This window comes from Lampetra planeri, chromosome 17 (genome assembly GCF_965212315.1).
Source record: "Lampetra planeri chromosome 17, kcLamPlan1.2.h2, whole genome shotgun sequence".
In the NCBI taxonomy this organism is placed as follows: domain Eukaryota; kingdom Metazoa; phylum Chordata; class Hyperoartia; order Petromyzontiformes; family Petromyzontidae; genus Lampetra; species Lampetra planeri.
In genome coordinates this window covers 6727402-6871580 of record NC_136123.1, presented here as the reverse complement: position 1 = coordinate 6871580, position 144179 = coordinate 6727402, and the positions used below count along the sequence as shown (strand labels likewise).

At 45.7% G+C, this 144179-nt stretch overlaps 2 protein-coding genes across 2 annotated transcripts; one reads left to right on the top strand and one right to left on the bottom strand.

Moving 5' to 3' along the window:
- Window positions 1-41666: 41666 nt before the first annotated feature.
- Window positions 41667-127557, bottom strand: LOC144723325 (coiled-coil domain-containing protein 102A-like). The gene is made up of 11 exons (XM_078602026.1): window positions 126978-127557; window positions 117843-118257; window positions 113640-114233; window positions 111570-111590; window positions 111355-111521; window positions 109233-109341; window positions 102219-102335; window positions 101423-101632; window positions 62854-63024; window positions 56300-56403; window positions 41667-41898 (listed from the first exon to the last, which is right to left on the bottom strand). Exons 2-11 carry the CDS (start codon window positions 118014-118016, stop codon window positions 41784-41786), a joined length of 1782 nt encoding a protein of 593 aa, XP_078458152.1. The 5' UTR covers window positions 118017-118257; window positions 126978-127557; the 3' UTR covers window positions 41667-41783.
- Window positions 78564-85129, top strand: LOC144723323 (uncharacterized). Its single transcript, XM_078602025.1, has 2 exons — window positions 78564-80019; window positions 84797-85129. Exons 1-2 carry the CDS (start codon window positions 78748-78750, stop codon window positions 84806-84808), a joined length of 1284 nt encoding a protein of 427 aa, XP_078458151.1. The 5' UTR covers window positions 78564-78747; the 3' UTR covers window positions 84809-85129.
- Window positions 127558-144179: the final 16622 nt, after the last annotated feature.

Sequence of the window (144179 nt, the reverse complement as noted above, 5' to 3'; positions counted from 1 at the left end):
TGTCGACATTCTTGGTCTCATCACCAGAGTCAGGTTTGTTGAACAATTGCCAGATGTTATTGGCAGATAGCTCTGAATTTAGGTTGAGATAGTCCAGAAATTTCGATTTAAAGCTTTCGTGACTGCATGGATTCATCTTCTTGGTTCTTTCGGTAAAGTCACGTAGAAGGGAAATAATAAAATAATAAAAATAAACATAATAAAATAATTCTCACGACGTTTCGGCCACAACGCAAGCAGCCGTCCTCAGGTGAAGAACAGGTCTGTCGGGAAGACAGCGTCTGAATGAAGAACAGGTCTGTCGGGAAGACAGCGTCTGAATGACGCTGTCTTCCCGACAGACCTGTTCTTCACCTGATGACGGCTGCTTGCGTTGTGGCCGAAACGACGTGAGAATTTTTTTATTACGTTTTATTTTTATTATTTTATTATTTCCCTTCTACGTGACTATACCGAAACAACCAAGAAGATAGTCCAGAAAGCGAGGCAAGCATAACCTGGTGCAGTCCCTTACCAGGATTTAACCGTAGCCCCATGGGTCTGGGATGAGGGGTTGATGTTGGTGCCACCAGTAGGGCTTGCAATTGTCACGTTCTTTTGATGTTCAACCACTATCCCAGGCATTAACATTCAGAGCATTTTCTGAGTTGGGGAAACGCATTATCACTGTGACATTTTCATGCTCGATCCCTGCATCTCTGTTGCCGTGCTGTGTCGCGTTGCCTAACCGAGGGGCTGAAATGCATCATGGAAATCTCATGCCGATCCAAGATAGGAGTGCTTATGATGGCCTCTCTCTCTCTATCCCATCTTCTTTCTCTCTCTCTCTCCTGGAAAATAATTCTTATCGTGAGCAAGCAGAGCTCGGGATTTTGCAAAGCCTTTCTTTTTTTTGCAAAAATACGCGGCACATTAACACCGCCGACAAATGTGCCCACTGAAGTCACATGGGTGCTGAAACGGTGTGGCACCTTTTTTTCTACACACGATTGCCTTAACCTCGCTTCCTGTGTTTGTTGATAATATCAAGGGGGCCTTATGGAAACAGCATGGGGCTAATCGATTGTCTCAGCCGTGGCATCTAGTGCGGCAAACAGAGCGAACCTCTCAAATACAAAGAGCAAAAACATCTCACTTTAAATGGCTCCCTTTACAAACTCTCATGCTCTTCTCCGTAAGCTTTGCAGATGCCACTTTGTTTTTTTCCCCCACGAGCACTCTCAACATTTGTGAGGTAGTTTTTACATTTATATAAAACCTGCAATTGTGATATAAAGTGGCATGCCTATTAATGTTGTATATGACTGTAGGCATGGGACTGTATTATTCAAGTAAGTTACATATACAACTAAGTCACAAAACCTTAATCTGGATGGATTAAATTTTAGAAATACTTATCAGTATTCCCATGATTCTGGAATTGTGAGTTAGATTCATGGCGGTAACATCAGTAGCGATTCATATCTCGTTCTGGACCACCTCTCCTCCCTTCACAAACGCACGCTGCCCAGAGTGGTGAGGTATAGTCAAAACACCGAAGTGGCGTGCGGGAATTCTTCATCCAGCAGAGGATCAACAAAGCACCGTCCGGTTATATTGGCTTAATTTTAATAAATTCGTGAAATGTTGGACTGAAGAGGCAGACGCGTCTTACTGGTTTGGTGAGCAAAGCTGTTCAGTTGGTAACACATAAAATGAGAAAAATAACAGAAGGAACATTTTGTTGGCATTTCGGGGCAGTAGCCAATGTTCACTGTTTTGTTTTAAAGGGCCCACTGAGGGTGGCCAGGGACACGGATGGCAAGCTGTTATCCCTTGTGCGGCCACCGGTGATCCCTTTTAAGCCAACTGCAATGATGCGGTTTGTGCCTCGCCACACACCTTTTTGGCAGCTCAACCGCTGGGTGCTGACTAAAATTGTGCCCAGGTGAAATTTCACGAGCCAGATGAGTGGCTTTAATAGAATGTAATTTCCAAAAGCTTTTTTTTAATGCGACAGTGATGTCCGTGTGATGTTTTTATGGCTCTATCCCAAATCAACAGTTACCTCGTTAATGCTACCACTTTGCCTGTGAATTTGTAACCCTTTTTGCAGCCCCTCTGTTATTGCATTCCATTGCTGAAATTAGTTCTGATCTGGTTCCACTTGTGCTTGTCAATGGCTGAAAGCCAACATTTAGGGGTCACCTTAGCTTTTTTAACGACTGTTTTTAAAATGCAAGCAAGTGGACGCGCACGACTTTTTGCACCGGAGGCAGTGTGTCTATTGTTGGACTCTGCCAAATGTGAATTAAGAGCATTTATGTGTTTGTTTGACGCAACCATAGAAGCAAATCTTTACTTAGAAACATATATTGGCTCAATCACTCGAGGGCATCAGATGGAGACGGTACTCCTGATGGCTTGGCCCTCCACTGGCCATCCACACAGAGCGTCATCATCAAGGAGATCCAGGCAGGACCTTAGGCCCCACCGACAACTCTTGCGAGGCCCCCCAAAATGACGGAACTTGAGGACCTCTCCGCACAATGAGCTGTAGCGTTAGTCGCTACATAAGACTTTATTTCAGCATTGGACCATGTGTCTGGAACTTCACGATATATAGCAGACGCAGCCGCAATGAACTTAAAAAAGATAGGATTTGAGTGCAGATACCCTCGAAAGGACATATCTCCCGAGTTTTATCAACACGCGCGTGAGGAATTAGACCACGCTACTCATAAGTGAGCGACAAGTGTACGGTCTCTCACCTATGAATCAGGTTGCCATTAATTACTCAAGGATGATAAGCTGGATTTCGGCACCGTGCCTCCTGCTGATATGCACACGGTGCGCAAGGTCCTCATTTCAAAGACTTCCCACTCCCCCTGAATTGACAGCTTGAGCTCCCCTGACTGCCTGGACAAATCCTTGAAAGGACAATCCCCAGTGGCATCGCAACCGTTCACTCTGCCTCGCTGGAAGCCGCTGAATGGATTGCTAACTGCAACATCAAACTATAAATGCATCCCCGGCCATATGAAGAAGAAGGAGCATAGACCATCATGCAAACTCCGGTCATCCTCGTAGCGGCTTTTGGCTCGTCATCAAACAAAGAAGGTCACTGCATCGCGCGCTTTCAGATGCGCTTCTACGGCCATCTGGAACGCTCTTCCTTCCGATATTAGGAAGCCACTGGAGCTATTCTGTTTTAAATCTAGATGGAAAAAACGATTTATTTAGTGCTTTTTGTCTTTAGTTTGTTGTCGTTCCCCCACACCTCCGATAAGCATGGTTGGCTACTTACGGTGCGAAAGAAGTTCAACATACATACAAGAAAGAAAAATTGAGAAAATCCACACTCTTTCTGCTGGGAGAGATCAGAGCTGCAATCTGTTGACCTACTTGGACAAGTTGTTTCAGGCTCCACTTCAAGAGTTCTCCATCCTAAATATTGCAACTGAATAACTTGACCCATGCTGCTGTGGATCTCCCAGTGCCTCCAGTTGTGTTGACATTGGCTTTGGCGTAGGGCTATATGCATGGTTGTTTGTGTATGAGTTCCATGACAATGGGGCATGAGTTCCATGAAAATGAGGCATGAGTCCCATGACAATGGGGCATGAGTCCCATGACAATGGGGCATTAATTTGATGACAATGGGGCATGAGTTCCATGACAATGGGGCATGCGTTCCATGACAATGGGGCATGAATTACATGACAATGGGGCATTAATTTGATGACAATGGGCATGATTCCCATGACAATGGGGCATGCGTTCCATGACAATGGGGCATGAATTACATGACAATGGGGCATTAATTTGATGACAATGGGGCATGAGTTACATGACAATGGGGCATGCGTTCCATGACAATGGGGCATGAATTACATGACAATGGGGCATTAATTTGATGACAATGGGCATGATTCCCATGACAATGGGGCATGCGTTCCATGACAATGGGATATAGATTCCATGACACTGGGACATGAATTCCATGACAATGGGGCATGAATTTCCCGGCTAACACCAAAAGCACATACATCGCTGTGCCATGCGAGTCAATGTTTTCTCTTAAGTTTCCGTATGTTTGTATGTATGTTCACTTTCTTTCGCACTGTACGTAGCCTACCACGCTAATTGGAGGTTCTCTTTAGTCCCGAGGTGGTAACACAGGCCGAGATAATCAACACTAAATTGTTCACGGAATGGAATAGACTGAGCCAGAGGCATTCCTCTTGTAACAGAGGGAAATGCAGGTCCTATCAGGTCCTCCTCTCGACACAATATGGGAAAACGCAGAACACATGAAGACTCCTTCAGACAGCAAGAGCTGTCCTCACGAACACGACTGTCAGACACTGTCTTTCTGACAGACCTGTTCTTCACCTGAGGACGGCTGCTTGCGTTGTGGCCGAAACGTCGTGAGAATTATTTTATTATGTTTTAGTTTTATTATTTTCTTACTTCCCTTCTACGTGACTTTACCGACAGACCTGTTCTTCACCTGAGGACGGCTGCTTGCGTTGTGGCCGAAACGTCGTGAGAATTATTTTATTATGTTTTATTTTTATTATTTTCTTACTTCCCTTCTACGTGACTTTACCGAAAGAACCAAGAAGACGAATGTCCCTGTCTCTTTCCCAGCAATCGCTTCACAATGGCGTGGGTGGCTACTGTCCTGCTACAATCACCTTCTTCTTCAGGAGATAATGAATGTTTCTACCATGAATATTATTTTACGAACACAATGCAACCACCGAACACTCCATCCAATACGCTGTGGACATCAGAGGATTTTCGTTTTTAATTTTTGGGTTAGAAGTTTTTCCTGTTAATAATTTTTCCATGTGGCTTCCTGCTGCTCATTTGATGTGGCTGATCTGGCATTTGATCGTTTTTTTTTGTCGCAGGTCTGTTATTGGTTAGCTCTGTGATTTTTTAGACAGACGTGTGCACAATTCGTCAATAGTCACACATTGGAAGGGTCATATTGGAGAGGGTACTTAAGTTCCGGTATGCTGCTATTAATGTACTCTACCTTGTTAGCATGGGAGAGGGTGCATGGACACGCAATCTCCCATGCTCTATTTGGTAATTTGAAAAAAGTAATAACGTTTAGAAAAAATATGGGTTTTAGTCCATATTTTTTGTTGTTGCATTAGAGCAGAGTTCAGCTATTGTTCGTAGTGGCATTTGTGTCTTAGTATGATAATATTCAGGGCATAAATGCCAAACCAATATTATTATGTTCTAGAAATAAGGCTGTTTCTGAGCATTTAAGCAGGCGGCGGTATTGTTCGTTTTTGCTTGTTTGTGTTGAAAAATGTGTTTTGCCGTGATGTTATGAATTTTATTTTAGATTTATTCAAAGAAGCAAAAGAACACTGAACACATTCTGAATTTAAAAAAATAAGATTTCCAAAATGTTAATTACTCAAAATAAAACTCCACAAAAAGTCCCCATGTGAAATTCTGGAGATATGTTTTACACTAAAGGCTTTGGTTTTACACAAGGGTAATACATATATAAACAAAAGCACAGAGTGTCGAGTTAGCTAATTTTGACTTAATCAAAAACATTTAGAATTGAGCACAATGTTTATTTTCACCCACTAATTTGAGCCTCTTTTAATCACATAATTGGTTTTGGCATGACATTTTCATACATGGTCTGCTATGTTTAATACAATTTTCTAAAATGTGTCTCTGAAATGAATTAAACGATCCCTCCCCCCCCCCCTTTAAAAAGACCTATTTTTAGTTGTACATGCTGCAGAAATCTAAAGACTTACAAATGGCCCAACCTGAGCAATTAGGTTCAATGCAATGTTTGAAGTTGTGAACATCAATAAACCTGCAACACAAAACATCAAACACCCTGCTTGCATGCAGTTCACAAAGGCCTGAATTTGATTCATATAGCTTTAAAGCAAGGCCTTTTGAAACAATCCTGCACGATAGCAGAGCATATGCGGGTGTGGGCTTGTGAACAATTTCATTTGTAAATTGAAAATGTCCCCCAACGTCTATTTTTCATTGTTTTTTCCTGTGTTTTCCTCATTAGCAGAATGTTGTTGTACTTGGAATTTGTTTGTTACAAATAATGATAAAATTTCCTTGAAGGAGTTTTCTCGCACAAGCGTTGAACAAACAGCAAAAAAACAGTGACACATCTCATCCTCTGCTTTCATGTGGCGTGCCGCAGAGATAAGCAACTGAGTTTTGGAGGGAAAAAAATCTGATTAACCCACAGCATGGCAATCACGTGACAACGACACAATTCTCACTGTTAATTTAATTTAGATTTTGAGTAGTTTAAGTTGAATCTTGACTTAAAGCTTTCGTGACTGCAGGAATCCATATTCTTTGGGTCTTCCGGTAAAGTCACGTAGATATAATTTATTATTTTTCTATCTACGTGACTTTACCGAAAGACCCAAAGAGTAGTTTAAGTTGATTTACATGTGCAACGACTTTACAAGGGAGAGCTGTGGTGGGTGAGCAATGCAACAAACCGAAGACAAAACAACATCGAGGGCAGTAGAATCCTTAAGGAATGTTGCACAACGAGCAGCATACGACGTATTTAACGGTCACCAATAAATCGTGCGCGAATGAAAAAAAACACCCAGTGGAAGTATAATGTGAGAGCGAGAGGCGCCAAGGCTGGGTACGGATTAAGCGACGGCATGGGCGTTATGCACACGTTGTAGAGATCGTAACGCTGGTAGAAGACTCAAGGGACACGAGATGGGTGAACGGCAAAGTTTAAGTAACCTTTATTTGTATTGGAAGTACGGCAAATAATACGCACAATAAAAACATCTGAAAGGCAACACAAGGTTATGGGAAACCAATATGTCGACGATAGTCATATCGTGAAATGTAACATCGTATCTTGTCGTGAAAAATATGTCGCGGCAAACCCTACTTGTAACATGGCAAAACCAAACGCAGGTAACGCGTTTAATATACAATTGGCATGTGCCACAGGCAGATGTCTTACACGAGAATACAGTGAGATGAGTGGTGGAATAAATGCCGCTCTACACTATGCAGCCATATGAACAATATACACTCAACTATAAACTATTTTCTATCTTACCAGGCAAGGCCCACTGAGCTATTTCGCTCCTTTTCAGAAGCGAACTGGCCACAAAATGTTAGCTCAACGACGTCGCTCATCATCATGCGGAAATGTAGAGCAGCCAAATACTCTCAACACGACCCGGAGAAAAATCCACAGGACCACGGGGAGAACATCCATTTATACAGACACAATTTCAACCGAGAGGAAGGTTATAGACTCAGCAATTATTGGAAAGATGTCATCAACCACTTTGGGTCGTGACTTGACTTGTGTTTTCTTGTCAATCAACTTCCACCGTCAGCAGTGTGGTGTGTGGAGCGGGGTGCAGGGATTTCCTGGTGGCCCTTTGCTGCATTGGCATTGCTGCTGCATTGCCATTGCTGCTGCTTTGGCATTGCTGCTGCTTTGGCATTGCCGCTGCATTGGCATTGCCGCTGCATTGGCATTGCTGCTGCATTGCCATTGCTGCTGCTTTGGCATTGCTGCTGCATTGGCATTGCTGCTGCATTGGCATTGCCGCTGCATTGGCATTGCTGCTGCATTGGCATTGCCGCTGCATTGCCATTGCAGCTGCATTGGCATTGCTACTGCATTGGCATTGCCGCTGCATTGGCATTGCCGCTGCATTGCCATTGCAGCTGCATTGGCATTGCTACTGCATTGGCATTGCTGCTGCATTGGCATTGCTGCTGCATTGCCATTGCTGCTGCTTTGGCATTGCTGCTGCTTTGGCATTGCCGCTGCATTGGCATTGCCGCTGCATTGGCATTGCTGCTGCATTGGCATTGCTGCTGCATTGCCATTGCTGCTGCTTTGGCATTGCTGCTGCATTGGCATTGCTGCTGCATTGGCATTGCCGCTGCATTGGCATTGCCGCTGCATTGGCATTGCCGCTGCATTGGCATTGCCGCTGCATTGGCATTGCCGCTGCATTGGCATTGCTGCTGCATTGGCATTGTTGCTGCATTGGCATTGCTGCTGCATTGGCATTGCTGCTGCATTGGCATTGCTGCTGCATTGGCATTGCTGCTGCATTGGCATTGCTGCTGCATTGGCATTGCTACTGCATTGGCATTGCAGCTGCATTGCCATTGCTGCTGCATTGGCATTGCAGCTGCATTGCCATTGCTGCTGCATTGGCATTGCTGCTGCATTGGCATTGCTGCTGCATTGGCATTGCTGCTGCATTGGCATTGCTGCTGCATTGGCATTGCTGCTGCATTGGCATTGCCGCTGCATTGGCATTGCCGCTGCATTGGCATTGCCGCTGCATTGGCATTGCTGCTGCATTGGCATTGCTACTGCATTGGCATTGCAGCTGCATTGCCATTGCTGCTGCATTGGCATTGCAGCTGCATTGCCATTGCTGCTGCATTGGCATTGCTGCTGCATTGGCATTGCTGCTGCATTGCCATTGCTGCTGCATTGGCATTGTTGCTGCATTGGCATTGCTGCTGCATTGGCATTGCTGCTGCATTGGCATTGCTGCTGCATTGGCATTGCCGCTGCATTGGCATTGCTGCTGCATTGGCATTGCTGCTGCATTGGCATTGCCGCTGCATTGGCATTGCTGCTGCATTGCTGCCCATGCTGCTAGTGCTGCTGATACACTTGGGCTACGTCCATCTCCAAACCTTTATAAACAGTTTGCCTTTAGAGGATAACCCCCTTTTCCTGATGACGACCGCTTGTGTTGCGATCGAAACGTCGTGATAATTTTATTTAAAAAATTTCTATCTACGTGACTTTAGCGAAATAACCAATGAATATGATTTTTTGCAGTCACGAACGTTTTAAGTCAAAATCAAAATTTACAGGTGTCAGGGTCGGGATCGAACCTACGAGCTGCTGTATACCATGCTCTTTGGTTCTTTCGGTAAAGTCACGTAGGTAGGAAGTTAACATTGCGCTACAGTGGAGCCCCTATTTTATTAAATGAACATAATATAATTATTTTAAATTAACATGCCATGACACTGCCAATCGATGTGCAAAAAAAATAAGTTATTTTAATTAAAATGAATTCAGATCGCACATGGCTAAGAATAACGTGTCACAACTCAGCGTGCATATCAAAGCAAATTGTATGTGAATGAAACCAATTGGCTTCACTAATGTGTATAATCAGGGCAGGTGACAGGACCAATGCAGTGATTACATCGAGGGACCGCTTATGCGTCGGCCAAGACGACTGGCAACTGAAACCGTAGGGAAAGTCTGTGATTGGACGACAAATCTGGTCTCATTATTGGGTAAAAAAAATACATCTGTGGAGTGCCAGCAAGTCTGTTTCTTTCCTCACTTCTGAGGGGGCCGTAGTCACACTTCCTTATGCATCAGGAGATTAAGCAAGTGTGAATAAAACTACAATTCATTTAAAATATACCATTTTACCCTGGAATAAAGAACATATCCTAATCGAGCTCATGCACAACCTTCAAACAAAACACTATAAACCCAATCCCACCCTGTACTTCATCTATAAAAGATCCATTGACTCCAGAATAAACTACTCCTAAACTGAATTTCGAAAACAATCAATAAAATAAAAAAATAAACTATAACCATGCTAATCCATTGCCCTCGAAGCGAGAAAGTGCTAAGGTCAAAAGCCATCATATGCCCCGGGGGCCCTGGGTTCCCCTTCCACCTGGGGGAAATTCTGGGTCGACCGACAGAGATGCAGACCACACTGCGGAAACTAGCTTTGTCCTACTCGTAATGGTTCCCTGTGGTGATTGGTTAGATTACAGACATACATTAACACGTAATTTCCTAAAGCTATGATTAATTATGCTTTCCATACTATATGTATTTACTAACTTATGTTTAGTTATATTTAACTGATGTACTGTAATTATATTAAATGTGGTGGCTACTGACTGATTCGGTCAGGAGCCTACTATTTGTGCGCTACTGTGTTAAATAATAATCGCGTGTATACAATAAACGTATGCAGGTATTTCCTACGCAACCAATGAGCCACACGGCGTTCTGAGAGTGCGAATTCTCAGCAGCAATGATTTAAGACTCTGAACCGGTTTCATCAGCGGAGTCTGCCCTGTAAAGATCGGCAGTTTACCAGAATTGATTCAAGCAAATGTGGTCGAACAATCCCCATGACGGGAAATACAAACGCCTGTACATTATTACACTGTATATTGCATTTTTTTTGCCGAAGCGTGTTTGTTTTTAAGTGCTTCTCGTCATTTTGGAACTCTCATAAAAAAAAAAACGGCAATTAAATAACGGCGAGTTTCTCGGTCGACTCGTACAACGTTGACCAGATGTGCTGGAAGAGGTGAGCGCCCCAGGTTTGGGTTTGGTACTCGTTCGCAAATCGGGAAAGTGGCATATTAATCAACCGCGGGGTAAGCATAATGGCAGTTTGAAAATAAACCCGGTTACAACTTATGACCCCCAAGGGGCAACGGAAGGCATGTTGGGCTAGAATTGGCTATGTTGGTCCCTCAAGGGGTTTAAATTCGGCATGTAAGAAGGGGGCCCTGAATAAATTTCCATGAAGTTATCTCATCCTATAAATAAGACTTCAGATACTCAATGGCTGCAGCGTGCGCGGAGACTCAGAGAGACACACACACACACACACGTGAATTTTTCCAATATAACGTGGGTGTTATTCATGTCCCTTGACGCCCACATTATATTGGACTTTTACTGTCGGTTTTTTTTCATCCTTCCAATCTCTAAACAATTGTAAGCCTCGTGGCGATGTAACAGATTTGGAGAAGGGGCTCGCTCGCGTTTGGTAAGAATGGTGAGAGGTGCAAGACCTGAAAAATGTTGTTTCAAGTGTTGGTGTAATCGACGTGGCACGCATCAGTTGAAAGTAGCGGAGCACGGAATTCCACGTGCACGGCTTGCCCCATAAGTGTGCGGGGTACACTCAGGGTATCTTGGGTCAGCGAGCAATCTCCGAAAGGGGGGCAACTTTTGTTGGGAGCGGATTTGTATGGTGTGCTCAATGGTGGGACTTATATTTGTGGGAAACTCTGTGGCACCGAGATAATTCTCGAGAAAGAGGCTTTTAAAACCTGGAGTCAATTCTGCTCCAGAATTCATGCACGATTTTTTTTCCGAGGAAAAACGAGTTCATCAATTATATTATTTTGTTTGAGTCGAGTCAATTTAACCATTTATCCAGGCTCTGGGATAGCCACGTCATTGTTTATTTTCCGCACCTCCGATTTAGCACGGTTGGCTACGTACGGTGCGAAAGAAGTTCAACATACACACATTATGGAATACATTGGGTAAAGCCCACTGAGCCATATAGCTCTTTTTCAGAAGTGACCTGGCCACAAATGATAGCTCAACGAAGTGGTTCATCAAGTGGAAATGTATAGCAGCCAAACACTCTAAAACGCGTTTCTAAATGAGGATAGCAACACCAGAGGCCCGGTGAAAAATTCCACGCCACCACGAGGAGAGAGAGACACGCAAACTCCAAATACACAGCAGGCGTCAGGGTCGTGAATCGAACCCACGACCTCCTGTATACCAGGCGAGGTAGTTAACATCTCGCCACTGCAGATATTGAGGCCTACTTTCCAAGCTGGTGACTTCTACAATTCATGACTGTTTCTGGAGGACTCGACAGCTATTAATTCGCACCTCCGATTAACAAAGTTGGCTACGTACAGTGCGAAAGAAGTTCAACGTACATACATAATCTCTGCGTCGGTGAAGCGTCTTTTATGCATCCCACATGGCATTGTGGGAGATTGGTGGGGGTCCGAGTTATGTTTACCTTGCGTGAAGTGCTTAATCTCCAGGGTAATCTGTGACAGAGCTAACGAATCCCTAGGGATGCTCCAGTCTAGGCGCCAAGGATTATCGACCGGTCAACCTCCATTATCAAGGAAGCAAAAAGCAATGGGGGGGGGGCGGGGGGTGGGCTAGCGGGGGATGGGGGGCACGATCGTAAAGGTGAACGTCAAGTCTACATACTTTCACAGATTTTTTTTCCAGGAGACGGTATTCAGAAATTAGTTTCTTCTGAATGCAATTTCATGAGCCATAGACACGCGCGTGTGTGTGTGTGTGAAGCCACTGTCTCTGATGATTTCACTGGTGTGAAGGATTTTCCCAGGGCTAATTAAATGAAACTGTGTAAGAGAATGCTTTGAGCTGTTCACTTGCAGTCCACTGAGTATGTTTTTTTTACGACCTGGGGTATTTGTCCAGCCAGGGGACCGTGATAATATTCTAATCCCCCCGTATTATATTATGGTTCTCCAGGGGTTGGTTAAGGAGGGTTTGAGTAATCTCCACAAGCACGCAGATGCCAAAAGGTGGGGGCGTTCTAAATGTTAATGAGGGTTTATTTGCTCCCCGTTAAGTAAACTCCGTAGAATGACACATCGCTCCTGTGGGTGCGTTGTAAGAACTGGCTCCGAAGTCAAAGTGCTCGCGCAGTATGGAGCACGGCACGTGGGTGCTCTCCGATGTGCGGTTGGGGTTGAGCCGCGCGTTGTTCGGCTCCACGTGTGACGGGTCCACCCCACGGCGCGTGGAGCCGCTCGGCACGTGGAGTGACACGCCGAATATCGCACTCGACAATCCCAAGATACATCGCAGGGCTACGCGGCGCAAGTTGCGGAAAACTTGCACGGTCGTGTTAGCCAACGTCCGAGCGAAATACTTGGCCAAACCGCGCAATCGCTTGCGTGGGGACTAAGTTTTTTTCGAGTCATCAATTAGCGATTGTTGCTTTCGATTACTGGAATCATCGGATGACGCACAAAATGGTTGTAAAAAATAAAAGTATCACTTCTGTTCACACATGTGCCACTGGACGGGAGGTTATGGGCTAGGCTTAGTGATGTCATCGGCATCATCAGCCACACCACGCTTGGGCGTAGTTCGTCGGGACAGCCACCAGTTTTAAACGGACCTAAAAAAATTGACCACAAAAGAGTGGTCTCGAATAATTTATTTGTCAATTCATTGACTTTAAGAACCAATCAGTTCCTGCTCTGGCTCGATTAACATAGCAATATTCACACACAAATGGGAGATATCACAGTGATATTGTTAATTAGCACAGATTATACATTTCCTGATGAGCACGTACTTTATGAGTGTACCCCGAGGGTCAGAGGTCGTTGATGAATGTAAGACAACACTGTCCAGGACGAGGAGGTTATTTCCACTCACGGTCGTCATTAACTCGAAAAAGCCAAGGGTCACAGGACCTGGGAAGAAACAATCCCACCTTAGTCTTCCCCAAACCCCCGCACATTCAATTGACCAATTAAACGATACAACACCCGCGTGGCGTTCACCGAGAGTTGCTGTCAATATCGAGGAGTGGGTTCCGGCTACTGTACATGGCGGACACGTAGGTGACTCGCGCATCTTCAGCACTCAAAGGTGTGCGTGTTGTCACATTCCTGTGGAGGTCAATGCGGGAGTGAGCAATCAGCGGGTCAAGCGGCGAGGCCTTGAGAGTAGACGCGAATATCGGGGGTCAGGGGTACGTGGGTTGATTTCATCAGGGACGGGATGAAAACGCACGACTGTGCTCCAGAAAGGTTACCTCGAACAACCGAGAGGAAAATATCAATGATCGCCGTTGTCGAAGGCAAACACAGCCTAGGCAGAAGCCATCGCACTCTTGAAAAAATATCAATGCAACTCGTTTGGAAAAAGCAATATTGAGCAAGGCACAATACCCGGTTCACGTGCGCGAGGAAAAGCAAGGATGACGTGGATGGATAACATTAAAGCGTGGACGAGGCTCACGCTGGAACAGACAATGAGGATAGCAGAAGACGGAAGCTAGTGGCGAACTATTGCCCGTGGTGCGGCCAACCCTCGGATGGAGGATGGCTGAAGACAAGACAAGATCCCCTGGTAGGGCTGACTCTCGTGGGAAGCCGTTCAGATAACTCTCTACAAAGGCATATTCTTAGGTTTTTTTCGGTAAAGTCACGTAGGTTAAAATTTAAAATTAATATTTTTTTATTTTACTTTTATTAATTTAAATTTTTTACCTACGTGACTTTACCGAAAAAAACCTAAGAATATGAATCATTGCAGTCACGAAAGCTTCAAATCTAGAATCTCTACAAGGCAGCACACAAAGAGCAGAGGTGGAGGCCAGAGTCCACTCGAAGTCCTTCAAGAGTGATCCCACAAATTGCACGAATTACAGGTTGAACTCCTTAGACTTGTAATAACATCACGCTTTAAATACGTAAATACATCAGCAGACTGCGGTAAGTCAGTGAAGACAAAAATGTTCACAGACTGCTACAAATTACGCAGCAATTCCTGGATCTGCGGAGCGCAAATTGCATCTGCCAGCTCAGTGATGTCTTGCCGATGCCGATTGATATGTGCCGCAGCTTAGCTGGATGCAGAAGCAACCACCCAGCTTCAGAAGGGGGTTGTTTGTTTGTTTGTTAAAAATGGGTTTTGTTGGTGAATCCATGGAAGTAACGAGGAGCAGAGGCGAGGTTAATGACGAGCGCCTTCATTGCCTTGATGCTGTTGTAATCACCAACTTCTGAGCAACCTTTTTATAAATGTGACCACTTTCATTGAGGGTAAGTCCCGAATACAGCTCAACTCTGTACTGCTTCATGTACAGTATATTGAATAATCCTTAGAAGAGTTATAACCCCCCCCCCGTGCCCCCCCCCCACTCCCGTGCCCACACCCTACCCCTAATGCATTGCTACTTTCAACCTTGGTTATATGTGACCAGTTGGAAACACCTAAACTGCTTAGACAGAGGACACTTGAGGTCAAGGGCCAGTCTCCCAGGACCCGAGACTGCTTTCTTGCTATGGAGAGGGTATCTGCAGCGGCAGGGCCTCTCTCCTTGATGATGATGGTGATTATGAGACGGTGGCGTTGAGTGGCACTTGCTCCCCATTTCGCTCGGCGCCTCGAAGCAAACCCACTCTAGGTGCCTGAGCGGTGGCTGACTCAACTGATCTCGTGAGTGAAATGGCGCGTGAAATGTCTGCAAGATGAGAGACGCGCCCTCCGCGCATCTGTTGATGCCACGCTCCGCCTTCTAAACGATTCGTGGCTTCCTCAGCCACAGCGAGTCGCCACCGTTCCACTTTGGATCTCTGTGACGTACGGTCTTATTACGGAGCTCCATTATCTCTGCTCCGTGCACCCCGGTAGCCTGGGAGAGGTTTTTTTTCTTGGAAGCCTTTTTAAGGTCGCAAACTCAATTAAATTGTCCCGGTGAAACTGTTCCGACTTCTGAATTTTGTTTTTGTCAAACTTGCAGCTATTAAAATTTCATCTTGTATGGAAGGGTTTTTTTGTGGGTTTAAACAGAACTCTTTTAATGCCGTGCAGGAGGCTTTGAAAATGTCGTGGATTTGATGTGGTGACATTATACTGGTAGGAACGAAGTGGACCAGACCACCAATAGATTATATCGTCCGTCCGTCCGTCCGTCCGTCCGTCCGTGTATCAACATCGACCCCTACTGCAAACACTTGGCAGGACCCTACAAAAACCTTTTGACTCAGTGGGGCTTTCCTGGCTTAACAAGTGTAATAATACATTATGTTTATATTATTTGGTTATTCGTTCCTACCAGCCCACCCCGCAGGGTCCTGTTTGTCAGAGAGCATGCGATGGCTCTTAAACTAGCACAGTTTAAAAGGGTCGAATCGGTTTACAAATCATAGCCGAGGGAGTGCAAGTCTCTACTAGAAACCTGTGGTCACACGGACACGAGTGGGTATGTATGAGGATGATTAAAATCAGCTCCGTAAAGAGCCCGGGCGAGAAGGGCTCACGATATGGTGATGTCATTGGAAGTCACATAATTACGATCTTATCAAACCAAACACGCTCAATACATTTGTAGTGTCAGCGAGTCGGAGACGAGGTTTGTAGAGGCACCTTCTTTATTGAACACCCACGCTCTCGCCTGCACACTCTCCAGTCGCCAGTCTATACACAACACTAGCTGTCTAACACCGACGGCGCTGACGGAGACAGCCAACAACGATCTAGCAGGGTAATGTCGAGCGAAGACGGCAGCGATGATAGCGACGATGGCGGCAGCAATGACGAGACGATCCAATCTCAGAACCGGCAGCCTCGAGCTCCCCACTCTCGGCCCCTTTTGTGCTACTTCTCGAACCCACTAGCGGGTTCCAGGGGCTTTCAGATAGGGCCATCCGTTACCCTTGCCCCAGTTCCTCCGCCCTGCCGACACACCCGCTCACATGCTCACCGGCGTGTGTACTGTTTGTCCACCACAGTTGCCGCTGCTGACCACCAGCCGGCGTTATTACACTACACGTTCATGCATTGTTTGAGCTGTCGACTGCACACATAGGTTAGGTGACCGAAAAGGTTAGCAAATGTCCTCGCTAGTGCGTGGCTTTTTTTTAAGTTGTAATGTACACTGCTCTTCTTGGGTTGGACCATGTGTTGCTTTGGCGTGTTGTCCAACGTTTCGCTCCACGTCCTGGGATCTTCTCCGGGAACTGAACTACTCGTCTCGGCACGTGGTGGGAAACGTCGCGCATGGTGCTGAAACAATATTTGGACGCGAGAATGACGCTTGCTCGCTGCTTCGAGGGGATCCACTTTGGAAATGCCATCGTGTGAACGTGCATCGCTTTGTGCTCTGCGTTCGCTTGCACATTCATGCGTTTGAATACGCACACGTGGCTTAGTGAAGGTACCATAACTCTTCCTCGCCAGAATAAGGCAGTACAGAAAGTGAACTAATCGCTCCTTTTTTCCACTGTTATGGGGATAGAGTAATTGCCTCCTCCCGCGTGGGTTTGCTCTGGATGCCCCGGGCCTCCCCCCCACCCACCACGTGTAATAAACAAACTCATTAACCGGCTATAAAAACATCTTAAAATAAAAAAAACCCAAAGGAGTATTCCTCCCGAAGTCATTCGACTCAAGTGTGGCTTTTCTAGATAAATAAGTAAAATAAGTAAATTATTATAATTATAGTTTGTAAACAACGACTGTGTCATCTTCTTGGTTCTTTCGGTAAAGTCACGTAGAATAGAAATAATAAAAATAAAACATAATAAAATAATTCTCACGACGTTTCGGCCACAACGCAAGCAGCCGTCCTCAGGTGGAGAGCAGGTGAGACTCTGTCTCCTCGACAGACCTGCTCTCCACCTGAGGACGGCTGCTTGCGTTGTAGCCGAAACGTCGTGAGAATTATTTTATTATGTTTTATTTTTATTATTTTATTACTTCCCTTCTACGTGACTTTACCGAAAGAACCAAGAAGATGAATCCCTGCAGTCACGAAAGCTTTAAATCGAAATTTAACGACTGTGTCGTTGTTTAAAAACTATAGTTATTACAATAATAATGATTTGTTAACGACGAGCTGTCGGCGTCGTCCGTTGCGTGACGCTGGCCCAGCTTGGCTGGGCGTGCTCGCTGGCAACGGGGCGCACGGGGGAAGCGCCACGCTTCACGTGGTGGCCAGGGACGGTCATTCATCTGGAAATGAGCATGCTCGTCTGGCAGCATTGCTTTGCGAGTATTGATCTGCATGCAAGGCACTCTCGTGCCAGGGGAATAGAGAAAAGTGTTGGGATGGACTCATGGATGAGTAAATAGATGGGGTGTTTTTACACCTTCGCTAAAGACCTTTTTTTTCGTATTCTTCTTATTCAGACCTGGGATGACTAATTCTGAAAATAACGGTCACTGTCAGGCTTTGATGCTTTGGCCAATTGCCAAAATCTATTTGTGTTTTTCTTATTTGTGAGGTTGGGATCCATCCATCTGTGATGAGACTTGAAGCGTGCTGTTGTAATGTTTACGATGCGGTGTGTATTGTATGGTGTGTCTCTGTGGTTCGCGATGCAAATACTGTAGCAGGGAAGGGCAATTACTAGTAAATGCCCAATTTTGTATCTTTTTATTTTACTGTTTTAAAAATGTATTGTAAAAAAAATATCTGGCATGTGTTTCCTGAAAACACCACACAATAGGCACATTTAATATCTCTTTGAAAAACGTTTCTGTTGAAGATTTTTCCAGTATCTTAAATCAATGATGGTATTCTCAGAATAATACAAAATCCAATATTTATGTCTGAATGTATAATGCATAGGAAATGTTGAATAAATCCTCAACAAATGAAAGGGGCCTTTTAGATTGGAACAATGCTATCAATAGTAATAGCGAAGAATGGATTTTAACAGCATGAGATGCATTTTGTATATGATAATTGCTTAAAGTGGTAATTGCTATAAATGCTAAGTGCATTGCAGCTTTCATGTAGCCTCAATGCAGGGGACATCCCTCAGAGGATGACCACCAATGAAATGGGGCGATGAGATCCACATGTGTGCAGGAGTTAGTATGTATGTTGAACTTCTTTCATACCGTACGTAGCAAACCGTGCTAATTGGAGGTGCAACACAGCACTATTTGAGGTGTGGTGATGAGGTATAATGGGGACGTTTTCACTACGCAGTGGACAGATTATGGCTGATATTCATGATGAAATCCAATACATAAGGCCTGTGTTTAAATTCAACAGGACATTTTCTCTACTCTGTAAATGTTTATTCAAACCACAATTTACCTTTTCTCATGGCAATATTTATCTGTGCTTGTTTGGATGTATAGCTCAGTGTCTGCACCGGCATGTCATCTTTTGTTGCTAGAAGATTTATACTGGGATGCCTGAAAGAGGTTTCAGATTCTTTTGTAAATCCTGGTAAAAACAAAATCTTTGAAACGCATTACGTAAATAATGGCATTGAATACCTGCTAAATTTCCAGTTTTTGACAAGAGAGTTGCAATGTAAAATGCATTTTCTCATGTGAAATTGTATTTAAAATAGGATATTTGCATAATTTGCAGACCCTTTCAAAATGAAATGATTTGCTTGGCTGATGAAATATAAATATATAACAGACTTTGGTTGAAAATGGGATCTGAAATGGGATACGATTTTGTAGATTACTGGGTTTAAGTTCCTAGAATGAGGCAATTGTGTTTGTATATGCCATTATAAAGCACAGTCAACTCAGCGTACTGCTGTCCCAGTTTCAAGAGTATCATTTCAAACCGACATCAACCCTCTCTGAAGCTGTCTTAGCCTGAAATAACAACAGTACCCAATAAAATTTGAAATTTAACCAAGGTGTATTATTTTCTCAAGTAATGTTTGAAAAATGTAGGGCTGAGGTGTGGTGATCAAACAATAATTCATGGAAATGTCACGGAATTCGGTGGTGCAGAGCTCCACCAAATTATTTGCTGAAATGTCTTATTAATTAAAAACATATATTGTTTACGTTCATTTTAAATAACCAGATGGGGACTCAAGCAACCAGGATAAGTCGATTGAAAGAGTGGCCTGGGTCTGCAAAATGACCAAAGCAAAACTAATAAAGTACAGCAATGAAGAAAGAAAAATATGTATCTCAAATAAAATTAAAACCTCTTAAAATAACCATTTAAACGTAAAAAACCCCAACTAAAACAAGGGAGAGCACTATGCCTTTTCACACGGAAAATACAGCACATTATGTGCGTAGTTTTTGAAATCTAATCATAAAGGAACCGCCAAATCTCATGCGTTTCTACTTTATTCGCATTCACTATGTATATAAAGCCCCCCATACCTCTGTGCCAGCATCGTAGCCTTGCTCATCAGCATTAGAGAGACAAAGATGACGCTTGTAGTCCCATTAGCCACATTAGAGTGTTGTTATGGCCTGAAAAGGCACCGAGGCTAACCAACATCAAATGGGATTTGTTGTTTTTGTGTGCAAGCGTGTCCCTTATATAACAATTATACAGATCTTGGAAGGATGAAAAAAACATTCTTTATAAACTGCGTGATGTGTCAGATTGCGTTTTTGTCTTCTTGAATATCCACACGGATGGCAATTTATTTCTGAATGGCAAATTATCCTCCGCAATAATGTGGTGTCGCATTTTGCATTTGAGTGCTGCTAAGCATGGAGCATCCATTATTCCAGATGTTTGAAAAGTCTGCTTTAATCAGTGATGTCGAATATTACAATAATCGCTGGCATTTAAAAAGAACATTGTGAGATCACTTTTAAAATAGACATATATATGTATTCTCTACGTATATTTTCATTGGAAAGTAATGTTTTGAGAAACTTATTACGAGTGTTGTAAAAAAAAGATGTACGCCAGCATGTTTCATAATACTACTTAATGAGTACCAGATATTCTTTAAATGGAGGTATGTGCTTTGCAAACTATTTGTTTTAATTGCGGAAGCAAGAAAGAATGTAGTCTCTGTTTGCTGAGATTCGTGCGCCTGATAGATTAACGCTAATCCAGTCTTTAAAGGAGCCTGCATGTGCTGTCCATCAATGCTCAGCATATTTTTTTCTTTCTGTTCTTGTGTTTATCCCCGGAGTTTCTCCAGCTGGCTTTTTTTTGGTTGGGAGTGAATTATAGCCACGCCTCGTGTGCCCAGTGCACGCACGCAGCAGAGACGCTCGCCGATTTTTGCCGAGCAGGGCGAACAGCCTGGGTGGGTCACGATGCCCAAACGAGTCGCCGCTGACGCCTGCAGGGTTGACATCCTCCGATTGCACGCACGAGTGCCCTCCGAGAGCAGGCGGCGCGCGTCCCTCTCGACACATTTCCTCCTTCACCCTTCGCGGCCAGCGCAGCGTGACACGGTGCCCGCGTTATGGTTAAACCTTTCCTTCGACGTGGAAGGGCGATTATGATTTTTTTTAAAGTAAAACGAAGCATCGTCGGCACACCGGCGGTACACCATGCGAGCAGCAGCAGCAGCAGCATCCAAGCGGTGACTGTGGAATCTCGCGCTAGCCGACGACCAGACACGCGTGACGACCAGACACAACGAGTGCCGTCACGACGCGTGCGAACGATAGCGATGGACGGACCAGAAATGTACACGTCGGCACAGCTCTTTTGGAAAAAAAAAATCATTGAGCGGTGGAACTTACGAGCAAGTCGATTTACAAACTAGAGGACTGTAAAATACGGATTGTGAGAACAGCAAATTAGGCTACGCAATCTATATCTACTGTACAGGGCAGAGGTGTGGACTCGAGTCATGTGACTTGGACTCGAGTCAGATTCGAGTCATGAATTTGATGACTTGCGACTCGACTTGGACTTGCATAACAATGACTTTGTCCCACCTCTGGTACAGGGTGTTTTAAAAAGATGGGCCCAATTTTAAAGCAGTATATTTCACGATGGCAACATGTTACAGTTACACAGAAAGTTACAAACGGTTTAATGAGTTATCACGTTTTACTAACCATTTTATAAATGCTCTATGTGCCCTCCACCTGCTGCACGGACAATATCGAGACGATAGTTTAATTCGTGCCAAACGCCTCTCAAAATGTCTTTTTCCACTGAAGTCACCTCTACGGTGATTCTGTTTTTGAGGTCATCCAGATTAGTCGCTAACGGTGGCACAAAAACACCACGGGTCTTTGACGTATCCCCACAAGAAAAAGTCGCAGGGTGTGGTGATGTCTGGGGATCTTGGGGGCCAAGAGTGTAGCGCCAAGTCTTGGGGTCCCGTGCGATCTATCCAACGTTGAGGCGGTTTGTCTTGTGAATTTATCTAGGCTAGGGGCTGTTTGTGGGCTGGGAGAGGCATCTAGCGGTAATCATTTGAAACTCTATGCCCCGCCCTCTCTATATGCCCCGCCCTCTCTATATGCCCCGCCCTCTCTATATGCCCCGCCCTCTCTATATGCCCCGCCCTCTCTATATGCCCCGCCCTCTCTATATGCCCCGCCCTCTCTATGCCCCGTCCTCCCTCTCTATGCCCCGCCCTTTCAAGTGGTAAGAGTTTCATTCATGGGCGGTTCGTGGTTGCAGAGATAAAGCGATTTCAAATTGGTCCATCTTTTTAAAACACCCTGTATATATGTATATAAAAAATAGTAAGTGAGAATTTGTGATGCATTGTGTAATGAAATGACGCGGCCTTTGTTTTCGGTAATTAATCTCGCTTGGCTTATGAGAACGGCAGGCCGTTTATTCATGTTGTAGGAAAGATTCTCCGCGCTAGACGGCGGAGTTGGGGATGGAACAAAAAATGGACGCATCAACAAGAAAGCAGCAGATGCAATTGCCCTCAAATCATAAAAAGATAAAAGGTTGGGAACGTTGCTCAGAGGTGGGTGTGTGAAACTAGAAGGGAAAGGGACATTGACAAATTTTCTGCGGAATGTGGGAGAAAGGTTGACTCATGGCAACAGCAGCAGCAGCAGCATGATCATAGCCATCATAAGTCGCAGAGCCACAGATAAAAGAAAACAGAGGAAATCTGTGAGTGTCATGATGGGGGCACAAAGCAGACGAGCCACGTGAATGGCTCAAATTCTCAATTCTTATGAGGTGGTGAACAAAAATCCATACAGGTGGAGATGATGGATGTGGGTGTAGAGAGAAAGTATTGTTGGTCACTGCACTTCTATTGTACATACCTTAATGCGTATATCCCTCTCACGTTCTCATATTGCACCTCTCAGACTGAAAATGACCATCAATTATCCTGCTGCGGCCAAAATGTCTCTCGAATAAATGATGGCATGGCGTTCGTTACCCCGAAATATTACATCGCCGGTTCGTAATAAAAGAGGGCATGGGGAGACCTTCATGCAGCAGTAGATTAACCATAGCTGATGATGAATAGATGGGTATTTCATACTGATATCGAATACAGGTATGTCGACGCACTTTAATGGATATACGGTGCTTTTTCTGGAAGACTTTGCTGTTTTTTCTTGAATTTTTCTGTTGCGCGTAGCCACTTTAAATGTTCCTTGTTCATGTTTTTGTTTGTTGCGCTTGCACCCGAGCCAAGAGCCGCATGGCTCACAGGGCAATACCTAATAAATGAATGAAAACCGGGCAGTTAGTACAGTTCTGCCTCATTCCTAGCCAACGATACATTTCCAGTGCAGCAGTAGCCCCTCCGTATTCCTTTCCGCCGGCCACACGTTCAGCCGTGTGGCTGGCGGGGGACCCACCCAGTCGCTTTCGCTTGGCCACCGCTCCCCCACGAGGAACGTGCCTCAATTACGGAGCTTGTGCTGCCAAAAGCTGTGCGCCCTCCTTCTCCTGCAGCGAGCAGACACGTGTGATGTCGCTTCTCTTGACAGCTTATGCAGCCGAAGCCGTATACGAGATGACAGGCAACTGCCAGGGGGCTGCTTTGCTGGTTTTGTTGATATTTGCTTATAGATAGGGGGGGGGGGGTTGTCTTTATATGATATTTTTTTAATTTCATACTTTTTTTAAACGAAAAGTTCGTTTTGCACAGCATGCGAAAACAATGGTAAGATCTCCTGTCATCATGCAAGTCTTGCCCCTGAGCGCTGCAGGGCAAGGCATCAGCAGCATAGAGCGTCGGGCTATAACCTTGCATTAATCAGCACAAAAAATTGCTAGCTGCTGCTAAAGCATGAATAATTACGGTGGTGTGTAAACTAGAAACACACGTCATCCTAAGCTGGAAGGAAAAGTTGTTTATGAGTAAATTTAAACGCATGCTCACAGAGCGCCTTTAAACAAACGCTTTGTTTACTTGCAAAAAATTTGGCCGGGGCTGATTAAAATGTTATTTTTCTGATACATTAATTGTTTTTAATTATAACTGCGTGCTGTTCTTTACGCTGCATATATTGCATGCTAGAAAAACATTGTCATTAATACATATATCAATTATGCATGCATGCTTTTCCTGGTGTTGAAATGTTCCCTGCAATTAACACTGGTGGCAGGAGGGGGGGGGAGTTATTCCACTAATGTTTGTGCTTGGCACGTCAGGATTAGAGTCGCTGGGTTTCAATAACCATTCTCAACGTCTCTGATTTCCACCAGCCTTCATTGATGACCCCGTGTCATATAACACGTCCCTGGTTTGTCAAACACAAGCGACCTTTGCTGATCTAATACTCTGTCCGGCTATTGTGAACGTATTTCGAGTAGGGGGTGCTGCTGTGCTTCAGTGGGCCATTATATCTTGTGAAGGCGTCACTTGAGAGGGCTCTTGAAAATACCCGCTTAATAAAAAAAATGCCACTGTCATTGTTTAAATGCAACGATGTTGGGTGAAATTGTGAAGGAAGCAAAGGTGAAAAGGTGGTGGGGGAGGAGATGGAATTTTGCAAAGTAACTTTTTGATGTTTTCATTATTATTATTGCATTTACGAGAACATGCATTCGGAAGTTACAACATTGACCACGGTTTTGTAACGGTATTAAATTATTCGGTGTTTCGCCAAAGCGTATATCTTATGATATCAATCAGCATATTGATCAGATGGCGTCCATTGAGGTGGTCGTTCGTTTGTGAATCAAGGGCTGTGATTGTAACTTAGCCGTTCGAAATAATCCATAAACCAAACGCACTTGATTGAGAGGATCCTTAAATTCCAAAAGAAGAAGAAAAAACACTCCTACAATCCGTACAGAGGTTGCTCATCGCTCAGAACATTCAATCGTAGCTCTGGCAGTTGTTGCTGGGTCAATCTGTGTGAAATTGATCCTGCGTTAAACTTGGCCCAAACAACGTTTGACTGCTACGGGGGACTTCGAGGCGATGCACAGCATGTGACAGTCGCAGACAGGTCTGGATTAAAGCCGTGCCAAAACCTCGAGCGGAACAATATTTTTTGGCATCCACAACCCCGGATCGTTGACGATCGTTTATGTTGATTGATGATCCACCACTTTCACTGGTGCACTCCAAATGACTCGCTCAACAGCGATCCGTTACCTTGCTCGTGTGAACTTCACTCCACGATGCCCCCTCCTCCTCCCGTGTTGGGGACTTACACACCGTAGACGTTAGTTTCATCCATACTCTGTTGAGCCACCTGCCATCCCGGAGGACAGAAGCGCACCGAAACTCACTTGTTTATTTTAATTGCTTTAATGTCACCGTGCGAGTCAGTTCCGTTTCGCTAAGCAAAACTCAATTGCTAGCAGGATTTGTCCGGGATGTGAACGAATTAGGACTTTTTGGACATATTTGTAGCAAGGCCAACCGAGTTGCAGACGTTGTTCCTTTGAGGCAACACATTAATACAGGTAGGAACAACAGGTTCCCACCAGGGATTATTTGTCTGTCTGTCTGTTGTACATGGCCCCGCCACACCAGAGCCCTCCCATTGGCTCGGGGGCGTCGACCAATGGGAGCGGTGGGTTGGGGTTGGTCGAGGGGGGGGGTTAGTGGTGGGAGGGGCATCGCCGCGACTCGGGCCAATGAGGAGGCAGGCGATGTTTCATTCACAAAATGGAACTGGGGGAGGGTGGCTTCATTCATAAAATGGAAGCCTTAAAAAGAAAAAAGCGAATCTTTTTGCCTCGTGTTTCTTTCAACATTCTCAGCCTTCAGTTGGGAGTGGGAGGGGTGGGGCTGGATGGGGAGGGAAGAGCTGGGTGGGGAGGAGAGGGTGGGGAGGGGCTGGGTGGGGAGGGGAGGGGCTGGGTGGGGAGGAGAGGGTGGGGTGGGGCTGGTCACCCCGTGGTGCTATTATAAAACTCAACGTTCAACCTACACACTACACTATACACGACACACTACACTTATACAGGTAGGAACAACAGCTCCCACACTGCCCACCAGGGATTATTTGTCTGTCGTGCACGAAAACACTGTCCAACCAAGTTCCTACCTGCCCACTCCGAAGGAACGTGTTTTGTAACACCATAACACAAAAGGGTAACTGCCCCTTTACCAGATACTACCTAGGGTGGTGACCACCCAGCTAACTACGCTATACAGAGGAGTTACTGCTACGAGGGGTCAGACCCTCACTTGGGTCTGCGACCACGTGGTTGCCTCGTAAGACAAATAGCTTTCAGCTTGAGACGTAGAGCGTCCCCCGCTTGTAGGCGTTGAGCTTCCAGCTTGTAGAATGTAGCGATCCCAGTCCCTCTGAGGGACCCGCCTTATATCCCCCTACGGTCGGGGCCGCTCCATCCTCGGCCCCACCCACCTTCTCGAGCTTTCTCGTTCCCTCTCGATCCATCTCAAGAGCTCTCCCCAGACACGTGATCACCAACTAGCCCCCCCACCTGTGGCCCCCTGTGTGGACACTCCAGATCACGTGTCTACAGGGTCAACCAGAGTGCCATAACCCAGGGCAACACTGCCCCTGGGCTGACGCTCACCTACTCGCACCTCGTGGGAGCCCCCACCACACGCGGTGCGTGGTGCCCACACTATCCTAGTGCTCACCAAGCCCCGTTAGGGCTGGTATTACACACAGCCACCCACACGGTGCTGTCCACGATGTAGGAACATTGAACAGCACGACCCTTCTGGGCCGGAACCATACAGCGACATCCCTGATGTCACTACATATTTATTGTGAAAAATTGGCTTCCACAACGCGTTTGTAAAGCATGCAGATGTCTCTTAAATCATCAGCACATTAGCAAATGGGACAGCAGACTTAACAGCTCCTCTGATAATGGTTAATTACAATTCATAATGCATATTTACAAGCCACCCGAGACAAAGGCTTGAGCTGGGAAATATTTGCATTGGTTGTGCATTCGTGTCATTTTGCATTTAGGGTCTTAATATTTAATGTCTTCATTGCTGTGGTTCTGAGAACATCGACTTCCAGTTGAGTTGAAATTGCAGGTGAGGAATGATTCAGCCCATCATCCGTCCTGGATCAATAAAATGTCTATCATCTTGTGGGATCTGAACAGTGCTTGTAGTATGGGGCATGTAGTTTCCACTGCAGAATGTGACATTTCTACAAAGCCTTGCTTCTAGATTTTAAGTTGTCGTGACTGCAAGGGTCCATACCCTTTGATTATTTCGGTAAAGTCACTAATTTTGCGGTAACGGTGTCACCTGAAAACAGAAGCTTGTGTTGCCTCCGAAACGTCATGATTTAATTCATTTGCATTTTATTTTTTACCTACGTGACTTTAACGAAAAAAACCAAACAGTATAAAGCCTTGCTCAGCACTTCCAGTGGAGATGGGCACTGCCAAACCCTTAACTACCTGACCTAGCATACAGGAGGCCATGGGTTCAATCCCAACCCCGAGGCCTGTATATTTAGAGCTTACACGTTCAGTGGTCACGTGGATTTCTTTTACTATAAATTTCCACCTGAGAAGCCACTTCGTTGAACTAGCTATTATTTGTGTCCAGGTCTTTCTGAAAAAGAGCGACATAATTCAATGGGCCTTACCTGGTAAAATAAAACATAGGTGAATTCTAGTTTGTGTGATAGACAAACATGCGCTTTGAATGTTCTATTATATACCAGACAGGAGCCAATACACAAAAGACAAAGATACCCCCAATAGCTTTAACATGTTGGGCAAGTTATGTAAGCGAATATCAATTCAGGCTGGCCGAGCACACGAGAGGCTGGTGTGGTCATTACACTGCTCCGTCTCCCCAATACCAATGTATACAGACTGCAACAGGTAAAACATTTAAATTAATAAAAGTAAAATAAAACAAATTAAAAAATTCACGACGTTTCGGAAGCAACACAAGCCTCCGTCTTCAGGTGGAACCGTCACAGCCACGACAGCTGTGTTGCTTCCGAAACGTCGTGAATTTTTTAATTTGTTTTATTTAACTTTTATTAATTACATTTTTTTTACCTACGTGACTTTACCGAAAAAAACCTAAGAATATGAATCCTTGCAGTCACGAAAGCTTCAAATCTAGAATTAGACTGCAACAGTGCGTCCTTTTGGGACATGCTTTAGAGGGTTTCAGTCTATACCCGTAACCCTAGCTAGCACCACTGTGGCTTATATTATGATGGGGCCCCCGTTTCACGCGATGCCCAAATGACCGTGTGCGCAATATAAAACAAAGACCATTGCTGGTATACACCAGATTTATAGTGTTTACTTAGAATTTAAAATTTTTATACAAGTTTTAAATTGTCAAATGGTAACATGCTTGCTACTTCTGAGAAATACACACATCATGAGCAATTATATCAACCCAAATGGCCCTCACAACAGCACAACAAACGGTCGCACAACCCGACGACCCACGGCTTCACAGATTTCCTCCACCACAAACGCCGGTGGGAGAAAGTTGCCGAGCAACCCCCCCGAAGGCATTGCACGAAATAGATCACCCGGCTCTGCAACGGACCAAACAAAAAAAACGTTCCCAGCACCACCTCGAGGATCACCTCGCTACCTCCCCACACATGTTCCCAGCTGTCGACGCCCATGCACAGTCCTCACGAGGCATTCCCTTCACGGCAGCAGCGGGTGTTGTTCCCCGTGATGTCCCACTCTCGGCTCCAAAAACGATGGTTGCGGAGACGGATCCACTGGCGAATGGACCAGCTTTCCACTGCAGAACCCCAGTCGATCGCGCCCACCGACCAGCAAGTGGTTATCACCCCCAGGCTGGACTCCAAAACGGCTGCCTCCTGGGCCGTGGACGAGTAGGGGTTTCCCCCGTGGTCGGCACTCACATCTCCAGCACAGCAGCCGCATCGATTTAAATTTTCATTCGTGCCTCAATCATGGGCAGGTCCGCTGCTTTGAACAGCCAAACAGAACAGGAAACACCGGAGAAACACGTGACCCGAACAGGGGATCCTTTTGTAACAACCAGTACCCTTACCACTCTCCCTTACAGCAAATGCACGGAGCATGCAGCAAAAAGAACTTCCCATCATACACACCCTTCAAGCATCGAGCAGGGCGCAGAGCGGAATGGAATCCCCACCCCCTCCCGCGGCTGCCCGCGGCGGGGCCTTTTATTGAGTCACACCCTTGGTTTTTTTCCCCAAAATAATTAGCACGGCGTGCTCATGAGTCGAATCCCTCGTGGTCCCTCGCTGATCTAATCCCACACACACCTGCAGCCGCTTTCGCACAAAGCCATCGCCACGCGTCCCTCGCTCCTCCTCAAATCAAGAGACACCATGCCCCCAAAGCAATCACTCTGACTGCCCCACTGATAGCTTCAACAGAATGTTGGTCAAGTTATATAAGCGAATATCAATTCAGGCTGGCACAGCGCACGAGAGGTTGGTACAGTGTGTGCTGCGATAGGCACGCATCTCGTTTTACATTTCGATTGCAGCCCCAACCGTGCAGCGAGCGCAGAGGCATGCAGAGCTTATGCAGTCACACAAGAGCATTGAGTCGGAGCTCATGGGAACAGGTCCCCCGAGAACAACACCACTCACCCCCCCCCCTTGGCTAAATGCTGCAGCAGCAACAACAACAAAATGACGTTGAAAATATTCACAAATACAATTTGCCATCATTTTAATATCATCTGGACTCGGGGATAATGTGACGTGTGTGTGCGGGTCCGCTGCAAGGCAAGGCCAGCCGCTTGAATTTCGTTTATTTTTGGTGTCTCGTAGAAGACCAGGGAGGGTATGAAGCCGGTCATTTCATGTTCGCCGAAAAGTCCGCGCAATTTATTCATGTGCCCCGTAAACGCATAACGCCGAGTACATTAGCGGTAATGAATCTCTGCTGCACGTTATCAGCGCGCTCTGCCCGTTGGCAAAGGTAACGCCAATTACCTTTAGCGTAAACGCTTCATTTGCGCGCACAAACCCCCCAAAAAAGGAGCATAAACCTACGAGAACGCCGTTTCGCGCCACCTTTGACTGCGGGCAGGAACGCTTCGGACTGCCATTGCGAGAAACGTGAAACAGCAACGCGCCGTCGGGAAATTGGCGCCACGGACAGAGTGGCGAGCGGCAGAGGTCGCAAACGGGTTTTGATTCCTTAACCGTACCTGGCCGCACCAGGGTCGCAAACGGGTACCCGTACCCGGCCGTACCCGTACCCTACCCGTACCCGGCCGGCCGGGTAAGGGTACGGGTATCGGGTACCTGGTTGCGACCTCTGGGATGAAGCCATGTTGCAGGCGCGGGTGGGTTGATTCTTGGAACTTGAATTGTAAATAGAGACAAGACGTTGGAAAATGAGTGACAAACAGTTACTCACCAGTGACTCACGGCCTACCCGTACCCGGCCGCACCAGGGTCGCAAACGGGTACGGGTAGCCGGCTATCGGGTAGGGTACGGGTATCGGGTACCCGGTTGCGACCTCTGGCGAGCGGTCCCTCTCGTTCCATTCCCGGTGGCCCCCCTCGCCTTCAGCGCGCGCGCACGCACGCGCCCGTTCATAATTCATGAGTAAGCCGGGGTCGAAGCACTCCACAATTATCGTGCACTGACGTGGCCCATTAGTAGGTGCTCGGCATCGGTGGAACCGGGCGGCCTTTCATGAACAAGGATGTCCCCCCCCCGCCCGTTGCTGTGCCCGCCACTCTCACCGTTCTTCACCGCAAACAAAAACGTTGCTTTCCTCCTCCACCTCCTCCCCCTCACATGGTAGGCAACCCCATGCGACTGTGTTAGTCGCGTTTCATGAAACGTTTAGTCGTGTTTCTTGAAAACCCCGTGATTGTGTGACCAGGCTCTCCTTAGCACGACATCATCCGTAGCTCGGCGCTTTCTTCCCGACTCAAGCGACGCAGGGCGACCAAAATCCGGGTGCAGTTTGGCGAAATGTTCACATGATGAGGTTCATGTTTATGATTCATCGGATAACACACACCGAACTAAAGGTGCCTATTGAAATATATATACACACAACAATTGCGCAATCAAAATGGGTACAGTGGTAGAGACTAACAATAACAGCACTTTTTTAGTTTGTGCCAATACGGTTTTTGCAATGCATTGACTGCCTATTAAAGTAAAGTTGATATACTTCTGCGAAAGTATACTTACAACAAGGATAAACATGATCAAATATGTGTGTGTGTACATTTGTATATGTGGAAGTGTAGCGGTTAGCGTGCTGTGCTACGAAACCGGCGACTCGAGTTTGATTTCAGCTCACGGCAAACACCACTGACGATTATCTGAACAGGTTATGGGCCTCCCCTAGGTCGACACGGCCTCAAATGAGTACCTGGTGCGATGTGTAAACATCGCCACTGGGGAGACAAAGGCGGCTGGGCGTGGTGTTGGCTACCCACCCCCTCGTGTGTCGTTCCGGCCTTCGTAGGTGCTCGCTAACAGCGCTTGCCTCAACCGTGTGTTAATGCTTTGTCTTGCATGTTTTACCCATGTGCTGTGGGTAAAATCCAGGTTTATACATGGGGCCTGTGAGCCAATATCTAGGGAACGTGTTCAGGTTCCTTGAAACAACACTGGCTAGGACTCATACTCTTAGGTTTTTTCGGTAAAGTCACGTAGGTAAAAAAATAAAAATTATAATAAAAATAAAATAATAATAAATGAAAATAAATCAATTAAATCACGACGTTTCGGAGGCAACACAAGTCTCCGTCTTCAGGTGGGACCGTCACAGTTAGTTTCAGGTGGGACCGTCACAGTTAGCAGTGACGGTCCCACCTGAAGACAGAGACTTGTGTTGCCTCCGAAACGTCGTGATTTAATAGATTTATTTTAATTTATTATTATTTTATTTTTTATTATAATTTTAATTTTTTTACCTACGTGACTTTACCGAAAAAACCTAAGAGTATGAATCCTTGCAGTCACGAAAGCTTCAAATCTAGAACTGGCTAGGACTACTACGCAGGTTTTCATAATTGTTTTGCATAGCTCTCAGCTGCGTTCTCTGGTTGTGCCGCGTGCCGTTCATTCCCCCAACGAAGCTCCCAGCAGTAGCCACAAAATGCCAGGCATCGTCCACGACAATGCATCGGAAAGAACTTTGGCTCAGAAATGTTCACGATTAATAAAAATATATACTGTACATATGATATTACCAACCACATAGCAAAAGATGTAATTATTCCACCAGTATAGAGTAATGTTACATAATTCTCCCCCAACCGCCCACACATACACTATATTGCTGTTTCATTATTGCAATATCAAATATTAAAGAATTTTCAATTAAGCAACTTGCTTTGTTTAACCACGTGGTTAAATAATATTGTGCCAAAATTGACATCTATGGAAGCAGTTGTACATGTGTGCTAGAGGTAGTTTTTATATCTTTCATGGCCCTTGAATATGGCTCAAACTGCTTGATATGGTGTTTGAAGAAAAGTCAATTAGAAACAGTTTTTAAGCTGTCGATTGATGCTCAAGGAGTATAACAATAAATAATGACAGTTCTCTGTCAGCCCACTGCTTAATTGAGGGCCTTCCCATGCCTTGCCAGTTATTGTTTTTTTTACTATACTTCACCACCCTGGTCAGCGTGGGTTGATAGAGGGGGTGGGGTTTAGATGGACATCGAGGCCAGTTGAGATTCAAGTTCAAGTTCAATTATTTGGTATAGCCCTGTGAGCCATTTGGCTCTTGAATGGGGTGCAACCGCAATAAACAAAAAACTAAAAATTTACAAGAAAACATCTTAAAGTGACTGCTGCCCTGCGGCAGAGCCGCGCTCTCTCCACTGCTGCCCTGAGGCAGAGCCGTGCTCCGTCTACTGCTGCCCTGAGGGTGCCCCGTGCTCTCCACTGCTGGCTTGAGAGAACCAGACCCACTCTCTCCACTGCTGCCCTGAGGCAAAGTTGTGCTCCGTCCGGTGCTGCCCTGAGGGAGAGCCGTGCTCCATCCACTGCTGCCCTGAGCAAGATGGCCGCCTGAGGCACGCGCTCCCAGTAGCAGAGGTCGCAACCGGGTACCCGATACCCGTACCCTACCCGATACCCGGCTACCCATACCCGGCCGGGTACCCGTTTGCGACCCTGGTGCGGCCGGGTACAGGTACGGGTAGGCCGTGAGTCACTGGTGAGTAACCGTTTGTCACTCATTTCACAACGTCTTGTCTCTTCTCACAATTCAAGTTCCTAGAATCAACCCACCCGCGCCTGCAACATGGCTTCATTCCAGAGGTCGCAATCAGGTACCCGATACCCGTACCCTACCCCATACCCGGCCGGGTACGGGTAGGGTACGGCCGGGTACGGGTACCCGTTTGCGACCCTGGTGCGGCATGGGTACGGGTAAGGAATCAAAACCCGTTTGCGACCTCTGCCCAGTAGTGGCTGGCGGGGCCGTTTGTGGTTGGCGAGAGGGGGCCGACACTGACTCACTCACACATCATACACTGACTTACTCACACATCATACACTCACTCATACAACCACTAACTCACTCACACATCATACACTCACTCATACAACCACTAACTCACTCACACATCATACACCGACTCACTCACACATCATACACTGACTCATACAACCACTAACTCACTCATACAACCACTAACTCACTCACACATCATACACTCACTCATACAACCACTAACTCACTCACACATCATACACCGACTCACTCACACATCATACACTGACTCATACAACCACTAACTCACTCACACATCATACACTCACTCATACAACCACTGACTTACTCACACATCATACACTCACTCATACAACCACCAACTCACTCACACATCATACACCGACTCACTCATCATACACTCATTCACACTACCACTGACTCACTCACACATCATACACTGACTTACTCACACATCATACACTGACTCACTCACCACACGCTTACTCACTCATACATCATACACTCACTCATACAACCACTGACTCACTCACACATCATACACTGACTCACTCACACATCATACACTCACTCACACTACCACTGACTTACTCACACATCATACAGTGACTCACTCACACATCATACACTCACTCACACTACCGCTGACTCACTCACACATCATACACTCACTCACACTACCACTGACTCACTCACACATCATACACTGACTCACTCATCATACGCTGACTCACACATCATACACTGACTCACTCACACATCATACACTCACTCACACTACCACTGACTCACTCACACATCATACACTGGGAGTGTCATGCTGCCAGCTATTGCTGCAAGTTTGGTCGTACATGTTATGTATATTGTTTATTGTTAAATTTGAATCACACTTCCTATGATTACTGTTGTTACATTGTTTTATAGCCTTATTTTGGTGATTCGAAAACATATGGTTAATCTAAATTGTCTTATGGTTTGTATTGTTGACTTGCACCACATTGGGATTTTAGCACACAGCGTTTTAATAAAAATGTTTTGGAATATTTGCTGGTTTATTCCAGGATGTTTCTGTTATGCGTCGTCGCTTTACAATGTTCTGTGTTCATATTTTGTTTGTTGCGGTTGCACCCGACTTAAGAGCCGCATGGCTCACAGGGCTATACCAAATAAATGAAAATGAAAATGAATGTGACTAAGTGCAAACAGAAAATCCAGGAAAAAAAACAGCAAAAATTCCTGAAAAAAGCACCGTACACCAACGCTGTGTGTAAAAATCCCAGTGGGATGCAAGTCAAACAACAACAAGCACAAGACAACTTAGATTAAGGCCATCAGTCTAACTCTGTAATACTATCTCTCGTGTGAGCCATATCCAAAATTCGAACGAAGACCCACCATGTGAATAATGCAGTGTGCTGCCAGCTTGTGCCACCACAGCAAGATGCGTGCTCATGAAGATATATTTACTTGATAATCCCGTGACCAATTCGATTGCTGGGGTGCCCTTCAGAACGACATAGGGGCCGTCCATAAATGACATCACGCGACTTTGGACGATTTTTGACCTCCCCCCCCCCCCTCGTCACACGGCGTCACAAAAAGTCAGACCCCCCCTCAAATATGACGTCACAAAGCTCTGCCCCCCCCCAAATAAAATAAAACATGCTTCAAATCGCTTCAAACTATTGTCATTGCAGTGCGTATTTAATGTGGCGCTGCACTCTGATGTTGGAAGAGAAAACATGTATTAAAAAGTCTATTTAATTAAGTAGAACGTGTTGTCTATATTTTTTTAATGTTGCGCATTTTGATGTGACGTCACATTTCTCACCCCCCACCCTCTCGTCACACATCGTCACAAATGTCTGACCCCCCCCCCCCCCAGGTGCGTGACGTCATTTATGGACGGCCCCTTAGCCGTCAGTCCCCTCCAACACGTGTGCTCTTGGAACTTGGTGGGGTCGCAGCTCGGGGAGTGATGCGCCAGTCCACTGCTTGACTGTTTTTGGAATCACATCTTCTTCTGTCTTCCTATCTTCTTCCTCTGACCACTCCCTGGATGAAGTTCTGTTTTCTTGAGGCTGCCGCTGGTCCAACCTCTCCCTCGTGACACGGCCAAACCGTTGCAGCTGGAAAATTTCTGTTGCAATTTTAAGCGAATAAAATATTTTTGGTTGTATGTCGCTTATCCTTGACACTGTGTGTTTGGAGTCCACCAGATGAGTCAAACATTTTCATTATACAATTCAAGTGCGTTGTAAGAATCCTACAGAGCTTGTTATGAATTGTAATCGTTGTTTGTCCCTGTGTGTGTGGTGCTATATCTCCGTATGGTGAGCGTTCACACACAGATGAATCTGTCAATGGCCTGGAACATCATTATCCTATGAAGACCTTGGCATTATTATTGGTTTAATTGGCTTTTGATAGTCTCGCTTACGTGATGTATTTTTTAAAAAAACTATTCTTTGTTCATGGAAGCAATTTTGACTTTTGTTGCGGCAGCAATTTTATCGTGCAGTAGTTATAGTTTTTTTTTTATCCATTAGAAGTCTAAAAAAACGGACTGCCTGTGTTCAATGCAACGTGCTTTAAACTTATTAAAAGTCCGAAGTCATAAAAAGCTCCATCACCTGAGAATGCTATTACCGAGTTGTATTATCTATGCACGGTGTGCTGTTTCAGTAGGCATTTTGGAAATTGAATTTTCACAAGTATTGTTTTGCGACATGCCTCCCAGCACCTATTGCTCAACTTGAACCAACGTATTTGCCAATCGCCTCTTTTTTCTAACCATATGTAACGTTCGACCCAAAACAAGTGTGTTTGACCATCACTGCATTGATCTACGATGTGTTTTCCAGTTGCATTGCGTGTTTTACGCATGATAGATACGGCAGGTCCTGCAGCAGCTCCCATGCATGTGGAGGGGAACATCGGACATCATGCTGAAACAACATGCACATTAACCTTGGCATACGAGATCCATACAGTGCAACCGTAAGCAAAAAAAAAACCCATACACAGCCGTGAATCATTCTATTATAACTCGGCTTGAATCGGCAAACACAATTAAATTAGTGGGGCTTAGAGAAAGCGGGCGAAAAGGCCTGCTTTCTCTAAGAAATGAAAAAAATACCCTCAGAAATTACAAAATAAACGTTGCCTTGATCGATATGATGTCGGCCTCGATGGAGGCCTATATTTGTACCCCGTCACTGAGCGGAAAGGGGGAGCCCCCAAAAACAGAGCCATTGGAGAGTGACTCGTTCATTAGTCGTGCACCCACGTGGGCGTGAGGTGTCAATCAATCAATAATTTTACGTGCCAATACGGCCCTCAGTCAAGTAGGCACCAGTGCACATTACAATAGAACGGGTACGATACAGGGGGCATATAGCCAATAGGAATGAGAAAAGAAAACCATCACGATCTCAGCGGCTAACACCGACCAAACAAAGTAAATTGGAACTCGCGCGCAAAAATAAAGTGCAACCGTGCGCAACGAATAGCGTAAGAAAGGTAAGTGGTAAATACAAATAAATAAAATTTGTATTAAAATTTTTCGATTTTATGGGAAGCCATGTTTTATGGAAGGTGTGCCTCAAGCCGAGCACAGGGGAGACTAGAAATCCCATCACCACCGAGCATAATAACTGCATCTATTGAATTGGCAGCAAGGCATTTAATTGGCCACTGGATATGAAATAAACAGGAGGGTCCCTTTGATGAAGACTTCACAATGGCACAAATGCTCTTTGGGGACCGACAACGGACATTCGTCAATGCTTACTTTCACGATCAAGTATCAGCAATCTCTTAAGGGTGGTTTTCTTTGTCTTATATGGGAAATGCATCCAAATAGAATAAGCCTCCATTCAATCACAATTGTGGTATAATGGACTGATTTAGAAAGGAATAGTGCATCCAATATTGCCTTGAATCCACTAGCCTAACCGAATTTACCAAGGATCACTGACCTTTGACCTTGGCCTAACCTCTCTTTTCCTAAGCTGATAATGTGCTATCGCAGCATACCTTGCACTATAATCCTGCCCCTTAAATTATACATTTCAGATGCTAACTTATAAATGTAGGTGTTTTGCCACGGTCTCCTGCCTAAATATTTCTTGAACATAATTTACAATTTCCTACAGCCAAAGTGTCCACGTGACCACACTCGAAATGTGTGGCGCTTGCATCCATTTGCAGTCCTGAGTCCGCAGTGAAAATTCCATACCGCCACTAAAACTCATGTTAAGCCTCGTTTTCACCAGTGGCCACCGCCACACGCCACTGTTATGAAGAGATGAACGAGTAATAACCGAGTGAAAATTAAAAATGAGGGCAAAAAAAAGAAACCGCGGCTCTAAATGAGGAAAAAAAAACCCACAAAGGGAGCAGTTTTACTGCGACACGGCCACCGAGAGGCTTTACACCCTGGCCACCAAGCTGCCAAGACGACAATAGCACAGTGAATGTGAAGGAGGCGAGCTCCAAACCGCTGCCGTACATATCTCAGTCAGAGGCACCCCGGCCCTGCTGGCTTAGGAGGTGGCCACCGCGCGCGTAGAATGGGGATTACACCGGGTCGGCGGAGGACCGGGCCCCCCGTTGACGGCGTAAGCCTCCTGTACACATTGCCAGACCTCCGTAACGAGGACCACCAGAAGAAGGGAAGGACAGCTGGGTCAGATATGCGCTGGCTTAAAGAACGATTCAGATGGAAGGACAAAGGCCCTAAATGGTGCTTTTTTTTAGGGGAGCGGAAAGGAGGCAGGCGGAAAGAGGGAAACAATGCTCCACTGGTTCACGTGGAATTGTGACGAACTCTTCGGGTCGAACAGAGGGGATGTGCGAAGGATGGGACGCTCCCTGGTGATCGCCGCGAAGGGGAGGAGGGGGGGATGGCCATCAGGGACTGGGGCTCGCTACCCCTCCTCCTTGCCGACGTGATGGCAATCAAAAAAAACCTTTTGAAAGCCGGTAACTTGTGTGAGCAGGTAGCCGAGGGGTGGGGGGGGGGGGCGGACTGAAATGTAGGGGCCACCAAGATGTTAAGGAGCAGATGCAAGTCTTAAGGAGCGACCTCTGACCTCATCAGGGGGCGTATCTAGGAAATTGCCCCAAAAACATGCGTGACAAGATCGGAGAGGACATCTATCAGCCTTACCCCCACCCAAACATTCACGTGGAAGGCAGAAATTGCAGACGCCCTAACCTTGAGAACAGAGAACCGCCTCATTGAAACCCCTCCACAAGGAACTGGGAAGCCATGGTGGCGAGATGTTAACTACCTTGCCTGGTATACAGGTCGTGGGTTCGATCCCAACCCTGACGCAGTTATATTTGGAGTTTGAATGCTCTTACCGTGGTCGTGGCGTTTTCTCCGGGTCCTCCAGTTTTCCCCTCCACATTTATAATCAACAGGCGTTTATAGTATTTGGCTGCTATACATTTACACATAATAAGCCATTTAGTTGGGCTATCATTTGTGGCCAGGTCACTTCTGAAAAAGAGCTGTACAGCTCAGTGGGCCTTACCTGGTAGAGTAAAACGATTTTTTAAATGTTTTTTTCACTTGGTGAGTCGAGCTACTCCGCAAGAGGCGGGAGCCTAACCCCAGAATTGACACCAGAGGCAGAAATAAAGCCAAATGAAAGCCGTAAAATCCTCCAAGTGGATGGCCTGCAGTGAAGGCCTGAGCTGGCAGAACCACCTCCTTACCAATGGCCACGCCGTGAGACCCATGTTATTGCAGGTCTCGGTAACTTACGCCCCCATTCAGACAGAAGGTCTGAACGTGAAGCGAAGAGGGCACAGCTGTGGTGCGAGGTGGTAATCAATCACCTCCTCGCCTGAGGCCCCCACAGAAGATGCCGGACCTTGCCCCAAACCATTGTGAGGTCTCCAAAGCGACGAAGCGCTTTGGCAGTGGCCGCCGTGAGCTCTTGGCACCATACCCTCCCCTTCGAGGGTCAGGGCTTCCCGCTGCTGGACCTCTCATTGCAGATTTCTGGCGCTGGCACGGAGATGGAATGTTCATCTCTCTTCAACAAGACTGGAGGTCTCGCTGTGGCCAACAGGCAAACAATCACTTTATCCTGTGTGTATGCTGAACTTCTTTCGCGCCGCACGTAGCCAACTGTGCTCATTGTAGGTGCGGGGGAAGGACAACAAACTGAACACAAACTCGTGCAAACCACTGCCCCACCAACTTGCAAGAGACGATGGGCCGACTCAACCCTGTCCGAGATTCGAACTCACAACTTGAGTTGAGTGAATCGACGAACAATTTTTTTGACGTTCGATGAGTTGGGCTCCTTTTAAATATGGGGGCTGCCCTTAGCAGCCACGCCGAGCACGGCTCGCGATGACAAATCAAGTCCTGCCACCGCCCCCCATTACCTCCCATCCAGAGGCACACCTGGCATAAGAGGTAAACATTTCCCCCCTAATATATTTTTGATATCTGGTTAGTCGGGTAATCCAACTGACAATCGGTAGAGTAATCGATTTACTTAAATAATTGGATGGCCCAGATTTCCTCATAACCTTGCTTATTGAGATCTCTGCTGCCATGCAACCTGGGTTTTTTTATGGTGACCGTATAATATCGTTGACAAGCATCATTTAACTCGATATACATGGCAGCACATTCAAAACAATCGATACAAAGTGTTTTTGTCTTTATGGAGAGATTGCAACATGATACGTTGTATCTTGCACATTAAATGTTTTCAAACAAGGTGTACCATGATAGCGAATGGATAGATTGTAATGATTGTGTCAGGACTTTTTAATGCTTTTTTATGGAAGCAATAAGCACACCACACGATATAGATTGTGCGCAACAGAAACATTTATTCTTGAGGGATCCGAGAATAGAAATCTCAACAGTCGTTAAATGTTCATCATTGTTATTCTGAGTTGTGATAAATACAACGTAGCAGAACTATAAAGTATAAACAGTGATGTGCATCTGGAGTGTTTGTACGATAATCCCTGTAAGATTATCTCTCTGGGTGTACGCCTGCAAATAAAATACTTCCGATACTAATTTGACAGTGAAGCGAGATTAGAAATGCGGTATCGTAGGACTGCAATGCTATTAACACCAACAAGTGTGTATTTTAGATTACGTGCCACGCGTCAGAAAAATACAAAAATGGTTTGGAATGCGACAGGTTTTGCAAACAAATGCAACGACTTGACACGTCAAGTTGTGTGTGGTCCAGTCGCTTGGTCCAAAGGTTCAACCTGCACGCCGAAACGTCGTTTTAATCGCTTCGCCCTCCGTGTGTATGCAAAAGTGGCGCGTAATAGAAGGGTGGAGGTGAGCCACTATCCAATTGACGCTGTGTACCCGTTGCAAATGCTCGCAGCAAATGCCATCGTTTGTCCTCCAGATTCGTTGTGAACAGGACAGCAACAGCGCTGCCCACACGAGGGGCTCTGCATTAATGGGGGGCCTTCAGTAAAGCCACGTTTCAGAGTAGTGATCAGCACTTTCAATCTTAGCATTGCCCCCGAAGGGATATGATAAACATTGTATCGTCGCAGCCCTAGGAAATTCTAATTTCAAGTTTTGTACCTTGTGAATAAAGTAAAGAGTACTTAAGCTTAACAGCATATTGCTGGATCATGTTCTTCTGGTTGATGTTGTTGAGTTTATATCACTGGTCAAAAAAAAAAAAATTTCTGGCCTGGAATTTTGCAGCTCTTTTAGACTAATTTCAGGGTGCCGATTCCAAATCTGATCTCAGATTTGCCCTATCACATCTCATTTTATGCTATCGGCATACCCCATTTTCATTGATTTTACCCGAAATTAACTCTGTCACTTATGATTGCAAGATGTTGCGAGTCAGTGACTGCTTTAGTGTTAAAATATGGTGCTGTATTTTTAGGATAGTGTGTTTATAATATCATTTTATGCAGATATCCACATTTATTTAATATTTTTATTCTGCAGTTTTTATTGAAAATGCAATATTTGATATCTGATGTGATAGACAAAAACTGATGCCAAATTTGGAATCAGCACCCCAAAATTACCTTAAAACCGTTGGAATACCTTATGCCAGAAAAAGTGTGTTGACCAGTGTAATCTGAGACTCTAACATGGAGTGTGTTTTGCGGGTGACCTCAAATATTTCTTCAACAGTTCCCTGGCTTTAGCTTTCCTCGCTACTTTCTGCTACCCACACATATATGTATGTAGGACTTCTTACGCGCCGTACGTAGCCGTGTTAATCGGAGGTGCGGGGAAAGGACAGCAAAACGAAGCACCCAACAACATCATCGTGTTCTTGGTTCTTTCGGTAAAGTCACGTAGAAGGGAAGTAATAAAAGAATAAAAATAAAACATAATAAAATATTATTATATTATTTTATATTATATTATTTTATTATGTTTTATTTTTATTATTTTATTACTTCCCTTCTATAAAAATATAACATAATTAAAAATATAATATAAAATAATATAATATTTTATTATGTTTTATTTTTATTATTTTATTACTTCCCTTCTACGTGATTTTACCGAAATAACCAAGAAGATGAATCCCTGCAGTCACGAAAGCTTTAAATCGAAATTTAACATCACCGTGCTCCCCCCACCCGCCTCTCCTCCAAGTCATGCCGTCAGCTGGAACTTCCATCATCCTCCTCGCTCCCTGCAGCTCCACCTTCGCTGGGTTCGTAGCGTCCTCCACTCCGCTTCTTCCCAAAGAGTGAGTCCGTCTGCTGTCGCCTCAGTCTGCCAATGGGGGGGAAAGCACACGACGATGCCATTAATTCCAGATTTGAAGTTTTCGTGACTGCAAGGATTCATACTCTGGTTTTTTCGGTAAAGTCACGTAGGTAAAAAAATTAAATGAAAAAACAATTAAATTAAATCACGACGTTTCGGAGGCAACACAAGCTTCCGTCTTCAGGTGGAACCGTCACAGCAAAATTACTGTATCAAGTAAAGAGAGCTCTAAGAAACACGACCTTATATACTGGTTAAGGGGAGGGGGGAGGAGCCAGGATGGGCCGTGGGTGGGGGGTGTAAGCTGGTGAGGTAACGATGCCATTGTGCGCTGTTTTGCCACAAATGTGTGGTTGCAGGTCACGCAGCCTGCATAGTCACGTGCTGCACTTTCTGCGGAAATCTCCGTGTGTACAACTGTTAATTTGGTCGGCGTGTTCACAAAACAATGTAGTCGTGGTCTTCGTCGAGTTGATGCCAACCTGCGGACTTTTAGTCAGGACTTAGCAGATGTCGTTGAGCTTTTCTCAAAGTCTCATCGACTAAAGCAGTCAAACATTGAATCTGCTCTGTTAATATCACAGAAGCCAGTAACCAAATGTTGTATTTGTTATTGTTCAGTTTATTAGTAACAACCAGCAGGCCTTGTAGGCTAGGGGGACGTGTGGTCTTCACTGAGTGTAATGTAGCCTGCTGCCAGTGTTAATTTAATCAGTAGTTTATAGGGAAATAATAAAATAATAAAAATAAAACATAATAAAATAATTCTCACGACGTTTCGGCCACAACGCAAGCAGCCGTCCTCTGGTGAAGAACAGGTCTGTCGGAAAGTCACGTGTCTTTCAGACACGTGACTTTCAGACACGTGACTTTACCGAAAGAACCAAGAAGATGAATCCCTGCAGTCACGAAAGCTTTAAATCGAAATTCAGTAGTTTATATTTAAGTTGTCGTCTTAGTCTTGTTGAACACAACCTGTGGAATTTCAGGCAGTCATTCTCTTAGTCTGGTGGACTCAACAATTCAGACATTTAATTTAAGGTTACGGAATCAACCAGGTAGGGTGTTGACTGTTGTGTTAGCCGACTCTCTGTGTTGTATTGCATTATATTTTGTTGGCTATGTTTGTTTTCTCATTCATTCTTACCTGATGACGATTGCTTGTGTTGCAATCGAAACGTCGTATTCTATGATTTAATGTATTTTCTTTCTACGTGACTTTACCGAAAGAACCAAAGAGTAATTCCTGCAGTCACGAAAGCTTCAAATCAGACATTTAATACCCTCTGAGTTATTAAATGTCGGTGTTAGGGGTGTGCAATTTCTCCACACTGAATGTTATTAGCTCAGATAATATTATTGAACTGAGAGAATGTTTCAATACATATATAGATAATTTCCAATTGTAGTCTCTAATATCGCTCGTAACTGTCTTAGTTCTGCGTCTTCATTAACACTGGGTAATCTGGTATCGTCAGAATCAGGCTTTGGTCTTGGGTCAGCAGTCGTAATCATCATCATGCTTGATGATTTTAGTTAACTCATGGCCATCATTAACGAAAAATAAATGATTTATTTGACGAATATTTTTTGTTACCTATTACATTTACAGAATTAACACCGTTTGGGAGGCCAACTAAAAATCGAGCAGCAAACGAGATACAAACGAGGGCTTCAGTTCAATCTGCTCCGACAGACATTTAGAGGGACCCATATCTTCCTTGTCAGAGGCTTCCCTGGCCACCCTCACCACTCACCTCACGAGACGTTTCCATGGGCCATCCATTTTATGATCTAGCCTTAGAGGGTTTCGCTTGATCGTTTTCATCCACTTATCGTGATCGTTGAACAAGACAAAACAGAACAAACACTTCGCTGATTTTAAAATGCCGTCCACTCATTTTGTGAGCAAAATCAACACTGTACGTCGCGAAAGACCATTGGCACGTATCTCCACGGTAATTGAGGGCATTGCCACATGGGAATTGACACAAGTGGGCGTTGCCACAAGGGCATTGCCACATGTAAGTGGGCGTTGCCATATTTAAATGGACGTTGCCACATGTAAGTGGGCGTTTCCACATGTAAGTGGGCGTTGCCACATGCAAGCGAGCCAATGTGCGATGCGTTTTGGCGCACACTTTGCACACAATTACAAGCAAACATTATGCGGCAACGCACAATTGTACATTATCTCTGAACTTGCTCACCCCATCTAGTTTTATTTATTTATTTAAAGGGCTCAAATCAAATCTCGGCAGCCATGCGTTGAGTGCCTTGCTGTGCCGACAGCATGTTAAGATAAATTATACCAGTCAAGGTCACCAGTGCTGCCTCATGCTCACTGTGGCTTGGGGGGGGGGAGGCGTAACCTTCGTAAGAAAATAATTAAAATGCCATGAAAGTTTCAAAAGTTAGGTTTCCCATCGAAAGCTCAAATGGGAACAATTAAGTGACACTTGGCATTTAAAATAAATATTTTAGCATCTTTACAGTAGTTGCGTGTTGATGTTTGGTTATGAATTTGTTTACAGTGCAGTGTTCGGCTCATCCATCTGCGAGGCATTGTGTGTGGCAGAGTTACGATCATTGGCTGTGTCTAATGAGCACCGAGCCATCTGTCGTCGTCGTATTTCCTGGCCAAACGTTTGTTAAATTACATTTCTGCAAGGGTGCTGTAATTTCACCCGGGCACATCAGAAACGATGAGGCGCTAATGGCCGAGTGAGCATTGACATTTATAATCAATCAAATTTCCCGAATAATAATGATTAAAAAAACAAGACTGCTTGTGATGCAGCATTGTTCTGAATCTGCCCTTTTCCATCACACCGACATGTCACGTGCCAAACTGTTTGTGCACAAGCCTGCACTTTGATTGCTGTGTGCGATAGGAATGCCAGTTTGATTTGCTTTTGTTTTGATGGAAGTGGTCCTGTGTGCCACGCTGACTTGCCCCCCCCCCAGGAGCTGTCCCAACAAACACAACCGCTGATCACGTGGCCACATCTTTCTGATTTCTGAAGTTAAGCAATTACCGTGAAACGTGGCATTTCCACCCCTCTGCACCCAACCGCAAATGATCACAGCCTCTGCGTGATCCATTTGGACAGATTTGAGGCAGCCTGACTCTCTGCCTCTCCATCCCTTGATTTAAAAACGCATGCACATCTCTGCTGTTAAACTGAGAATTAAGTAACCCCTCCTCGTCAAACGCTGCACACGGTGCAGTGATTGTAAGAGGAACTGCGTGAGCTGTTCACGCCTAGCTTTGTGGAGGTGTTATTCACTGGTGAATTTAGCTTGCGGGCAAAGGTAGGCATCATCGTCGTCATCGGTGGTCTATCCTCTGCTGCACGATGGCCTCGCCACGCTATCGCCATCCCTGCGAAGCCATGATCTGTCTCGGTCCGGCCCATCAACTGATATCATTGCACCATATCTGCAGTGAATGCCCTCTTGAGAGCGTTCCACTCTGTTGGTTTGCCATTCCATCACCAGCCTTATGAATGAGCCGTCATCGCTACTAGTTATGTGGTGCTGCTTGGTCACACCGCTGCTGGCAGAAGGTCCTCCACCAGAAAGAGCTCTAGAGAGCCCAAGCGAGCCATGGTATATGGTCTACTCTTCCACACTGACCAGACATTTCGGAAGAGGCAGGAGTACCTACAACTCTACTCCACCACACGCAACCTGCCAATCGAATGAGCATAGTGTACCCATGTATACTGCCACGGAGCTGGGTGGGACATACTATAATTATCCCTTAAATTGAGTGGGTTCACTGCCCAGTTTCTCTGCATACACTTAAGCCTATATTCTAATTTTTTTTTCGATTTAAAGCTTTCGTGACTGCAGGGATTCATCTTCTTGGTTCTTTCGGTAAAGCCACGTGGAATGGAAATAATAAAATAATAAAAATAAAACATAATAAAATAATATAATAAAATAATATATTCTCAGTCACGGTTCGGTTCAGGCTTGGCTCTGGCTCAAGTGAGCCGGCTTGGAGCCATGCGCTCAACTTGAGCCGGCTCTTGAGCATCGTCCCAGCCACGCTCAGGATGTCCATGGGTGGAGCCAGAGGCGAGCCACGGCTGAGCCGCTCGTTCATGGTTCTCTAGAAGTAACCGAGTGGCTCAAGCCTGACCTGAGCCATGTTAGAGGCTGAGCCAGGGCTGAGCCACGGCTGAGCCGCTCGTTCATGCGTCTCTAGAAGTAACCGAGTGGCTCAAGCCTGACCTGAGCCATGTTAGAGGCCGAGCCAGGGCTGGGCCTTGACTTACGAATATGGCTCTCAGTGAAAGCTGCTTTCGTCTGGTCACGATGTCTTTTTAAAATACTCACTGACCCTGAACAATCAGTGGCAATCCAATATAAACTTACAGAACTGTTAAAATTGTATTTAAATAAGATATTTTAATTCGTGTTTTTCCTGTATCCTCGGTAGAGTTAAATGGTTTAAGTATGGAATCATTGTTATAAATTATATAGTAATTTTAACATGATAATAGTTTTTTACCCTTTTATCTGGCAACAAAACTGACATGTTTGCAAAACCAATTATCATATGTTTTACTGGCAAATGAGGTCCAAATGGTGTAAATTCTTACCCAGAGCTCTCATACTTTGATGGTGCATTGTCTTTGAGTTGTGCGCCTTTTGGCGTCATCTGGTCCAACACCATGTGAGACTAGGCTCTAAGGAAAGCTGTCTCGGGTGTGGACCAATCAACTTCAAGGACAGTGCACATTATCAGAGTTATGGTTTTTTTGCATTATGACTGCAGGTATTGTGGTCTATGCAAACATGACTCCTTGTAAAAAAAGGTGTCAGCTTTGTTGCCAGATAAAAGGGTAAAAAACCAATTATCATATTTTTTACTGGCAAAATGAGGTCCCAATGGTAATTTCAACATTTTACATTAATTAGTATTATTATTTATAGCCCTCTGTCAATCCACTGTTTCCCCATTCTGTGTCAGTCACGGTGTTTGTTTATCCATACATCCCCATGCGAGCCAGGCAGTGTAGGTGTTTACATAGGGGACTAAGGACAGACTCATAAATCACTCTTCACTGATGTGAGCGTAGCTGGGAATTGAACTCCGATTGCCGGGTTCATGGCACAATATGCAAACTCGCCAATGTGCAGCCGCATCACCCCGATTCAACGAGCTTCTGGCAATTTTTGGAGGATGGAAAAAATTCAATACATAAGGTCCTGCTGTTGTGGGGTTTTTACAAGTGAATGGCAAGACAATGTTTCACAGCGTGTGTGTGTATAATAGATCACAGTGGATGCCATTTTTACAATAATTGAGAAAGAATGGATCTTGCCTGAGTCATGTCTTAAAATGCCAGGTGGCCACGTCCCCATGGTCACATTTGTCAACAAAGGGGAGGGAGGGATTTTAACAGGGCCAGCGCACATAAGGATTGGAAGATCTCGTTAAGATGGATTTGTAAAATCCATGCTCACCCCATGGACTTCACGTGAGAAGCTATAGAATAATTACAGCTCATTGACGTTGAATCGGGCCTGCTCACCTTCACTGGCATGCTATGAGGTTATGGTCTATAGGCAGAGGTGGGACAAAGTCATTGTTATGCAAGTCCAAGTCGAGTCGCAAGTCATCAAATTCATGACTCGAGTCTGACTCGAGTCCAAGTCACATGACTCGAGTCCACATCTCATAGGTGGGACAAATTCATTGTTATGCAAGTCCAAGTCGAGTCGCAAGTCATCAAATTCATGACTCGAGTCTGACTCGAGTCCAAGTCACATGACTCGAGTCCACATCTCATAGGTGGGACAAATTCATTGTTATGCAAGTCCAAGTCGAGTCGCAAGTCATCAAATTCATGACTCGAGTCTGACTCGAGTCCAAGTCACATGACTCGAGTCCACATCTCATAGGTGGGACAAATTCATTGTTATGCAAGTCCAAGTCGAGTCGCAAGTCATCAAATTCATGACTCGAGTCTGACTCGAGTCCAAGTCACATGACTCGAGTCCACATCTCATAGGTGGGACAAATTCATTGTTATGCAAGTCCAAGTCGAGTCGCAAGTCATCAAATTCATGACTCGAGTCTGACTCGAGTCCAAGTCACATGACTCGAGTCCACATCTCATAGGTGGGACAAATTCATTGTTATGCAAGTCCAAGTCGAGTCGCAAGTCATCAAATTCATGACTCGAGTCTGACTCGAGTCCAAGTCACATGACTCGAGTCCACATCTCATAGGTGGGACAAATTCATTGTTATGCAAGTCCAAGTCGAGTCGCAAGTCATCAAATTCATGACTCGAGTCTGACTCGAGTCCAAGTCACATGACTCGAGTCCACATCTCATAGGTGGGACAAATTCATTGTTATGCAAGTCCAAGTCGAGTCGCAAGTCATCAAATTCATGACTCGAGTCTGACTCGAGTCCAAGTCACATGACTCGAGTCCACATCTCATAGGTGGGACAAATTCATTGTTATGCAAGTCCAAGTCGAGTCGCAAGTCATCAAATTCATGACTCGAGTCTGACTCGAGTCCAAGTCACATGACTCGAGTCCACATCTCATAGGTGGGACAAAGTCATTGTTATGCAAGTCCAAGTCGAGTCGCAAGTCATCAAATTCATGACTCGAGTCTGACTCGAGTCCAAGTCACATGACTCGAGTCCACACCTCTGTCTATAGGTTTACGAGATCACTCATTGCCGATTAAGACCCATTAAGTTGAAGCCTATGCATTTAAATAAATGTATACCTTGCAGTAATGAATATTGCGTGGAAATATTCATCTGGATGGCCTGTATTTTATTTGAATGAATTACTCCAAAATGAAAAAAACACACGTCTTTTCATCACGTGAAATAATACGCACATTGCTAATGATTGTTATTTTGCTTAAAATGGTAAAACATAAATAGGTTGTGTATATGTTGTCATAATACATTCTAAAAACATTTTGACTTCCTCTTAAAATTATTTTGCCTAAATGAGTTCTACAATTATTTGTTGAGTGGCCCCTAGCCTTATATAAATAACAAACAAAAAACATTCACGTTGCACGGAGTGTTTACACTTGAATTATTATAAACACAAGCGGTGTGTTCATGACTCCGAGGGAATTAATAATTTACCTTGGAAGAACAGTTGACAAAAAAATTATTGATGTGACGCAATCTCTGATTGCCCTTGCTTGTCTATCTTTCTTTTGTGTGGCATTTGAAAATAAACTAACAAAGCATTATCGCTGTGTGTTGAATTTGGTCTATTCCATTCGATGACACGAGGAGTTGCCCGATGTGCAGAGTTTGTGCTGTGATGAACTGATGAGTACCGAGTCGCTCTTTAAAAAAACACATTCCTGCGGAGGTTGCTGGTAGGAACGTTGGGTTGCTCGGTCAATGGCCAGGATCAACGGCGGCGTGGTGTATTCCGCAAATATGGCCGACTGTGAGGGCGGGCACAAGCCGGCGTGAGTAGGTTAAACGTTGAGTTTTATAAGGGCACCACGGGGTGACCAGCCCCTCCCCACCCAGCCCCACCCTCCCCACCCAGCCCCTCCCCACCCAGCCCCTCCCCACCCAGCCCCACCCTCTCCACCCAGCCCCTCCCCTACCCGCCCAGCCCCTGCACGACGGACACAATAATCCCCTGTGGGCTGGTGTAACCAGGAGGTTCCTACCAGGATAACTTCATAGCTCAATAGGCTCTACTCGGGAAATACACTTCTTCTAAACTTTTGAACTTCACATGGTAACAATCGCGAGGCTGCATCAATGACCACGCCATAAGCTGGATGATAAATGCAATGCAGCTCAGAAGAGAAATTGTACACATATCTGGACAACATACCTGAAATACCGTATATTATCCAAACATTACATTATCCGCTTGATTACTTTTGAAATTATGATGAAAAGTAACGTAGCGATGCGCCTGCAAGAATGCTATTTTTGTAATCACTGTTTGTTACGTCTTTTAAAATGTGGGTCAGAAACATGGATATTGTACTGAGTAAAAAAAAAAAATCTGAAAAGTGCATTTGAAGAAGCATGCACAGATGCATGCTTGGAGTTTGAAAAACACATGGATCAGTAAATAAACAAACATTAGAGACATCGTATTGACGGTGAAGGAACGTGGACTTGGAGAGGAAACATCGCTGGAAGGGCTGAGAGCTGACCGGTGACAGAATGGCAGCCAAAGGAGGAAAAGCACCACCGGGCAAGATGTCCACCACCCAGATGGATCTATCACATCAGCTCAAGTGGGACCGTGGCAGTGTGGGGAGGTCTATATGCAGCAGCAGCAGCAGATAGATCATAGCTGATGATGATGGTGGATAAAACACATAGAGTACTTGAGTTTTCATAATCATAATCAACGTTTTTGGGTTTAGATCGCGTTATTTATAAATGTGTCGTAACCCTCCACCACCCGACACGGCCAATCAGTAAAAAAGTGTCACGTTGACAAAAGACAAATAGTTCACTGCTTTAGCCCACCGGTGTGTTGAAGCGTGAAACCACAACATTTACAATTTGAGTACGACGTTTCGCTGGTAATTGCATCCAGCATCATCGGGCAATTCGCCACGTGGATTCACTTAAATGTCTTGAGTGGTTTGCTGCGCAGCTCTGCATATCAATGGTAGGCTAGAATTTATTTGAGAGACAGCCAGTTATGGATAATTCGGTCATGGGATTTAAATAAAATGTTTTTTTAGCTGCAGTGGGATTTCACTCAGGACACTAGGGTTAACATGGTTTTAACGAGAGAAGCTTTAGTTTAAATACATATTTTAAAACATGAATATGGCCTCGCATTATATGAATTTTTTTCCTGACCTAATCTGAATTTCCAGAGTTCATTGCTTGATCCACACAGGCGGAGGAGAGAGGGCGATGGAGGAGGCCGTGTGCTCGGTGGCAGATGACGGGGAGCTCTGCATGCTGATATGAGCTACCCGTCGGAGGCCGTCGGACTGCGAGAAGGGCTGCGTGCAGAACGAGAGAGAGCGATAGAGAGAGCGAGAGAATGAGCGAGAGAGTGAGCGAGAGAGTGAGCGAGATGTGGGGATTTACATAAAGCAAAGTAAATTTTTTTTTTTTACGAAATGATGAACGAAGCAAAGTGCCGACTACACCGAGCATCTTCTTGTTTCCACTGATCGTAAAAAAAAGGAGAGAGGGAGAGAGAAAGAGAGAGATTTGGGGCACCTTAGCGAGGTGTGGAAGGGAGGACAAAGGTGGTTCTTGCGCTAAACTCAACAACGCCCCTGGCCTACACGCCGTTGCCACGTTGCAGCCACGGTTTAGATTCTTAACGAAATTGGTAACGAAGATATTCATCAAACGAAGCGTTTTATTCAACTTCTAGTCAATGATGACAACGAGCGCATGGAAACCAAGCGTGGCGGTGCCTACGATACGACTACTGACCCACCATCGCACAAAGCATGACCGACTGATGATGCGTAATTAAAGACACAGACTCAGGCAATAATGTAGTAGCGTTATGAGAGACTGCAAAGGAGTGAGGAAGACCAAAGTATGGTTTGATTCGTCGTAAGTGAATCAAAATATCTAATGAGTTCATTGATTGGCTGACATGATAATATTGGGGGAGGGAGGCAAGGGACAATTGCACACCCCTCACATCAGAGGACTCATTTTTTTAAAATCTGTTTAAGATAATGACTGCATGGAATCCACAGACCAAGACCCGACTTAAATTCCACAGGTTGTGTTCAACAAGACCGAGACTACGACTATTGAATACATTAACACTGGTTGCAGACTACATTATTTGCAGTGAAGACCGCACGTCCCCATAGCCTACAGGCTTGCTGCTTGTTACTAATAAGCTGTAATATACCAAATACATAATTCGGCACCAGATCCTATAATATTAATAGGGCTGGTGCCTTGATTGCCCTTCAGGCAGTGCCGGATTAAGCTAGTGCTGGGCCTGTAGTATATTTTATAAAGGGGCCCTAAATAAAAAAACAACACTTAAATATTAAAACACACATTTTTCACTTGCATAGTAAAGTAATTGTATTTTTTCATTTGCTATACAGCCAGATAATACGACAAATCGCTAATCTTAAACACCCAGTCGTTCATAAAAGTTGAAGGCAGTATAGTACTATAGTAATAGAGCACATGCAGAATCACTGAACCGGAATTGATGGCTTGAAAGCGTTTAGCGCAGGTCCCTTGAAAGTGCGGGGCCCGTAGCTACTACACGTGTAGTAGCTACTACTACATCATATGTAGCTACTACTACATATGTAGCTACTTTTGCTACTAGGATAATCCGGTACTGCCTTAAGGGGTTCAGGAACAGACACCTCTTGCCTCTGTTTGACGTGTTTGCATAATAAGCTTGCCTGTGGTGTATGATCATTGATTTAAGAAGTATTCTGCCGTTATAAATGTTTTGAAACAGTTTAGGAGCGATTTGAAGGCTCTATTAATAAACCGTACTGTATATTCCATGCAACACTGTCATCAGCAAAGATTTATGGCGCGCGTTTGCCAGGAATTATTTAAGGTACCAAGGTTATTGACTCGATTATATTGCTACGGCAATCGAATGACACATTTTCAATAACAATTGGCCAAATTATTGATTTTCTTTAGCAACAATAATTCGCGACCGTCAATACTAATGTATGTTCCTGATGCTCGCCGTGATACTTAAGTACACTCACAGCAGACGTGACGTGAATTTACGTTCCCTTCCTCTACCCTCCCCTCGCCCCTCCACTCCTTCCCGTCCCTCCTCTGCCCTTTGGTGACCCCCTGTGGGCCCTCTCTTGTGGCCACGCATTCCTCGGCCCTTGCACGCCTCCCTGCCATCTAAATTACTATCTTGTGTTTTTGTTGTTACCGCTTTTTAAAACGATGTAAAGCGCCCTCGAGCTCCGGCACTCTCTAAATATAAAACAGAATCAATGCTTTGAAAGGGGCGTTGCGACAATTGCATTGGTATGATTTGACCAAATTTTCTCATTAAATTGTGTTCATTGTAGCACAAAGCTCATGGAAGGGCATATGCATGGGATGCACCTTGGCATGTTCCTATCAATATCTCACTGCTGAAGTTGCTCGCCCTCTGCGCTGTGTGGCATGGAGTTTGCATCCGTCAAACGTGAGACGTCTCTTGCTTTCCCTGTCAAACGCGGGATAGAAACATCTTCCACCCCATATCTCCCAGCATACCTTGCCACAATTCCGGTGCCCACAATCGTGTACAGCATCATATAATTATGTGGTAATTGGTATTGTATTTCGAACACATTTGTTTATGTGTTCTTGTATTATCATATATACTCTTATGTACTGCTTATATGTAGATAATATTCATTTGAACCCCCAGTGTCAACCCACTGCTAGTTAGTGTCGGTTGCTGGTGGCACAGAACCAATGCAGAGATCACAAGCCAATGATGTCAAGGCTGGGACAGGACAGCAGGTTGCAGGGTTCATAGCGTAGTGCGCTAACCACTGCACCACCGTTCCACCCCTTATATGTAAATATAAAATCGATGTGTTCTGCTACATATGCTATGTTTCTATGTTATGTATGCAAAATGTATGTATGTGCGCACATGCTGTATGTGCATGTATGTACTGTACAATGTATTGTAGCAGTTAGCGTGCTCACGGCAAACACCAGTGACGATGATCTGAACCGGTCCTGGGCCTCCCCTAGGTCGACTCAGCCTCAAATGAGTACCTGGTGCGATGTGTGAGCATCGCCACTAGGGAGACATGGTGTTGGCCACCCACCCCCTCGTGTGCCGTGCCAGCCTTCATAGGTGCTCGCTAACAGCACTTACCCCAACAGTCTGTTTGGCTAGACGGGGGATCTTTTTTTTTTGTACAATGTAAACGAATATATACTGCAATCTACATATTCACCTTTTCCTTTCTGCACATCAACAATCGACTAAGATCTTTCCACTCCATTTCAATGAATAATAACTATTTTTAAATAAAGTATCTGTCCCTGGACAACATCATACCACCATGAAATATTCCAAACCAAATCAAATGGCTGTTAAGTAACTGCTCGGATAGTTAGCGCGCTGGCAAAAATGCTCAAAGGTCAGAAAGACAAACCAAGGCATTCTGCCAAAAAACAATATTGCAAGACGAGTGGTGTGCAGTCCGCATCACTCAGTGCAGCGTGTACACGAAAGCTCTTTGCCGGTGTGGTAAGTGGTGGGGAAGTGGACCGCACGCCGTCTCAGTCATCACTCGAGCCAGCGATTGAAGCCAGTGTCATCCGCAAGAGTGGCGTCTTCGGTATTTTGGTACCGGCGGCAAGGGCTGTAGTTAGGGAGCACAAAAGCTTTTAATTGGAAAATGGGGCTGAAGACACACGAAGAGCTGAGATGGGGATGACAGGTCACCACCCACGTCCACAATAACACACCCCAATGGGGCTTTTAAAATGAATGTCAGAACGTATTGGCCCAGAGTACTGATGCTGGCATTACACTCCCCCGCCTTGTTGTTTGCGTGCCTGCTGTGAATTAAAAAATTGCAAGTCAACGTTTCATTAAGGGGCCATTCTGAACCTTTTGTTCTTCATCCCACATTCTCATTCTGCATCAGAGGAATTCACGTCCCCACACAGCTTGCAAATGCAAGGGCTGAGCACACTATGGAATAACACACACGCTCGACTCTTGCAGATGCATTGCAGCAGTGGGCCAAATGGAAAAATGGCATTGAAATGGCACACATTATTTTACATGGCTTTATTTTATGCGATTTCCGTCTACACTTCAATCTTGTTTTTTTCCCGATTGCGAAACTCAACAACCGATGACGCTTTTGCCCATTTGCACAAATCAATTTGTAAACTAAACAAAGAATGAATCAACTAGCGAACATATAAATAAATAAACAGACAGTTGCAAACAAAATGCCGTGAAGAAAACGATATCACCATGGCATATTCATCCACAACATTAACTCCGCATTAGAATTCACACGCAGCTCCGTAATTCTCAATTGCATCCATTACACTGGGGATGTTGAGATGCGGTACGACTTTGTTGCTTGAATGTGAATAAGCCTGGGCTCCGTATGCTGCTGATGGAGTTGTGGCATTTGCCGACTGAACGCATATGCCATTTATCTTGTGCATGTGGCACATGGTGAGATATGAAACGCATCGAGAGGGAGAGAAAAAAAACAAGCGAGACCCCAGCCTCAGGCTGCTGCCCAACTCTTGCTCAGCACGGTGGCACACGCCTTCAAACTGCGGCCGTTGGTGCGGTGCACCGAAGCCGGTCCTGTGAAGCATCGTACACCCGCGCAAGGGCTGCAGGGACGGGGGGGGGGGAGTGTCAGTGGAAAGCAGCATGGCAAGTTGGTAGCCGATTCACGTACGGCATCTGTGTGGGAACTCTTTTGTGCAAAAATGCCCCCAAAGGAATTGGCCAAAATGTCCTGAGCAGGACTTCTCTGAAAAATGGCTTTAAACATCTGCTAGGCTCTCTTAGGTAAATGAATAACATTAATTGATCATATATATAATATAACTACAGAGGGTGATTATTGATGGGTATCAAGGTTTGATAAGGTTATATTACGTAATTTGTTTAAGAATGCGCCCAATATCGTCAGATCTTGGCAGCTACGCCCGGTTAGTACTTGGATGGCAGACTAAATGGGAATACCAGGTGTCGTAGACTTGGGTTGTGAGGTAGCCAGATGATGGCTGTACAGCAATGGATTCTTAAATCAATTTTTTATGGAATTTCAGCATTATCCCCTCACATGCATAGCGTTTCTTCATGGTGAGACATGCATTACCAGCGCTTCCTTCTTCACTTCAAAATATCCATAATCATAATTGATTTTATTCCCGTCTAAATTTGAGAGGCCATTTGGGTGGCCTTCATTCCAGAAGTGAATTGATTATGACTGCTGATGATGCCGATGAGTCTGGCTTCCTTCCCATGTGTCAAACGCTCTGCAATGAAATTGGCCAAACATCCAAATGCAGGACCTTCCTGAAAGAGTCTTTAAAAGCCTCCTTGAGGCTTCCTAATGCATCGCACCTTGATCAACCATTTCCCATTCCGTTGACGTACGTGTATAGATTTCGGAGGAGATTTCGGAGGAGAAAAACAATTATTTTATCACTACATAGGCTCCCACAAGGTCGTGTGGGAGGGCGTGTGGCACAGTTTGGCGCCGGCTATCGTAGAGTTGCGGTCGTGTCGCTATGGTTCTCAACGGCGCTACGCCTCTCTAAATAAAATTAACGCTAACCGCTTGCGCGTTCTGAGATTCAGCGGTGAACGGGACCCACCCACCCTGCAACTTTCAGACGTCTCAGAACAGGAAGGAGTTAAAAGTGTTGTGCTCTGTACCGGGTTTGAAGATGCTCGAGTTGCACCTGCTGGTTCTCGCTGGTCTCCACCTGTTCGTCGAGCGAGCGCTGTAGCCGGCGAACCTGGTTCTGGGACTCATCCAGCTGTTGAGAGAAGGGGTGTACGGTTAGTCGCCAAGGTGGCGAGATGTTAACTACATCGCCTGGTATACGGGAGGTCGTGGGTTCGATCCCGACCCCACGCCTGTGTATTTGGAGTTTGCATGTTCACCACGTAGTCGCGTAGATTATTTAATCCTGGTCCTCCAGTTTTTCCCTCCACATATATAAACATGCTATGGCTACTATAAAGTTGCAAACGTTAAGCCACTGTGTTGAGCTATCAGCAGTGACCAGGTCGCTTCTGATAACAAGCTACATAGCTCAGTGGGCTTTACCTGCTAAAATAAAACATCGTTTTTAAGTTTAGTTGAGTTGAAGGGAGCTCGTCGTACCTCAGCGTGGTCAGGTTTGTGAGCATGATCGAGTCGATGCACAAGCACACGATGAAACCTGCATGAGAATGTTTCAGCTCAATCAGACAACTGTGGTGATTCGGTCATACGTCGAGAGCGGTGGTTCCTCTTAATCTGAGGTGCACGCCACCCCCTAGGGGTGCGAGATGCCCTTTCTAGGGGTGCGAGACATGGCCAGATTTTGTTTTAGAAGGTAAATAATCGAAACGCAAATTAAGCACTGGCACGTTAGTACAAATACTTTGCTTCATCGAACCCTCTATGTATTTATTAACTTTCGATTTAAAGCTTTCGTGACTGCAGGGATTCATCTTCTTGGTTCTTTCGGTAAAATCACGTAGAATGGAAATAATACAAATAAAACATAATAAAATAATTCTCACGACGTTTCGGCCACAACGCAAGCAGCCGTCCTCAGGTGAAGAACAGGTCTTCTCGACAGACAGAGTCCTGTTCTTCACCTGAGGACGGCTGCTTGCGTTGTGGCCGAAACGTCGTGAGAATTATTTAATTATGTTTTATTTTTATTATTTTATCATTTCTATTAACTTTCTACTTTTTTGAACGATTGAGAACCAAAGGGGTGCAAGGCTGCAGTGAAGGTTAAGAACCACCGCTCCAGACCCGGACACACAACGAGCGGCAAAGTAGCGTCGGCGGGGCTGGAGTGGGCAGTTCGCCCTACTGAAGCCCCAAGCACCCCCCTTCTGAATCCTTCTTGTGCAAATTAAGCGATGGGTATCACAGACTTCCCTCGTGCACAGAGTGGGTGAGAGCTAAAAGCAGAATGCACGTTAGACAAAAGGAGATCGCATCTTTGGCAATCTTGTTGAGCGTTTAACATTGTTAAGAGTTTATTTAACATTCACCATGTCATGCCCCACTTTTAGACAAGGTCACCCTCCGGGGTTTACGGCACGTGTCCCTCCGTAGCGGTGCACCAGAAGACCGTCCAGCTAGCGTGCAAGTAAAAATAAAACTTGACGCGTCGTGCAAAGGAAATGCATTCCGAGTCAAGTGAACGCACGGGTCAATAGAGATGTTCCTACGGAGACACAAGTGTACATGAGTAGCGAGTACAACTGAGTCGCAGACGTTTCTCTTTAGAGGCAACACATTTATTATAACATCAAGACGTTAACACAAAGGGGTAACTGTCCCTTTACCAGATACAGCCTAGGGTGGTGACCACCCAGCTAACTACCTTATACGGAGGAGTTACAGCTACGAAGGGTCTGACCCTCACTCGGGTCCCGGCCACGTGTTGAGCTTCCAGCTTGTAGGACGTAGAGTTTACAGCTTGTAGACATAGAGCTTCAGCTTGTAGAATGCAGCGACCCCAGTCCCTCTCAGGAACCCACCTTATATCCTCCCGCGTCGGGGCCGCTCCACCCTCGGCCCTGCCCGCCTTCTCGAGCGTTCTAGCTTCGTCTCGATCCCCCTCGAGGACTCTCCCTGGACACGTGATCACCCCCTAGCCCCTCCACCTGGGGCCTTCTCTGTGGACACTCCAGATCACGTGTCTACGGGATCAACCAGAGTGCCATGGCCCGGGGCAACCCTGCCCCTGGGCCGACACTCTCCCGCTCCCCCTTGTGGGAGCTCACACTACACGCCATGTGTGGTGCCCGCACTATCCCAGCGCTCACCAAGCCCTGCTAGGGCTGGTACTACACCCGCCCACGGGGTGTACGCGATGACGGTGCATCGCACGCCGTCCTGTGCTAGAGCCGGCCTCACACAGCAACCCACCCGGTACTGTCCGCTACGTAGGAACACCAACACTTACCTGGAATGGCACCTTCTACAAACAGAATGAGGGTACCCCTATGGGCTCCCCCTTGTCACCAGTGATAGCCAACATGTTCATGGAAAAGTTTGAATCAGACGCCATCCAGACATCCACCCTGCGTCCTTCTCTGTGGAAGAGGTATGTGGATGACACTTTCGTCATTTGGCCACATGGCCTCCCAGCATTGAACCACTTCTTGGACCACATCAATTCCAGACACCCATCCATCAGATTCACCATGGAAGTGGAGAAAGACGGTAAACTACCATTCTTAGATATTCTGTTTGAGAGGAGACCTGACGAATCCTTGTGACATTCTGTCTACAGGAAAGCCACCCACACAGATTCCTACTTGAAACCTGATTCCCACCACCACCCATCTCAAAATAATTATCTCATCAAAACGCTATACCACAGAGCTGATGGCATTTCTGACCAACACCACCTGGCCAGTGAATTAAGATATGTACATCGGGCCCTCAGGATGAACGGATACTCTGACCGCACCATCCGCCAAGCTGTTTCTCCCACCATACAGAAACAGCCACATGAAACTCTGATCAAAACTATCACGTTGCCATACATAGCAGGCGTGACCAAAAATATCTCTAAAATTCAAAACAAACATAAGATCCAAGTCCGATTCAGTACAGTACATAAAATCCGTGATCTAATTCCATCTGTGAAAGATGTCATTCCTGACTTACAATACCCTGGAGTCTACAAACTGAGTTGCAGTTGTGGTGATTGCTACATTGGAGAAACGAAACATCATATCTCTGATCGTGTCCGCGAGCACAAGTCAGATCTGAAACACGGCAAAACTGATTCTTCCGCCATTGCCGATCATTGCTACAACGCTGTGGTTTCTCATGAAATTGTCTTTCCGAGACCAAGGTGCTCTGCAAGCCTCCTTGCTACCATCAAAGGTTTGTACACGAGGCCATCCAAATATACAAACACAGACATAATTTAAACTGTGATGATGGGTACAAACTTAGTAATCATTGGGAAGATGTTATTAATCATGCAAAAAAGATTTAACTACACATATTTGGAGCATTCCTGGCAGCGATTTCAGCCGCACCACCTCTACATAACAAAAAGGCACAGTCAACCATTCTACACAACAAAGACTCATTTCCTGGCAGCGATTTCAGCCGCACCACCTCTACATAACAAAAGGCTCAGTCCCATTTACACGCACCTTTACATCATCTGCACCTAGTTTACACAACAAAGGATCATTCCTAACAGCGTGCTTCAGCCGCACCGAACCTCACAAAAATAATATTCAGGGCCTACCTTAGCTCCTCCCACCCTCAACCAGTATATATACAAGGACTGTTTTCTTGGAATTTCTCTCACTTGATACAGCTATCGTGCTGTGACGGTTCCACCTGAAGACGGAAGCTTGTGTTGCCTCCGAAACGTCGTGATTTTAATTTTAATTTTATTAATTTGAATTTTTTACCTACGTGACTTTACCGAAAAAACCTAAGAATATGAGTGGGAACATCACACAGTGACATCCTCGATGTCACTACACATGTACACACAGGCAGTGTTATATTTGCAGCGTAGACACCAGTGTTAGGTTTGCAATGGGTGGCTTTGACAAGCCCTGGGGCAAGTACCTTTTTGAGCTCTGGATCCAAAACGTAACTTTTAGTTTTATCTTCTTGATATAGGATGACTTTGTAATAATATTTATTTGCGACCGAGTAAAAAAAAAACTTTTAGAACGATTCAAGTTCATCTGCTGCGAGCGGGTCGTTGGTCAAAGACAACGATGATTATGGTGATGATGAAGATCGCGATAGTGTGACGGTGGCATTGGTAGATTTCATGAAGTAATAGACGCGATTTGGCATGGGAGAAGAGTGTTGAAGTAAACTTAGAAATGTGCATTCAGTTCACGACAGTCATAACTATTTATTTGACATAAATGCCCATAAAACTCACCTTGGATTTTCCCAAAAAGCCATTGCGGTTGTCATATTAACTGCAACAAATTGACCTTCGTGCTCTCATCCTTCCATGCGAATATTGGTGCAGACGAGTATAAAAGTGCGATCTTTTACAGGGAAAGAGGACAGAACTTATTCTTTTCTCTCTTTTCCATTATAATTTTGAAAGTAATGACTTTCCTGCTGCCTGCATGTAAAGAAGAAAGCAGCGTTGTGGGTCTGCTTGCACTACTGGCAAGCGCATGCTGGCGGCCACACAAACACCCTTTGTTGTTATTCTCCACAGGGCCGGCCCGAGGCATAAGCGAACTAAGCGGCTGCTTGGGGCCCCCTGGCCACCAGGGGGCCCCCGAATCGTTTTTTTTTACAATTAAATAACTTAAACAAGTGATATAAATGAATTAATGAATGAATGAATAAATGATTCAAGACAAGAAAATTCTGTCGACAACTGCTGCTTTGTCACGGCTCACGGATGTCACGGCTCATTGACAATTCGCGTGGGCGCGGGCGCGGGCGCGGGCAGGTGCGCGCAATTGTACGTCACGATAATAAATACGCCTAAGCCATGTCACAAAAAAGGACGTATCCCTCTGGTGCCGAAAAAAGAAAAAAGAAAAGGACCGAGGAGGAGAAAAAAGAGCGAGATAAAGGTATGTTTGCATTATTATTTACAGTATGTTTTGTGCAGCAGCAGCACAAATTGTGCTCACGTCACTTGAGGAAGCAGCTAGCTAGTCATGACATACCTCTCACAAAATGAGATGTGTGAGCTTTACCCAAATCTTTGGGTAGCTCTCAGGATAGCCTGCACTCTGCCTGTGTCAGTTGCCTCAGCAGAGAGGAGCTTTTCCAAGCTCAAATTGATAAAAACATATTTGAGATCATCAATGGCCCAGGAAAGACTAAGTGGACTTGCAGTCATTAGTATTAATAACAAAGTTGGCCAAGCAATACCATACAATGATGTCATTAGTGACTTTGCCTCCAGAAAAGCTAGGAAGGAACGATTTTGAGGTCATTGTTGTACAGTTGACATTGTTGAACCCTTGCTGTTCTTATGTTTGCTTTCATTATTTAAGTATCTTTTTTTTTGTAACATTCTATTTTTGATTAGATTAATGTTTGTCTATTTTGGTTTTATTTAAAAGATTGCACATTTAATGCACATTTGCAAATAATTTATTTAATATGTTTTTTGTGACCGTTTGTATTCAGAAGTTTTAATAAAAGAGTGAAGTATTTTAAGTGTTGTTTTTATTTTTTATTAATACATAACCTCACTGTATTCGTTTATAATATTCGCTATAACATTATAGTGTGACATTTGTGTCAATAATCTTCTAGCACAGATGAGTCTGCGTGGTGGGAGGGGGGCCCCCAAATCAAATTCTGCTTAGGGCCCCCAAGAGGCTCGGGCCGGCACTGATTCTCCACCAAATTTATCCCGATTATGCTATCGGTGTCACATCCACTTAGAAGTCTCGCAGAGAAGTGCAACCTTTCGTGCTCGAGAACGACCCGTGGATACGGACACCACAGCTGCTACCACTGCGGTACAGCGTAAGAGGGCAGCATTTTCCCACACGTTCGGCATATAAGAGTGATGTGCGCCGCGTGACGGTCAATCCCATATTTCAAATTCTCCGAGCTGGAATGTCAACCGAATTAAATGTACAGTTTCTTTTTTATACTAGGACAGTATTTTGTGTGCATCCATTTTGTGACAGAACTGAGACCATCCACTCACAGGGTCGACATCTCCCAAGGTATAAAAAAAGCTGGGACATGTCACAGGAAGAATAATATCTCACAATCCAAGAAGAAGGAGAGAAGTGCAGGTTAATGCATTGTCTTGAGTGGCAACTGGTGGAATAATTAAGATATTTTCCAGGGCAGCTACTTGGGAAACACTAACTTTGTCCGTACCGAGGGTCCCACAAGGCCATCTGGGAGGCCGTGTCGCACAGTTTGGCGCCAGCTATCATAGAGTTGCGGTCGTGTCGCTACATTTCTCTGCGGTAAGTACAACGTCTTTTAAAACAATGGCTCTATGCCTCTCCAAATAGAAATTACGCTGAAACGCTTGCGCGTTCCGAGATTCAGCAGTGAACGGGACACCACCCTGCAACTTGCAGTCATCTCGGAACGGGAAAGGTTTCATAAAGCAACGGTTTAACCACGGGCTGCTGCCGAGATTCGAAAACCAACGTCTCAGCGGTGCCTCCCCGGCACTCTGACCTCCGAGCCACGTCAACACAAACGTTTTTCTGACGATCGCTCGTGCGCAAGTGCGTCGCGGCTGATGCCCCCTCACCTCATCCTCTGCGCGCGCTGCCTCCCTCTTCAGCTCGTCCACACGCTGCCGCAGTTTCTTGACCTCGGCTTCGCTCTGCTCCGCCCGGCGCTGAGCGTGAGCCAGCTCCGCCGCCACGTCCGCCTGCGCCTTCCTCTGCTTCCCGTACGCGTGCCGGAGGTCACACAGTTCCTGCGTCCGTCCGTCCGTCCACACGTACGCACGTGCACCACCGCCATTTTACTCACGTGCCCGAATGACTCTCGTTTTTCTCTTTTTAACATCGAGGTCATTGCTCTGTGCTGAGCCTTGCAGCCCACGTGACCAGCTGGGAGATTTATATTACAGGGTGATTAATTTTTAGAGCATCATCAATGTCAGCCATGACCAAACCACTGTTGGATGAAGGTCTCCCGAAGTTGTCACCTTCTCTGATATCCCTGCTGTGTAATGATCTACCTAGCAGCTACACACAAGCTGATGACATCGCTCCATCTCCCAGTTGACGTCCTCTCGGATGCGTTCCATTCCTTGGCTGTCAGATTGTTATCATTCATTACAATCGTCCCATCATCCCTTCTTATGAGGTGGCCTGCTCAAACCCAATTTATTTTGTTTAAAACTAGCGTTACGACCTGGCTTCGCCCGGGACTTGGATTCTCGTCTTGTATTAACACACGGCCTAAGTGGAGGGTGGGGGGGTGCATGACGTCAGCAGGCACACTGCGTGACGCTGCCGCATGCGGGTGACATCACAGATGTGACGTCACCGCTCACTTGCGGTGCAATATATTACACCCATTATTGCGCCCCCCCTCCCCCCGACCCCAAAATACAAAAGTCTATTTTTTTACTTTTTGAATTGTGTACAGTCTGGCAACTACCCACATGCCAAATTTCAAGTGTAATACATATTGGGAAGTATGCTAAACATTTCGAACAGACACACATTCACAAATTTCCCTTTTATATATATAGATGTAGAATTAAGTCTTGAACTCACGATGTTTTCTAATCCACGTGCTCCTCTTTCCGTCTCTAAGTATAATTCCAAGTAAAGATTTTCTCGCTTTTTTGCGCACTCGTCAATATTCTTCAAGGACCATGTTTCTGTACCATATTGTCACAGCAGGTAGTGCGCGCTTGACTTCATTCAAGCTGACAAACCCCCCACTTTTATGTACACCACTAAAACATAACCGGGGGAAATCATATAGGAATTATCAAACTACATTTTATTTCAAACCCTCTGTCTCCCACCAATGTCATTGCAACGTATTACGTCTTTAAGCACTCATCTCCTCCTCCTGTAAGATACAGAACCATCGCTTTCTCGATATTCGATCACCTGTTGAGAAGAAATTAAGAGGGCTATTAGAAATCAGTGGGGTCTCTAACAAATGGCTCGCCCTGTATCCGTATGGATTCACACTGAGACACTTAAAACAATGGACACCAGAGACTCGCCTATGTTACATCACAACGGTGCCAGGTAACGTTCCTCTCTATTCACGAGGTTGAACTTGAGAACATTTAATCGGCCGTTAATAAATCAACCGGCAGCCAAAGCCAAGTGCAGCAAAGTGAATGGGGCCAAAGGCTTTAAATTTGATCGAAGTAGCAATTGTGTATGGAACCTCTTCCGATATAAAAAATAAGAATAGGTTTATGAATTATCAGAGCATGTTTTTTTTTGCATGTTTTGCCACAAATACGTCTGGTTAATGCAGACTTGATGCCTTGCAAAAGGAATATATTCGGTGTGTGAACATCTTAACACCTGTTTTAGTGCCAGAAAGGGGAAAAAACCTATTGTTATTTGCAATAATGTTTATTAAGCAATCGTTTGGGTCACATGTCACACCATGTGACCCTTAACGTGACGTTCTACTGTGGCGTTGCCAACAATTATTTAATAACGACGATGATTTGCTTTAGCAAAAACTCCCCTATTCACTGGATCTGTCTTAGAGTGCTTATACATCACAACTCCTTAGTGGCAGCTGTCTCCGTGGGTACAAGGTGGCTCAGCATCCGGCTTGCAAGCGGGCATTAGTCTACTACTAGGGGGCGGGGGTGATGCGATGATTGCGATGTGTAATCCCAATTGAGTAATTGATCAGTATTGAATATGGCAACAAGCAACCAATCTCATGTTAACCCACACTCAGCACAAGGTTCAGGGAAGCAAACTAAGGTATCTTAACCCTTTCCTGTTCCGAGACGTCTGCAAGGTGCAGACGAAAGAGGCTCAGCGTTCATTTTATTTTGAGAGGCGTAGTAGCGCCGTTGTTTTTTAAACACATTGTACTCACCGCAGAGAACTGTAGCGACACGTCCGCACTCTATGATAGCTGGCACCGAACTATGCCACACGCCCTCCCGCATGGCCTTCATGGGAGCCTCGGTATCGATGCAGGGATTCATATTCTTGGTTCTTTCGGTAAAGTCACGTAGAAGGGAAATAATAAAATAAAATAAAAACATTTTTTCATTTTTTATATTTGTATTATTTTGCTGTGGATTTCACACCTGCTAACGATTGCTTGTGTTGCAGTCGAAATGTCGTGATAATTTTGTTTGTTTTATATTTGTATTATTTTATTATTTCCCTTCTACGTGACTTTACCGAAAGAACCAAGAATATCGATGAAGTTATTTTAGTTTTTCTAATGCTTTCGTTTGTGTCATCGGAACGGTTATGTCCTAGCCCTCTACCCTGCTGGGCAGATTGCTCGGAGAGACTGAATGGGCCACCAAGTGAGCTACCACAGACTTCCACACTTCCCTCTGAGAGGTGTTACCTCTAGAAATAATTGAAAAGTGGTTGCCACCTTATGGGTCTACAGTTGCTCAGTACGGTTGTGTGGGAATTTAATAACACGAATCAACGACAGCCGTATCACTTCCCATGTGACACTCTTGTCTTATACCTTATTTGTTGTTGTTAAATTGAAAATAAAGTTTCACACCGTATGTAGTTGTATTTTTTTTAACAGTGTATACGCGTGTAGTGAGGAAGACCAGTCAGAGAGTGGGTGACCAACGTTCTCTTATTCGCGTCGCTCTCTCGCGCTCCATTTTCCTCTGACAAAGATCCCCCGTGTAGCCTTAACAGACTGTAGGGGCAAGTGCTGTTAGCGAGCACCTATGAAGGTCGCAACGGCACACGAGGGGGTGGGTGGCCAGCACCACGCCCGGCCACCTTTGTCTCCCCAGTGACGATGTTTACACACACCGCACCAGGTACTCATTTGAGGCTGAGTCGACCTAGGGGAGGCCCAGGACCGGTTCAGATCATCGTTACCGGTGTTGGCCCTGAGCGGGAATCGAACTCGTGTGGCCGGGTTCGTAGCGCAGCGCGCTGACCGCTGCACCACCGCTCCCCCCTCCACCCCCGTTCCGTGGGTCCCCCCCCCCTTTCCTATCGCTTACACCGTCTCCGCCGTCTCCTCCCGAAGACTTCACCCCCTCACGGGGGCCCACATCTCACCCTGTGCGTATCTCTCTACAGCAAGTCGCGTAGGACGTTTTGCAAAAGGCAGCGCACACCGGCTGCAACCTGCAGCCTCGCACTGTCGACACTCGACGGCGAAGCCTCGTCTCGTGGTGCCCTGCAGCCAAAAATAAAAACAACTCACCGCTCAACTGTGGAATAAATCCCACAGTGTGCAAGCTATTTGATCGATATCGGCACACTCTCAAAAGCACGGTTCCAATATAAGCAACACATTGGTGGGGGGAAGTCAAAGGACAACTTCTGATACAAGCACACAACGTTGTGTATAAGCACACATGGACTTGCTCCCAAGGGCTGTGCTTACACTCTTAGTTTTTTTCGGTAAAGTCACGTAGGTAAATAATAATAATAATAAAATAATAAGAAATGAAAATAACTAAATTAAATCACGACGTTTCGGAGGCAACACAAGTCTCCGTCTTCAGGTGGGACCTTCACAGCCAAATTTACTGTATCAAGTGAAGAGAAATCCAAGAGACAAGATCTTATATACTGGTTAAGGGGAGGGGGGAGGAGCTTATCTAAATGTGGCAGTCAGGGAATGGGAGGGTGGGTGGGCGGGGCTAGAAGGGGAAGGTGGGCGGGGCTAGAATGGAAGATACAGGTTAAGCACCTCCACTAGAATTACGGCCGATGTTGGCTTCCAAAACCAAAAAATAGCAGCACTGTTGTGCTTATATCCATCTTCTAAGTCAAAAGAGTCTAAGTGCTCATCTCCCATTTACAACCCTAAGCACGCGATAAAAATTCCACAATTCCCGTGGCAGGGATGAGTGGATCCATGGGACATCCACCGTTGGCTTCTCCGACAAAGCGAGACGCATTCTGTTGAACCCAGGAGAGACGATGGTCTGAGTCAATCCCCGGCCAGTGGATGAACTCGCGACCTTCCGCTCGTGAGCCGCCCCCCCCCCCTCTGCTTACCCACTCTACCCCCCCTCCCCCCCGTCGATGTCGGTATCTGTAAACAAGCTCTTGCTTAGTTAATAATAGCGACGAAAAAGCGTAACTTGAATTTCTTGCTTTGGGGGTAATCAAGTTGGTAAATTAGTGCGTTTGACTTAAAAATTACGACCGTTATATATGCAAAGACCTTACCGTTCATTAATCAACCTATTGCGACGTGCAGATTGTTTATTTATTTAATGCCTCGTCGGTGTCTCTCTGGAATTTTTAACCAAACCACCTTAATTTGTCGGAGCTTCTCATATAAAAAAGCACGCATTTGAAGTGCACGCCACGATGCGTCGCGTTTCCGAGGCGTCTTGCGTTCGAGGGTGCCCGCACTTTGACGGCCGCCGATTTCGCTGAACAGTCGTCTGTGCACGCCGAATTTTTACGGCGCTTTCCACGCTCCTTCGAACGCGGCGAAACAAGAAAATTGTCCGCGTGCGTATGTCGCACGCGGACGCTGCGGCACCTTGCGCTTAATCCTCGATCCGACGGCATTTATTGATAAAGCGGTATTTTTTAGAAAATAAATAATGTACGTTACACGAAATAATCACGATCGTTTTCTGTAATAGTGTTCCCATGGCAGATATTCTAGGTGTTGGGGGTAAACGATACAAAAAAAAATGTTCGTTCGGCGGTTCACTCGTTAGTGCACTGCACTATGAACCCAGGAGACATGAGCTCGATTCCCTGCCACGGCTCGACATCAGTGGTCAGTGGCGTCTGAACCGGTCATGAGACTTTGACGACCCTTCATCATCCTGTACCGACGAGTATTTGTGAAGCATGGTCAGAGTACTCGTGAGTGATCGCTCTTCTTAAACACCCCCAAGAGGTGACTTGGCTTCCTCTTCCACAGCGGACATACATCTCCGAAGAGATGGAAACACTCGCGCTTTGCCCGACCGCGCGTGACCTGTCGATTGACTCATTTTGATTTATACATTTGTAATAATCCTTCAGGAGACGGCTTCGGAATCGGTCCTTTTTATTTTCACTTCACGATACACCTTGCTCACTCACTCTCCGTTGCTGGCAGACAACGGAGAGAGGACAGACCACCCACTAAGTCCCCGCCGCGCACGTGGCAACCCCCGGCCCCGTCCGCGCGTGACCCTGCTCTCCTCCTGCTCCAGTCTGCTCCCGATCGTTCTCCTCCCCTCGCTCTTAACACCTTCGTCACGTGGTTCCCCCAGCCAATCATCCATGGACAGCTCCGACCATTCTCGATGGTTCCCTGTCGATCCCGGGACCACGCCCCTCATCCGGCTCCCCATTAGCTGGGGCCCCGAATGGCTAAGCCCATCCCCCTGATGGCCTGTCATGATGACGCATGGGCCATGGTCCCTATCTCAACCCTTATTGGCTACAAGCAGGACCGGCAAGCCAATCCCCACGTGAACCCTCTGTGGCTGTTATTACACATTTACACTTCTGGGTGGGCGTGCCCAGCTGCGACAATGGCTACTCCAGGAGGCCCCACTCCCGGGAGATTGACTGGAACTGTCGATCTCCGGATTGCAAGTCCGGTGTGCTGACCATGGCACCATGGCAGCATCCCATGGCAGTCGTATGGAGCTTAAGATGTTCAAACACCAAGTATGTACCTTTTGCCCAGGCATCAAGTCTGCATTAACCACACGTACGTGTGGCAAAACATGCAAACGAACATGCTGTGATAATGTACGCATTGTCTTTCAAATGACTGGCCTACACCAGAGACAGCCTTCTTTTTGGCAATATCTCACCAGTGTTGGGCCAGAGAATGCCAAAATGTGAACAGTACAAAGACAATGCACATATCAGAACACTCAGAGCACGACCCGATAATATACGAGTGCTCTGATACTGTTTTATTGCCAGAAATGGTAAAAAACTATTATTATTTTTCATAATTTTGTATACTGGTAAAAAAAATCCAATAAATATATAGAGCTTTTATTTAAAGCTTTCGTGACTGCAGGGATTTATATTATTGGTTCTTTCTACGTGACTTTACCGAAAAAAACAATAATATATAGAGCTTGTTGAATGTATTTGTGTGTGTGTGCATATATATATCTTGTTAGATGTTAGTTTGGATGGCTATGCAACCCAAAGGTATAACGTGGTTGCCACTACTCTGTGACCTCATTACAGATTCCTTGTCTGCCTATCTGGTGTTGCATACATGACTGTCATGGATTTCTATTAAACACACCGCTGACTTGTTTGAATTTCCTTTTTTCGTCACATGAATTCTCGGTTTTGGGTTTAATTTTTGCTTTGTGTGTAGTGGCACAAACTGCAGATGGATGTTCGCGCCACCACGCTCAATGTATCCAATTCACAGATTTGGACATGCTATGCCTGAAATACATCAGCCAGCATCTTTTTAATACATCGGCCAGAAAGTCAGCGGTGAAAATCCTGCGTTGCAAAATTGTCGCAATTCATTTTTGCGGATTGTCTTGAAACAGTGCTATCCACGGGGTGAGAAAACTTTTAAAATGTGTTAGACCGGATGGTGGGAAAGCATTTTTGCGTGGCTGATCCAAAGCAGCAGATGTGAGATTGAATGCCCTGGATTGAATCGCTATGCACATGGGTGAAAGAAGGAAATATGAGTGATGCCCTCAATCAGGTGGAACCTCTTCCCTAGAATATGCGCAAGACACTCAGGGCTTACACCTTTCATGATACCATTTTGAAATCCCCGGTCGAGCATTTGATGATCATTGCTGTATTTGCCGCATGTTTATGGAACCTTTAACCCTTCCATCTACTATTCTTTGAGCGCCGGCGTGAGAGAAAATTGCACGGGATACAGCTTTGCTTTTTTTTGTTTTCGCTGAAGCTGAGATTTAGACCGTGACTGCTGCATCGGAGAGAGTGCATTTTGAATTATTGATCTGGAAGGAGAAAATACGTGACACTCTCTGTCTGGAGAACACCAGAAAAATAACTGTTTGTGAAAGTTCCTTGAGAAATGCGGGTAATAACACGTTTACTCCTGGCCGATCTGATATTGCTGATGTGAATCATGGACAGCCAATGATGATTGTTATAATCGAGCTAAAAAAGACGACTATAAAAAAACTGTTTATACTTGGTGGTGTCTGCCCTTCAGTCCTACTTATCATCATCATCATCATCATCAGCCATCGTCTATACATTGCTGAAAGAAGGCTTTCACATATCATCACCAATTCTCACAGGCCTGCATTGCCGTAGTCCTGCTACTGCTTTCTCTATTAGCATCTTCTAAATTGTCCTTTGTAGAAGAAATGGGAAAAGTGTAATGCAATATATGGTATAACCGTGAAAATATATAAAATCTTAAATACGTTGGCACTGGCCTACTATGTGTAGCGATGTGATCGTTTAGAGCCATTTTAGGAAATGACTGCTCTGCAACATGAATGTTTCACTGGTGGAGAAACACTGGGACACACAGGGAAAATGCAGTCTGCTTACAGATCAGTTCAAGACCAGAAAATTTGGTTTGTTGAAATGAAGCATTCAGGTGACTGGCACCACAAACATGCCTTAAAGGAGGCGTGCAGCCCTTCCAATTAATATGTAAACTGCCTCTATATTTCAAAGCTATCGCAGCTCAATCTTACGAATGACCCACATTCCACCCGTCCCCTCCGGTGGAGGAGCGGGGATTCTTGCTTCTTGCTGCCACCCCCCATACCTCTGACACGGCTCAGACTCCCCGTGAGCTTCTGGCCAATTCTGTTCCCAGGTCTCTGCGAAAGGACCTCGGATAATTGTATACCCTGCCACGGGCATCGCCACTCTCTGCAGGGTGGCCACGCCTGCTGAGAGTAGCACCGAGGGTGAGCTCTTTATAAAATCTCACTCTTGTGTCGCTCGAAGGAATCAAGTCTAAAAAAGCGGAACGTTAGCAGCGGGGGGGGGGGTACGGAAATACATGTCGGCATTGTTTGACTGGGTTGACATGTAACTCATTATGCACGGATCAAAAATAATCTTGTAATATTAAAATAAAAATTTCAACATCCATTTTTCATTAGGCGAGTCGGTGTTATTGCAATTTTTGTTCAGCGCAGATGGTGTCGCGTTTCTTTTTTTAACTTCTTTTAAAATAGCTACAAGTGAAAAGGTGAAGGTGCCTCACCCGCAAAGTGCTTCTTCATGCCACTGCTGGCTGAAGGGCCTCCGCCGAAGGAAGCTGAAGAGGACGTCGAGAGGGAATGTTGGCCCGTTGTACCACGTGGGCCACACGTCTCGGGCGCAGTGGCATCGCCAACACTTTACCCCACCACGCACAACCTAACTGTGGCATAGTAATTTATATTGCTGGGTGGACAGAGGCGGGCGATTTAAGAAACTAATAAATGTATCTTCAACTGCCACGCTGGCTGAGTAAGTAATACGCACGAATAAATAATTGTTTGACAGATAGTATAGTACAAATGTATTCCTTTTAATCTGCCTTCCGTGTCTTCTGCAATCTGTGAATAATAATACTATCACTGTACATGTGTGAGCACGGTGCTTGTCACCCATCCCCTCTGCGTTCCGCGCCAGCCTTCATAGGCGCTTGCTAACAGCACTTGCCCCAATAGCCTGATCAAGGCTATACGGAGGGGGGAATCGTTGGAAAGAAAATGCATTGTGCGTAGAGTTCCATTATATAACATTACTTATTCATGCAATTCAGTGATGTGGCAATTTGTAACAATGAACATGTACCGGTTAATAATTGTTTTAATAAGATACATCCATTACCCCAGTACTTACAAGTGCCTTTGTTTACCCTGAAAACATCCCGTTAATGCAAATGCGTACTCCAGTAATTTCGGTGCACTTTGTGAAAATGCCGAAAAGAATATTAATAGTATGCACAATGTTTTGCAGCATCAGCTGCATGCCGACGGAAAGAGTCGACGATGGTTCAATCAATAAAATAAATGGATGGCTTTATACGCAAAGGGAAGGGGCATTCATCTTTTCGGAATGGTGATCTGAGTCACGAAGAAACAATTATGAAATCATTTAGTGGAGTTGCAAATATATTTTCAATATTTGGCACTTTGCCCATTCAACTTGGCAAGCACTTCTGAGGCAGAATTGCCATGACATATCACTCTGAAAGGTGCCCAGTGTCGTCACATCTCAGACGGTCAGCAGGGTTGAGAGCACGGTTAGTACTTGAATAAGTGACCACCAAAGTTTGCCAGTCGTTATAGGTGTGGAGGTGTGATGTAGTCATGTCCAACGTCGGTGATGAATATCCAAACAGGTCCCGGCCCTCCTCTAGGTTAACTCAGCCTTAATTGAGTACCGGGTGCAGTGTGTAGACATGAGCACTGGGGAGACAAAGGCGGCCGGGCGTGGTGTTGGCCACCCACCCCCTCACGTGCCGTGCCGCTCCTCCATAGGTGCTCGCTAACAGTACTTGCCCCAACAGTCTGTTGACGGCTCTGAGGGGGATCTTTGTCTTTGTGCTCAGGAGATGGCAGTGGTGTCACCCCTCTCGAACGCGAATCGATCCCTCCTGAAAAATACTTTTGTGACTCAGGCTTTCCTGGGTAAATAATTTTAATTAAGATCACCTACAGAAGACAGTTTAGCAAGGAGGCTGCTGAAACATTCCCCTGGATTATTTTGGGGGTATTAACTAATTTTTTTGGTATTATCTCTGGGTGTTCTGCTTTCCTCCCACACAGAAAATTACCCCCCCCCACCACCTACACATTCCACAAGGAGTGACTAATCCCATATCTGCATTTTCCATCAATATGCTTAATTCCGCTGTTGATATGTAAACTCCTTTGTCAAGGCGCTCTCCTCCCCCCGACCCAGCTTAAATATACGCTGCCAAGCTTGGCGGTGTTCATTGGGACGCTGTCTTTCCGACAGCTCTGTTTCTTCACCTGAGGACGGCTGCTTGTGTTGTGGCCGAAACGTCGTGATAATTTTTATTTGATTATGTTTTATTTCTATAATTTCATTATTTCCCCTCTACGTGACTTTACCGAAAGAACCAAGAAGATATAAGCATGAGGTTTTCGTGGACAAATAAGGTAAAGGTGCAGCCCTGCAATTTCTCGCTCATGCCACTGCTGGCGGAAGGCCCTCCAGTAAACGCTCTTGAGAGCCCCTCTGGGGGATATTTGGCCGACTCTTCAACGTAGGCCAGATATCTTGAAAGAGGTGGCAGTACCCACACTTCGTGGTGGGAGTACCCACCACATGCACGATGTGCCGACTGGCCAACTAACGGTGCACCTAATTTATTCCGAACTAAACTATTTAAAGTATACGAAACTATGTTTTATTTTCCCAGGTAAGGCCCACTGAGCTACATATCTCTTTTTCGAACGTGACCTAGCGAAGTGGCTTATCATATGGAAATGTATAGCAGCCACCTATTCTAAACGCATGCTTCTAAATGTGGAGGGGAATACCCGAGTACCCAGAGAAAAATCCACGCAACCACAGAGAGAACATGCAGACTCCAAATATACAGCAGGTGTCAGGGTTCGGATCGAACCCACGACCTCCTGCATGCCAGGCGAGGTAGTTCATATCTTGCCACTGTGGCACCCCTAAAGCTGAATGGACAGTGGCCAGGGGTTATTCTTTGGTTCTTTTCGGTTAAGTCACGTCTAAAAATAAAATAATAAATCAAAATAAAACAACACATTACGACGTTTCGATTGCAACACAAGCAATCATCATCAGGCATAAAAGAAATAGCAACAAAAATCTAACTAGAAAACTATAGACCGACATACAAGCAGACAGACATCACAACGGCACACAGAGAGAGGACACAAATCGGCTCTCTGTGTGCCGTTGTGATGTCTGTCTGCTTGTATGTCTGTCTATAGTTTTCTAGTTAGATATTTGTTGCTCACACTTAAAATTCTAACTTAGCAAATTTTGAAACACATAGTCAACCAGGCCATGCGTTAATTGTGTGTTAACCGACTCTCTGTGTTGTATTACATCACATTTCAATATTTTACTAGGTTATTTAATTTTCGTGTGCCTGTATACTCCTCTCTATGTGTGCCGTTGTGATGTCTGTCTGCTTGTATGTCGGTCTATAGTTTTCTAGTTAGATTTTTGTTGCTATTTCTTTTATGCCTGATGATGATTGCTTGTGTTGCAATCGAAACGTCGTAATGTGTTATTTTATTTTGATTTATTATTTTATTTTTAGACGTGACTTAACCGAAAAGAACCAAAGAATAATTCCTGCAGTCACGAAAGCTCCCAAATTAAGAGTGGCCAGGGGTTTGAATAACCTTGTCATTCATATTCTTGGTTCTTTCGGTAAAGTCACGTAGAAGGGAAATAATAAAATAATATAAATATAAAACATAAGATATTCAACTCCTTGTAAATATAAAACATATTTATATTATTTTATTATTTCCCTTCTACGTGACTTTAACGAAAGAACCAAGAATATGAATCCCTGCAGTCACGAAAGCTTTAAATAAAAATGTAACCTTGTCATTCGTTTCAACTTCAGCGCCAGGAGATCGAACTCGCAATCTCTGTATTGCAAGTCCAAGGTGCTAACCATCACACCATGTCAGCATCCATGGATAAACAAAGGGCAACTATATTGTAAAATCAAGATTTCAGAAAATTTGTTTAGCTGCAGCAGCACTAACAACGACATTGTCATCAGTTCAGCCACTCTTATGTTACACTTGAATGTAAATCCGTTTAATGTATTCAGAGGCCAAAAGGTTATGGAACATGAAAAGCTGAAAGATATTCAACTCCTTGTAAGATCAATCTGATTTCCATTTGTCTTTTCTTAATGGGAGGCATATTTGACAGCACCTTTCCAGGCAAGTCCTTCCATTTTATACATACATATACACCAATCAATAATAAGTTAGCATGACTTTCTGGAAATCCAATTTGATCTGAAACTTTTGCATGCAATTATATAATTGTTATTTAGCAAATCATTGCATATCCATGATTGTGAATGGCAATGCCTTGGTGTGTAATTTTAATCATGCTTTATTTATCTAAAAGTCTGCGGCTGATGTGCACTGCATCAATCCAACCTTATTAATGTTTGCTCACAATGCAATCTGGAATCTGAAGCTAATATTAGGAAATGAGGCAATTTCGCACATTAACAAACTCACCTTGGCAAGGTTGTCTTTGAAAATTAGATTATTCAGTGACAACAGACTTGTTAAAATAATATATTAATTATACATTAATGAGTGTGCTCTAATGATCAGTGCTACATACCCAATTGATTAAAGAAATAACACTTGAGTACATTTATCAGACTGCTTGTCGGATTTTTTTTACAATGTTTCTGAGCACAGACCTAAAGGCCCAAAATCTCAAGCGGTCAGCAATAAACAGCACCGTCAAAGATGTAGAAAATAAAAAGATATATAAAATAAAATCAAAGGTACATGCAGACATCATATCCAAAACCCGCAAGACTAAGATTGGTAGCAGGATAAGTATACCAGTGATTGTTATTCTTAGGTTTTTTCGGTAAAGTCACGTAGGTAAAAAAAATAAAAATTAATAAAAGTAAAATAAAAATAAAATTATTATATTATTATATTATATAATTTTTTTACTTTTATTAATTTTGATGAATTTTTTACCTACGTGACTTTACCGAAAAACCTAAGAATAGTAATGCACACTGTTGTGCCGCAGTGCAGCGGTGATGCCGTGGTTAACACGCTGCGCTGTCAAACTCATCCACCTGAGTTCTATTCCCGGTTCCGGGGTAACAAACCCTCACTGACCAGCCTGGTGAAGTTAGAGCCAAGCAAGCCCCAAAACCAATACGATTTAAAGAGGTTTTCATCCATCGGTGGACTGACAAACAATACATCATTTTTATTAAAATTAAACAAAACGTTAAATGTGTCGATGTTACTTCGCTGTTTTAGGATGATTCCGATACAGAAACCCAGTGTCAACTATTGTGAGGTATTGCCAATGATGGACACTATCTGCTGTGTTCAGAGAGAGTTTCTTCATCGATACACTGTGGTAGGAAAATTACATACTGATAGGTGTCAACCTATCACAATACAATGAATGTCCCAGTAATAAACTCCTGCATATCGCGCGGGACGATGCACACACACATTCAATATGTGCCCGAGGAAAAAAAGCGGTCGGGAATTATTTGCTCCACAGTGCATTTGAGCGATTCGGAAGTGTTATATTGTTGAGAATGCGTCAACCAATTTGATCGAAATTAGATGCAGTTTTAGACAGACAATTCGAAAAGAAGTGTCCACTCAGTTTGAAATGTATTAACTCAAATATAAATGGGCACCCCCCCCCCCCCCCCATCATTATTTTTTATTCTTATTTTGCGAGGTAAGGCCCACGGAGCTTTTTTGCTATTTTTCAGAAGCGACTTGGTTACAAGTCGGTCAGCGCGCTGTGCTATGAACCCGGCCACACGAGTTCGATTTCCGCTCACGGCCAACACCGGTGACGATGATCTGAACCGGTCCTGGGCCTCCCCTAGGTCTACTCAGCCTCAAATGAGTACCTGGTGCGGTGTGAAACATCGCCACTGGGGAGACAAAGGCGGTCGGGCGTGGTGCTGGCCACCCACCCCCTCGTGTACCGTTGTGGCCTTCATAGGTGCTCGCTAACAGCACTTGCCCCTACAGTCTGTTACAGGCTATATGGGGGATCTTTGTCTTTGTCAGAGGAAAATGGAGCGCGAGAGAGCGACGCGAAAAAGAGAACGTTGTAGTCACCCACTCTCTGACTGGTCTTCCTCACTAAACGCGTATACACTGTACGCCCAACGAAGTGGCTTATCACGTGAAAATGTAGAGCAGCCAAATACTCCCAACGCATTTTTCTAAATGGGGGGAGGGGGGAGAGGGGGGGGATTGTAGGATCCTTAGAAAAATCCACACGACCACAGGGAGAACATGCAAACTCCAAATATACAGGCATCAGGATTGGGATCGAACCCACGACTTCCGTTGGCATCAAGACACAATATATCATCCCACATTATATTCTTGGTTCTTTTGGTAAAGTCACGTAGAAGGGAAATAACAAAATAGTTGTATATTTTTTAATATTTTATTATTTCCCTTCTACGTGACTTTACCGAAAGAACCAAGAATATGAATTCCTGCAGTCACGAAAGCTTTGAATCAAAATCTTCCACATGGTTTAATGCTGTACTCAATTACATATATAGTATATTGAACAATACACTATTGGGGTTAGCACAGTAGAAAACCCAGGAATCGGTATGGGTAAGATTAATGTACGGAACCTGGAGTTTGTGCTGATGATGCGGGTTTACTGGATGGGACTTTGTGCTCGAGCCATTCAGCTGTTGGGAGTCTTAGCCAGTGAGGCTGGACACTGGGGTCCTGGCAGAGGTGTGGACTCGAGTCATGTGACTTGGACTCGAGTCAGACTCGAGTCATGAATTTGATGACTTGCGACTCGACTTGGACTTGCATAACAATGACTTTGTCCCACCTATGAGATGTGGACTCGAGTCATGTGACTTGGACTCGAGTCAGACTCGAGTCATGAATTTGATGACTTGCGACTCGACTTGGACTTGCATAACAATGACTTTGTCCCACCTCTGGGTCCTGGAATACGAGCTTTTATGAGACAAATATATTCAGGCAGTTGTTGTAAACGGATTTTCTATAGAGCCGACTGTAACTGAATAAACATATTTTCAAAGATGACAAGTCCCGGTAGGAGGAGAGAAGGTTGTTGTGGGAAAGCATTTGTACTTAGGCAGTAATATCCATCCATAATGCGAGTCGGTGGTAGAAGGAGGCGTTTTGCTTCAGCAGGGAAAGTTTTATTTTAATGACTATGGAAACCACTCTGGGAGAGGAGAGAGATAAGTATGAGTGTACAGAAAAGGGCATTTGAGGTAGGGGTGCAATTTGTATTGCTGTGCGGATTAGACAGCTGGACCCCACCTAAGCAGTTATAAAATACGTTGCCACTGAGCATTTTATTGGAAAAACTAGAGAAGCCATGCGCAAGTTTACTAAACCAAACTATTTTTTTTTTCGCCAGGTAAGGCCCACTGAGCTATACAGCTCTTTTTTAGAAGTAATCAGGCCACCAATGATAGCTCAACGAAGTGGCTTATCACGTGGAAATTTATAGTAGCCAAATATTTTAAAGAGGCATCTATTCGTGAGCAGTTGGTAAAACCAGACCAAGCATTAATCATAGAGATGTAGGGGTGTCAGGGGAAGGATTCCCACCAATAGATGGGTTAGGGGGAGGGGTGATCGAGGTGATATAAGGGGAGAACGGGCGGGAAAGGGGGGCCTTTGGCGGGAACGGGATTGGGACGGCTGGCGACAGGTGTGAATGGAAGGAAAGGAATAAAGGACGAGACCCCTGCAATCTCGTGTCGGCTCCTCTCTACATTTGGTGGCAGCGGTGGGATCCTAATGGCTACAAAGAAGAATCCTCGCGGGAGGGAGCCGAGGGAGGAGGAAGCAGGGGCCGGGGATCCTTCACATCCTGGGCAACAAGGGGGCCTGCTGTCAGAAGCAGCAGAAGGGGGCCCGGATCGCCTGGAGGATCGCATGGAGGACCGCATGGCCCGCGTGGAGAGGGCGCTCCAGGAGCTCTTGCAGAGGCTCCCTATGGGGGGCCCGCCGGCACCGGGACCCCCACCCCCATGCGTACTACGGGAGGAGAGGCCACGGGAACCGGACGCCGACCAGCCGGCCGGGCAGGAGCCGCAACCAACCTCGTCACGCCAGCCGCCGCCGCTCCCGCCAAAACCCCCAGGGCTAAACACCCAACACGGAGAGCAGGTGGCCGGACGGCCGCGTCGGCTGGGGCCCGTCGACAAGTTTGTGGCTGAGGAAGAAGATTGGGAGGAGTTTGTCCGCCGATTCGAGGCTGCCTTCCACGCTCTCGAGTGGACAGACGAAGAGGCCCTACGAGCGCTGCCATCTGTTCTGGGCAAAGAAGCACTCTCCTCTTACACCTCCCTTCCCTCGCACAGCAAGTCCACGCTACAGGCGGCCTACGAGGCTTTGGGGGAGATCTATTGCCCGGCGGAAGGAGCCTTTAAACGGTTCCAGGATCGCCAGCGAGGGGCTAAAGAATCCCCTTTAGCCTACAGGGGGGCGCTGCTCGTGTTGGCGAGGAGAGCTTTCCCTCGCCTGGCTGAAGAAGCGCTCGAGGACCTCGTGGTCGAGCACCTCATCGCCTACGCTTGCCGCGCCGGCGTTGTAATGCCCGTAGTGACGCCGGAAGAACGCACCTCGCTGTGGGCTGCCCGGACCATCCAAGCCCACGAGCAGGTCATGGGCCGGGCGCCACCCGTGGGCCCGGTGGCTGGCGCGGCGGGGGGGAACAGCCCAGCCGTTGCCGCGGCGCTACTTGGTCCAGCGACACTAACCGCCGAACCTGCACCGTCACCACAGGCTGCCGGTGGGGCATCTGGGGACGGACCGCCGACGTCTGAGACGGAGCCATCGCTGCGGGAGGTGTACGCGGCGATCCGGGGACTGGCGGAGCAGAGGGACCAACCGCCGCGTCGCTGGCAGCCGCCTCTACAACATCGCGCCGAGCCCCCCCGACGCAACGCCCCGTGGGTCTGCCACCGTTGTGGTCGCGAGGGGCATGTGGCGAGGGGGTGCCGCACGGAGCCGGAGGCCGCCAACGTCACCTGGAACCTGCCGGGGCCGAACGCCGACAGGAGCCAGGCGAGTGACGCCGTCCCACCCGGCCTCTCGGGCGGGCCGGGTAATTACACTTCCGACGCCGCGAACTCACCGGGAGTCTCCTCGGGGTGGGCGCCGGTGGTGTCGTTTCCCGGTCCCCGCTGTTCTGGTCGGGGGAAGGGGATAGCGCCGGGGCCTGTGGTCGCATCGCGACCCGGAGTGGCGTCGCGAACGGACGTGACGTTGCGTCCGGAAGTGACGTCGCGGTCGGAAGTGGTGTCGCGGATCGCGCCGGGAATTGCGCCGGGGCCGTGGACCGCGCCTGGAATCGCGCCGGGGCCAGGGACCGCGTCGGGGATCGCGCCGAGGCCGGGGACCGCGCCGGGAGTCGCGCCGACGCCGGGAGGGACGTCGCGGACGGAGGTGACGTCGCGGGCGGAGGTGACGTCGCGGGCGGAAGTGAAGTCGCGGCCGGCAGCGACGTCGATGCCGGGCGTGACGTCGCGCGCGGGCGGGGTTTCGCGGGCGGGCGTGGGTTCGCGGGCGGGCGTGACGTCGCGGGTGGGCGTGGTTTCGCGGGCGGGCGGGGTTTCGCGGGCGGGCGTGACGTCGCGGGTGGGCGTGGTTTCGCGGGCGGGCGTGGGTTCGCGGGCGGGCGTGACGTCACCGGCGGGCGTGACGTCACCAGTTACCTGCAATGCCGGCGAGTTGCCAGGGGCAACGGCCCGGGGGCGGAGGCAGCCCACACGATTGACATTGCGCCCTGGAGCAATTCCACGACCCGCCTCACCACCGCTTTGCGACAGAGCGAGACGGAACCAGGGGGACCACGCCCCCGTGACAAAGGAAAGAGAGGGGCTCACGGGAAGGCCCACCCCCCAGTCCCCACCGCCCCCTGCAATGGGGGGGCCCCCCCACACCACAAGGGGGGCCCATCCTACGTCACCTAGGGGGGGCAATTTGCACTACATAGAGAGCCCAGCCCGCAACCCAGGGGTAAGCCCACACTATGTAACAAGGGCGCGTTCACCCTGCTGGGACGCACTCCAAAGGGAGGAACCCCATCTTCAGTCCATCCACACCCATCCCCCATCATTTCACCATGCACCACAGGATAACGAGACGCCGCCTGGTCAGTGGCCGGACTCAGCCACACAATGGAGGAAGCTGGCAAGGCGGGTGGTAGCGGCCACGTCAGGAACCTCGGTCCTGGTCGGTGAAATCGCGGGAGTGTCGGCACGTATCTTGGTCGATACGGGGGCATCAGCCACGATCATCTCGAGCACCATGCATGAGATGCTGCCGGATAAAATCCGACCTTTAGTCCCCGTCAAGACAACGTTCATTGCAGCAAATGGAGGCAGCATGGGCTTCCTGGGCCAGGTTGAAGCCCCGATACAGATTGGGCAGCTTTCGGTAGCAGGACCCATCCTTGTCTCCGCAACGTTGCCCGTACCCTGCCTGTTGGGGACGGACTTTCTGAGGCGGATGCCAATGAAAATCGATCTGGCCAATGGGCGGGTGGAAGTCCAGGGAACGCATCTCCATTTCCTAAAGGCGGAGGGGGCCAGCCGGGGTGTACCCTACGTGCAGGCTCTGGTCAGTAAGTCTGTCTCCATTCCCCCGGCAGCCCAGATGCTGGTTCCGCTGCAATATCGGTCCCCCCTCGTGACAGCCCGACCAGACTCACCCATCCTGGTGTCTCCGGCGTCAGCGGCCATGGATCGTCATGCGCTGGTGGGGGCCGAAACTATTGTACAGAGGAACCAGCATCTGTTCATTCAGGTGCTGAACACCTCCGATAGAACAGCGACGGTGCAGGAGGGAACAGTTCTGGCCCACGTTAGTCCCTTGTCACTAGGAGCCCCAGGGACAGAGCCCGAGCTTGTAGGCAGCATCGGCCAGTCCGAGGACAGAGGGGCCAAATCGTGGATGGACCAGCTGGCGGGGCCTGAGCCGGGATTGCCGCCCGACCAGAAACAGCAGCTGCACTCGTTATTGCAGGAGTTCTCGGACGTGTTCAGCCGGGGACCGTTCGACCTAGGGCGCACAAATCTGTCACAGCACCACATCAACACGGGAGATGCCGCACCCCTGCGCCAAAACACATATAGAATGAGCCCAATGGAAAAAGGGCACATTCAACAAGCGGTGCAGGAGATGCTGCGGGCCGACATAATTTCTCCATCCTCGAGTCCCTGGGGGGCACCGGTGGTCCTAGTCAAGAAGTCAGATGGGTCACTGAGATTCTGTGTGGACTTCCGACGCCTCAATGCCGTCACGCTGGCCGACGCATATCCCCTACCACGTATCGACGACTCATTGGATGCACTGGCGGGAGCAAAATTTTTCAGTACGCTGGATTTGTTGTCCGGGTTCTGGCAGGTCCCACTAGACGCGGACTCCCGGCCTAAAACAGCATTCCGGACACCACAGGGCCTGTTCGAGTTCAACTGCCTGCCTATGGGCCTCCAGACGGCGCCGGCAACGTTCCAACGCATAATGGAGTTGGCCTTGGCAGGCCTCCAATGGGAAACGTGCCTCATCTACCTGGACGACGTCATTGTTTTCAGCCGATCATTCGAGGAACACATTGACCGATTGCGTCAGGTGTTCCTGCGGTTCCGGAACGCGAACTTGAAGCTCAAGCCGTCGAAGTGCCACCTTATGCAGTCGTCGGTACGCTACTTGGGCCACGTCGTCAGTGAGTCGGGAGTGGCTACAGACCCGGAAAAGACGGCCTGCGTGAGGGCCTGGGCTGTTCCCACAACGGTTCCGGAGGTACGCCGGTTTGTGGGTTTCGTTTCTTACTACCGCCGGTTTGTGCCCAACTTCGCAACCATTGCCAAGCCCTTGCACGTGTTGACGGCGAAGAACCAGAGGTTTTATTGGGGCCCTCTGGAGGAAGAGGCATTCCAGCAGCTGCGCTCACGTCTGACAGATGCACCACCATTGGCCTTTCCGGATTTTGGCCTCCCCTTTATCCTGGACACGGACGCCAGCGATGTGGGCATCGGCAGTGTTTTGTCGCAAGTCCAGCAGGGTCGGGAGGTGGTTATCGCCTATGGTAGTCGCGTGCTTTCATCAGCGGAGCAGCGCTACTGCGTCACACGTAGGGAACTCCTGGCAGTCGTTCACTTTGTGCAGCAATTCCGACCCTACCTGTATGGTCGCAAATTTACGGTCCGCACTGACCACGCGGCCTTGCAGTATTCGCTCCGCATCGACCAGCCTTCGGGCCAGCTGGCCAGATGGATAGAACGCCTGCAGGAGTACAGGTACCAAGTAGTGCATCGCAAAGGGACCAGACATGCCAACGCAGACGCATTGTCCCGACTGGTGCCCCAGGGCCCTTGTGCATGCACCACAGGCGGGGCACGCTGCAAGGAGGCGAGGCCGGAGGGGACGGTCATCGCTCCTGTACGCACGGCGGAGGGCGCACAGGGTGAGGTCCAGCTGACCGACCACGACCTGGGGCTGACCTTGGACGATTGGAGACGGCTACAGCTGGAGGAAGCCCCACTGCGAACACTACGCGCCTCAGCAGAGGCAGGGGGGGAGGAGTACATCGTATGGGAGGATCTCCTCATGCGATGGGACCCGACAGGGCGCCGGCGATGCCTGGTAGTTCCGGAGTCGCTGCGTCAACAATTGGTTATGGACGTACACGGCCGCCAGCTGCTGCACCTGGCAGGGCGGAAGACACTGCACACATTACAGGGTCGGTACTTTTGGCCAGGTATGACCGCTGACGTGCATCGATGGGTCGCTACCTGCGTCGAATGTGCGCGGCGAAAGCCGCCACCCCGGGTAAGCCGGGCGCCCCTACAGCCCATCACGGTGACCAGGGTCAACGAATTGGTTGCGTTGGACATCTTGGGACCGCTGCCGGTCACGCCACGGGGAAATAAATACCTGTTGGTCGGAGTCGAGTACTGCACGAGGTGGCCGATGGCGTGGGCCCTCCCGGACCAAACGGCACAGACCATCGCCGATGCCTTCGTGGGAGGCTATGTCCTTGATAAGGGGGCACCGGAGCGGTTGCTCACGGATCAGGGCAGGAATTTCTCCTCACAGCTATTGAAGGACGTCTGCTCTATCCTGGGCACTAAAAAGGTCCGAACATCTCCATATCATCCCCAGACCGATGGGATGGTAGAGCGGCTTAACCGCACCATAGCGGCCATGCTGTCCCAAGTGGTGGACGAAAACCATTCCGACTGGGACCTCCACATTCCATCGGTCTTAGCGGCGTACAGGGTGGCCCCACACGCGGCGACGGGGTTCTCGCCGTTTTTCCTGATGTACGGACGGGATCCCGTTCCGCCTATTGAGGTGCAGCTGACGGACATTCCGGCAAGAGCCGACGCATGGCCGAAGGCACTAAAGACCTCCCTCATTTATTTGAGAGAGGCCCGCCAAGCAGCCGAGGCCGCATCGGCCGCGAGCCAAGAGAGTAATGTACGGATACGGGAGAGGACAGTGACAGCCAAGCCCTTTAAAGTTGGGGACCAGGCATGGCTACACTGTCCTCAGGTGCCGGTTGGCCTCTCACCAAAGCTGCACCGACCCTGGAAAGGGCCGGTCGAGGTCATCAAAGCACTCCGACCGCAGTGCGTCCAGGTCCAACTGGGTAAGCGACGATGGTTTGTACACCCCACCCGCCTTAAGCCATACATCTCTCCACCGTCATCTTCACCAACATCACCACCAACATCACTGCCAACATCATCATCATCCCTACCCAGGCCAAGGTCGCCGACCACCACGCGCCGACCGGCAGGGGGTTCGGTGCCCTGTGTTCCCTTGTCACCTACAGCACCCCATGTGAGGCCTGACGGAGCGGCGGCACGAGCGGGGGCCGGAGAGACAGCGGCGCCAGGCAAGGCGACACCGGCACCACCGAACCAGGGACCGCGACGAGAGGGCCTTCGAAGGAGGGGGCCGCCACGGTCATCTGCTGCCTGTGGATGTCCGGGCTGTTACGGGATGCTGGCTGGAGACCTGGGCAGGCCGCGCAATTGATTTGTTGTGTTATATTGCATTGTAGGGTTGTGGGGGGGGGTAAGGGCTGTCGTCACTGTCAGTGGTGGGAGGCATGGGGAGACTTAAATGGTCCATGGGGGAGGCAGAACCGAGGACGGTTATTTTTTCTCCGGGGGGGGGGGGGTGATGTAGGGGTGTCAGGGGAAGGATTCCCACCAATAGATGGGTTAGGGGGAGGGGTGATCGAGGTGATATAAGGGGAGAACGGGCGGGAAAGGGGGGCCTTTGGCGGGAACGGGATTGGGACGGCTGGCGACAGGTGTGAATGGAAGGAAAGGAATAAAGGACGAGACCCCTGCAATCTCGTGTCGGCTCCTCTCTACAGAGAATACGACAGGTAAGTGTTGTATCATATGATTAGGCAAAAAGTGTTGCATTGGTTGGGATGTGTGCACGGTGGAGAAAGACGGGTTATTCAAACAGGGGAAGACCTAAGAACAATAGGATACGATGGGGCAGATCTTGGAAGTGGTGTGTCTACTGTGGAGCAGCTGTAGGATCTGGCATAAGGTAGAACACGTTGGTCATCGCGATGTTGAACATTACTAATATTGTCTTGCCTCACGGCAGATGTGGAGCGTACGTACACAGGAAGTTCCTGTTTTTTATGCTAATTTTGGTCACGTGACCAGGAAGTTACGATGTTAGATTTTCAGTGAACCACGCGGGCATCGGCCATCTTACTGATAATTCAAGATGGCGGCACGCATCGCATCTCAGTGAGACCACAGCCGCACTTGCCAATTGTAGGAGCTTAATAAGCATTGTCTGTAAGTTTGTTTATATTCCTATAATATTGGCAATGTTGTTGTAATGTTGGAATGACCGTTATAGTGATGTAAATGCCTTTATGGTGCCGTTAAGTTGTTGTAGTAAATACGAGGCCTAGTTAGTAATGCAGCCTGCGACTTTCCTAATTGTAGATGTTACTTGTGATTTAGTAGGTCGAGTCAGACTTGTGCCCAGGTGGCTATGTTGCGATCCTGAGAGTAAAGATGACGAAGTATTTCATCCACAGTTTAGTGTTATGTGTAATGCTGTACATTTGGGGTGCAGTGGGATGAATACACGATGTGCCTGTATGCAACGCACCGGCTTGTGCTTTTGTCTAGTTCAGTGGTAATGTAGGGGCCTGGTCCGTCCAGGATCTATTGTTATCTAAGACAATGTTCTGATGCTGTGGTGTTCATTGTGTTGGTGTTTCCGGATTATAACAGATGCTGTATCTGTGTTTTCTCACCAGTTTTACCTTGTTACAATCAATAAATGACGATTGGAGTTGGACGTTAATCCTGGCTCCGAGGGTTTATTGAACGCAAGGTTATCTACTCAACTAGCGGTGCAACGCAGCGCACAGCGAGGCCGAGATAAATATAATCAGCCAAGAATGTCTGTGTGTAACGCGCGTGACGTCACTCCACGTCGACCAGCCCCCCTCATTAATTCTAGATTTGAAGCTTTCGTGACTGCCAGGATTCATACTCTTAGGTTTTTTCGGTAAAGTCACGTAGGATAAAAATTAAAAATAAATAATAAAAATAATATGAATAATAATAGAAATAAAATAATAAATCACGACGTTTCGGAGGCAACACAAGTCTCCGTCATCAGGTGGGACCGTCACAGCTAAATTTACTGTATGATTAAATAACAAAATTTGTATTATTATTTTTTTACCTAAGTGACTTTACCGAAAAAACCTAAGAGTATGAACCCCTCATTAATAATCATGAACAGGTGGGGTCCTCCACATGGACCCCCCCCCCGTCATTAATAATCATGAACGGGTGACGTCACTCCGCATGAAGAAGGTGAAGCGGAAACGAAAATTTGTTTACGCAAATTATCTTTAATTTTTACCTTTCTTTATGCAAAGTAAAGCTAATAAAGAAATCAACGCAACAACTAATATATCACTAGCCAAACAAGGCTGTGTGTGTGTGTGTCCCGTGCGTGACGTCACTCCACATGTGCCCCCCCCCCCCCCCTCATTATTATTATTATTGTGCCTGGATTTTTTTACTAAAGCAGAAGGTCGAGCGGCTATGACAATTTTTTTACGAAAATTCGCTTTCGATTTTACTTATCTTTATAGAAAGTGAAGGCAATAATTCTACGCTGCATCCCAGTGCATTTGGTGCCTTTATTTATTTCTTCGGCACATCCAACAAAAGGCAAGTCGACTTTACGCTTCCAAATGATGCTACGATGAACATTTCTCTGCTACTTTGCAGACATTGTATCGAATTCCAATTGTTTTCAACCCCAGCGAGCGACAGCGGAAGATAAGTTTCAGAGCAGTGGATTGCAAGTAATTGAACGTCCGTTAAATACAGTGCTACTGTGACATTACTTCAGGTGTTTAGTTGCGCGCAACAACCACTGCCATTAATGCAGTGCTGCGGTCAAATGCTGTGAGGCGTTTAATGAGTTCCTTTGGTGCAACATTCACTGCCATTGATACAGTGCTAGAGTGACACGCAGTGAAGTGTTTGATGACATACTTTTTTTCAATTTTTCCTGCCATTACATTTAGAGAAGATACAATTATACTCTGATCAATTTATTCGTAACTCTAATGCTTCCCTTTGGTCTTCGTTACTTGCTAAGTTACTTCAGACAGTATCAGCACACAACTTGCTTCACTCTTCGCTATCAAGCGTCCATCGGTGAAGATACATTTGTCAGGTAACAGCTTCAGGTGATTTGAAAACAGTGCTAAAGTGAAGTTACGGTTTTTTTTCAAACTATACAGCCACAGAGATTGTTCGCCTTTGCAACCGAGGCGAAATCGTCTTCAATCCCGAGAATCAACCTCGCTGCAAGTGATGCCACTCTTCTTTTCGTACTGAACCGACGACAAATTCCGATAATTCCTGCGTATGCGGTGACGATCAACAAGTCGCAGGGTGAGACTTTTGAAGAGGTGGGTATTTATCTCAGTGGACCAGTAATTTCCCCAGGCCAGTTGTACGTGGCTCTGTCTAGATCTAAATAACCTCAACGGAGCAAAGTGTTCATCAAGGATGGCCAACTGCAGGGAAACCTTTTGAACAGTGATGAGAGATTCACACAAAATGTCGCATACCGAGAAATCTACTAAAGTCCTTAATTAAATTTAATAAGTGGAATTTTTTTTATTTTTGCGCTACATTTCCTAATAAATTAACAATCACACAATAAAACGTTAATTTAGATCTTTATTATGACAGCGTCCATCCTAGGACGGGCTAACAAGCTAGTTCCTAAAATAGTTTGCCTATTTTTCATTCACTTAACTCAATGGCACTTGTATTTCAGCATAGCACTGAGTCCTGGAGAAATGTTTTTGCTTCATAATACATTTGCACTCCGTGTATAGATACCGCAGTTATTTTGCTTGAAGCAGAATACACCAAAAAACGTGATTAATTGAAAAAATTGCAAGCAATCTCATGCGTGGCTCGTAATGAGGGTGATGAGCCACCGCATACTGGGAATTGTGCTAGGATGAGTGGCATCAATGCATTGAAATATTCCCTTTGTCATGCAGCCAGAATATGACTTTACATGAAACATAATTCACTGCGATTATGATCGAGGCTGAGAGACAGAACCACGGTTTTCTCGCATATGCAGAACACACTGTTCACGACTATATAATTGTCCACTCTTCCCATATTCTAAAGATGCATTCATATGTTGATATTGTAAAATATATATGGACAAAATTATACCTCTAAAAAGCAGCTAGTCGATTGTCAGCTCGTGTGTGGCAGTGTGGGTACTTCCACTTCTTCCAAGACATTTACCCAACGTGGAATAGTTTAACATTTTAAGTGGCAGAGTAGGTCAAATCCACCCTTCATGTTGGTTCTCCAGAGGGCACGGCCTTCTGCCAGCAGTGGCATGAGCAACAAATTGCAGGGCTGCACCTTCACCATTTACATTAGAGACCAACAACAAAAAACACACCAGACACTTTTCTGAAATGTGGGAGTCTGTGCACGAGCTCTAAACTACAGCAGATAAAGGTGCCACCGTGTAAGACTCACAGTGGTGGCTCTACATTTAACCAATGTCTCGGTGCCATCTATTTCCTCTCTATTACACGAGACCACAATCCTGCCTGGAACGGTGCTGATCATAGTGCGCTCTGTGACGATCCCAAGATGGTCCGTTTATAGATTGCAGACAAAAATCCAATTATCTCTAGTCTGGCGGGTGTAGCCAGTTGCTGCTAATTTATGGCTTAAGCCTTGTGCGGTTGATCGCAGACCGGAGGCAAAACGTACTGACCCGTTTCAATGCTCAGTCTGTGCACACTGGCTCGCTATCTCACTTTCGGCAGCAAAAGAAATGTTGCTTTGTAGCAATGCGTATGTATTTTCCTTCCAGAGACCCCGAGGGTTGGAGTTGAGACAGTAGCTCGTCCAATAAGAGGCATGTGTATTGCATTTTAAGTGCACGTGTTTAAAAAGTGTGCCAGGCAATGTGTGTGTTTATTTCAGGTGATTGATCGTTTGAATTTCCACAATTGGTTAGCTTCTCAGCGGTCCAGTCTCATAGGCCAGGTAGCTTATTAGGCTCCTCCGATTAGCACGGTTGGCTTAATACGGTGCCAAAGAAGTTGAACAACATACATACATTAGCATGTAACATAAGCATACGGCTATGAATGAGTTTGATTTGCAGTCATTGAATAACACGTGGTCTCCCTTAATTGCAGAGCTCTTGGGTGGGAGACGTACCAATATTTTTTTTAAGTGACATGAACTACACAAGTGTATCACCATTACATGGGGCCACCAATTTAATCCACAGCACAAATATAGTCTTCCTAATTAGGGCGCTGAAAATATTACCCCTAATTAAGCCATTGCTAATGCTTGGTCTGCTTTAACCAACTGCTCACGCTAACTTTGTGCGTGATACATTGCCTATCGGATAGATGCCTCTTTAAATGTGTAGGATTGAACAACACTTACGAAACACAGATCTCTACTGCATTTGCAAAATATAAAACACATTTCTGCGGAGGAGGCTGGCAGTAACGTTGGGTTGCTCGGTCAAACACGCCCAATCATTCAACTCCCCCCCCCACCAAACGCCGAGCGGGGTCGCCATTGGTAGAGGTGGGGTGTAAACACGCCCACTCATGCAATCCCCTCCCCACCGAACACCGAGCAACGCCGCGATTGGTTGACGATGTCTGGGAGGGTGGGGGGAAGGGTAAACATGCCCACTCATCCAACTGCCCCCCCCCTGAACGCTGCGCTGAGTGTGAGTCTGAGAGTGTGAGAGTGAGTGTATGTGTGTGAGTCTGAGAGTGTGAGTCTGAGAGTGTGAGAGTGAGTGTGTGTGTGAGTCTGAGAGTGTGAGCGTGAGTGTGTGTGTCTGAGAGTGTGAGAGTGAGTGTGTGAGTCTGAGAGTGTGAGTGTGTGTGTGAGTCTGAGAGTGTGAGAGTGCGTGTGTGTGAGTCTGAGAGTGAGTGTGAGTGTATGTGTGTGTGAGTCTTAGTTACCTAGAGTGTTATACAGGTAGGAACAACAGGTTCCACACTGCCCACCAGGGATTATTTGTCTGTCTGTCGTGCATATCCGGAATTCCGCCCACCCATGCACCTCCCCACCGAACATCGAGCTACGCCGCGATTGGTTGACGATGTCGGGGAGGGTGGGGGCTAAGGGTAAACATTCCCACTCATCCAACTGCCCCCCCCCCCCCCTGAACGCCGCGCTGTCCAACCAAGAACCTACCTGCCCACTCCGAAGGAACGTGTTAAGGGCACCACGGGGTGAGCAGCCCCTCCCCACCCAGCCCCACCCCTCCCACCACCCAGCCCCTCCCCACCCTCCCCACCCAGCCCCTTCCCACTCTCCCCACCCAGCCCCTCCCCACCCTCCCCTCCCCACCAAGCCCCACCCTCCGCACCCAGCCCCTCCCTCCCTCCCCTCCCCACCCGGCCCCACCCCTCCTATCCCCCACCCAGCCTCACCCTCCCCACCCAGGAGGTCACTACCAGTATAATTATGGTGTGAAAGACACTGGTGTGGTAGCAACAGAATGGGATAGATTGCGTAGATTTGGCATTGACTGTAAGACAAATTTCGTATTGAAATGTCTGTCACCTTATCTGCAGTGCACATGAAGGTTAATTTCATGACTTCCGCAGACTTTTAAAGCCATTCAAGTTGTGAACGTGTGTTCTCGAGATATTGGTTAAGCAGAAATAAAACGTGACTTGCTTTCGTCTGCAACTTACTCTTATTACGCTAATATATTTTCCCAGCAAGTAATTATTTTTTATTGTGCGTTCACTGGGTCATATATTAATGTTTTACCGTGTTGCGGGATGCCGTGTCCCGGTTAAAAAATATGCACGTTTGATGTTCGCTTGAGACGGCGAGGACTTGCACGCGCGAACGTGGCAGCAAAACTTAATTTCGGCGCATCCGTTATGTAAGCCGAAGAATTGCCAGAGCATCAACATTGTGAGATAATTCTTTTTTTGCAAAGTGTGGACAACAAAGGGCAAAAGGGTCGTTTAATGAAGAAATGCACCACCGGTCATGTCAGCCACTTAGCGTCGTTAGCAGCGCTTCATTCCGTTGCGGCGGCAATCCCACCTCTTTATTTTTTTTTGGGGGGGGGGGGCACGGCTATTACCGCCGCGGTTTTGGCCTCGTTCAGAGTTTTGGCGAACCGCAAATAACTCGACGCGCGGGAGAGGGATGGGAATTGACGTGGACCGAATGGCAAAGTCTGGAAAAATAAATGGCCACCGCGCCGTTGCACGCCCGCAGAAAAAAAAACTACACACACGAGACGCAGCTGCTGCCCACTGCCTTACAATGTATGCTACGTTTCTAAAGCAACGTAATTAGCTCGATGCAAAAGTTTGTAAGAACAACAACAACAATTTAACACGTAGGCTTTCGCGACAAATATTATTCATAATATAGGTTTTTTTGGAATTACAATTCCTTATAAGGGAAACAAATACCAATGAATAACAATTGAATGATTACCAATCTATATAATTACAATACCCTCCCCCCCTCCTTGCCTCGAATCACTGCACCAGATTGAATTGAATTAAATGATGACGTCACCCTGATGCTGCTCTATTTAAGACCGGATGCAACAGGAGAGTTTCACCATTCTTGCCCGATGAAGCTGATTGTAATTATCAGCAAAACGTCGGACTACTCAAATTTTTAAATGCTGTTGATTCTCTCTTCAGCACACCGGTGGGCTAAAGAAGTAAATTAATTTGTCCTTTGAAAACGTGACACATTTTTTACTGTTTGGCCGTGTCGGGTGGTGGAGGGTTACGACAAATTTATAAATCTGACCCAAAAACCTATATTATGAAAAACAACAACAACAACGAAAATTACAACAGAAATTACCATTTCAAAAAGAATTCATACATTCCAAGACTGCTTGTATAAGTTGCTGTCGGGTAAAACAACGTTTGCAAGTGATGCAGGCTACAAAGCTGTAGGCGAAGATAATGGTGCAATGCTCCGTCGTCGTAAAGTATTAAACTTTGGTTTTAGAGAGATGAAGGTGAAAATACCATACTCGAGTAGCATTAACACTGGCACCAAGTTCAACCTGGCAATGAGGGAAACGAGTCTCTAATGCATTACGCTCCGTAGATTTGTATTAGCACATAACAGCGCGTGCCGTATGTAATCGTGACTTATGGGGATTAGCAGTTTATACACAATAATTGTACTTGTCACTTTTCCTTGTTACCATCGTCAGATAAATTATGTAAAAATGTAATACGAGTGAGTCTTTCACGAAGACACTTTGATATTTACAATACCCTAATTCGCACATTTATCTGCAGACCAGTGCCTGGAATTTGATTGGTCGTTGGGTCAGTTTGAAAGTGTATCTCAATTCATAACTGCCCATTACATTCCTTCCCTGGATGGCTTCCGTGCCTACTGAAGCCTATTGCATTGTTGGAGACGTTTCAATCCGATGATGGCTGTTATCTTATTTTAATTAATGGAGCATCAGTAAGTCTCAAGACAATTATTTTTAGGAGAATCCTGTAAAGATTTTAGCATTTCGGGGTCATGTTGTGATGTGTAATCCCAATTGAGTAATCTGCAGGTATTTTTTTTTACATTGTGTGTTATGCTGATCATATTTGGATTCAAATTAACGACTTCCATTTTGCCACGATGACCGTATTAGTTGTGTTTACGGTGACACGAAAACACGTAAAACGGATCGGCCGTGAAAAGGCTTCCATCTCTCACCCCAAAACATTCCCAAGGCAAGTTGCTGATATACGACCCTAAACAGCTGGGCACATTTCACTCAGCCCGATGGAAATAGGACTCATAACCCGCAAGCTTGTGCTTCGTCCCAAAGGGCAACCATGGACAGCAACTCATTGCTTCTTGAACAATTAATTGCTTCTTGAGAAATTTCCCCGCACCTACAATTAGCACGGTTGACTACGTACGGTGCAAAAGAAGTTCAACGTACATACATGCAGTTATAGGCGATTTTATGAAGAGCCAACACAGTATGAAAAATAAGAATATGTGTTACCCTTTCTGTCACTAAAACATGTGTTAAGATATTCAAACACCAAGTAGATATATTTTTGCAAGGCATCAAGTCATCAAGTCTGCATTAACCACACGCACTTGTGGGTGAACATGCAACCAAACATGCTCTGATAACACTTGGTCAACAAAAAAACACATTTTTTTCTGGCCTGGACTTTTGCAGCTGTTTTAGACTAATTTCAGGGTGCTGATTCCAAATCTGATCTCAGATTTGCTCTATGACATCTCATTTTATGCTATCGGCATACCCCATTTTCATTGATTTTACCCGAAATTAACTCTGTCACTTATTATTGCAAGTTGTTGCGAGTCAGTGACTGCTTTAGTGTTAAAATATGGTGCTGTATTTTTAGGATAGTGTGTTTATAATATCATTTTATGTAGATATCCACATTTATTTAATATTTTTCTTCTGCAGTTTTTATTGAAAATGCAATATTTGATATCTCAAAAACCTGATGTGATAGACAAAAACTGATGCCAAATATGGAATCAGCACCCCAAAATTACCTTAAAACCGTTGTAATACCTTATGCCAGATAAAGTGTGTTGACCAGTGTAATATTAAACGCATTGTCTTTGATACTGATTGGCCTACACCAGAGACAGCCAACTTGATTGCCTAGTCTCACCGGTGTTAGACCAGAGAGCGCCAAAAGGCGAAACAGCACACAAAGGCAATGCACGTATCGCAGCAGAGCGTCGATCGTGCACATCGGACTACTGATGCCGGTCATAACCTCAACACCGTGGCCACGTTGAGACTTTCGGAAGGCCAACTGGCCCGACTGCGAAAACAAAAACCGAAACGCAATCGAAGAACCTGGAGCCGAAACCTGAATTCTTTGATAAAGTCATTAGAAAAATTCTGACATCTGCTGCAAAAAACAACATCCTGGGGGGGGTGACGGAAAAGCTACATCGCCATGTTGACAACGAGAAACAGAAATACCCTTGAAAGATTTGATCAGAAGCAGTCACCAAGATAAGGGCACCACGCTGCTGGATTTCCTAAACTCTGTACGGAGAAAAATGTTGCGAAGATTTCACTGCATATTTGTAAAATTTTGACTTAAAGCGTGACGTCATTTATGGACGGCCCCAAAGACCCACAGAATATGCAAATGTGTACTTCATTAACTCCAGCTGTGAAACGTCGCAGCGCCTCTGGAACCTATGTGCCTTAAAACCAACAGAGCACAGACCAGCAAATACCACAGCGGATGATGTGGCTTCCTGCATGCTATCCTGCTGAAAGGCACCAAATGAACGAGCTCACCAAATGAGCTGTCTGTAAACGACTCACCATCACCTTCAGCCATCTACCGCAAGAAACAGATCAAACGACTGCTGGTGAACAGAGTGGATCAACGTGGGCAGCCGGTTTAACACCTAATTCGGGACCCAAATATCCGCACCTTTTGGCTTTGACATTCGAAGACAGTGGTGTAACCGTGAATTGCATCAGAACATCAAAAAGCCGATGCACACATCTCCTTCATAAATAGAAAATTAAAGACAAGCCACTGTTGTCTTCGCTCCTTCAACACAGGAATAGTAACACTACATGAAGTCTCTGCTGAAGCACTATTGTGGCTATCAGACCTCAACATTTTGCATTTAGCTCATGAACATATTGCCATATGCAAGAATGTAATATCTTTGTATGGCGTTGTTATTTAGCTATGGGAGTAAACCAGAGAACGTCAGAGGGAATCCATGCAGAACAGGGGGAGCACATACAGTGAGGGAAAGAAGTATTTGATCCCCTGCTGATTTTGTACGTTTGCCCACTGACATCCTTGGAGAGCTCTTTGGTCTTCGCCATGGTGGAGAGATTGGAATCTGATTGATTGATTGCTTCTGTGAACAGGTGTTTTTTATACAGGTAACAAGCTGAGATTAGGAGTACTCCCTTTAAGAGTGTGCTCCTAATCTCAGCTCGTTACCTGTATAAAAGACACCTAGGAGCCAGAAATCTTTCTGATTGAGAAGGGGTCAAATACTTATTACCCTCATTAAAATACAAATCAATTTATACAATTTTTGACATGCGTTTTTCTGGATTTTGTTGTTGTTATTCTGTCTCTCACTGTTCAAATAAACGTACCGTTACAATTATAGATTGATAATTTCTTTGTCAGTGGGCAAACGTACAAAATCAGCAGGGGATCAAATACTTTTTTCCCTCACTGTACAAACTCCACACAGAGAGAAACCCGAGTCAGGAATCGAACCCAGGCTCTTCTTTCTGTCAGCACAAATGTGTCCATTCTGCCACCCTGCCCAAGTTGTTATCGTCAGTGACTGGTGTGGCCCAATTTGCCATCATCAATGTCGTTATCTCTACATTCATATAAGTGCTCCAATAATTCTCATCAGCTGTCTATTGGTGTAATTTGGGCTGTACTTTAGCTCAGGAGCACTTACGACGTATTCTGTCTCATGCAACTGACAACTTTGGGCAACCCTAGGCCTCCACTTGTCACGATGTTTTGCCATCAGTCGGAGCGCTGTCCACCCATTAGCTTACACCTACAGCTGTACTAAGCAGAAGTGGCCAGGTAGCTTGCAATCGGAAGGTTTGCGAGGTCATATCCTATTTGGGGGTTGACTCAGCCCATCATCCTCCCTCTGAAGTCTACATTGAGTACTACTTTGTGGAGGAGTCAACAGTAGTTGTGCTATGGATAATCTTCGTCATGACCATAGGAATTTGAAATGATGCCACTGGCTCAGAGTTCTAAACGAAACATTAGCATTGCTTCCATGCTCGTTTGTGCAATAAATCACTTTGACTTGATGCGGAAGTAACTTTTTAACAATCCAAAATTTACGTTTAAATTTGTATTTATTTAAATGTGTATCGCTACAAATCAGTGTCGTGCATTTATGCATTTAGGACTTGTGTAAGTACTTTGCATAAGCCATCGCCAATGGACAATGATAAAACTGTGCGTTTAACAGAACTCTATTTACACTTACTATACATTACCAGTATGGAAGCCCAGCCAGACCCTGTCAAATTTTGCTTGGCTCAAAAAGAAGATTACAGCAACGGCAATGTTGGCTGCCGAGTTATTTTGTCGAATCTTGTCAGCGACGAGAAGGACTGGGGCAATGGGCTTATTATTTTGAGTCTAATCGAGTCATAGGAAGCAAAAAAAACGGAGTTCTAGGCTTTTTTTTGGAATTATCCATTCAACATTTGTGACATTCTCCTACAAATGCAATGTCTCCATCCTTTTATGTTTCCTCGAATAAGACGCCTCTGTGCTGAACCAGAACTTTAACCCTTCCACCAAATTACCGAAGGGTCATGCTGTGTGCGGTGACATGTACGGCTTGTGCTCAGTTTGCTCGCTTGTGGGGATTTTTCTTATACATACACAAAGACAAAAATCCCCCGTATAGCCTTAATGGGCTGTAGTGCCAAGTGCTGTTAGCGAGCACCTATTAAGGCCGGCACAGCACACGAGTGGGTGGGTGGCCAACACCACGCCCGGCCGCCTTTGTCTCCCTAGTGGCGATGTTTACACATCGCACCAGTTACTCATTTGAGGCTGAGTCGACCTAGGGGCTATATACACACACGTTCATTTGTATGCAGAGGAAATGTCCCAGAAGCCTAATTCTGCTCTTGCGTTGGCTCACAACGCCCATTCAGCAAGCAGCTGCTGCCTCCTGGTGACAATTTAAAAAAATGCTTCACAAGGCCAATGGCCGGCCTGGGAACATGCTCGATTATGAAGTCACCGGTGCATTTCTTCTTCACGCAGTTGTGAAAAAAAAAACAGCCACCCGAGTTCGATTCCTGGTCACGTTAGTGGCAAGCTATAATCTGAACCGGCGCAGGGGCAAACCACCCATTCACCACACCCACAACGACCATTGTGGTGGAGTGCGGTCAAGAAATCCCCATGGCAATGCGCTGTGGGGGAGGCTTTCGTCGTGTTGAACATTTGCTGTCTGTCAATGAATATCGTTTTAATGCGGCATCGTATTGTTTGTCCTCTGTGGTCTACGTGGCTGATCATGGGGGGGGGGGGGGGGGGCGGTGCACAGCCACAAAGGAATTGGCTAATAATTGTAAGATTGTGAGTTTGAAACCTGTTGGAGAGCTTGCCTCCAATCCCTCCATCCCTCCTGGGATGATAAAATGAGCACCACTTGTTTTTGGCAAGTCAACAGTCGATGCTCTCTTCTCTTAATAGACTCCAGCCAAGGGAATGAGGGATGTCAATGCCTGGCTCAGGACCGCGAACAGGAAGAGATGAGTGTGCTGCCCATTGCTCAGCTGAGCAGCAAACTACTTTGTTTAATGTATTCTGTAGTGCACTTGGAAGTCTGATGAATACTGAAGTGACTCTAACAACTGTTCAGAAAAGTTCTTCGGCACATATTTAAAATGTATTTTTCATGATAACAGTGGGATACATCAGTAAGGATAGAAAACGCGAAAAAGTGTGAGATGCTCAATAATTTACACTCCTTTAAATCTAGGACAGGAATCATTAACATATATATTTAAAGTATCTCTTTCATGTGAGACTTGGAGTGTATATTAATTATCAATCATATTCGGTATTTACAAGGAAATTGGTCCATTAAAATGCAGTATAATCTCTTTTTTCCTGCTAGGTGGCTACGAGATGACAATACTGCGTGGATTATTGAATATATCTGTGTCACCTCCCATATATGCATGTGTTTCCAGTTTCTTCCCACATGTTAAATACTCCGAAATGGAATTGACCAAACATCAAAATTCTAGGATCTTCCTGAAATGAGTCCCAAGACTCACTGAGGCTTTCCCGAAATAGCTAAATACGGGTATTGCAATGATTGTTATTACAACTATGCAAGATAGCAATATGAACACTAGCCCATTATTCATAGCTATATGAGAGTCATTTAAAATGTTTTATATCGTTTAGCTACGAGGATAAATAAACATGGTAAGCACAGAGATGCATGTGTTTGTGGTGCACGCCAGTGATGTGATGCTTGAGAGGTGAGAGCGAGTGGATTGCAGAGATAATCATGTGTGAGATTTCCACCCACAGAATAATGAGATGTCCTATGGAAGGCCTGCACAAGGCTATCTCAAGTAGGTCGTTCTGTGTGGAAGTTGGAGAGTTATGTGTGGACTTTGTCCAGGCCCACCACAATTTATCACAACTTAAGATAATGTTTGAATTCACCGTTTTTTGTCAAACATTGTACTACGCGTAGTAGTAGTTGTACATCTTAAGCATGCAGTGATGTTCTGTGTTCGTTAATAATAACCCCTCGGTGTGTGCAAAGTCATCACAATGTTTTTGTGATTTTAAGTGCATACGTGTTACTCGTGCGCAGCGCTCTGCTCAATTTGTGCTCCTTCATTTCCGTCGGCGTTTTGGGACTTGCTTCATACTTCCACGCAGCGTGATAATAAAGTTAGAATCGACGATGAAGATGAAGCACCCCATTTGCCCGCCTACGGGTAAACATTTTTGTGAGCATTGCACGTTGTCACGAGGCTGCATTAAGCGAGTTCCTTACAGTTTTCGTGGCCAATGTCCACTGATTGACATCGATGAAGATCCGCATTGGACATTTTTACATCGTGCATCCCACATGCTGGTGTCACGCTGCCTGCCACTCGTCAATCTCGGACCACCCCACTGGCTTGCAACGCGTGCATTGCTCACCTTCCACCGCAAGGGGTCTGGCCTCATCTCCTGCGGGCGAATCGAGGGAGTCCGTACACAGTGATCCATTTACAGATACCACGCTAATTTTACGTGTGAGTCGTGTGACCTCGGTCTGGTGTTTGTTTGTGATTGGTTACAAGAGAGATTTGTGTGTCCGGACAGTGCCGAGGCGGAACAATTGCGTGGCGCTATTGCTCACCTGACATGAGCCCCGTGGGGTTTTCTTTTGTGAGTCACATTGGAGACCGTGTGTGTGTGTGCGCGCGCGACCGGGAAAACCATGACACATCAAAGGGCTCGGCTTACGGATCATTGGATGTTGCAAACAAATCACAATGCCTATGTTGGCCTCAGTGTATGAAGAGTGTTTTTAGAAATGTTATTGAGGCTTTTTATGAGTATCAGCAGTGTTCAGAGATTGTATAAGAATATTGATATTAGTGGGAGACACGTAAAAGTTGAGTTTAAAATGTGAAGGTAGTGCAACGTTGCAATTGTGCTTGCTCGTGCCAACAGGACCTCTAGAGAGATCCCTCGTGTATTTTGGCCTACTCTTTCAGGACGGCCAGTAGTCTTGGAAGAGGTGGGAGTAGCACATGCCACCCCACGTGCTCTGCCATTTGAATAATTGTGCCGTACCCATTTACACTGCTGGCTGGACAAAGAATTAAAGAAACGTACTCATTGCATTCTTGGTTCTTTCGGTAAAGTCACGTTGAAGGGAAATAATAAAATAAAACAAATATATAACAATAAAATTATCACTACGTTTCGACTGCAACACAAGCAATCATCATCATGTGTGAAATCCACAGCAAGAAAATTTGAAAAAAGTGGCGCTTTTTCCTAACGTCAGCACCTCGGAACAGCGATTTGGCAGTTGGTCAGATGGACGAGTCCATCTATGTTCGGAAAAGAGGAGGGGGGAGAAGAAAATGGAATGCGGTCTGAAAGTCACCGTAAGGGTGAACACAATCAATTGTATCAAAACGTACTCATTGTTTCAACTGCTGCACCTGGAAATCGAATTTGCGACCGCTGCATTGCAAGTCCAGGGTGCTAACCATCACACCACGGCAGCTTCAAGAGAGGATGACCATAGTATTAACGCGTGATCATTGTTGTAAGCAAGGAGCATACACCATCACGCAAACACCGGTCATCATCGCGGCGGATTTTGGCTAGCCATCAAACAAAGACGGTCACTGCATCGCGCTCTTGCGTCCGATATTTGGAAGCCACCTGAGCTACGAACTTTTAAATATAGATTGCAAATGTATTTCTTTAGAACTGCTTTTTGTTTTTGTTTTGGTGTCCTTCCTACCGCATACCTCCGATTAGCTACGTACGGTGTGAAAGAAGTTCAACATAAATTTCGATTTAAAGCTTTCGTGACGGCAGGGATGAATATTTTCGATAAAGTCACGTAGAAGGGAAATAATTGAATAATAAAAATTCAACATAATAAAATTCTCACGACGTTTCGGCCACAACGCAAGCAGCCGTCCTCAGGTGAAGAACAGAGCTGTCGGAAAGACAGCGTCCTAATGAACACTGCTAAGCTTGGCAGCGTATTTTAAGCTGGGTGGGAGGAGAGAACCAAGAAACACGTTCCTTCGGAGTGGGCAGGTAGGAATTTGGTTGGATAGTGCATTCATGCACGACAGACACATATGCACGACAGACAAATAATCCCTAGTGGGCAGTGTGGAACCTGTTGTTCCTACCTGTATAAAATATAACTTGACTTGAGGTAGCCAGGCAGCCAGCCAGGTAGCCAGCCCCCTTAACTATCGGCCCCTCCCCCTTGCTTAGGCCCCTCCCCTTACCCCCCCTCCCTTAGGCTCCTCCCCTGACCACCCCCCCATATCCTTAGGCCCCTCCCCTGACCCTCCTCCCTTAGGCCCCTCCCCTCTCCGTACCCGGCAGTAGGTCTCCACCAATGAAAGAGCTGCTTGTATTATATATTTATTTATGCACGACAGTCAGACAGACAAAAAATCCCTGGTGGGCAGTGTGGAACATTCTTCCTACCTGTATAAGTTCAACATACACACATACGTAAGCAGGCAAGGCCCTCTCTAACAAGGGGCCATCCGTCGGTCGGTCAGTCAGTCGCACCTTGTTCTTCTCGTAGAGCTGGGCCTGCACTGAGCGCAGGTCAGCGTCACTGGCGCTCGCCGTCTGCTTGCTGCGCTTGGACAGCTGCTCCTCGAGGTCATCCAGTTGCAGGCGCAGCTTCTTGTTGTCGCGCTCGAGCGCCAGCTTCTCCGTGTCGAGGCGCTCGCGTTTGCCCCACTCGGCCGCGTTCTCCGCCTGCAGCCGCTCCAGCTTTTGGTCCCCACAAGGCGCGGCGGGGCAGGAGGGTTATGGGTCAGGGGGTTAGGGATTAAGGGTTAAAGTTCAGAGGGCGGGGGGGAGGTGATGCAAGTTCGTTTTTATGTAACCAATTTTTTTTACCAGATTGTTGTATCGGTATCATGAGATTCAGTATTGGTTCGGAACGCTCGCAAAGCAGTAAGCATTCAGACTCTGTCTTCTCGACAGATCTGTTCTTCACCTGAGGACGGCTTCTTGCGTTGTGGCCGAAACTTGAGAATTATTTTATTATGTTTTATTTTTATTATTTTATTATTTCCATTCTACGTGACTTTACCGAAAGAACCAAGAAGACAGCAAGCATCCCTTCGTTTCAGAGAATGGCCAACGGAAGTGGACACTGCAGAGTTACTTCTGAGGTCAACAAAGAGCTTTCATTTCGCATTTAAATTCGACAGATATCTGAAGACGCTGAACAAAAACGGTAAAATAAATCTTTCATTTGAGATTTTTTTTTATAAGCAACTCATGTTTAAGCTATGGGGTAAAAGGTTACCATTCCTATGTAGATTCATTCGGGTGCCATCCCACGACTCACTTCAGCCCTCATATCTGAGAGTTTCTTGTCCATGGAGGAGTGGGCGCCGACCTGATCCTCAAGATCCTCCGTCATCCTACCCAGCTCCGCCTCGTGGGCCTCTCTCAGCAGTGCCAGCTGATCGACGCGAACACACAGCGGCGTCGGCGGGGCCAGGAGAAGGGATGGGAAACAAAAATTGAAGGTTTCTCGGCTCCAAAACCGCTCCTCCCGCACCGTTGTGATCGGAGCTTCATGTTAGCCGGAACGCTGTTCCGGGAATGATTTTGGCATGCCACATCCGTCCAACCTCGCCTCATTTGGTCCTCATTGCACCCGATATTTTGATAAATCTGTTCACAGGATTATAGGAATTTCGGGTACAATAATACATGGTTATTATGTACAGGCTTACCCTTGTGCTTGAGTGGTAGTGCCTTGTGGCGATAATCCCTACTCTACGGCGGCGTTGCGGAAAATTCCGAGGGCAGAAATTAAGCCCTGGCAGTGATAATCACCTTTTAGAATCACGCCGTTGAGATCGTAAATCGGTCCCGACCAGACAACGGTAATCGTAAAAATAAACCCAGTGTATGGCATTAAAACGCCATGCAATGCAGTCACGTGTTGGTAACTGCCGTTCATGTGAGGCACACTGAATTTACTTTTCAGATTGAGGAATAGCGGTGATTTATGACAGCGGAGATTAAAAAAAGTTTAAAGACTGAGACGTGATCATTTGCATGACTCATTGCTTTGGGAGTTTAGTTTGAAACCAGATGTCGTGCTAGGAACCTGGCCAGCTGAGGTCAATTCCCGGTCATTGTTAATATCAGTTACGAGTGATATCTGAACCAATCTGCCCGTTGACATCAGCGGCCCACACTAACTAGAGTGGTGAAGTATGGTCAATTTGTCCCCATGGCAAATATGGTGTGGTGAGGACTTAATTCATCAGTGAAGTTATGATTAAGTGGTATAGATGTTAGTGCTTGTACCAGGAATCACACTTGTTTAACTGCATCATTTGCTGTTACCTATTATTCAACATGTATTTACATTTTGAAATATTTAGACATTTTAAAATATTTACAACAGATTTTGTTTCGGGGAACTTTTGAATACCTTAATACATTTCTACACCTGTTAATATACATTAGGCATATCGCTATGAATCAATTAAACTTTGGATTTTGAGACTGACAATATACATTCATGGACTCGTGCAGCTAACAATAGATTATTTACAAACCATAATCGGATTTTGGGTCAAAGTCAAAGTCAAAAGTCACTTTATTGTCAAGTGTGTTACATGCATAACATACAACACAGATGAAATTACAGTCCTCTCTCTTGGTCCCACGGTGCAACCAAGCAATTAAAAAATGAATCACAATTAACAGACATAAATAAACAATAAACAATCGGCGATCAACACAAGATAAATAATAAAAAATGTAATAGACTTAAAATAAACAACAGTCAAGAATTATAAAATGTAAAATATTATTTAAATAAAGTATTTAAAGAAATAAGATATTTAAACCGGTGTGGTAGTGCGATGTAGTGCAATGTGCAGTCCAGAGATCAGGATGTACGAGTGAATGTGTGTGTGGGGGTTGGGGTCAGGGGGCAAAGGGGGGAGGGTGGGCAGAGGGGGGGAGTGATGGTAGAGCAGGGAGGGAGTTGAGTCTCCTGACAGCCTGGTGAAATAAACTGTCTTTGAGCCTGCTGGTCTTGGCCCGAAGACTCCGCAATCTCCTCCCTGACGGCAGCAGGCTGAATAGGCTGTGAGATGGGTGGGTGGGATCACCTGCAATCTTGATTGCTTTGCTGGTGATGCGGGTGTTATAAATGTCCAGAAGAGGGGGAGAGAGACACCAATGATCCTCTCAGCTGCTCTCACTATGCGCTGCAGAGTCTTGCGGCAGGACACGGTGCAGGTGCCGTACCACACGGTGATGCAGCTCGTCAAGATGCTCTCAACGGTGCCTCTGTAGAAGGTGTGCATGATGGGGGGCGGGGCTCCTGCTCTTCTCAGTTTGCGGAGAAAGTACAGGCGCTGTTGAGCTTTTTTGGCCAGTGATGCAGTGTTGTGACTCCACGACAGGTCTTCAGAAATGTGCACACCCAGAAACTTGGTGCATCTCACCCTCTCCACTGCAGCACCGTTGATGGTTAGCGGAGTATGCTGGGTGTGCACTCTCCTGAAGTCCACAACAATCTCCTTCGTCTTCTCAACATTCAGGTGGAGATTGTTGTCCTTGCACCACGTGGCCAGCCTGCTCACCTCACTCCTGTAGTTTGTCTCATCCCCGTTTTTGATGGCACCCACCACAGTTGTGTCATCCGCAAACTTAATGAAGAGGTTGGAGCTGAATGATGGTGTGCAGTCGTGGGTCAGCAAAGTGAAGAGGAGGGGGCTCAGCACACATCCTTGGGGGACCCCTGTGTTCAGTGTGATGGTGCTGGAGGTGTTGCTGCCAACTCGAACTGCCTGTGGTCTCCCTGTCAGGAAGTCCAACAGCCAGTTGCACAGGGAGGTGTTGAGCCCCAGGTGGTCTAGTTTGTGGATGAGCTGCTGGGGGATGATTGCGTTGAATGCTGAGCTAAAGTCGATGAACAGCATTCTGACGTAGGAGTCTTTAGTCTCCAGATGGGTGAGAGCTGAGTGGAGGGTAGCGGAGATGGCGTCATCGGTCGAGCGGTTAGACCGATATGCAAACTGGAAAGGGTCCAGGGCGGGGGGAAGGACAGACTTGATGTGTTGTAGGACTAGCCGCTCGAAGCACTTCATAAGGATTGGAGTGAGTGCGACCGGGCGGTAGTCATTGTTGCAGGAGGGTGATGACTTCTTCGGGACCGGGATGATGGTGGTAGCTTTGAGGCACGTAGGTACAACAGCCTGTCTCTGCGAGGTGTTAAAGATGTCGGTGAAGACATCTGTGAGCTCCTCCGCACAGTCTCTCAGGACACGACCCGGAATGTTGTCAGGGCCCTGGGCTTTCCTTGAGTTCGTCCTTCTGAGGGATCTCCTCACGCTCCTCTGGGGATAGCGTCAGCACCTGGTCGCCGGGAGGTGGTGGAGTCTTCTGTGCTGGGGTGCTGTTGTCTGCCTCAAAGCGAGCGAAGAAATCCTTCAGCTGGTTCAGCAGAGAGGTGGAGCTGTCACAGGTCTGCGGAGAGGGTTTATAGTACGTGATGGTCTGCATCCCTCGCCACAGGTTACGGGTGTCTCTGCTGTCATTGAAGCGGTCGGCGATCCTCCTGGAGTACTGCCTCTTGGCCAATCTGATCTGAGGCCCCAAGGTGGGGGAGGGGACGGGCTTTATAGGCACCTTTGTGTGTAGTGTAGACATTGTCCAGGATATTGTTTCCTCGTGTGGGAAAGTTGATGTGTCCCTGGAGTTGTGGAAACACGCTCTTGGGGTTGGCATGGTTGAAATCCCCAGCCAGAATGAGGAAGGCATCTGGGTGGGCTGTCTGCTGGTCACCGATGTGCTGATGGAGTTCATACAGTGCCTCGTTCCTGTTGTTTTCGGAGCCAGGGGGGATGTATAGTGCCACCAGCAATATGGCACTAAATTCCCTCGGCAGGTAGAATGGCCGGCATTTAATTACCATAAACTCCACCAATGATGAGCAGTGTTGGCAGACCACAACAGCGTCGCGGCACCAGGCATCGGTGATGTAAACACAGAGTCCCCCGCCGCGAGTCTTCCCCCCCTCGACGAGCGCTCTGTCCGCCCGGTAACATGTTAGCCCGGCTAGCTGAATGGCATGGTCCGGGACGTTATCGTTAAGCCATGTTTCCACAAACACAAGGACACAGCACTCACTCACAGTCCTGGAAGTTGTACGAAGAAGGTGGATATAGTCCAGTTTGTTTTCCAGCGAGCGTACGTTGGCCAGTGTGATGGTAGGGATAGCCGGCCGGTGAGGGCTAGCCGCTCGCCTAGCCTCGATACCTCCGCGCTTTCCCCTCTTCTGCTTCCTCATACACCGCCTGTGGCGCTTCCACTGTAGGCTGGTTGCAGTAGTGGGGGTCGGTGGTAGAGCAGGCCTCTGGAGCAGACCGCAGTCGCGTAGCTCTTCCGCGTCTGCTGGGTTTATATCCATGAGTGTGGTTCTGCCGATGGCGAGCAGAAATTCGCGAGAGTATGTGCGCCTTACGTTTAATCGACGTGATGATGACGAACAAATGCACGTAGATGGATAACACAAAAAACATAAAAACACCGATCTGATGGGAGAGAGAGGAGCCGCTGCATGTGTACGCGCCGCCATCTTCTGGGAGGGGGAGGGATGGAGTGTGGCTGGATTGCTCGAGTAAAATGTGTGTTGTACACCCTCTACCAGACACAGCTATTTATGAATAAACCGGTCACGTGAACAAACGTGCCCATTTATTTCTGCTTCAGCACCGCCGGTGTGCTTCAGAGCAATCCACACACATTTGACAATTGGCTACGACGTTTCATTGGTGGTTGCAACCGGCATCATCAGGCAGTTGCTACAATGCTTACGACTGCCTGATGATGCTCTTTATCACACCGATATACTGAAGCAGTAATAGATTGGCACGTTGGTTCACATGACAGCTTCATCAGTTGGCTGTGTCGGATGGAGGACGGTGTACGACACACATTTTATTGACGCGATCTGACCAAAAAAATATTTATCTATGCTTGGTCGCGAAAGCCTACTACGTGTGAAATTGGTTATTTACAATTCACACAAATGTATGTGCTGCGATATTTAGGTTAACAAACTGAACAAGAAAACAAGGCAAATTATTATTTTAATGAATATTGGCGGGGATTAATAAATTCCTGACTTACAAGCTGCCCAATGTGTTTTCGGACTACCACCAGGTTGTTCGGCAGGATGTCCGACGACGTTTCGCTCTATGCACTGGCAGCTCCTTCACGAACTGAAATCACGTGCCGAGAGCTTATTCAGCACATGGAGCAAAACGTCAGACATCGTGCCCAACAACTCCACGCGATGCAACCCAGATGCACGCCAGAGAGCTATATGACACAACCTGTAAAACCTAAACAGTCGTACTGACTCACAAGTTTAAGTGCTCATGATGGCTTTTCAAGCCACCGTTAATGTTATACATTGGCAGGCGGGTGTTTAGAATGTATGATATACGCACGCGGTATACAGTTGAACGAGGGGACAATCGAAGGTTTAAAATTCAAGGCGTGCAAACAATGCAGATAACCGCATGCATTTATAATGCGGGCCGTATTAGTGTTTAAATTATGACGGTATGGTAAATGGCAATTGGTCCATTTTATTTGTGCGTCTGAATTTATGACTGGTAATAAAACAAGGACAGAGGAGCAACAAAACACAGACTAGGAGTTTTTCATGAAACTGGTGATTTGATTTTGTTTTGTTTATAATTAAAAATTAAGCACCTTACCCCATAAAGTACACGTGGAATGAATTGTGCATAAAACCTTTTCTGGGTCAACAAAGTTACAACTGGTTACCTTGAATTACATTTTAGAAAAATACGTGTTTTTTTTTCTCTATGTACATATTACGGTGAAGGCGATTGCTCTCTTGCGACGAACCCCTCCAGTCGGTGAGATCAGGTTGAAGGAGGTGGCACGAGGTTGTCACGTGATCGATCGATGGCATGAGGTTGTCACATGATCAATTGCTGTCTCATCAAAACGATGATGACCACTGGGCGAGTCCATAACAATGTAAACGTAAGCTTAATGGGTTTGAACGCAGCTCATGAGACTAACCCTGGCTGGACAGTGCTTTCCGCACTTTGGACAGATACACATTGGAGCGTTGCGTAGCATCATTACCGCACAGGCAGTGGTCAAAAATCCCCGCATGAAACCTATTCGTCCGGCAGTCCATGGTAAATGACGTTTACCCTCTGCGGAAGCATCGTGGTGTGGGAACAGCAATGGTGGAGCCAGGATTTTCAGGTAGGGGGGGCAACCCCTCCAGCAATAAAAAATGATAGGAGTTGTTAGTAAGTAAGGACTTGCCCCTTGCTTTTTATTCGACGCGTGTGTGGCGATGGCGCAGCCATCGATCGAGGGTCGAATTCGAACCGCGTTGTGTGATCGGCATCGCGCTCGCTGAAGGTGTTGATGCCTTCAGGGAAGTCGTGGACTGTGTACGCAACTGCGCACAATTCTGAGTCACTTATAACTGCTTTGCCGTTACTTATTGCCAATTATGGACTCAGACTATTGTCCTATCGTCTCATAGAGTCCCTGGCACATGATAATATGCTACACAGTGACAGTGGGGGTCGCAACATGCCGATTTATTACTAATAAACCCCAATGATCCGATCGCAATTAAGGATTTCGATCGGGTCATTGGGAGGGCACGTGCCACTCCACCCCCCCCCTACTGGCTCCGCCAGTGGGGAAGAGAAACCTTGGCATGGTGCTCTGAGAAGTAACAGTATGACTTTGACCACTGCGCATGAGTAATACCTGCACGGCACAATCTGCCAACAGTGGAGACATTTGCTGACCCACCGTGATACGAATGTTGTGATGCTCAATTGAACCAAAGTGGGTGCGAGGCATAACGATTCAAAGCAACATTTGCAACCAACCACAAGAGGTTTGTTTTGGGTTAGATTCCGTAAATATATCGATGTGTCGTTAAACCCACCACCACCCGACACAGCCAACTAGTAAGGTTTGTCACGTAAACAGGACGTGCCAATTCGTCACTAGTACAGGTGTGTTGGAGAGCCAAGCCACAACATTTACAACATTTACAATTGTGGCTTGGCTCTCCCACACACCGGTGTGCTGTACTAATACGGAATTGGCATGTTCTGTTTACGTGACAACCCTTACCAATTGGCTGTGTCGGGTGGTGGCGGGTTTAACGGCACGTTTATATATTTACGCGATATAACCCAAAATTATAAATTTACGTGATCTAACCCCCAAAAAAACCTGTATTATGGATGATATTGGTCGCGAAAGCCGACGTGTTCGTTTACAACCAGGTTGGACATCTGGACCTTACCTGCTTGAGAGCCTCTTGCTTGGACTTGTTGAGCTCCTCGTTTTTTAGCCTCCACTGCAACACCTCGGCCTCCAACTTTTCTATCGTCTTCGTGAGCTCAGACTTGTCTCTGCAAGGCGGCACAGAGGAGAGACCATCCCTCTTATTGGTTGCGCATTAAACGTCTCTCGCACGAAGCCATCGGCAGCGTTCTCAAGTGTACGATTGCTGCAGATGGAAAGCGTTTTTATATCACGGTGTCTTTAAGACTATTTTAGATTACGATTATCTAAGGAAAGCTTCCGTGAGTCTCAAAAAGGTGCTTTACAGGCAGATAACACTTGGAATAATTGGAGTATTACATTCATTTTGGCACGCTTGCAGAAGGCAGGAAACCTGACTGCAGGGATAAATGAGACAAACTGAATGCGCCCGCAAGGCCACGGGTAAAGGCGGAGCCCTGTAAATGCTCTCACCACTGGTGGTGGAAGGGCCTCCGTTTGAAGGAGCTCTGGAGCACTCCTACACGCTGGCCAAAACATCTCCAAAGAGTTTCGATTTAAAGCTTCTTTCGTGACTGCAGGGATTCATCTTCTTGGTTATTTCGGTAAAGTCACGTAGAAGGAAAGTAATAAAATAATAAAAATAAAACATAATAAAATAATTCTCACGACGTTTCGGCCACAACGCAAGCAGCCGTCCTCAGGTTATTACTTCCCTTCTACGTGACTTTATGGAAAGAACCAAGAAGATCTCCAAAGAGGTTAGAGTCATCACCCTTTACCCATTTATTACTGTCGGGTGGACATGGGGGGGTAGGAAATGTAATCAACTTGCCCAGTGTTTCAACCGCCGCGCCGGGAGATCAACCTGCGACCTCTGCATTGCCCGGCGAGCGAAGCATGACATAAACTGCAGTGTCCCAGCCTGCTGTGCCGACACGTAAATGAACGTGGCGGTGCTGTAGCGGGTGTCACACGCGTCGACGGCTGCGTCCTCTGGGTGATCAGCCCACCCCCCACATTGCTTAGTGTCTGGCTCAGAGGCCCCGTGTCACCACAACATACAGCAGTGGTTGCTTGGCCAACAGAGACGTACCTTCAAATTTGTCTTAAATGCCACGTTCCAAAAATCAATACTTAATTTGGGAACTCATCTTCACGTCTGATGTTTCTCAAGGATGGAAAATATATTGGAGCATGTATGTCGCAGTTTATAATCTATACCATGCCAGTTTATTCTCGATAAGCAATTAGATGTCTTACTCGGAAAGTATTAACGTAATTGTTTCTGAAATATGCTTTGAATGGCTTCATATTGTAGAGTTTCTCATTGTTAGGCAGTATTTTTAGATCTTACTCCTGCCAAAATCTGTATGAAGAAATTTGTATTTATGCTTCTTCACTTTTCATTCCACATGTATTTTGTTTATCCCTGGTACGTTATGATGGGTTTGGTGTTTAAATTTTTTAAAGTATTTTTTTCTGTTCTTGTTTCTCAACCTATATCTCCCCTGAAAATACACCTTGAGTCTCAAAGGGATTTCACACGTTGCTGCACGGTCATGAGTCATGTCAAGAGTATCACCACCGTACACGGTGGTCCCGATGTCTTGTAACATCCATTTAATTATCTGGAAACGTAACATTTTTCAAGTGAAGTTGATTTAAAACATAAATGAATATGCAAAGGGGAAAAACCATGTTTGAGGGTCAATTGATCTGGGGTCACGAGATATCTGGACCACTCTGTACATTAAATATGGCGACATCTCGTGGTACGACATGGATCCTCCGTTCGGCATATGAGTTAATTATATACGTAAAAAACACTGACTAATTATGACACATAATTGTGACCTTACAGCTGTGGATGGCAACCCGTTGATGAATTTGTATAATGTTATGGAGGCTGAGTCCCTATTTGCCACATGACTCTCCGCTAAAAATGTACTTTACAGTACATCTCTACAAAAGTGACCCCCATGTTACAGACAGACAGACGCGTGGACAGGCAGGCAGACAGAGCTCATGCCTCAATGCTTTCCACCTTAGTGGTAAATGGGGGGGTGATGGGTTACATGAACACAGCACTAATGCATTCGCCCTTGCGTTTGGGGATTGCTTTTGTCCCCGACACTCACTCGCGCTCCTTGAGCAGCGTCTTCAGGGACTCGTCGAGGCGCAGCCGCAGCACCGTGGCCCTGGCCAGCTCCTCCTCCACAGCCGAGGCCACCGCCGCCTCCTGGCAGCGCCCCGCCGGCCCGGCGCGACGCCGGTAGTTCCCCGCGTCGCGCCGCTTTTCCCGCTGCTCCGCCGGGCTCCCCGTGCCGCCGCCGCCGCCACCGCCTCCCGGAGCCTCCTCGACGAGCATCGTGTCCTGCGCGCATTTTGGAAGAGGACCGGCGTCACTGGCCGAGGTGGCCCCAGACAATGGTCGCGCGGTGCCTCTGTGGCTTTTTGGTGGCTTTGTGGATGATGGGGCGCCGTGGCGTAGCGGTTAGCGCGGCCGCTGAGCAACGAAGCCGGCGGCTCGTGTTCGATTCCCGCTCACGGCCAACATCGGCGACGATTATCTGAACCGGTCCTGGGACTCCCCTCTAGGTCGACTCAGCCTCAAATGGGTATCTGGTGCAGTGTGCAAGCCTCGCCACTAGGGAGACGTGCCGGCCTTCACGGGTGCTACAGAACTTGCCCCAACAGTCTGTTCAAGGCTATAGGGGGGATCTTTGACTTTGTGTGGAGTGGTAGTGAAGTGATTAGCGCACTGCAAACTCGGTGACCTAAGTTCACTTGCCAGACAAGGCGAACATCAGTATCGGGTCAGATATGGACTGGCCCCGGACATCTCCGAGGTTGACTCAGCCACAAATGAGTAGTACTCGGTGTTACCTTGAAACATCAGCATTGGGGAGAAAAAGGCAGCTGGGTGTGGTGCTGGACAAACAGCCTCCTCATGTACATGTCCCAGCCTTCGTTGGTTCTCGCAAATATAACTTTCCCCAAAGTCTATGTAGGCTATATTGATATTAGAATTTGGTGTCTGTATGTGTGGTGTGTGCTTGCGTGGTGGGAAGTAGTGGTGCAATGGTTGGTGGCGCACTGCACTGCAAACAAAAACACACCTTTTGATTCCGAACTATATATACAATCATTGGTAAGCTTTCTCTGTACCTATCGTAAACATCCGTGAAGTTGACAAATAATTACTTTGCGGAGTGCATAACCATCAATCCCTGGTCACACAGTTGTGGCTGTGCGTGGTTCTGCCCATAACACCCCTTGTGTGTGTGGTGGCAGCCTTCATAGCTGCTCGCTCGCTCGCAAACATCAGTAGGCTAAACGGGGATCCGTAGCGCTGCTCTGGGTAGGGGCTGTCCCTGGACTGGGCTGGACTGGGCTATTGGCAGGTGTTGTGGTTGAAAGTCAAAAAAAGTGCTGTTCTTTAATTGGCGCTGGTGGCATATTGGCAGTTAGAAAAAAAAGACTAAAAACAGCCCCCGCACAGGTGCCATGCTTCGATAGAGGCATTGTTCAACAGATGTCTGCCTCGGCTTATAATTGGTGACTTTTCTCTACGCTTGTAGAAGACGTGAATATAATCGCGCCGTTGCGTGGAGGGATGACGGCCAATAGTCAACGATGACGACGGGAGTGGCAAGCCAAGAAACGGAACTTGTGCCGGCTGGAGCACATCGACTGATAGGATGGAGTGATGAAAAGAAAAAGAAGCTCGTGCATGGAGGCCCATTGGGTATTGACAAGGCGGAACTGTGAGAAATTGTGTCGGTTACGGGGAGATTTCATTCAGCAGTGGATTGATCACGACTGCTGAAGATGATGGGATGAGAAACTCTGATGGGCAAAAAAACCGAGAAGATAAACTTGGCTACTGGACATTTTCTAAGAAATGTAACTATATTGGTAATGGAAGAGCAACTAATTGAATAACATTCAGTAGTTGAGGTATCGCAAATGCCTTGTTTGGATCAAAGTACTGTAAAAGTGGGAGTTGGGTGGATTGAAGCTGCCAAGGAGTGGATGAGAATGGCCCCAAAGTGACGCGGCCTTCGGAATTGGACGGAGAATGGTGGAGTTTTCTGTGTTCGTGATATACACGAGATGATAACGTACACATTCAACGACGAAGTTAGAATTCTGGCCGAGGATAACTCGGCCCATAATCCGTGAGCGATTAAACGAGAAGTCAGTGGGAACGGTCCCATTGGTGACTGGCACCTGCCACTGTCTCAGGACTCCCATTGGAGAAGAACCTCCCGATGCTCATTTGACTAAAGGGGGCAACACTTTGACTTGACGTTCATCTTGTGATAAACACCTTTAGACGCCTCACTTTCCGCTCGGTGAAGGACGCGCGTGTTCATCGCCTGCGATCACGATGCGTGTAGTTTGGCCGACGGCCACTTGCCTTGCTGCTGGGTAGCGCCACCGGGCGTTTGCCTGGTTCCGTGTCTCGAACAGGCTCCTGCTCCGGGCTGCTCATCCTCTCCACCTCGTTGCCAGCTCTGTTAACATCTCCGGGCTCTCTCTCAGCATCACCCGCCTCACGATCATCATCGTCGTCGTCATTCAGATCTTCCTGTTGCCGCTCCCCTTCTTCGTCATCCTCATCGTCGACATCTTTCCCGTCACGCGCGTCGTCCCCCTCGTCCCCCTCCTCGCCCCGTCGTTCCGTCTCGGCTCGCGGCGCGCCGGCCTCGCGGACGATCCGGGCGTTGTCGGCGCTCATCCCGCGCCTCTCGCGCTGCGCCTCCGCCAGCTCGGCCGTTGCCCCCTCGAGCCGCTCGCGCAGGGCGCGCGCCTCCTCACGCGCGCGGTTGCGCTCGGCGCGCACCTTGGCCCACTTCTCGCGCCAGCTCGCCGTGCAGTCTGACCACCAGCGCATGGTCTTCTCCAGCTGCAGCGCCCGCGTGCGCGCCTCCTCCAGCTCGCGCAGCCGCAGCAGCTCCTCGCGACCGCCGCGAGCCAAGGCCCAGTCGCCGTCCTCCATCACCGACAGCTCCTTTATACGAGGGGGGGAGCGGGGGAGAGACAAACTTTTTGGGTCATTTTCAGGAGGGGGGTCACCGTTCTTTCTTGTGGATCTCTCAACATTTTTCTGTCGACTGTTCAGATTGTATCGTCGTTGTGCACTTACTTGTCACGTTCATTGGCCACTTCATTGCCATCGTCGTTGTTGTAGTCGTCAAGTCATCGTCATTTGTATTCACCAGCTATGATTGTATCCACTACAGGATTAAGGGCTCCCCAGGCCATCGCCCTCCCTCACGACAGTCCATCTATCCGCTTTCATCTCTCTCCAGTGGACGTCTTCTCAGGTGCATACCTGTCAACCCCTTATCAGTGCCCTACCTTATTACAGACCAATTAAGACCTTATTGCTCACCCCGTGTCCTTACAAACCTCAAAGTTCAGCATAGAAAGTCACATCGCAAGGGAGAAACACAAACAAATACACCAAACAAAAATGTGTTGCCAATATTCAAACGGCTGTACGCCGTATGGACTTGAAAACTCAATTTCCCTGTACGAGAATACGGGTAAACCGTATGAGTTGACAGGTATACAGGCGTGTCAACCCCTTTGGCTGCCACTGCCACTGGCCTCCCATCTCCTTTGCTGCAACAGGTCCTGTCCATGTTTCTATCCTGCCTATCATCATCGCCATTATCAAAATCACTACAATGATTCGCCATTTGCTCCCGGTGACGTGGTTTCAATTAATGGCCATGCAACCTGTTGCCAATCGGTATCTCAACTTGGTCTGTGCCTCTCCTAACTGACCTAGAATTCATAAAATGTCAAAATGCCTCAAGGCGATGTACGTATGTTAAACTTATTTTGCACTGTACGTAGCTAACCGTGCTAATCGGAGGTGTGGGGGTAGGAAAATAAACTAAACACAAAAAGTAGTTCTAAAGAAAGTATTTGTCAATCAATGTGTCAACAATAGCACTGGGTTTACAATGCTATAGAGGAGCATGAATCTGGTCCGTGATGATGTGGAGGGACCAATGTTATACATCCTATTATCCGTGGGGTAATCTGCAATTTTACGTCACTCAACCACGGGAAACAAGTCAAGGACAACAATCACAAAAATAGGATGAATTTTCCGCGCGACTCCTATTATTTGTGAATTTTTTTTTAGATAATAGGAAACCGACCCACAGACAAAGATTGGAAACCCCTCAGAAAATTGCATACAATAGGAAAAATAGAGCGGCAGAGAAGAGGGGGTTTTGTCAGACCCTACAGCTCTTGTGGATTAATAGCATCCGTGGATAAGAGGAGTTCTGTACGTTTGCTAAAAGCAGCTGCCCACCAACATGTAAGGCCAATCATGGAACTTATCAGCTTATTTGTGAAAGCGTAAATATATAGACACATTATGAGTATATGTACATGTGTATGTACTTCATATATTTCATACATGTGTATATATACTTGTGATGCATTTTTTATGTACCAATGCACAGTGTAGCTATATAAATGTATTCATATGAAAGATATACTGTGAGATATTTATTGAATTTGTGAGTTTATGTGTTGTCTTATTTATAGAGCATGCATCTATAATGTTACTGGTTGTTAATTCAGCCAGTTGCAAAACTGCTTGCTATATTTGTCCAGCAGGCATGTATTATGTAGGTGTGCTTTTCAGTGTCTCATTTTATTTTTGTTGCAGGACCGGTAGATTAACAACTACAAGCCAAACCTTGATGTCCCCGTGTATTTGGCATGAGGATACCTAATAGACAAGGGAGTTTTTAACAAATAGCTAGATCACTCCCAGATCATCGTTTTTGTCTTATCTGGTATTGATTTATAACAATTATCATATTTTGCTACTGGCAAAGGAGCTTCCAAAAAAAAAACTTGTTTTATGGATGATATTGTTCGCGAACGCCTACCACGTGTTAAAGTCAAGGACAGAGATTGGGAACGTTGCCATGGCTTTAGTCGTAATGAGGCAGCAGAGTTGCCAGTAATTATTATAAACATTATTTTGTACGCTCATAGTTGTACATGTTATGCAATCTGTTTGTGAGAATACACATTGTGGTTCGAGAACTGCGCATTGAAGCTAATCACCGAGCTTGATCTCTGGCCCAGGCTGACATCGGTGGCCAGTGATATCCGAACCAGTCTTGGGTATCTCATATCTACCAAACCACACTGACCAGCGTGGTGAATTGTGATCATTGTTATGATTATTATGAAATAAATACATGTTTGAGTTATTGATTTTAGTGTGCATCATTTACTTTGCTACTGAAATAACTTTTTGGCATCGGGGTAATAACTGAACGATTTAATATACTTTACATTTTGAATACATTTGTAACCTCATGTAGTTATTGCACACGAGTGTATATAGGTCACTGGCTACACTGCTAATGTTACAAGCAACACTTGGTGTCACGCAGCTGATTTTGGTGAGCCGCTATTCTGCCATCCCTTAAAGCCCTTACCTTCCCCGCGACCAATGGAGTGTGAGAAATCCTTCAGGCAGACGTGGATTGACAAAGTGATTGCAAATTATACTTATGGTGATTATTGTAAAGCTTACTTTTCGAGAAAAAAACCCAGAGGCCCATTTTTTGGTATTCAGGCCCCAAAAAATGATGGCCCAGAGTCTGGTTGATTGGTTGGTTTCACTCAGTGGACAGAGCTCGCCTAAAATTCTAAATTACCATTGGAAAACACGTTAAAAAAACAAACAGTGAAGCCTCCATAAAACAAATGATTTTGTGATTATGCGTTGGCAGTGGTGCACAATTGCAAAAAAAAAAACTCAACACATTCATAATTAACACTCCTTAAAAGTAAAAGTATACACACTGAATATGTGCGTTATAGCACATATGCTCTGAAAATTTACCACTGTCCGAAACGTCACCTATTTATCAACGAAGACACAAATATATGTAAGAAGCACAATGCCATGTGTGCGCGTGGACAAATCATGAGCATGTCCTGGGGAAGTTTGAGCAGCACGATTTCTTTGTTTTGATGGGTTGTTTTTTAAATCGTCATTTACACATTTGACGTAACCTTTTAAATACTTTTCATGTTATCGACAAACGTGTTGTATTTTTGCTGTTGTTATTCATCCAAAAGGCTTTGGGATCAAACCTCCCTCTCAAGCGATTTGCACCAGGGACTTAAACAAGAAGAAGAAACAAAAATTAACCCGTAAAAACAAAGTTTTTCACTATAAATCCTTTATATGCGTGGCATCGGTTTTATTTTATTATTCATTTCTGTTTTTCTTGAGTAAGAGTTTCATTTTTATCACATTGGTATTTTAAATTAAATATGAAAAAAATTCCTAAAAAGTGGAAAATTTTGGAAAAATAAATTGTCACGCACAACGAGTCTGTGTGCAAAATGTCAGCTCGATTGGATCACGGGAAGTGGGTTAAAAAACGACCGAAAGATTTGCACGGTCGTAAGCGCGCAAGCAAGCAAGCAAGTGAACTTAATATAAAGGATTTAAAAAACCACCCCGCTCCACATCCGATCTCCCAACAACAGCGATGAGGATGTCTGGGACACGACGATGTGGGCGGGTGTGGGAAAAAAACAACCCAGCGGCACGATATACCGTGAGCACGGTGTCGCTCTGCTGGCACGCGGCAGACCGAGTGGTGGGACAGATGGCGTTGCGCGTTGGCTGCACGGAGTGCCCGTCTCCTCCTCCGCACGTGCGGGCGTGTCCACGCGGGCGATCGGCGCCCCCGTGTGCCGTCTGCGCCTTCGGAGATGGAATCCGGTTCATTATTATTATTCAGGATATTTTTTTTTATCGCCAGCGAATTTTTTCTTGTTGTTGTTGTTGTTGCCGAAATCTTAACAGCTTGCGCTCCGTCGCGTTGCGGTTTGTTTTATTCCCCACACTCACACCTACTCCCCCCCCGCCTCCTCCTTGTTCAGAGGGCTTCTGCTAAATCCCCGTGGAAAGTTTGATGAGTTGACATCTCGGCTGATGGCCCCTGCAAAGTTTCTCCGCTGGAAACCATCTGAAAATGAAAAACATTAATAATTTAAGCAACCTTTAGCTCCCCCGTTGTGACTGCAAAACATGTTACACGGTCTTACAGCTATTTCATTTTGACTATACGTGAACATGAATCATTTTGCCCGTGTTAAAAACCTCTAATATTCGGTAGATTATATCCCATTCCACTGTTACTGTTGGGTTTTATCCTTTAAATATAGTAAAAGTTGTTTCCTTTATGAATTGATAATTTAGCAAAATGTATGCCTTTGTATTTAATGCAATATACCAGTGTTATGCCTACAGAGTGTACAAATATACTGCAGCACCATTCCATAGTCTTAATTGGTACAATTACTGTTATTCTGCACTTCTCCAGGTGATGCCTCTTACTCAAGAACAATGCAATTAGAGGCCCAGTACAGTAGATGTTTTTTTTTTTGTGTATGGCTCAGGTATACGGGCAAAGCCTCATTAATAATCAATCGCAAATTGTGTGCCGTTACATTCCAAGACTTCTACTCCAAGCCATTAAATAACTAAACGACTCTGCATGACGCTTTTGCCCGGTTCAGCAGAGGTATAACGATAGGTCGGGGGTGAGGTGCTCGCTTCATCATCTCAACCTGAATCTTTAAAACGTGTTTCAAAAGCGATGCCTCCAGGCTGGCAATCTTCTCACTTCCCCCGGAGCTCAGTCAATCTTAGCCTTGATACCGAACCAAATGCCAATGCCACATCTGGGAGCTCTGGGCTCTGCTGTTTTCCAATGGGAAGCAGTTGCAATCATTTCCTGCCTGAGCCTCATTTGAACTATTCGGGCTCAAACCGCAGGAAGCTCCAGTGAAGGGGCTAAGCCTCCGGGGCTGCCACAAAGCGACACGGCAATGCACAACACAGACAGGTGCGGTCGGTTGACGTCGGTATTTTATTTTTGAAAGTGCCCTTTTCTTGAAATAAATCAAATGAAACGCATTCACACCCATCATTCATTGCACGCGACCGTCGTAGTCACTCGCCAACGTCGTATTGAATGTACGGGCGTGCATAATGTGGCTATTGAAACGTATACACACTGGGTGCAGTTGGCATGCACGCTCCCTCGTACTTATCGCTGTGCAAACTCGACGGCATTTTTTTCGCCTTGGGGACAAATGCGGAAGGCCCAAGCAATTAGCCGCTCGGTGATTTTTGTCAATTTGTAAGAAATGAGAACTCCTAATGGGATAAGAGTCACGCTTTGGCTTTTTCTTTTTTTGGCATCTGGAATTTAGAATAACAGGCAGTGTGTTTGCTCCGAGCTTCGCGGCGATCGCTTTGCTTCAGAGCTCTGCAGGACATGGATGACTGCCCGCAACCACAAATTGCAACAAAGACGGGCATTGTATGGCATGGAGAGGAATTTAATAATGCGCTCATCCAAAAAAAAGCGGCAGATAGGACTTAAATTAGAAGGAAAACTTGTATCTCACCAACTTGCAACAATTAGGGTCCCTGATTTCATTCTTTTATATTAAGGGTTATTTTCATAACTTTGTTTAGACATGCTATGCCAATGTGATTGACAGCTTACATACAATGATGAGGTTGCCTTTACGGAGTTTAGCGCTGTTGCATTAAATGCCAGCATTGCAGGATTGCATGAAAAGTAATTTGCCTATGTTCATTTGGTTTGTTTTTGTATCACACCCTCTCCTGAACTCCCTTTAAACCTCAATATATACCTTTGTAGAAAAAAATTGACTGACAAGCTTGGAACTAAAGGTTTAGGCTGACAAGTGAAAACATCAATATGTAAACATCTAAGTCAAATTGCTTGCATCATGCTCAAATAGGTTACTGGACAAAAAAAAATTGTGAACAACTTTTAACACAGGAAATGCTTTTCTGTACTTTAGAAGGGAATGTGTAGCAGGATTAATTAGATTGCTAAATGTGACAAGGTCAGATTTGTGAACCTCTATAGAAAATCAAAGTTCCTCCATGCAGTATTTCTGCCACTACATGTGAGTGGTTAATTGCAATGGTGGTAATGTAACGGTCGGATATGCGCTGATGCCTAGTGTATTTCTAATCGTTCAAAAACGCATCTGCACAGTAAAACATATTTATTTATCTATGCTCTCTGGATCTGAGTGCTTGTGATATTTGTTAACATAGCACTGGTCAACACACTTTTTCTGGCATAAGGTATTCCAACGGTTTTAGGGTAATTTTGGGGTGCTGATTCCAAATCTGGCATCAGTTTTTGTCTATCACATCAGGTTTTTGAGATATCAAATATTGCATTTTCAATAAAAACTGCAGAATAAAAATATTAAATAAATGTGGATATCTACATAAAATGATATTATAAACACACTATCCTAAAAATACAGCACCATATTTTAACACTAAAGCAGTCACTGACTCGCAAAAACTTGCAATCATAAGTGACAGAGTTAATTTCGGGTAAAATCAATGAAAATGGGGTATGCCGATAGCATAAAAATGAGATGTTATAGAGCAAATCTGAGATCAGATTTGGAATCAGCACCCTGAAATTAGTCTAAAATAGCTGCAAAAGTCCAGGCCAGAAAAAAACGTTTTTTTTTGTTGACCAGTTTAATCAGTCTTGAGACTCAGTAATGTTCTCCTGAATTCATAAATAAATTCATGTTATTGTAATTTTGCTAATTCCTCGGTGTTGGGGTTCAGGGGCTTCATAAAACAGCTGCAAAAGTCCAGGCCAGAATTTTTTTTTTTATTACCAGTGTAGTGCTGCATGTTATCGTCGTGCTCAGTTCACTGCAAGGTGACCACTTCTCAATGGCAACATGATCAGTTTCAGTGGTTATCTGAATATTCAATTTAGTTTTCATATGTAGCATGTCTCTCCTTATGCTGAAACTGACATTTTACATTGCCTTTGTATGTACTATATTGTACTCTATTAGTCTGATTGCCAGTCCATCTGACATTAAACTAATTGTTTGGTGATGCTGCATATGAAGTGGTGTCAACAACACTGCCTTAAAAGAATAAAATATATAATTGGTTACATTTTGGGCAATATCTATTCTTCATAGCACATAAACCAATATGAGATTGATCATAGGTTGTATTCTCATTTAATTGCCATCTGCTCCATATTATATATATTTTTTCTGAGCATCCACACAACATGACATTAATATATATTGTACATCGATGTATGGCATATTTTCTCGAAAAAAACATTGAATTTCTTCAAAATGACCACAAAGTTTGGCAGGTAACTTAAATTGTAGGAGCATCATAGTATGCAGAGAATAAAGTAATGATGTGTGTACACACGACACGGCAAGATTTTACAAAGGGACACCCATAACTCTGAATATTAGCTGTACTAACAGTTCACCTGCAGAATGTATGGACTCTCATCATCTATGTTGCAAAGAGTGTTTTTTCTGCTGGTAATCCCAATGCTTTTGTCATTCCATGAACATGTTCATACATATTTAATGATTGGTACTATTTGTACTGACACTCTGTTCTCATGGACGCACAACCGAGGAGCGTATGTTACCATTGCTCAATTTTTCATGGCGCTAACCTGGACTCGATTTCAGAGATGCTGTATTGCGTGCATACATCACAAGACACCTGTAAAACCTACATGCCACATTAATACTGGTAGGAACCACCTGGTTCCACCAGCCCACAGGGGATTATTGTGTCCGTCCGTCCGTCCGTCGTGAATCCAAAAATGGGAGGGGTGGGGCTGGGTGGAGAGGGGAGGTTGGGGAGGGGCTGGGTGGGGAGGGTGGGGAGGGGCTGGGTGAGGAGGGGAGGGTGGGGAGGGGCTGGGTGGGGAGGGTGGGGCTGGGTGGGGGGTGGGAGGCGTGGGGCTGGGTGGGGAGGGGCTTGTCACCCCGTAGTGCCCTTATAAAACTCAACGTTTAACCTACTCACGCCGGCTTGTGCCCGCCCTCACAGTCGGGCATATTTGCGGAATACACCACGCCGCCGTTGACCCTGGCCATTGACCGAGCAACCCAACGTTCCTACCAGCTCCCTCCGCAGGAATGTGTTACACGAGCAACGCTTAATGATACCATTATCTGTTTGTACTCGAGTAAGTGCATTAATTTGCTCTATTACTGTCTAGGTTTTAGAGGTTGTGTTGGAACAGCTCTGTGTTGTCAGGTTGTACTGCGTGCTGTACAGCATGATGTCTGACGTTTAAAACTACGTGCTGGGCGCTTCTGGAGACAAATTATTTTTAGTGGTTGTGATGATTAAGTTACTACACAAGCACCCAGCACGTGGGATGAAAAGTCGGACGTCATGCCGAACAACACGTGTCACATCCCGATAACACATCAGAGAGCTGTACGTTAGCTGTAGGCATGCTCAACCATTTTATGATGTACTAGAAGGTTTTGGCAGAGGGCCTACGGCCTACTCCAGCTCTAACAAAAACTTGTTGATAAAGTCTATTCCAGATCATGAAGCCGCGTGCATCGCTGCTGTCGTATCAGTGAGTGTTTACTCACTTTATCACTGAGGAATGGTCTGCAAACACAATTCTAATCTCAACGTTCCTGATAGAGGTGGCAAATACTCAATTTAACACGTAGGCTTTCGCGACCAGTATTATTCATAATAAAGATTTTTTTGGGGTTAGAACACCAAAGGAACATTAAATTATCCCAAACACAGCTGTCAGCAGTGGCAGAGCATGCTTGCCAACAAGGACATTCAATTGATTTTGATAACGTTGAAGTGTTATGCAGAACGAATTATTACTGGCCAAGATTAGTTAAATAATCAGTTGAAATTGAGAATAATTCAAATGATTTCAACCGCTGTGATCGCTATAGACTCAGCGTAGCCTGGAAGCGTATTTTTAAGTAATACACAACACATATTGCAATTCCTTACAGGTGAGTCACATGCTAAGTGGTTGATTACTGATCTATTACATAATTGCATACACCCCTACCGCCGCCTCTGATCTCGAATCCTGATGGGGTTCAACAATGATGACATCATCCTGCACTATTTAAGACTGGAAGCAGGTGGACGGCTCCACCGTTCTGGCAAATCGCCCGAAGATGCTGGATATAATTTCCAGGGAAAACGGCGTGCTCAAATGGCAAATGTTTGTGGAATCACTTTTCAACAGTACTCTTTAAATCCGGCACAATGGCTTATGCATGACAATACTATATCCACAAAGCTGTGTCTTCAACAACAAAAATAACCGGAATTCCAGAATGCTTTGTTTGTCAAGATGACATTGCCATGCTTCTACACATTCTGCACACATTCTCATGATGGCCATGGGCTCAAAAGAGCCGAGATTGTGGAATGTTTTATTTGGACAACAGACAACAAGGCATAATATAGGTTTTTGGGTTAGTTCGCGTAAATATAAATGCGTCAAAACCAGCCACCACTCGACACCGCCAATAAGTAACGTTTGTCAGGTAAACAAAACACGCCAATTCGTTGCTAGTTCAGCATACCGGTGTGGTGGCAGGCTTAACGACACACTTATATTTACGCGATCTAACCCAAACACCTTATGGATAAAATCGGTTGCGAAAGCCCGGGTTTAAACAGACAACAAGTCAGCTGTATATCTACGTAATCCTATTTGGGACTGACAGTTTATATAAATCTGGCTGTTGAATTGCCTTCTCTCTCATGCTAACGTCTCGAATATTGCTCGTGTCTCAACATTTCTAAATATTCCAGTGATAATAAGAGGCAACGATGTTAGGAGCCCAACACATTCGCCATATGAAGCACCTCCCCATATCTGTGAGCACGCTGAAAACAAACCCAGCTGAGACCTGGAATCTCTGCCCATCGCACCGCTCGGCCAATCCTTTAGTATGCACTAGCACATTGTGGATAATGCTCAGCCTCGGGGCAAACAAGCCACACTGAGTCGTCAGACTCTTTTTCGGGAGGGTTCTGCATTTGGGTTTTTATTTTAAGATGTTTTCAGCCAGTTTACGACGAGTGTTTATAATTACACAGGTGGTAGGAAACCGGAGGGGGCAACACTCCATCCCCATACAAATGGAGACAGATGGCGATTAGTCCACTTGCTGTACCGTCTTTTCCTGACGAGCCAGGGTATGGGACCTCGATGTAAACGTAAAGAGAGTTCACGACATCTGTGTGAACCACTAACTCTCGCTACCTCCACAGTTCTGGGTAACAGGCCACGTGCATAGTCATCACTGCCTGGCTTGGTGTGTGAGTGGAGTCTTAGTGGCTTCTTTAAGTCTTGAGTGAAAAGGTAAATGACACCTCTATGTAATGTAATCAATATCCATGGTGCAATACTTTACCGTCCGTGGAATAGTGTGCGTGTTACAAAAGGTTTCAGTTTTGTTGCCAGAAAAAAGGGGAAAAACCTATTCTTGTGTTACAAATTGTTTCATTATTGATAATACCTGTGCTGAAAAAACGCTTTCAAGGTCATTCGCATTGAATTACTGGAATTGGTCTTGTCACTATGAATATAGCAGGTGTTAGATTGGAAAACTGTGAGTGTTTTTAACTCGTTTAGAGTAATCGTAATGCTCGCCTGAAATGGAAAACTGATCCTTGTGCTGTAACCGTTTTACAATTCAGTATACATACAGGGTGGTTCATACGTTAATTGCCCCAAGTGGGCAACATCCAAGCCTTGGATGGCGAAATATCATATGCCCCCTCCCATATAGGACGGCCTTTTAGTGTAATGTCCACCACTGGCTATTATCGTAATCACGTGGTGTAATGCGGCAGTTTCTCTGTAAGCAAGCGTTTATATTTTATGGCACATAATGAGTTTTTACACGTTTTCAAATGAACAAAAACACAAGTTTGCCTTAGAAAAAATCTAATTTACCTTTATTAACTTAATAGCTTGCACATGTTTACGAGGGCAGTAGGAAATATTGCTTATATGTAGTTGTACCGCTGTAGCTTGCTAAATTGAGATTCTACGTGGAATTAATTAGGGAGGGGGAACACGCGTTTTAAGATACTTTAATTCCATATCGATTTGAAAATGCAATTATTTTCTTTGCAAGCTGTGCATAGTTAACGGTATCTTTAGAATGCAAGATAACCAGACCCACAACGAATGCATAATTTCTGCTTTAATTGAAAAAAAAAACCTCCTATGTTTCTTGAGTAATGAAAGATGAAAGTACCGGACTCTCTTCGTGGAATGTCCTCATAATGGGCCGATAAATAAATGCAATTTGGACAACAAACACGGGCCCAATTTCTTTCGGGGGTGGGGGGGGGACCGCTTGATTATTCCATAGCATGCGTGCGCATTATTAGCTTCAGTGACAGGACTATGCTAATCACATTCCCGTAATTAAAAGCAGGTGTTTGTATAATAAATCCAAGGATGGAGCATTCAGGGTACATTTAGGTGATTGTGTTCAGCGTTCTTATGAATGTGCTTTATATTAAAGGACATTCTAAATTAATATGATCATATTAAACGAGGGAGGGGGAAGGAAATCGTTTTAAAGTTGAACAGTCAATTTCCCAAGTTTATTATATAAGTCATGCAGGATGAAGAGTATTTGTCGAATATTCTCAACAGTGACTGGCTTTGCAATTTGAAAGCATCGACTACTTTATTGGTGAAAACCTATTAAAGGAAGATCTTAGCACAGCATGCTGCTGCTGCTGCTCATGATAAGTGAAAACAGACTGGCTATAACAGGGATAGATAAATACAATTCTGCCAATTTTTTCCCATTAAAGTCAGAATGCAGCAGACATGAAAGGCATTACGTTTATCCACCCAGCCAGCACCTTGATATGTGCTGCCAAAACACCGAAACGCAATGTTCAATTGAAGAAAATCTTTCTTGGCATCAGACATTTTCAATGAATATCGCTACAAGCTGAAAACGGGAATCCATATTTTTTGGCGTATCACTCTGAACTGTTATATCATCCTTCAAATGTGAATGCTACCAGGTATACGTGAGTGTATATGTGGAGTGTGTGCATATGCATTATTCACATTCCATCCAAAAACGTTTTAAGTCATACTTGAAACATTGCAATAAGCATTGCCATCAACTCTGGGTTCAACAGTTATGCATGCTGAACATACAACCTTTGTTGCCACTTTCTGAATTTAGAAGTCAAAATCATAACTAAAGGTTCACACAAATTAGCTTTGGGGGCTTTACTGACTTGCAAATCGACCGCACTTGCCAAAGCGAGTTGAAAGTTTTCAACAAAACCAATAACAACGTTAAGCATTCTTAATTTTGGAGCTTTCGTGACTGCAGGAATTATTCTTTGGTTCTTTCGGTAAAGTCACGTATAAAGATAAAAGAATAGTATATGCTATTATTTAATTTATTATTTTATCTTTATACGTGACTTTACCGAAAGAACCAAAGAATAACGTAAAGCCTATTTGAAAGCGGTAGTCGTAAACAAAAAAGTTAAGCGTGTGTTGACAAAGTTACTGGCAAGCAGTAGGGATCATGTGGAGGAGGAGGGGGGGGGGGAGACCAGAGGGGATGAGCGAGAGAGCGGAGAAAGCGCATGACGGATGCATTCACAGTTGCACGCCTTTTTCGCAAGACGCTCTTTGCTACCCGCAACTGCGTCGGGTCGCCGGGGGGGGGGGGTGGAGAGAATCGGCCCGGGAAAAGTCGCGGCGGTGTGGGAGAAGAGAAGAGATGAGAGAGAGAGAACGAACAACAAAAAAAACGACATTGTCAAAAAGTTTACCGCTTCATTTTTCATCGATCCCACGGGAGACGGCGTGCGGTCAGTACCGCGGCGCAGATCACACGGATCGCGGGAGGTTGGGAGGAGATGCGCTGCGCGGTGCGGTGGCCGGGCCAGGGAGAGACGCGGGGAGCCGTGGGCCTCGGCCACTGCCGCCACCGTCGCTGCTGCTGTTGTTCCTGATGCTGCTGATGCTGCTGTGCCCGCACGGCCGAATCCCTCCAAGGCACCCCCGCCCGCACTGCTGGCACGCCGGGGGTGGGGGGGGGGGTCGAGTTGGAGGGCGACCTAGGGGTGGTGGTGATGGAGGAGCAGTCGTTATCCTGCTCGTACCCTATTCCCCTCCCAACACCACCACCTCCTCCTCCTGCTGGTGCTGCTTCTTCTTCTCCCCCCCCTTGTTTGTTTTCAGTGGCAGCCTCCCACGCGACCCGACAGGTTGCCTGCAGGAGCAGGACGAACGGGCGATGATGTGCTGGGGGTGCCCTTTGCCTGGCAGTTGAAGGCAGGGGGTGAGAGAGAGAAGCGTGGTGTGTGTGCGCGTTTGAGAGAGAGAGGAGTTAGGTGCTCGCTAACAGCACTTGCTCCAAGTCTGTTTAGGCTATAACGGGGGGGGGTGGATCTATGTCTTTGTTTTTGAGATCTGAGTGGCGGTGGGGGGGGGAGTTCAGTGCCGAGAACTGTGGGGATTTAGGAAGTTGTGGCGGCGGTGGTGGTGGTGGGGTTGGGTAGGGCGCAAGAAGGGTGATGGGATTTTGGTGTGGGCCTTGCTGCCCTGGCAACGCATGACCACAGGCAGCTGCGAGGTTCATTGTCCGTGGTGGAGGTCGTTCTCTCCACGGCCACAGCAAATGTGCCTGCCCCATTCAGTGCGCGCTATAACTGTGACAAGCAGATAAACAACCGTGCTGGATTTTTTTTCGATTTAAAGCTTTCGTGACTGCAGGGAATCATCTTCTTGGTTCTTTCGGTAAAGTCACGCAGAAGGGAAACAATAAAACAATAAAAACAAAACATAACAAAATTATTCTCACGACGTTTCGGCCACAACGCAAGCAGCCGTCCTCAGGTGAAGAAGAGAACGGCTGCTTGTGTTGTGGCCGAAACGTCGTGAGAATTATTTTGTTATGTTTTGTTTTTATTATTTTATTGTTTCTCTTCTGCGTGACTTTACCGAAAGAACCAAGAAGATGAACCGTGCTGGACTGTCAAAAAATATATACATTACGGTTTTTCAGTTATCCGGAAAAGATTACAATTTACAGATGTTACATATCTTGAAAACAATATATCTGTAAGTGATCAAAATACAAAAATATGTTTCCGGATTAAAAATATAACCACCGTTTTAATCTTTCAATATATGTAGAATATATATTTATACTTACGCGATCTTACCCAAAAACCTTTTATGAATAATATTGGTTCGCTAAAGTCTACGTGTTAAACTGATGTATAAAACCGACTGCAATATACACTTTGTCGAATTGGCAAGTTACAATACAACTTTACTTGTTTAAAACTATTGGGGTTTGTTTCATCCATATGAAGGCCAGCGCATATCAGTCTTCACTAAAGTGCACCGTTGTTTTCAAACATGTTATTGCTCTGCTTCTTAGCCTTGTTCTTAATGATGCCATCGCCACCTTTCCACAGTTCAATAGAGTGCCGCTGATGCAAGACAAAACGCACGCCATTGTCACTGCATGTACTGAACCTGGCTAAGCACTCCTCTGTGTTGTTTCATTACAGGTCTTGGTTCCAATCCGTGATGTGCTTTGAATTATTGTTTACTCTCCCAGAGCTTCAAAGTGGTGTGTGCCAAGAACGGTATGAGTATTTATTTTATCCGCTAAGATGCCACTCACACTGCTGCAAATGGAATTGTGGATGTTGACATTTCTTATTGTAAAACAAAGCTGGAACTTTGTCAAATAACCACGGGTGCTTCTCCCCTCCTGCTTGCGTCTCTGATTTACCACACGAATATTACTACTGTGGAATTGAACAATGCCGTGTACCTCACATCTCCACAGGCCCCATTCGTGTCCACGTTGCTTTGCATTTTCATTGTTGACACGCACTGCTTGAAGAAAAGTAGTAAACCCATTGGGATTTATGGACTGTATATTCCAAAAAAAAATCTCATCTGGTGCCTTTTGGACATTTGAAATATGTTTTGAGTGGCGATGTGCATGTGTACGTAGTAAACTGGTGTGCGTGCAAAGAAACGGATGCATCCATGGGCATAATACTCAAAAGTTCACACAGATGGGTCTGCAAACCCATTTGCTGTGCTGGACTTCCATGCCCAGGTCACCTAACAGCCCAGTGGAATTTCACCATCTGTACGATCCACAAAACCCGTGCCCCCTAAGTGGTGGAGTACAGGTGTGCTGATCGAAAGTCTTCATTAATGTACCATTTATAATGGACCTTTAATGTAAGTCTTGTATTCGAGCCCCTGCCTAGTAATTCACCAGCAGCCTCAACTTGAAATGCCTGTAGATTATTAGATACACCTGTAGACGAAGATAAAGATCCCCCATATATCTGACACAGGCTGCTGGAGCAAATGCTATGAGCGAACACCCTTGAAGGCTGGCATGGTGCACCAGGTACTGTACTAATTTAAGGCTGAGTTTACCTAGGGGAGGCCCCGATATTCGTCACTCATGTTGGCCGTGAGCGGGAATTGAATTCAGATTGCCGGGTTCGTAGTGCTAACCGCTATGCCATCGCACACACGGGCACGTGCAAATGCAGCCGGAGCAAATAACGAAATCTTCAAACCTATAGGCTGCCCAGACATTACATATTTATACGTGAAACAATCTTAGTGTTCCATCAGCCTCATCGAGTGCCAGCGTGCAAATTAACGCTGTTTGTCTCAGGCAACAGGTGCCACAAAATGTGCTGCACCTGATGGGCAAATGGACCACCTGTGACGATGGCGATCGCAGTTTTTTTGCCAGTTCCGCCCGCCCGCCCGCCCGCCCGCCTTCACGCCGATCACCGTGCTATTTCACACGTTGGACCGGACTGGATGCGGGCCGGGCAGATGGCAGGGGATGCTGGCGATGGAGAGGCTGTCATTAATCAGGGCAACCCTGTTCCCTGCTCATCCTTAGCTCCTCCTGCCCTGGGGTTTGGACAGAGACGGCTCGTTAGCATATCACTCGGCCGAAAACAACTCAATTCCGTTGGGCTCAAGAGGTAGCGTAAGTGCCCTGCGTGATGGCGGAACGCCGTGCGCAGTCAATGCGGGCACGCGCGCGTGATGATGGCCCTGGCGCACGATGGCTGAGTAATAGGAAAAATAGCTGACGGGAGGTGGGAAAAGAAAAAAAAACTACGAAAAAACACTTTATATGTATCAAACGGATGACATTGTAGAAAGAAAGTTTTTTTTAGCAAAAAAAAAACTCGTGTAATTGGGATTGATATATTTTTGTTGTTTTTTTATTGGTTAAATATTACCTCGAATGCGATGGCTTTGCTGTGCCCACGTTGGGCCCTGCTCAGCATGACAGCACTTCCAAGGAAAGTGGTGGCGATCAGAGGTAACGCCTTCACAGCAGCCTGGAATTAAATGTAATTCGGTGTGGTGTGCGTTATCCCCTGCCTATGCGTCAGCTTGAAAGAAGCCGGATTGTTTTGTTTATTAACGCTATCTTGCTTGTTGTTCTAATTTTGACGTGTTGTTACATACACAGTATACACATGCCATATATAATTGCTGTATACCCACAAGCCCTCTTGCATTTCTGCACGCTATCTTCACACCTTTTCTGTCTATACATATTTGTCACGATTTGTTTGAATTGATTAAATATATTTGCTTCATGCAGAGAAGCTGCATCACTCATTTACATTTATTTCCCCCAAAAAGCTTGCAGTTGTTTTCAACACTATTGCTAACATTTAAACATTTCTTGGTCAGTTAGAACTGCTTTTAGATAGTAATTTAAACATCGCAATGTTTCGTTCCAAAGAAGTATGTTTTTTTATTCATAAGTTGGTATAGAATTGCTTATAAGCATTGTCACCTTAGGCAGAGGGAAATGTAACACCCATTTCAAACCTTTTGAAACAGTCTGCCTCAGCAGCAGACCACGCTTTCCCACCCGATGATGGATGCTTGTGTTGCGCCAAAAACGTCGTGATTTATTCTATTTTATACCTACGTGACTTTACCGAAACAACCAAAGAGTATAAAGGTTTACTTATTGTATATTCATGAGTGACAGGCTTGAAACGTGGATTGCTTTCTTTTATGGCCAGGTGAGAGCCCATTGGGATCATACAGAACATACATTTTCAGGGTGGTCTAGCCATTGAGACCACTTTCATTCAATGTAAGACACACTGTTTAACCATTACCACTGTTTGACAGACATTTAAGTTAGATCACTCTTCACTGCAGGAAAAAAATATCACCTGAAAATGCACCCCATCTTGTCACCTGTCAGACTCTAAGTGGGTTCGAGTCTGCTCCGTGACTTGGGTGGGTGACCACCAGGGAGTTTTCGAGGCGTCGTCGGCATGGGGTTCCCTGAGGCTCATAAGGTGCCAGTGCTGTTACACATATTATACCAATTGTGTCAGCTCTGTAAAGTTAACGCCCATTGCCTTTTATTTAATCGGGAAATCCTCAATGAGTATCAAAGTGTGTTTTATTTGTTTTATGTTTGTCTACCAAGGATAGCCTCACTGCGAAGTTTGTTTGCACTAGGAGGGGAAGGGCATAATTGTTATGTACTGTCTAGATTTGAAGCTTTCGTGACTGCGGGAATCCATACTCTGGCTCTTTCGGTAAAGTCACGTCGGTATAAAATAAAAAGATCACGACGTTTCGATTGCAACACAAGCAATCATCATCAGGTGTGAAAACCACAGCAAGAATTGTTTTTTTTGCTGAAGTGGGAGAGAGATGCCGTGGTAAGAGATTATATTGGTACAGTATTTTCAAATGTAGTGATGTACTGCGTACCATAAACCGCATCAGAACAGTAACACGCTGATGCGCAGATCTCTTTCATGAAAGCAAAATCAAAGACATTCAACAGTGCGACTGTGGCCATGCAACGCAAACAATTGGCCATCTAAATTTCGATTTAAAGCTTTCGTGACTGCAGGGATTCATCTTCTTGGTTCTTTCGGTAAAGTCACATAGAAGGGAAGTAATCAAATAATAAAAATAAAACATAATAAAATAATTCTCACGACGTTTCGGCCACAACGCAAGCAGCCGTCCTCGGGTGAAAACGAGGTCTGTCGAGGCGACAGCGTCTGAATGAAAAAAAAAATTTAACCCGTAAAAACAAAGTTTTTCACTATAAATCATTTATATGCGTGGCGGCTAGAGTCCTCTCGTCCTCTGGCTTGAGATGGCTGCCACCTATGGGTCAGATGATTGTCTGTCACCATTCATTGGTAATTAAATATTTAATTTGTTTTCCCTAAACAGTGTAAAATTTTGGAATTTTTTTTCACGAAAATTAATTGTCACACACAACGAGTCTGTGTGGAAAATGTCAGCTCGATTGGATCACGGGAAGTGGGTTAATAAACGAGCGAAAGATTTGCACGGTCCTAAGCAAGCAAGCGAACTTAATATAAAGGATTTAAAAATACATTCGCCTTTGGAGGACGCGGGGATCGATCCCGCGACCTTTTGCATGGGAAGCGAGGGCGCTACCAACTGCGCTACTCCGCCACGGCCTGTGGAGGGGTTACGCTCTGGGCTCTTATACTGTGGCGTTCAGCCAAAGCGATGAATGAGTTCTATTTGAATATATGTAAAATACAAATTTTTTGCCTAAAAAGTGTACAATTTTGGGAATTTTTTTTCACGAACATTAATTGTCTGGCACAACGAGTCTGTGTGGAAAATGTCAGCTCGATTGGATCACGAAAAGTGGGTTAAAAAACGAGCGAAAGATTTGCACGGTCCTAAGCAACCAAGCAAGCACGCAAGCAAGCAAGCACGCAAGCACGCAAGCAAGCAAGCGAACTTAATATAAAGGATTTAAAAAACGCTGTCGCCTCGACAGACCTGGTTTTCACCTGAGGACGGCTGCTTGCGTTGTGGCCGAAACGTCGTGAGAATTGTTTTATTTTGTTTTATTTGTATTATTTTATTACTTCCCTTCTACGTGACTTTACCGAAAGAACCAAGAAGAATTGGCCATCTAGTAGTCTTCGATCCTTCAACGGAGGAGGGATGGCAAAACTGCAGGAACCCTCTCCCGAAGACCTCTCGTGGCTAGCAGACTTCGACATTGCCATTTGGCTCCTGAGCGTATTGCCATCATACGCAAGCATAGAATTTGCGGTGCAATGCTTCAAACTGGCTCACGTGGATTGTGACACCGGTGAATTTCAGGAAGGTCCTGTATTTGGGATATGAGTATCATGTGGGAAGAAACAAAAACGATAGGGATGAGTGGATAAGACTTAACGCACTGCTTCGATGGATTAAATATTATATTGTTGTCCTTCCATCTCCTGGCCATCTCACGGTCCAAGCCTAAAAAATTGGTATTCCCATACCGGCTTCTTTCCAAGTACGAATTCAGGCTCAGCTTTGCTCTCCTTGGCGTCCAAGATCAGAGGAGATTGGACGCATTTCGGGTGATGTGATCGTATGAAACCCAATGGCTAGCGGTTGTCATTTATAACAATTAGAATTCACAGCTTTTGAGGAATAGTGTATATTGTAAATGATAACTGGTAAAACTACAAAGGTTGCTCGGAAACTGTTTACTGCTAAGCTTTCAGACGTACAATGAAATAAGAAGACACTGGCAGCTGAGAAAATAATCCAACCATAGACGAAATGCCAAATGTGATGAGCGTCACGCATGCCACGAGCGTCGAGGCGTTGTGCTGAGCGGAGAGACGCTGTTATGGTTTCAGTATAAAAAATATATCCCTTGTAGCATTGCTTGTTAAGAGCTCACTGTGATGTTTGCCCAGAAAGAATTGATGCACGTCACAAAGCATTGTGGTACCAAGCCTCACAGAGGGGAAGGCGGTGACAGGCGAGGTGAGGAGGGGGAGGGCGATGAGATCCCATGGAATTGCAGTTGTTTATGGTGCCTTTATTGATGTTTACTGTGTCACTCCTCCACAACCGCAGGTGCTGTAAATCAGACACTGGGTAAAATGGGGCATTGAGGCCCCACCATCTGCCTGGCAACAAACAGTGGTTCTAAAATCCAAACAGGCAGCCTTTATCACAAGCTCTTCCTGCTATGGCCTCCCTTCTGCTTTATTTCCCTTTGGTGGACTCCTTGGCTCTGTCCCCCTGTTAGCCAAATGGCGAGACCACTGGCGATGGCTTTTTAATGCTTTTTTTCATGGCAAAAGGAGCGCCTGAAGCCCAGATGCCAGCAAGATTTTATGACTGTCTCCAGATGTCCACCTTCTGAAGGTCACGTGAAGTTTAATGTGCACAGCTTTCCGAATTGGAAATTAAAATGTGAAATACAGTGGAAATGTAAGTATTAAGTAAAACTCATTTTAGATACCTTAACAAAAAAATGGAATCCTTAAAATATATCAGAATTGGTTAGGATATATATGTTTAATAATAACGGGAAATTATTTTTTTCCATTAACATAATGTCTTTAATATTGAATAGTTGTGGATTTTATTTCTGGGAGTTATTTTACAGTACTGTACTTCCAATTATCTCTATAATTTCTTCACACTTTCATATGTTACACAAATGTAATAATTCCTGACCGTGTAGTTAATTTGCAAGTTGTTAAATCAAGATTGTATATTTTGATTTATGCACCTTGACCAATATTGGATTATCCTTAATCCCACTGTAGTTAAGCTGTACGTACATGCACAGCCGAATTGTCAATCCACTGCTGGATTTACAATTCGGCTGTACAATTTATAACGCACTGCGCCTATCTTGATTTGAAGCTTTCGTGACTGCAGGAATATATACTCTTTAGTTCTTTCGGTAAAGTCACGTGGGTAGAAAATTAATAGATCACGACGTTTCCCATCCAAGCACTTTCCAGACTTGAGTCTGCTTCGCTATCAATATTTGACAGGACTTGTTTGCATTGCAGGTGATCTGGTTAATCGGAGTGCTCATCGCACCTCCGATTTGCTTATCGCACCTCCGATTAGCACGGTTGGCTACGTACGATGCGAAATAACTTCAACATACAGTTAAGCTGTATGCTATATGTCATGGATAAAAAATTAATAATAATAATAACTTACAGTCCTTCATCAACTCACTGGTGAACAAAAATATCGCCACACTTTGTTGGTCGGGGGGGGGGGGGAAGGATTGTGTTTAACCATACTTTACATGAGCCAGTGTGAGGAGCGAAAAAAAGTCAACACATTGGTCAGTACTCTTAGGATTTTTCGGTAAAGTCACGTAGATAAAAATAAATAATAAAAATAATAGAAATAATAATAGAAATTTAATTATAAATCACGACGTTTCGGAGGCCATACAAGTCTCCGTCATCAGGTGGGACCGTCACAGCTAAAATTTACTGTATCAAGTGAGGCAAAATTCCAAGAAACAAGCTCTTAAATACAAGTTAAGGGGGGAGGGGTTTATCTGAATGTGGTAGCCAATGGATGGAACGTGTTGGGGGGTGGGCGGGGCTAAAAGAGAACAATAGGTGCACATGTTGTTGCTGTACCCGGTGTTGGTTGACAATCCAACTGCAAAAAGGAGAGTACTGTAAAACGCTGGGGATGTCAACACTCGGTAAAGTAAAATAGTACCTGTCAAATAAGTTGGTCCAAATATGCGTAGTTAAATCTTTTTTACATGGTTAATAACACCTTTCCAATGATTACTCCGTTTGTACCCATCATCACGGTTGATGTTATGTCTGTGTTTGTATATCTGGATGGCTTCGTGTACAAACCTTTGATGGTAGCCAGAAGGTTTGCAGAGCACCTTGGTCTCGGTCAATAACATTGGCCTTAAACGGGGGGGAAATGTATATAATTGGTGACGTTTAAGGCAATGGCTCATCTTCATAGCACATACATATGGGCTGTTGAATGGAGGTTCCCCCAGGACCAGTTCAGATGTCACTCACCACTGATGTTCGCTGTGTCGGGTTGTCAGGTTCGTAGCACTGTGCGCTAACCACTGTGCCACCGCTCCTCACCTGCACAGCTTCCCCATTCTCTGTGGTAGTTCATGGCGAATGCACCCATATCTGCAGAGACATTTCTGCCTGCCGGCACCTACGAATGTTGTGTAGACGATGGATATGAGCACACACCTCGGGAGCAAGTGCTTGTATTCAAAGTAACGTGCTTGTATCAGGAGTTACCCTTTGCCTTCACCCATCATAGTAATATAGGGATGTGGTACTTTATATACTGTATGATAATTGCACTTATATAAATGTGTGCTTTTATATATTTTTTTATCCTGCACGAGGCACACAGCATAATTGCATCGTGCTTTATTTTCTTTTTGTCAAATGAAAATAAACTAAAATCCGACTCGATGAATTCGCGTGCACGTCACGATGAGGGCTTGCGAAGCAATTGCCCGACCTGACTGTGCAAAGTGCCTGTGGTAGATTGCAAATTAAGCCGCGTCGGCAGAATTTAAGACTGCTGTCAATTCGATCAGCAAACGCAAGTGGGCTTGGTCAGGATTGCGGGCGCTTGAAATAACGAGGGGCGATGGGTCAAGAAGAATGACGGTGGAGTCAGTCAAGGAATAGAGCTGCGTCCGACAGGACGCCTACCAAGGGGTTGGCGCGATGGAGTCAGCGTGCATGCAGGTCAGAGGTCGCAACCGGGTACCCGATACCCGTACCCTACCCGATACCCGGCTACCCGTACCTGGCCGGGTACGGGTACGGGTACCCGTTTGCGATCCTGGTGCGGCCGGGTACGGGTACGGGTAAGGAATCAAAACCCGTTTGCGACCTCTATATAACACCCACCCCCCTCTCTCTCCCTGCAACGGTGCCGATAGCGCGCCTCCAGCGCGAGGCGGGGAACCCGTGCCCCCTGCGACCAAAGGGAACACAAAACAGTTGGGGGCTACCCCCTCTCAGCCTCCCAAGTCCTGAGAAAGCTGGGCAGGAGCGCAACTAATAAAACGCGCAAAGGGCAAGCAGATGCTCGCATTTAGAGGACTCTCTCTCTCCCTCTCTCTCTTTTTTTAACGATCAGTGGAAACAAGTAGATGCTCGGTGTATTCGGCACTTTTCTTCGTTCATCATTTCGTAATTTTTTTAAGTTATAAACTTTGCTTTATGTAAACCCCCACCTCTCGCTCACTCTCTCGCTCATTCTCTCGTTCGCTCTCTCTTTCCCTTCTCTGTGGGGTTTTTTCTTCTTCTCTCCTTCATTCTGGAACCTGATTGACTGCATTTTGAGTTATCTTATGGGCAGAGGGGTCGAGCGTGTATGGGCAAGGCAGGGAGGGGGAAGGACATTTGGAAAGAAGCAGGATGTTAGTGGTTTAAATATTCATCTTAAATTAAAATTACCATACGTTAGCAAGCGTTTTCTCAATTGAGTCAATTACCATCTCCTGGAGGTTGGAGCACTACTTCATACTGTTCCTGATGACGACCGCTCGTGTTGCGATCGAAACGTCGTGATATTTTTATTATTTTTTATTCACTTTATTTTCATTTTATTATTTTATTGTTATTATTTTTTCAATCTACGTGACTTTACTGAAAAAAACATAGAATAGTAGTAGTAGAATACTTCATGTCATCAGCAATCATCATCATCATCATCAGCCATGATCAATCCACTGCTGGAGGTGGTCATTGCCCATCTTCATCTTGTGGTGTAATGATCCACCTCCAGCACCTGCATCAGAGGTCGCAAACGGGTTTTGATTCCTTACCCGTACCCGGCCCCGTACCCGGCCGGGTACGGGTAGGGTACGGGTATTGGGTACCTGATTGCGACCTCTGGGATGAAGCCATGTTGCAGGCGCGGGTGGGTTGATTCTAGGAACTTGAATTGTGAGAAGAGACAAGACGTTGGGAAATGAGTGACAAACAGTTACTCACCAGTGACTCACGGCCTACCCGTACCTGGCCGCACCAGGGTCGCAAACGGGTACCCGTACCCGGCTGGGTACGGATAGCCGGGTATCGGGTAGGGTACGGGTATCGGGTACCCGGTTGCGACCTCTGGTGTTATACCAAGGTATTCAAAGCCTCTGCTGTTTCTGCGAGCCATGGTGGCTGAGCAATATCTGAGCCAGTGGCGGCTCCTGCAAAATCTCTCAGGGGGGGCAAATGTCTGGATGATTGATAAGGATAAGGTCCACCCATGCAATGGATAAATTAACAGCTTAAGCATGTAAATGCAACTTCACTTCTTTAATATTAATGAAAAATAAAGTGACTCTAACAATACATCTTGTTTGTTTCTATACTCACTATTAATACAATCCACTCAGTTTCTTTTATTAAAGATTCCACTAGGTGGCGACAAATAATATTGTTGGATGAAACGTGCTTACGTGTGATGACGTAAGCACGTTAGTGCGAGCCCTCCCGGAAGCCATAGAGAATACATTGCAGCGCCCGCCGTTCGAAAAAAAACATCTTTGAATGTAAGTCTATGGGACCACACGGGGCGATTCTCAGCCGGAGTGAAATCGCCCAAAAAGAGGCGGTACTCCACAGAACGTGACATGACGCTGATTGGACTATATCCAGAGGCACAGTGACGGCTAGCGTGACTCTGTGGTTGAATGACATTGGTGGTGCGTCGCCCAATCGCCCTAATGAAGAAGCCGCCTCTGATCTGAGCTGATTGCTTAAATAGATTCGTTGTATTTGTGTAGATATGTATTTGTGTAGTGATTTGTTTACTTTTCCTATACTTTATACTCCTATCGTGTTTTTGTTTGTTTGTTGTTGCAACGTTCTGCCCTTCCCTGACTGGACATTTATAGCTTATCGGATTCCTCCAGTATACGTAAATATTCTGATTCTTCTGATTAAAATTATCTGGGCAATTAAACATTTGCACGACGTTGCATTCAATGTCAGAATATCTTCATTAATTGACAATTGCCATGATATCAGCAAGCCGCGCAAACAATTGGCAAGATTTTTTTTCTCTCACAGCGATGAGTTGAGGTGCATGGTAAAATAAAATTGTGCACATTTACAATTAAAGTGACTGGCACACTTAACTGTCATTTAAATGTTTTCCCTTTATTTTACGTCAAAGTCAAAACAAGTGTTTTTTGACTGTCATGTATATTGCATTATAATAAAACGCATTACTGTTCGACACATTAACTGATCATGATGTGCACGTAGTTGTGACATTTAACAGCAATTCTCAGAGCACTGATTCACTCTTATTGCCGTGTACAAACTCTCTAAACTTATTTGCAAAAACTCCATTGCATGTATTGTGAGCCTCACAAAACGCAACATTATTTTCTACACCTAAATGCTTGCTTTTCTTCCCGGGAGACAAACACGGGCAGATGGCATCTAACCATGCTCCCCAGCCAACATTTAACAACAACGAGCAGTGTGCTTCCGGCTACGATACGCCACACCAACTCTCAGCACAAAAAACTGTCGCATCACACGCGCAAATCGTTTACATAATTCACATAACTGTACCAGCTTACTGCTTAATGATGATTTTTTGGTTTGTTTGTTCTCGCAATAAATAATAGTAAATGCCTTTAATATAGCGTATTAACTATCGTAGGGGTGTAGTGGTGGTAGGGTAGTTGGCACACTGCACGATGAAAGTGGTCACCTACGTTTGATTCTCAGCCATGGATAACGTTCGTGGCCAATTAATCAAAACCTACCCTGGCCATCCTCCCCAATGATTCCCTCCCCGATGATTACCTCCCATTCATTAACCCACACCGATCTGCATGCGTAAGTAAATCACACAATTTCGATTTAAAGCATTAGGGTAGTGTATAGTAATACAGTATACAATACAGTATACAATACAGTATACAATTTGGTGTTGGGTTTGTCTATGGCAGCATATAGTGTGTAGCTGTAATGTATCACTTACGGTTGGTAGCTCAGCTTATTGAGAGTGTATTTGGCATACTGATGATACTATGTAGTTTATACTTTAGCTTGTTACGTGGTTGTTTGGTTTCTGCAGCTGCACACTATTAACATTCCTTCCCTTTGTTGGTGCTGCCCCTGCCCCCTCCCTTTGATGCTGCTAATCCTGTATAATGCACGGGCATAATATGACTTTGAAAACCCCCCGCCCACCTCCCACGCATTTCACAATTAGCACTATTCGCATTCCTGCATTTCCCATAAATATGCTAAATTCCTCTTCATATGCAAATTCTTTTGTCAAGCTGCTCTTCCTCCTCCCTCTCAGCTTAAATAGACGCTCAGAGCCTAGGACGTGTCATTCAGACTCTGTCTTATCGACAGACATGTTCTTCACCTGAGGACGGCTGCTTGCGTTGCGGCCGAAACGTCGTGAGAATTGTTTTATTATGTTTTATTTTTATTATTTTATTACTTCCCTACTACGTGACGACTTTACCGAAAGAACCAAGAAGATAAATCACACAATCCCCACGACCGACACGGAGTGGGTAACGGCCTTCGTCCAGGAGTGGATTGATAAAAGGGCTGCAAACAGGGCTTCACTTTTCACAGAATATTTACCGGGAAACTGATAACCACGAGCCATAGTGAGATGCATTTTGGACGTGGGGTGACCAGATGGCTGTACAATCAGTGGCGGCTCGTCAATAGAGGGCGCAGGGGCGCCGCCCCCATCAAGATTCAAGAATATACATATACAAAAATTATATAAAAATACATAAATAAAATATTTTTTTCATACGATGTGCCGGCTGGTAGTAAGAAAAGCATCAGCATTTGATAAAAACTGGCTTTAATCGGTCAACTATTTTCTATGTTTTTCAATGTGTTTCATGCGGGGCGCCGGACAAATGGATGTCTATGTGAGACTTTAAATTTTCGGACAGCATGTGACCTGAAGCTGGTCTCTAATTGGTTTCTTAAAGATTCTCCTCGGGGCGCAAGTCGTTGCGTCCCTGGCCAATCAGAATTGGATACATGTTATTTTATCCAATCTGATTGGTTCTCGTCACCTGTCATTCAAATTTACGCTCTGGGCCACTACTGCGAGTGCGCAGGCGACACCACTTCGACACTTGCTAGGCTGATCAAATTTTTTGTGTAAACAATGGCAGCAGTTCATCCAAATTCTGTAATTTATTTACAAAAAAACCCTTTCACAAGGCTTTCGCTGGAAGAAATAAAAAAGATAAAGGATCTCGGACCGGACCAACCCGATTTACATATCCAGCAGCAGGCCAGTGACAGAAGACGAAGCTACACACGAAGCTTCACCCGCGCTTGTTATGAGAAACGGAGGTGGCTGGCTGGATGTGATGTTAGCAATTCTCTTTTTTGTTTTCCCTGTCTTTTATTTCAAAGTGTCGGCACTGAAGTTTTGTGGACAACGACGGGGGTAAGAGACCTCAAACATCTCTCTGACAAATGCAAACGTCATGAAAGTAGCCGCAGCCATATTGATAATAGCATGAAACTAACGTTTTTATGTTCAAGTAGGAAACATGCTTTTTGGTACTTTGGTCTGAAATGTATATAAAAGAGAAACATTTATGTTCAAGTAGGAAATATGCTTTTTGGTACTTTGGTCTGAAATGTATATAAAAGAGAAACATTTATGTTCAAGTAGGAAACATGCTTTTTGGTACTTCTTTTGGTCTGAAATGTAAATAAAGATCATCAAAATTTATATTCAAGTAGTCAAAATGGTTTTTGGTACTGCTTTATATTTATTTGCCCCCCTCAATAAAATAAAAAAAATGCGACCCCCCAAAAATAAATATCACCAGCCGCCACTGCTGTACATTTGTATTATTATTATTACGATCTGTGGTGGGTAGCAAATTCGTCTTTCCCCTTGAATTGTAAACCCGTGTACAGTATACAGTATATAGCGTTCACAAACCCTCATGGTTCACAATAGCGGTGAATATGGCAGCACAACAACGTAAAAAAACAACAAATATGTAATTATTGCCATGTGATGAAATGTAGATCATGCAATCGTTTATAGAGAGATACTAACTCTATTTGACTTATCGTCACAGGGATGGCAGCATGAATAAGAAGAGGTGTTGGGTGTCGATGTACAGGCGCTACTAACCCCGGGGTCTGATTCGTGCTCACGACCACCAACACCAGTGATGAATATCTGAACTGGTCCTGGGACACCCCTAAGTAGGCTGAACCTCGAATGAGTACGTGGTGTCGTGCGTAAACGTTGCCACTAGGGAGACAAATGTGGCCAGGCACGATGGTGGCCACCCACCGCCTTGTATGCCTTGCCGGCCTTCATAGGTGCTCAGTAACAGCAATTGTCCCAAATGTATTTTCATATCATATTGGAGATCTTTGTCTTTGTGTGGGTGTAAAGCTTCCAATTGCATCATAACTTATTAAAGATGTCCGTTTCACAATGTTTGGTGACAGCAAACATGCCACAACAAAATGTGTTGGAAACATTGAACAGCATCAAATGTCGCTAGAGATGAAGGAAGCTGGTGATGCAACGCAGACATATAAAGTTGAACTTATGGTGGTTGTACATGTATTTGTATGAAAAATAAGAATAGGTTTTACCCTTTCTGGCAATCAAACAGGTGTTAACATGTTCAAATACCAAGTATATATCTTTTTGCAAGGAATCAAGTCTGCGTTTTCCACACGCACTTGTGGGTGAACATGCAAACAAACACGCTCTGAAAATAATATTTGCATTGTCTTTGAAACTGATTGGCCTACACCAGAGACAGCCTTCTTCATGGCCTAGTCTCACCAGTGTCATACCAGAGAACGCCAAAAGGCGAACAGTACAAAGACAATGCACGCGTAGTGACTGACTCAGAAACACTAGGAGTAGGAGGCACTCTATTAGCAGCCTTAACAGTTCACACAGAGTAACTACAGCTCCCAGTCAGGACAGCCGGCAGACTGCCTGACTGACGACGGTGAAGACGGTGACGGCAACGAAGACTCCGGCAGCACGACGAGGGGATCCCCCTCCAAACGACAGCCCCGAGCTCCCGTTCAGGGCCCCCTTTTATCCTTCCAGCGTGGCCTCGCTCCGCCCCGGCCACGCCCCCCTTCTAGAACCTACTAGCGGGTTCCCGGGCTTACCCCACGTGCCCCCTCTATCACCTCTCCCCTACATCCCTCTCCCTGACTTGTCACGTGACCTGCTGATAGACAGGGCTGCTGCAACTGCAGATGCCCTTCCCTGCCAGCAAGAAGCGCTATGCTGCTAAGTGACCGATTCTATGTCACTACACACGTATCAGAGCATTTATGGCTTGGGGTAAGCAGCTATATACATGTATTTGTGTTTTTAAAATTTAACTATGCAACAAAATGCACCAGTGCTTTCTTCAGATTCCTGCTGTTGATAATGGGGCAGCGGTTATCCATTTACAGTTCTGGGCCAATTGTGGAAATTCCATATTTCCTGTTGTCAAATTTATCAATTGAATCACCATAATTCGTTAGCCAAAAAGTACACAATAGTGTGCGCATGTTAAGCATGTAATGGTCCATCGATATATTTCAACTGTATTTGTTTAAATTGTGATGAAGAATCACTGCAATGTGAATTGTTACGTGTCAAATGCACATTCAGCACTGGGTGTACAATTTTTTGGCACCTGATTTGGTTTCATTCAGCTTTGGCAGGGCAAGGTCAACAACAACAACAACAGGTGCCTGAGATGAGTTGAACTCCGAGGTAAATCCATATGAGACCCAGCATCAAGATCAAAGTGATACCACAGATCACAAAAACTGTTTATACTACACTGCACTTTAAAAAGTTAAATAACAAATGATGTGTAAATGTGCATTGAATACAAAACATACAATATCCATTTAAAACTTTTTCCAAGGATTTAATATTTAATTACTTAGGGAACTGCTATCGCCAGACAACGTGTACGGAGATTGATATTCATATTTCTTACATTTGTGATTTGTTTTATAATGGAATTTTTTGCAAGCAGGTCATGCAATGGCTGTATCTCATTACAAAAGTAGCATCACTATCAAGCAGGTGATAAAACCATCAACAAATCATGAGGAACTGGAGGCTTGTCAGTG

Excerpts from the sequence above, each read along its gene's own strand:
- LOC144723323 (XM_078602025.1), top strand. The coding sequence starts at position 78,748 with ATGGCTACAAAGAAGAATCCTCGCGGGAGGGAGCCGAGGGAGGAGGAA.
- LOC144723325 (XM_078602026.1), bottom strand. The coding sequence starts at position 118,016 with ATGAACCGGATTCCATCTCCGAAGGCGCAGACGGCACACGGGGGCGCC. Across the intron at positions 63,025-101,422 it reads AGCTCTACGAGAAGAACAAG|GAACTGTGTGACCTCCGGCA; the intron begins GTGCGACTGACT and ends GGACGGACGCAG. Across the intron at positions 56,404-62,853 it reads CAGCGCGCGCAGAGGATGAG|CTGGATGAGTCCCAGAACCA; the intron begins GTGAGGGGGCAT and ends TTCTCTCAACAG.